We start from the raw sequence: 130,683 nt of genomic DNA, 5'->3' as shown, positions 1-130,683 counted from the left end.
CCAGAAGCCTGTAGCTCTGCCATACTCTAAGCTTCTGGTGGCTTCTCCAGTGAGCGACAGCCACCCTGCTGTGGATGAGGTCGGTGGCTTACCTATTTTGATAGTCCACTTAGATATCACTGTGCCCATGTTGATCCCTAAGTGCAGGGCTCAGAAACGGGAGAATCAGCGGGCTCCCGCATGCAGCACTAGGTATTATGTCATCTTGGTGCTCAGCAGCATGGAAAGGGGAGACAGTAAGATTCAAGACACCTTAGCAGAGACCCAGTATAAGCTAAGGAGGAAGAACACATGTACCTGTGTCACACAGATGGGTCCCTAGTGGCCTCTAGGAAATACCAGGCTTCCTACAGGCAGTGAGGCATCCTTAGCACCAGGGCAGTCTCCTAACATGGGTCCACGGGGGCAGTGTTCCAGACCCAGCTCATCCTGGGAGTTACCTAGAGAGCCGAGGATAAACTGCTAGTCCCTAGACCAAGCCAGCTGCCCTGAGGGTAGAATCCAGAAGTTCTTAGGTCGATCTCTGAAAGTGTCAGATGCACAGTGGAAAGACCACCATCTAGTCCAACAAGATGCTGAGGCCAGGAGGTGCTCTGAGACGGTTTTCCCCAAGGAGCCATCCTTTGGGAATATCTTCTCCTTTGTTTACACTGCGTCTGCATTCCTCTCTGTGACTGGAAACTGTCAGTCTTATGTACTCAGTACATGGTACCTGTGATAGCAACCCCATGGGTATTTACTCTCCTAGGAAGTAAATATTTTTCCTTTGCTGTCTCCTCTTCCATTCGCATCTCCCTTAGTTTGGGACTCTAGTCGTAAGACCTAGGATAAACAAGTGTGAAAGACATAATAAGGTCTTTTTGTTTCACCATTTGAGAAAGGCCTCAGGAGATCACTACCACCACAAGAGCCTCCAGGGGGCTCCACCTGCAAGCGCTATACATGACATTCTCTGCCTTGCCCTTTGTCCCTCTCCTCCAATCCCTTTGTCTCGCCACCTAGGACGCAGCGAGGTCACAGCTGTGTTAAACTGCTGTTGCAGGTCAGCAAGTCAGCAATCCTGAAACTGTTTCCCGCAGCAGCTCCTTGCTCAGAACTATGAGCGGTTTTCCTATCTCCACAATGACCTGGCGGGGGTCATCTCTCTTGAGTGCTGGCTGGAGGAAGGAATGAATGGGGAGGCGAGAAATAGTCAGATGGTTTCAGAGCATCTGTGAGCTGCCTTCATCAGCTGTGTGTTACTTGGCACTAGAGACTAACCCGACTCCAGGAGGTTTATATTGGCCAGCTCCGTACTGTTAGCGTACTGAACTTGGTGATTACATGTGGCAGGGTTGTGATTTGCAGGGGAACCGTGAGTGATCACCTCACAGTGGTCAGCCCTGCTCTGTGACATTAGGTGCGGGATCTAAGGCAGTATTCATAACTGGGAAGGTGAAGGAGTTGCCCACGGTCTGACAGCTCAAGGGACATTATTATGTTTGGAGTTGTTCCTCCTCAGTAGAGCTCGGTCACCATGAAAGCCACTGGCAGGCTCACATCCGAGCCATGACGAGAGTCTTAGAGGATCGTGGGAGGGGGTAGGGAAGCAAGAAAGGCTGGCTGTGACAAACCTGCATGTGGTTCTTGGGCCTCTTAGCTCATGCAGACGCCCAGATTAGAAAAAGAACCCAAGTAGAGACATCCCTGCTGTTGGGCTGGTAACAGAGGTTCGAGTCCAGGCCTGGGCTTCTCCGGCTGGACCTGGACCTTTTTTCCCGCTGGAGCTTCTTCTGTCTAGCACCATTGACCGGTCATGCACACTGATCTTCTCAGTGGATCTCCCAGAGCCAGCACTGCTGACATCGTCTTTCGAGGGAGCAGGCCCAGTTCTTTTCAGTGCTGACCACTTCAGCCGTCAGCCACTTCACAGAGTAATCAGGAACATCTATGACCTGTGTGTCACTTTGCCCCACAACCCATGAAATAGAGCCTAGCTGTATGCCTTGAGGAAGGCTAACCTTTGTAAAATCCACCATTGGGAGGATTGGGTATCCCCGGGTCTGCTGGCTTCTTCCCTCCTACTCCTGCCCCTCCTTTTATGGATAATGCTCTCACATGGACTCTGCCTTCTCATTTGCCATGGGCAACCCAGAAGGACGGTCTCTGCCTGTTCACATAGTGTGACCTGGCCCGTTATCGGCAAGGCTCTGATTTCCCGACTGCTTTGCAAACTTGTGTTTATAATATGGGTGGGGCTGGAGCACCATTCACCGTTCTTTTGTCTGTTTTTCGAGACAAGGTTTCTCTGTATTGTTTTGGAGCCTGTCCTGGAACTCGCTCTGTAGACCAGGCTAGCCTCAAACTCACAGAGATCCACCTGCCTCTGCCTCCCGAGTGCTGGGATTAAAGGCATGCACTGCAGTTCTTAGTTACATTTTTTATCAGGCTTAGAGGCAAGTGCCTTTGCCAGGGAGCAACCTCACTGGCTCCCATTCATTGTCTCTCCCACACTGCCTCCCTCCCTCCCTCCTTCCTCCCTCCCTCACCCTGTATTTTTGTTTTTCTGTTGATATGTTTTGAGACAAAGTCTCATTATGCTGCCCTGGCTGGTCTGGAGCTTGCTATTTAACCGGGGCCTCAGACTCATAAAGATCCAGCTGCCTTTGCCTCCCAAGTAGGATTGAGGCTTGTGCCCATTCTCCATGTTTTTCTTTTTTTCTTTTCTTTTTTTTTTTTTTTTTTTTTTTTTTTGGTTTTATGAGACAGGGTTTCTCTGTATTGTTTTGGAGGCTGTCGGGGACCAGCCTGGCCTCGAACTCACAGAGATTCACCTGCCTCTGCCTCTCGAGTGCTGGGATTAAAGGCGTGCGCTACCACCGCCCGGCTGCATTCTCCATTTTTAATGTAGAGCTTCTGCTTCAGACACAACTAGTAAAATAATAGGAAACACACATTAAATGTTCTGGGCTTGATTAGACAAGAAACTGTCCAGACACCCCACAGAAGGCCCCGAGCCCAGCTCTGTAAGTTCCCAGCCCCCTTGGACCAGTGTTCCAGCCTTCTACATCTGGGGAAGTTATAAACAAGCAGAAAACTCTACTGTAAGGAAGACAAGCTCCAGGGAGGCTCTGCCCACCATTTAATGGCAACCCAAGGTCTTTACTGTTCTTGATCAGAATAACTGTCTTTATTTCAGTTTTGAGAATGTGTCTTCACTAAATAGGGATGCTCTCCTATTTTGAACTTAATAACTTCCTAGGCTAGAACCAATAGAAAATCTCACTCTGGGCCCTTGGTTTGTGGTCTGTGGCTGGAAATCTTGGTTGGAATGAAGTGTTTGACTAGGAAGCCCAGCTATGAGTGACATGCAGAGGTCCGGTCATGTATAATAGCTCTAATATTGTTTAGAAGACACACCCTGAACAGCCCATTTTGTAAAGTGGTGAGCATTCATGGGAGTGTCCAGGCAGAGAGAGGACATTTTCTTGAAATGCACATGTAGAATCTGCAAATTTGGCATAAAATGATCTCTGAGGCTCTTCCCATTCTAAGACACCCTGTTTCTGTGACCCCCACAAAGAAGTAACACACATGAAGAATTTAAGCCGTGGGGGCTTTGGGGAGACCAAATGAGAGGGATGGATGGGCATTAGCTTCTAATCGCAGTCCTCGCTTTCAGATCCTCTGGCTTCTTCCTCACGTGATCATGTCTTTATACCATGCTCCATCACCTTATGCAGAATTTAGGTTATTTTAGTTTAGTATTTCTATTAAAACAATAAAATAGCAAGTACTAGTAACAACTCTCCCCAGCTGTGGCAGTTGCTGCCTTGATATACCCCTTTTGTCTTGATACAAACACAGTTCATCATTGTGCATGTCTGATAGTGAAATCACTGTGTGTTTGCCTGTTGTTTCCAGTCTTTGGGATTATTAAATAATAATAGTTGGCTAGATTATCCTGTCTGGAAATATACATATAAATCTTTGTTCGTGATCATGTGGTATCCGGCTTCCCAACGTTATAAGTATGCTGTACAACATCTTGGGTTCTTTCTTAGGATTAAAGATGCTAAGTCTGAGTGCCAAGCTGGAGCACTGTTGACTGTCAGCAGATAGCAGCAAACTTCTCACCTTCCTCCAGACAGGGCAGATTTTCATTTTCAAGTTGCATGCTCACTTGATTCGATTTACATCTCTTGCATGCAGACAAGATTGTTTCTTTGTATGTGATTCACCATTTGAAAAGCATCTGTAGTATCATTTGTCTTGTAAGATCATGTTATCAAGTTGTATGAAATACATGTGTGATTTTTCTTCCAGATACAATAAAGATAATAACCTTTTTATTGAGAATATATTTTCCCCACATGCCTGCCTTCTAAACTTTAGGTTGCAGTCCCACATAAAATTGTGTGGCTCAGAGGTTAGGAGCATACACTGCTCTTGCAGAGACCTGAGTTCTATTCCCAGCACCCACATCAGATAGCTCTTAACTGTCTCTGGCCACCTCAGGCACTCACATTCAAGTATATAAACTCATGTACATGTAAACACACACACACACACACACACTTAAAGATAACTTTTAATCTTGTAATGAAATATGTTCATAATCTTTTTCATTTTTGATTCTAAATGTTAACACTACTCTAGAAACATTTCAATCTTATGCTATATTATTTTGTGATTTTAGTATTTGGTTAACGTTATTTAGTGTTTGTGTGTATCCATGCCATGGTGTGGATGTGGAGGTCAAAAGAAAATCTTCAGGAGTCGGTTCTCTCCTTCCACCATGTGGGACCCAGACATCACACTGATGTCACCAGCGTGGCAGCCAGTGCTTCCACTCGACTGTAACCCATCGGAAACATATTCCAGTATGGGTCACACCAAACTGACCCCACTTCCCCCTTACATGGTAACTACGAGGCTGCAGGTCTGGCTCAGTGGTATAGCACTTGCCTAGCGTGTTTGAAACCCTTGACTCACCGCCCTGCAGCATGGGGAGGGGGACCCCTAACACCTGCTGTTGAGACATCTGTTCTGCACTTTCTTCTTCTGTCTCCTTTTTCATAGCACGTCTCTGTATCCCGAACACACAGGATTCTGGGATCTACAAATTTGTTTTTTCTAGTACCAGTTGAAAGGCTAACTGTTACAGACTGTATTTTAAATATTTCCTGTCTAGGTTACTGTCTCTCTCTTTTTTTAAAGAAAATCCCCATTTATTCTTCAAGATTAACTTTAGAACTCTTTAATCAAATGCTCGGGTTTTGGCTGCACCCATTTGGCTATAATAATTAATGTAGTCTATATATTACTTTGGCTATAATAATGTAGTCCATATATTATGTTGGCTTTAATAATAAATGTAGTCCATATATTACTTTGGCTATAATAATTAATGTAGTCCTTATACTACTTGGCAGAGAATCTGCTCCTTGTTGCTTCTGGTTTTTTATTTTGTGTTTTGAGACAGTCTCAGTACATAGCTACAGTTGGTCTCACCGGTGTAGTCCTCCTGCTTCAGCCTCCCAAGATGCTGAGGTTACAGCTATGTACAACTTGATTTCTTTACAATTTTTGACCATGTGCTGGATCAGTCTGTCCTGTCTCAAGGAAAACATCGGGAGACACAGACACCCAGGCCAAGAAGCCGGAGATGTTGATGGGAGGGATGCTGGGGTGCGGTAGTCCTCAGAGGGCCATGCTCAAGTAGAGGCTCCAAAAGCAAGCACTAGACTTGAAGAAGCCTCTTTACCTGACATGGCGTCTCTTCCAGGTTCTGCTCAGCTCTGCAATCGTTTTCATAAGTGACATCTCTGTACCACGAGCTCCAGCTTCCCTGACTTAGAGAGAGCCGTGCCTATTGTATTTCCTTCTCTTTGGAACCAGTGCCCTACCCAGAGCTGGGCACCCAACATGCGTTCCCGGGACATGGGACAAGAGTGGAAAACAGAGAAGCAGGCAGCCTCTGTGTGTAGAGGAGGTTTGTGTGGGCCAGTATATTTTGCAGCCCTGACTTCAATATAAAAACAGGTCTCTTGGGGATCGTGTCAGCTTCTGGACCACACTTCAGTGTCAGAATGCTTACCAAGGTAAGACTACCAAAGAGGCTACAGTGCAAGTCACAACTATACTTAAAGCCTATATACATTTGGGTATAGACAAGCTTGGAAACACAAAACTACTTGACACAATGTGGGAGTTGTAAGACTATGGGTGACTTCCTGTGTGTTTGTTGCTGTCTACCGCAAACAACAGAAACTTTGGAGAACGCCTTTGCTAAGGGGATGAAGGCAGTAGATACATCGCGAAGCCTGCATACACAGCACTCACCAGCCTGTTCTGAGCTGCTCTGTGCCCCTGGGGAAAAGAGTCCCTCCATTTATGAAGACTTTCAGAAAGTTTGTGACTAGTATACTTGACTTTTGCTATAGCTTAGAAGCATTAAGACTATGATCACAGCAGGGTGTGCTAGCATGAACCTTTAATCCCAGCACTCAGGAAGCAGAGGCAAGTGAGTCTCTGTAAGTTCAAGGCCAGTGTGATCTACATAGTGAGTCAGCCAGGGCTACATAGACCCTGACTCAACAAAAGCAAAACAAAAACAAGACTGTGATCACAGCCCAGGGTGTGACATGTGACAAGCTGGCCTACTAGTGAAAAAAAAAGCCTGAAGAGAAAATAAACATAGTCAGACCAGCCAACCTGATGCCCTGACACCTTTCAAGAGAATTTTTTTTAAAAAATCTGACTGCTGGACCCATTTATGTAGGTCTATAATCCTAGCTACTCAAGAGCCTGAGGCAGGAGGAGCACAAGTTCAATGCTAATGCTAACCTAGGCAGTTAATGAGAGCTTGTCCCAAAGGACACACACAAAGAACTAAAAGGAGAGCTAGAGACTAGCTCAGGTAGAGCCTACACGTGTGATGCCCTACAATATCCAGGAACACGCACACACACACCTCTAAATTGAGCATGGCAGCACACACTTGTAATCCCAACACTTGGGATGCTGAGGCAGGTGGACTATGAGTTTGAGGCCAGCCTGGGCTACATAGAGACACCTTGTCAAAAAGAGAAAGAGAAAGCCCTCCACGGAGTGGGGTTCAGTGGTTGAGTGCTAAGCTTAAAGCCCTGGAATTGATCCCCAGCACCACGAGAAAAAGTTTTTTTCCTTTCTTACTGGAAGAATCTTTACAAGACTAGAGTGTTGACAACTGTGTCATTCCCAGAACTTGCTAGCCCACCACTCCACCCCATCCCCATTGCCTTAGTTTTTTACTATTTTTCCCTCCTCACTTTGGGGGGGGAGGGAAAACTGTCTCCAGCAAGCAGAAAGTTTTATCCAAGGTGTTTGGCAACGAATCTGGGTTCTAGGAAAGATTTATGTCTTGGTCGTCTGGCACTGCTTCGAGTTAGCTCACTTAAAATAACTGAATAAATGAGTTCACTTTATCCTGTCAAAGTGGAGCCTAGGGCGGGTTGGTACCCAGCTGGGGTCCGTAGGGACCTGAGGCAATGTTCATGTCTCAGTCACTTACTCTGAGCTCAGCTCATTTTATGTCTATCTGAGATCATTAAACCGAGGTGGGCAGGGGGCGGAGAGACCTCGGAATGAATGGTGTGATGGAAACTCCAGCTGGAGTCAAGGGGACACAGCCAAGAGCATGGCTATGGGGGTTCACTTAGAAGGCTGTTTGCCCCTACCCTGTCTCTCCCAGTCATGAGTCTTTGGGACAGGAGCAAGGCTGGTTTCTTTGAGTTTTAGCTACAGGAAAGTTCTTCTAGAAAGTTCTTCCTAGCTGGGCACTGAGGCACATATTTAGAGTTGCAGCATGTGAGATGCAGAGGCAGGGGGACTGCCACAAGTTTCAGGGCAGTTCAGTCTACATAGTAAGCTCCAGGCTGGCTAAGTCTGCACTGAGTGATCCTATCACAGGAAGAAACCAAAGCAAGGGCATTCTCTTCAGTTAGTGATCTCTAGAATATGTGGATTTTCCTTTCCTAGATTATGTAAATTTCCCTTTCTTGGAAGGTGGTGTCTTCTTTCTGCTGACTCGTTACCATTATATCACTGAATGCTGGGACAATGTGAGTCTCTCCACAAAGAGGAATATGAATTCCTCCTGGATGGACTTCTAGGGCCTCACCAAGGCCCATCCCTCTCATGTGGGTTGGCAAGATGGTTCCTGGGGAAAAAGGTACCTGTCACTAATTCAATTCCTGAGTTCAATCCCTGGGCCCTTCAAGGTAGGAGTGAAATGACTCCCGCAAGTTGTCCTCTGACCCTCACTTGCTGAAGTGGTATGGGTGAATTCATGTGTGCCCACAGACACATAATAAATAAATAATAAATAAGCAAACAAATAAATAATCAGAAAAGGGTTTGCTAAGCAGCTTCATTGTCATCTTGAGGTAGCAGAACAAGAAAAACAGAGAGGGGGTTGGAGAGATGACTCGGCAGCTCTTCCAGAACACCCGAAGTGGGTTCCCAGTACCCACATGGTGGTTCACAACCATCTGTAACTCTAGTTCCTGGGCTATCTGACGCCCTCTTCTGGTTTAAGAGGGCACCGGCTATGCATATGGTGAACAGACATACTGCAGGTGAAACGCCTACGCGCATTAGCACAAAGAGCAATGGAGTCCAGGTTCTATATATATCGTCCATCCGAGAACACACACACCTGCATAATCTTCCACTCTTCCCCCATGCTGAGCCCAGTTCCCCCTGGCGAAATCTCTGTGAAGGGGCCAAGGAGCAGGAACTGTTAGAGTTGTTTGCATTTGAGGAACTGAGCATGTACCCATGACCGTGAGAAGTCCAAGAGAAAGGATGGTGTCAGCTTAGAAGAATGAATGTGTTCAGAGAAGCCCTATGGGCACTTGGTGACATTTTACAGATGAAGTTGAGGCAATGAGTGACCCTCATGCGGACTGTGGCCTGCTCAGATTTCTCCTGCATCAGTGCTACCCAAGCCTCCATCACTCCACAGCTGCTTGGCTGTCTTTGCTGGTCTTCCTAGTGCATGCCCAGGTAAATGCATCCTCACTGAGGAAGCCAGGAAAGTCTCACAACAGGACCCTCATAACTCAGTTAAGAACGAGGCCTTAGTTCCTGCAAGTACTGGTCCTAGGCCACCACCACCCACCCCCGAACCGGAGACATACACACACACACACACACACACACACACACACACACACACACACACACGATAACCAAATAAGGGCAAAGCCTAGGGCTTGTCCAGATTTACCCAAGAATGGTCATATTGCTTTTAAAAGTCCTGTAGCTGTGCTTAAAAGGAGCCTACATGTCCCTTTCAAGGTTGTCACCATTTTGTACAGGTGTGTGCTACCCCCACGTGTGTGTGGTATAATGAAAACGCTCTTACTGATTGCATAGTGACTGGTGGTCTTTGGGGGACTTCTCAGGGACCCTAACATTCACATCAGCATGCATTAAATCCTGTAAGAGATAGAACTTCTTTTGAGTGACCAGGTCTATGAACACAGGGCACAGGTCCCACTCCAGCAGCGCTTCTCTGTGTGGACTCCAGGGCAGTAGCCTCAGGGCCACCTGAGAATGTTCTAGAAATAGAAATTCTGGAACTGGAAGATGGCTCAGAGGTTAAGGTGCTCGCTGCACAGACATGAGGATCTGAGTGCAGACCTCCAAGCACCCATATCAAAGCTAAGAGTGGCTCCAAGCATCTGGAATCCCCGCAATAAAGGGCAGAAACAGATCCTAGAGCCTGGAGATTGGGGCGGGGCGGGGTGGTGACAGGAGGTGGGGTGGACCTCATTTTACTTAGCCAGCTTAATTGAAATGATGAAGAGATGATATCACCACTAAATTCAACTTCTAGCCTCCAAATGTGTACGTGTGCACATACACACTCAGGCATACAGACACAGGAAATACAAATCCTTAGACCTACATCGGAAACCCTGCATCGAGGCCTTACCTTTCTCTCAGACCCTCTAACTAGCTGACTGCTGTAGCCACTGAGAACCTCTTAATCAGTGTTGACTGCTTTAGAATGTTCTGATTCTTTTCCCTGTGTGTCCCAGCAGTTCCAGCATCGCTTTGCTTATCCTCCCCTCTGGGTCTTTGCCAAAGTTGCTCTCCTCTTCCTGCACCATGCAGACCCTGGCCCTTTCTCTTAGGGTCATTGTGAAGACACAGCTCGTGAAATCAGATGCAGCCTTTTATGGTTTGCCTGAGAAAGAGACAGTGCAATGTGAACGGGCCTCTGCATCGAGGCAAACACCTTGCAATCTACACTCTGAAGTGCAAAATGCCTGCTTACTTTTCTTACTTACCTGTGACGTCCTGGGTCAGAATTCAGAAGTGAGAGCAGAGCCCAGGAAGTAAGTGAGCTGCCTGCAACTCCAACAGCGCTCTCAAGAATATTCTACAAGGGCGGGAAAGCTCTACATCTGCACTGTGTGGAGGGACAATTCCCTACAGGTCTCTAACATACCTATACTTTTTTAAAGCAGAAGCCTTGACTATGTTCTGAATGGAAAGTTACTCTAACTGGTAGCCTTAGAAGACAAATCTTCTCTCTTGTTAGTTTGCAGAGTGAAACAAACCTTTCCTAATTCTCTTTTTGTTTGTGTGTTTTTATTTTTCAAGATAGGGTCTCACTGTGTAGCCCTGGCCGTCCCGGAGCTTACTATGTAGACCACCAGGCTGGGACTCAAACTCACAAAGATCTGCCTGCCCCAGCCTCCCGAGTTCTGGGATTAAAGGCGTGCGCTACCACTGCCCGGCCTGACTTCTATTTCTTGACTGTCACTACACTACAACAACTGAGCATCTGAAACTTGGTGACCAAGAGCTAAAAACTGGATTTTCCATTTTCATTTTAAGTGGCTGCATCGGGAGAGGGACTACTATATTACAACAGCATGGTAGAGAATGCCCCTCATAAACTAGAGTAGCCACTGGTCAGGGCCACTGGTCAGGGAACAGCCACTTTGAGATGCAGGTGTAACAGGAACCACCGTCTGCAGGAATGCATTGTTAGAATACAGCTCTTGCTCAGGCCCCCATACCTCCACAGCAAAACATCCATCATGAATCTCTGGCTAACACATGACCACGTGCCAAGGTTTCTCACCTCGGGAAGTGAGTTTATGCTAAAGGTGGTATTGGTGGCCACACCCTCCTGTTCCACCTTACCTGCTTCCTGCCTGGGAATCAGAGAGCTTGGCTGCAAGTTTCTGCTGTGAAACTACATGCATCCACAGAAAGATATAAGAAGAAACCCCGTGTCTGATTTCCTTCCCAACAAGCCCCCTCCATGCTGCTGTCTGTCTGTCTGTGCCATTAATAACTCTTCTAATGACCTCTATACTCCCAACATCTGCCCCAGTTTCCCCTTGAACCCACATCCAAGACCTTTGATTGTCTAGGTTATTTTCAGCATTTGAGTGGAATCATGGAGAGGCCAAGCAGAGAAATTTTATGTCCTTTCTTATGTGCTCACAAAGGTGTCCTGGCGGGGCATCATGCTGAAAGCGAAGAGTAGTCAGATGCTGTCTGGAAATGAAAGATGTTGCTGATGTAGGAAGTGCCTTTTGAAAGAGGTTAGGAGGCAGAAGATATGACCAGAAAGGAGAAGCCACCATGCAGCGACCCTTGAATCGCCTCAGCCCCACCATGCCACCCATCCCCCCAGCTGCCTGGGACCCCCTTTGGGGTTCTCTTCAGCTCCCCAGACTTCTGCTCCTCTCACCTCCAGACTCAGAACAATTTTCTCTTTGATTGCTGGCCCCGCCCACTGCTTGTCCAGTCATCTGCACCTAATCAGGGGGAGCTGGGCCTGAGGGATGATAAACGGGGCTTCTCGATTCAATAAAGTTTGTGTAGTATATTGGAAACAGCTGTGGGCCTCCACTGGCCCTGTGGGGCCTAACATGGGGGGGTTGAGATGAGGGAGCATCAGGGCAGGAGACTGTTTCAAAAGGTGCTTAGCCACCACAGCTGACAGAGTAGCAAGCTCTGGAGCCCCAGACAAGTGAGGAGCACTATGCTCTCCTCTGTAGAGGGCAACTTCAAGGCTGGCAGGTCTCCATTATCCAGCAGGCATTTACTTGGATGTATTGTCAGTTATTTTACAAATGCCACAATGTTGGTTTTCTCACCTAACCAAAAAAATCTTCAATGTGCTCTTTTTAAAAAATTTGATAGGCATATAAAGTAAAACTTGCTGTCTTACATATGCTTTTTTTTTTCTTTTTGGAGACAAGATTGTTTTTAAGTATAGTCACACGGTTGTATAACCCATCTCTAGGCTGTTTCCTTTTTGCAAAACTGAAACTCTCTCTCAGTTAAACAATTCCCTGCTGCCTCTTCTTCCCAGCCCTGGCAAGCACCACTCTATTTTCCATTTCTGTGATTGTGACTACTCCAGGGACCTCATATCAGGGAAATCATATAGCGTTTGGCGCTCTGTGACTTATTGTTTTAATAGTTGCATAATAGTATAACATATGGGAGCTAGGGAGATAGCGCAATCAGTAAAATGTTTGCAGCACCAATATAAGAGCCTGAGATGGATGCCCGGAACCCGTGTAAAAAGCTGCAGATACAGCAGACACGGGTCCTTGGACCTCCGAGGCTGGACAGTCCCTCCTCCTTAGTAAGCCCCGGGCCAGGGAGAAACAATATGAGAGCCTGAGATGGATGCCCGGAACCCGTGTAAAAAGCTGCAGATACAGCAGACACGGGTCCTTGGACCTCCGAGGCTGGACAGTCCAGCCTCCTTAGTAAGCCCCGGGCCAGGGAGAAACAATATGAGAGCCTGAGATGGATGCCCGGAACCCGTGTAAAAAGCTGCAGATACAGCAGACACGGGTCCTTGGACCTCCAAGGCTGGACAGTCCAGCCTCCTTAGTAAGCCCCGGGCCAGGGAGAAACAATATGAGAGCCTGAGATGGATGCCCGGAACCCGTGTAAAAAGCTGCAGATACAGCAGACACGGGTCCTTGGAACTCCGAGGCTGGACAGTCCCTCCTCCTTAGTAAGCCCCGGGCCAGGGAGAAACAATGCTTCAATCAACAAGGGGGTCTCACTTGATGCAGCCACTGGCATGTGCTCACACATGCACACCTGCACACACATGTATGCCCATGTGAACATGCATACACATATCATTCTGCCATTACTGCACTGTGAAATATATGCACACACGCACACACACACATTTAGATTGTACCTTGCTTCCCCATCCTCCATGGCTTAACTCTCAGACTTTGTATAATTTGGCCACCACAGAGATTCACACTTTTAGTTTTCACATGCTTTGACAGGTACCTTTCTCAAAAGCCTGAGGCGCCCCCCTCCCTCCAGAACTTCTAGGAATACAGTTTCTCTCTGAACCTCCTCGGCACTAGGTGTGACCATTCTGAAGTTTGAGTCTTCTGGTAATGAGAAGTTGTACCACACTTGTTAAAATGTTGCATGTCATCGGCTGTTCACTAGTCAAAGCATCATTTCATAACTTCACTAGCCATTTGGGTTTTCATGTCTATAAATCACCTATTTGTGTCTTTTTCCCTTTTTTCCTGCTAGGTTATAGTTCTTTCTTACTGATGGGTTCAAGGACTGCTTTGTGTAGGGCAAACGTTAACTTGTTATTTATGATGCATATTGCACTCTTTGATCTGGTCTATTTATATCTGGTATCTACCTGTTGCTCTATAGATTCTAGATTTTCTAGTTTAGAAAACTCTCAAACTCTAGACTGTATAGTCGTCTCATTTCCTCATGAAAGTGCTTTAAATGTTACATTTCAAGCTTCCTTCTCTTTAAAATAAGATGAGGTAAAAAGCTCAACTATGTTTTTAAATGTAGACATAGTTAATTGTGCTTGCATGATTTTTGAATAAGCTGTGGTTGAAATACCACCTTTGTTGTTCCCTATAATCTGTATGCGTTGGTATGTATTTCTGGACTTGGTTCTATTTCTATCCTGAGTTGGTATTTGACTTGTCTTTTTCCTTTTGTCCATTACTTTTAATATATAATTTGTTCAAAATGATTTTATTGTTTTCCTAAGGCCGTTCTTGCCTCAGGAGAGAGTACCTGGCTGCTGTTATTTTTATCATTACTACTAAAAAAGAATTCTTGGGTCCAAAAATGGCTCAGAGGATAAGCTCACCGAACCTGATAACCCGATCCCAAAAGTCCTCTAAACTTCACACACAGACACACATACGCACAAACAAACACATTTGATATACGGGTGGGGCTCAGCCATTAATCTTGAGCACTTCTTGCTTTTGCATGGGACCCAGCGTCAGTTCCCAGGCAGCTCACAATTTTTTTTATAGCTCCAGTTCCAGAGGAAGCTGACTCTCTCTCTCTCTCTCTCTCTCTCTCTCTCTCTCTCTCTCTCTCTCTCTCTCTCTCTCTCTCTCTCTCTCTCTCTCTCACACACACACACACACACACACAATTATTTAAGATAAAGTGACAGTTTAAATACTTTCCAGCTTTCAGAGCCTGTGAATGCCAGTAACCCTTCAAAACAAGCAGGGCCAGGCAGGACTGTTCACAACTCATGTGCTTCTTCGGGAATCAGCACCTACAAAGAAAAGCATTGCTCTTTCTGTAAGCGACAAGGCTGGAAGACCCAACTTTCTGGCCATGGTACTCCCAAGGTTCCTGTTTCTCAGCCCAGGCTTATATTCTCTGCACTAGGCTTTCTAACACAGGTCTATTTCTGCTTTGCCACGACTCCTTATTGGTCTCAGCCACTAGAGGGAGTGCGTAGGCCGCAGCGGACACTTGGACAAGCTCCTGCTAGTGTTCCCAGAAAGTAGCACCCAAATGGCTGGCGCCCCTTCGTTTCAGCAGCTGCAGGTCCACTCTGCCGTGTCAGGTGAATCCAGTTTGCAGATTTCCCACATCTGTGTCTTCATCGTCTACCCCACCACCCACAACCACACTATATCCCTGCCCAAGAGACCCCAGCTCCAGATGGCAGCTACTCCAGGGCCCTACCGAGTGGAGTCCCCTCTGCAGAGGCTCCTTTCTTGAGAACCTCTCCTCTGGTTCCTCCAGTGGGAAAGTAGGAGATGCACTTGCAGATGTGGCTTCCCTATACCCAAGCCTTCTCTTGTTACCTCCCTGCCCCCTTACCTAATTAACCTTAGGCCTCGTTATCAATTCCTTATGTTAAACATTCTTTTTCAGCTAATGCATGGTTTCTGTCTCCCAACAGGACCCAATTGGCACAAGTAATGAGGACCTCAAGTTTTCTGGGACGGAAGGCTGCTTCTCTTGGCTGCCCTGCAGGCAGCTCCATTCCCAGAATTATTTGGCTGCTAGTTGCCAAGGAGACGGCTGACAATTTCCAGTTGCCAAGCCTCCCCCTGAAGCCTACAGAGACATTCTGGGAACTCCCTAGTCCTTCCTGAGCCATAGCCAGAAAACTTGGAACACCGGGCCAGGTTGGGGTGGAGGGCTTTGGATGCAGGCAAGGGAAGCCAGCCAGTCCTGAAAGACGAGAGAGACTGGAGGTTTCTGTGGACTCTGGTTTTCTCCACCGATCCCAGGTGCCTGACCTGCAATTAAAGGCTAAAGGCTGGCCTTGATGGATGTCTCCTCTGCATTGTGTCAACAGATACTCTTTGATTCAGTTCAGGTGTTAACTGTGTCTTCTAGACAGGCCTCTTACGACAAACACAAAAAAACGGTCCCCATACTGTCACCTCAGGACTAAGAGAAGTCCCTGCTACTTCTGTCTAGAGAGAATCTGAGGAAGAACCTGGCCACTGAAGGCTGGGGAAGGAACTTGGACATTTTGTTGGCAACACACAGCACTTAACACCCATTGAGACCTAATGTCACAGCCCATGCTGTTTGACAGTAGTGACAGCAGTGCCAATCACAGCAATTGGGAATCTTACTGTACACAGTTACGTGTGCAAAAATACACATTTCTTTATTTCATTAAAATCAGAGCTGATTGCAGGAACTTCCACACCCTCCCCATGTCCACCAGAATCCAGGAGTTGCTTTGCTATACTTCGAAGAGGGCTCCAAAAGTTACATGTTTCTGGGGCAACGTTATTAGGGGATGGGCTGATGAGAAGCAATTAGACTCCTTCACTAGGAATGGTGTTCTTATACAGGGGCTTGGTAAAAGGAGTTTATTCCTTTTTGCCACATTAGGACAGGGCACCCATCCCCCCAGGGATGTAGCCTCAAGGCACAGTCTGAGAAGCAGAGAGCAGCTCTCACTAGGAACCCAAGCCTTCCAGCACCGGATCTTAAACACCCCAGAGCTGCTCCTCCTAAGTCACCATCTCTGGTCTCCTATGATAACAGAAACCGCGGACGGACACTTGAGAGACACCATACACAGGGACAGGCCTCTACTTGCCTCAGTCCAGGCTGTGACATTTTCCTTGTCCCTGATTAGGGTGGGCCTGTGCATCAGGGTGGCATCCGCTTCTCTGGCCTGGGTCATAGCCTGCCTTCCCCGGGCCCGTTCTCTCCTGGGTGCCTCCTGACCTCTGAGGAAGAAAACCTCATCTCTGCTCTCACCACCCCAGGCCTTGCTCCTTACCCTCCTATTCCTCCTCACACACCTGTGCCATAAATTCAGACTTTTGGAAAATGAGGAAAAGTTTAGCTTCTGTTCACGGTCCCTGCGGCAGTGTAGACTGGACACATGGCTGAAGCACCATCGATTTTATTTTTGCAGATGTATTTAAGGTGTATGAAGTGCATTATTATGTTTTGTCAAGGGATACTTTACTATTGGTTTCAACACAGAAACACGATGCATATTCATGAAAGTGTTACTTCACATGATCAAATTAACAATAATTTTCTGATATTATCTAATAAATGATTAATCCCATGTTATAGAAGAAAAACTAAGACTCAAATGAATAAGTGCGTTGTGTGCGTGTGTGTATGTTTGTGTGTGTGTGTGAGTGTGTGTGTGAGAGAGAGAGAGAGAGAGAGAGAGAGAGAGAGAGAGAGAGACAGAGGACAGAACCTAAAACCTTGCATATGCTAAACATACTCTCTGAGTCACCCACCAACCCTCTAATCACATTTATAACCTACTAGGAAACGGGATAGAGAAAAGGAAGCCTTTACACAAAGTGGCCCAGGAAGGGCCTAATGTGAAGAGGCCCCTGGAATGGCAGAACAGGTGGAAAGTTATTCATTTCCAGACACTTCTCTCCTCAGCCCCAGCAGGTGTGCTAGCTCCTGTCACGCCCTCCACTTCTGTTCCTTCCTTCCTCCCCTGACATGCTCATCTCCCTTTCCCAGCCACTCCAGCCAGGGCTTCCTTCATTTCCTCTCCGGTCTCCAAGGCACAGTTTACAAAGCGACTCATCAGTGACCCTAGCTGGTCCTCTGTCCCTCTAGGCCTTCTCTCAGTTTTGAGCCCTGCCAAGGATGTACTGAGAGTGGAGCCTCTGACCCATGTCCCTCCAGCCCCTCAGCTCATCTCCTGCTCCTGTCCCCAGGGACTCATGTTGGCTTCCACAATACGCACATGGAGAAACCATTAACTTCCAGAAGCATCTGCTGACCCAGCTGTCCCCATCCTTCCACGCTCTGCTTTTAAAGCCCTGATACTGCAGAGACAAATTCCAAAATGATGACAACAGGCCCAAGAGCTGGGTTAGCGCACACAGCACAAAAGGAGGAGTCTGCAGTCGTCTCTAAGAGGAAGAGAGGAGAGGATAAGACAAGAGGTTGAAGGACAAGAGTTCCCTGGCTCCGAGTTTCACTGGCAGCCAGTCTTGTGTAGCCGTTGCCTGTGGCAGGCATGGGAGACAGAAGTATGGTGTCCGTGTCATTTGCATGGATACATGCCTGGTGTCCGTGTCATTTGCATGGATACATGTCCGGTCAGCAGACACAGTGAAGAGCTGGAATGTCCTTCCAGATACTGTAAGAAGGTCTTCCCAGTCTTCCTCACGGACCTGGGCAAGGGCTCAAGATGTAGCCGGGCAATTATTTCCTAATGGTTAATACATGTCACCTAAGAGGAGCAACAACACCCTCACACTGTACATAGCTAAAAGAGCTTTGAGTAGCCCCATCAGAAGGGAAGAAATGCAGCAATCTGCAGACCCCTGGCTGGGCAGAGCAAACCAGTGTGTGAGAGTAGACAGACTGGAAGCTGTCCAGAGCTGGAGAGCGATACGGCACACGGAAAACAAAGGTAGACAGAATTTACATTATAAAATGTATATTATAAAACATGCCTAGCAGAACTTTCCCATGGAGTTGTTGGATACATCTTCACCATCCATCTTCTCCTGCCTTCAGATTCCCAGTGCAAAGCCATTTCTCTTGGGTACCACAACTCAGAAGGCTGCAGAATCACAAGAACTGAGTCCACATAACAAATCTCTTCCTAAGGGGCTTGGGTGTGGTTTGGTGTTCAGGTGCTTGTCTAGTATGTGTAAGACCTGTTACAACAAAAAGTTAAAACAAAATAAAAAAGCCTCTTGCTGTATATACCCATACATCCTTTCGGTTCTATTTCCCTGGAGAAAACTGATGAATAGGCCTCCATCCCTGACTTCCTCTCTCCTCAGGTGTTCCTTTTTAAAAAAGAGATGTGTGAACTGAGAAGCCACCTTAGTTCCCTGTGATCCTGCTGCCCCTATATCAGAAAGAGGCATGGGGCTCATTCTGCAGGCAGCATAGAGTAAATTCTGGTGCAGAACAAACCCTTCTCTTGGACAGGAGCATCCTGCAAAAGTCTCCTAACTCACACTGACTTGGCTCTACATTCTCCCGAGATATAATACCTTAAAGTGGAAGGCAGTATGTTCCCAAATCTAATTGTTTCTTTTTCCATTTTGGTTGCCTGTATGCATGTATGTTTGCATTTGTGGGAACACATGTATAGGGGGCAATGCCTGTGCCAGAGGTCTTCAGCTTGATTCAGTGAGGCGGAACATCTCCACCAAACTACGAACTCACCTCACTAGCCATCTTGCTCTGGGGATTGGTTCCCTGTCTCTGCCTTCTGAAGTTGGAATTACAGATGGGCCACTATGCCCACAAAGCACATGTCAAACTCCAGTCCTGGGGCTTACATGGCAAGTGCTTAACCACTGAGCAATCTCTCCAGCATCTGATGGGGTTCTGGAGAGTCTTGCTTTGAGAAACATGGAGAACCATAGGATCTGGTCTCTAGGATCAGGCACACCTGTCCTCACTACAGTTGGAATCGGAGTTTTGAGGACCACCTACCAATCTGTTCTCCACCTCCTGAGCGGAGGGAACGGAGGACAGGAGACCTTGGCCATGGGTTAGGGGAGAAGGAGACAGGGTCTCTTCACAGGGCTACAGTCCTAGGGCAAAATGACAAAGGTCAGAGGAAGAGCCTGCCCAGCATTTGCCTCTGACAGCGATCCTGTCACCAGAACCTGACACCAGACATCAGATCTCCCTTCTCACTGGGATCCCGGAACCTCACCCTCCCCTCAACCCTGCCACGGGGATGGACAGTCTGACCCATCTCAGACTGTCATTCAAACACCATGAGGGTAGCAGAACATGACAGGAGACACACATAATGAGGAGTCAGAGAACCCTGGAGAACAAAATTCTGAGTTCTCCTCCAGCTCTAGATGCCACACTTCATCAGTTAAATCTAACTAGGAGCACAAATGGTGCACCTACTGCATGCTAGGCAGGGTTCACTTGTATGTGTGTACATGTCACATGTGCACATGTGAATCGTATCAAACATAAAGTGCATACAATTTTAAGGCTTTATGAACTGTGGCCCAATCAGTTACCCAAATCAAGAAACAGGATGTTACTAACATCTAAATATCTACCACACACTAATATAAATTTCAAGTAATGTACACAATATGTTAGAACTTAGAGAATAACCCCATTTATCCATGAAGTTACCAAAGTTCCAAGAAGCTAGGAACTTCCTGGAACCCCATAGTCCTTCACATGTGATTGACACCTCCTCCTCCTGCACCTCTAGCTTTCCACAAAATATGGAGAAAACCCAAGAAGGCATGAAGACCATTCATCAATGTGTGAAACCTTAGGTGTCCTTCCTCCGGAGCACGATATCTAGCAGTGTGCAGGTTTTGAGGCTGGAGGCCTTAGTCACCACGACGTCCAGTGACTCTCTGATACCATTCAGTTGGAAATGCAGTGGCCATGGTCCTCTCAGTCATGACTGCCCCTCCCTAACCTTGCACTATGGATAGAGTGAATTATCTGGTAAATAATTCATGAGTTATCAGGGCAATGTGGGTAATAGGAGAGCAGGGGTATCAGAAGGGCTGAGGTTGGCAACCTGAGCTGATCCCCATCCTCCCAGGACTCCTGTGTCCTGAAGAGAGGGGTTCAAGAGTTGGGCAGGAGCCTCGGATGCCCCGATGGGGCCATGGTGGGTCTGAGTGCCCGTCACAGACCGTTCCGCTGCCAGCTGTTGATACTCTTCTGCCTCCTGTGTCCAGGGACCTCTGGTGAGTGACACCCTGATCCTCCTCCATCCCTTCTCACACTCCTTTTCCCCTTTTGTACATACATGGTCATTTAATGGCATCCATTCACATCTGCTGGACATTTAATTAGCATGCACTAACTGTAATACCTAAGGTTCTGCTCCACTCTTAGTTGACAAATTGATAGAGTTGGTTGGACTGGTAAAGGCTGCTCTCCTTTTCCTGGGCAACAACAGGATCTGAGGAAGCTACAGTCCTACTCTGGAACCCTTACAGCCTTACAGAGAAACTTCCAGACCATGTATAGCTCCCTTGTGTTCCCAGGATTGCCAACGTCACCAGTCTAATCAGATGGACCTTAGGATGCTTGTTGAAAACCATGTCTTGGAGATGAAGTGGGTTGCTGGTTAAGTGATCATGAGGAGCCCAGCGTGGATCCTGGGGCCCATGTAACAAACTAGACATCCTGCAAAGACCTGTCTCTCCGGCTCTGAGGGATCCAATGCCCTCTTTCGGCTCCTCCATGTGAAACTGCAAACACACAAGTGCACATGTATTCATGTGGACACATGCACACACACAAATAAATAAATACATCTTAAAAGAAACAAACAGACTCCTGGTCCCTGACCCCTTCTCAAAATATGTGATTCCTCTGTGTTGGTCTGAGGGAGAGGCCACGACGTTGTTTTTTTAGCAGATGATTTGATGGATGGATGAGAGGGAAGGTGGGCTGGCAGGAAGGTGGGCAGGGAGACTCTGCTCCAGGATGCCCCTCTGTGTCAGTTAAGCTCCCTTCCAAGCATCTAACCAGGGAACCCCCACAGGGTCCCTCAGGGACTGTGTCTTGCCCACTAGCTACATAAATAGCCTGGCGGTCTCCCTGAAGCCCACTAGGCTCCCTGGGCCTACAGAACAAGAAACGGGGCTTCAGGCAACGCGGTAGAACACACCCTGGAATCTAGGGCCACACAGACATCATCGTTGTCTCTTGTGTCCCCAGACCAACCCCACTCAACCTCCAACACCCTTGGGGAGGAGGCTTTGCCTATCCAAGGAGTGCGGGGCAGCTCCGTGGAGCTAGACTGCCGGCCTGGGCCGTCCCCCGTGGCAGTCCTCTGGAGCTTCACTCCGCTGGGTTCCCTGGTTCTTCGGCCTGTGGCAGTCACCAATGGAGCCTCTTCGAGGGTGGAGTCTGGGGCGTTGGCTCTGGGCGTCGTGAGTCTGAGGAACAGCAGCCTGGTGATAGAGGAGCTCCGAGAGGGTGCCCGTGGCCGCTTCCTATGCCAGACCCTGCTTGTGTCCGGTGGCCAGGTCCACACCACCTACTCGTATCTTACGCTGGCTGTACTGGGTGAGGCACCAAGGCTGGTTGCTGCTAGCCTTCAGCTGACCTGCCGGCTGCTTTGTATCTCTATCTCTGTGCATGTGTTTCTTTGTACGTGGTGGGACCCAGATTTAATGACTCTTCCTGGGAGTGAGGAAACCTGGGATTTGGAGGAAAGGATGTGCCAAATTAAGTGACCAGACAAGCCCGTGGACAGCAGGGCAAGGGTCATTGGACAGTGGTCCATGTAACAAAGCCAAGGCTTCTCTTTCTCCGGTCAGTGCCTGTGTCCAAGCCTCGTGTGCACCTGAGTGACCCAACCCCAATAGAAGGAGTCTCCGTGGTGGTCACCTGTGCTGTGAGGGAGGGCACAGAGCCCTTGGCCTTCTCCTGGCACCATCACACGCCCCATGGCCTTGAGGAGGTCCTGGTGGGTCTTTCAGAGCCAAGGCTCCAGCTGGATCCAGTCAACCGGACCCACCTGGGCTGGTACAGGTGCAGCGCCCGCAATGCCGTCAACCAGCTGAGCAGCGATGGCACCTTCCTAGATGTCATATGTGAGTTGAACTTGGGACACCGACTGCTCCCTACCCATCCAAATTTGACCTCTGGTCCCATGTCAGAGCTTCCCGGATTCTGTCACAAGAGCACTCCAGCCTCCTATAGACTCCAAAAGGCAAATGTTAGAGAGTGTTTTTCACATGAGGCCATATGTGTCTCTCACGTCAAGGTTTTTAACCTTTGAAAGTCATGAGTTCCTTTTTCCAGGAAAGGGGTATCCGTTTGCATTCACGATCTGAGTTACAACTTGGGGAGCGGCCTGAAAAGTTGGTCTTTGTGAGGAGTGTGTCGGGCTCTAGCTGATCAGCGGACTCCTGGGTGAGCAGGGAGAAGGTCGTAGAGCAGAGAAGGTCGTAGAGCTGAGGCCGAGAGCTGCCAGTCAGAAACCAGGAAGTGAAGGCAGAAAGAAGGCAAAGCCGCTCCAGCGTCCATTACGGTGGCCTCGCGTGTGTCTCCGACCACTCGAGAATGTGGCCAATCTGAGCTCTGTTAGTAAGAGCAAAATGCACCCGTGGCTTTGGAAAACACAGAATAGCACAGCACTAGCTTTTAAATTGAGTACCTATTGAAATAATGTTCTAGATGTATCTGGATAACGTAAATACTAAAGTAAAAACTGGTGTGTGGTTTGCTTGCTTGAATTTGATTATTTTTGCTAAGATTTGATTATGAGAAATTTCAATGAACACAGTGACCCTACAATAGTGGTCTAGAGAGACATGTTCATTTGTTTGCTGGGGTTTTTTGTTTATTTGTCTTTGTTTTGTTTTTTGGACATGGTCATAGTGTAGGCTGGCCTCAATCTCACTGTAGCCCAGACTGGTCTTGACCTCCTGATTCTCCTACCTCTACCTCTCAAGACTGATATTCTAAAGTATGTCACCTTGCCCACTGGTCCAGAGGTTTTAAGGACTGAAGGTGCCCTTCCAGTTGTAAACTAACTGTGTGGGGTTTACAGACTGAGGACATGGTGTATAAGTGAGCAGAAGCTCTGGAGGCAGAGTGGAGGAGACAGGCAGGCTTCCACCCCTGTGGGGAGCTGGGAAGAATGTCAGGAGTGGAGATCCCAGCTTTGGAAAGCAGCGGAGAGGAGGGCAGGCACTCAATGAGGCAGATAGCGCTGGCTGAAGTGTTTTTGTTCAGAACGCTGTCGGTTCCTGTTCTCTTCCTTCGAGAGTCTGGAGTGGTCAACTTTTCTTCAGACAATCCCTCAGCCCCAGAGTGAATGAAAAGACAAGGTGGAGAGGTGTGATGGAGCCTCTTTGTCCTCCAGATGGTCCGGACAAGCCTGTGATCACCGTGGAGCCACTGGGATTCACTGAGGATGGGTTCTGGGCCAGCGAGACGGAGGAGGTGACCCTGAGCTGCCTGGCCGCATCCAACCCTCCTAGTCACTACGTGTGGTTCCGCGCTGACTCTCAGGTCCACATTGGGCCCACCTACATCATCGCCAGTGCCAGCCGCACCCACACAGGCCCGTACACCTGCCTGGCCCACAACAGCCACCTCGATACCCACACCCAGACCACTGTCCAGCTCATCATCTACTGTGAGTGTTGTGTGGGGAGGGCAATCTGGAGCTTACCCAGGCTTGCGCTTAGGCAGCCTCCAGCCACCCTGGGGAACATGGTGACAAAGTTGTTGGAGTTGGAGGAGGCATATCTGGAGGACTAGGGAAAGGCTAAGGGGAACCATGGGAGGAGGCTGGGAGACGCTCTCGAAGTCATTACTCCCATGGTCCCAAGGCCTGGATTGAGGCACAGAGAAGGGTATGACAACGACAGTGAGGCGAGATTCCCAGGGGCAAACGTGAGAAGCAAGGGCCTTTCATGGGGCCTCTGGGATCCCACAGGCGCTCTGAACTGCCTCCCCCTTAGCCCCTCATTCCTTGGCTTAGCTTTTTCTTTACCAACCCCCTCTTGGCCATTTCCTTTACCTCAGTTCTCCATGCCCCTACCTGAGCCAGGCCTGCTGGGCACTGTCAGGGGAACCGCTTCAGCCCCTTCTCACCCAACTCTCTACCCAGATCCCCCAGAGGGACAGCCCTCCTGTGCTATGCTCTCCACCCTTGGGGTGGTGACTCTGCTATGCACCTGGCCTGGGGGTTTTCCAAATGCCCAGCTTCACTGGGAAGGGCCCCGAGGGATTGGCCCAACTGGCCCAAGCAATGTCACCTGGAGTTATACAGCCACTGGACTTCCGAATGGCAGCATCTTCGCCTGCATGGGACAGCACCCAACCCTGGCTACGCCCGTCCTCTGCAGGGTCACTCTCTGTAAGTAGACACAGGTAACACCTAGGACCCTGGTAGTGTTGGTTCCAGGCAGTGTGGGTACAAATCAGGGGATATTTAGAAGGACCTGGGGTCTGGGATTAGGCTCCAAACCTCTAGCTCCCAGGCCCTTCAAGGAACATGGAGATGGTAACATTTAGTTCTCAGCTTCCTGTCTGTCATGTACCCTGCCGTCCTCAATCTTATATTCTGCTTCTGATATTACATGCTGATCTGGAAATAGACTTCAATGTTCCCTCTGCCAGATGTTCTCTTCTGTGTCCTCCTCTATCTGCCCATACCCAAGACAGCCCCCATCCAGGGCCTCAGACTGTTTTCTACCTATAATCTAACACTCACCAACTTACGCAATCTGTTCCCACCTTTGTCCTCCACATGGTCAGCCCTGGGTAAATGATAAGGAATGAGACTGAGTGGGGGACAGGAGGGGGGAAGGTGTCAGGCTCTTCCTCTTCCCACAAGGTTATAACGATCCTATCACTCCTTTCCAGGGGAACCTTCCGGGAGCCCCGCCTGTGGGACCACAGCCTCAGTAGGTGACCAGTTCATCATGCTGAGCTGTGAGTGGCCTGGAGGCAAACCTCCTGCAACACTGAACTGGCTGGATGGACAGGAGCAGTCCCTGGGTGGCCCAAGCTCTTCTCAGGCTGTCTACCTCCTACAGGCGCAGAGTGATCTGGCAGGCAGAGAGTTCACCTGCCAGGGCTCTCACCCACTCAAGGCCCTTAGCCTCCACTGCCGGCTAAGGCTAGGTGAGCAGGGACTGGACATGGTTTTGGGACTTGGGCAGAGGGAGCCTTCAGAACCAGGACTAGGGGCTCTGGAGGTAGGCAGTGCCGGGCTGGGAAGGGAGTCAAGGGGGACTGATTCACTTTCTCTCCAGAGCTCAAACTATTTACGTGTGTGTGTGTGTGTGTGTGTGCACGTGCGTGTGTACACCCTTGCCACTCTGTGCCTGTGGAAGTCAGAGGACAATGTGTAGAAGTTGATGCTCTCCCTCTCCCATATGGATTCTGGGGAGTCCATATGAACTCAGGTTGTCAGGCTCGGTGGCCTGCTCCTTCACACAGGGCCATTTTGCCATCCCCCCTTTTTAATCCATAAAACGAGAGAGTTTGGTCAAGGTCAGTGTTGTCCAATAAGAATATAATGTGAGCTATATGTAATTTTAATTGCCACATTAAAAAAGTATGAAGACATAAAATATATAACATCTTTACAATTCATTCTCATATAATAATTTTATTTATGACCTATTTAACCTTTTTTCACCCTAACCTGAAAATGCAGTGTATCTGTAATTTACCATATATCTCAATGCATCCTGGCCTTATTTCAAGTGAGCAGTGGACACATGCTGGAGGCTATGGTTTGGGATTGGACATCATTGGCAGCACTGAACTAGATGGTGTGAAGACCATCTAGTTCATGAAGACCATGGAGTGGGCTGCGGTGCTCATTTTATCATTTGCACAAGGGAGGTGCCTCGCTGTAGTCTTGGCTTTCCGAGTTTCGGGTATCAAAGATCTCTCTACCTGTGTCCCTTGCTTTATCCAGTGGACCACATCAGAGGTCTTGACAGGAGGGCTGAGTGACGTAGGGGGAGCCGCCTGCTCTCTATTCACTCGGCCCCTTTTCCAGCATCACCTTCTGTCTCTGCAGAAGCCCCTCAGCTGGCAGTGGCAGAAGCCCGAGTGTCAGTCCTGGAGGGAGAAGAGGCCTGGCTGGGCTGTGCTCTCCAGCAGGGCACACAGCCTGCTCATCTCCTCTGGCTGGGACCCCAGCAGCAGCCATTAGAATCAAGTACTCACGGATTCCTGCTACACCCTGAGGGTACCCACTTGAACCTTCAAGTCCGACATGCTGACCCAGCACACCACAGGGGCACTTACCAATGTGTGGCCCGCAATGCCTTGGGCAGTAGCAGCCAGAGTGTGCTGCTGGAGGTCCTGAGTGAGTGTAAAGGCTGTGTGTGCTCCTGTGGCAAGGGACATAGGCGACCGAGGGCTGCGGAGGGTTTTGCAGAAAGCTTTGAAAATTACCTTCTCCAAAACCTAGGCACCTTCTAGAGCATGACCAGACTGGTTAGGGAAGCATGAGTCTGGTGGAATCTTAAATATGGGTACACAGAACTCCATACTCCCTCATTTTTTTTATTTTTATTTTTTTGGTTTTTACGAGACAGGGTTTCTCTGTATTGTTTCGGAGGCTGTCGGTCCAGCCCGGCCTCGAACTCACAGAGATCCGCCTGCCTCTGCCTCCCGAGTGCTGGGATTAAAGGCGTGTGCCACCACCGCCCGGCTACTCCCTCATTTTTATCAATGAGAAAATGGAGGTTACACATGCTCAGGGATACACACACCATCCTGTACTCTGTACAGGATGTACAGAGTACATCCTGTACATCCTGTACATCCTGTACATCCTCCTCTCTGCAGACTGTCCGTCCACAGGAGAAAGCCACATAGCTGTTGCCAGGCAGACGCCTATATGTATCCCCATCTCCACTCACCTGCAGGGTATCCGGCCCCTCCCAACGTCACCATCAGCCGCCTGACCTACAGGCGACAACGGAGAGAGGTGCAGCTGCAGTGGGCCATCCATGGCCCTGGAAACCTGACGGGCTTCCTGGTGCAGCAGAGGGCCAGTGCCCCCAGTTCAGAAGCTGGTGCCTGGGAGGTAGCAGCTAGTGACATCGAGCCAGAGAGCAGGGACCGGCGTCTGGGAGGGCTGGACCCAGGCGTCCTTTATGCCTTCCGCATCCTGGCTATGAATCACCACACTGCAGGACATCCTTCGGAGGTGAAGACACCAGGTGCTGGGCTGGCAGCAGGGAGGAACTCACCCTTCCCTCCAAAGAACTGGAACCTGCCCTACGCTCCCCTTCACAGGGTGCCCTGCTCCAGTCTTAGTTTCCATCTGTAGCCTACGCGTGCATCTATTCCTTCTCGCCCATTGCTCTTTACTGTCTCTCTCTGGGCAGCTCAGGGGGCCCTGGGCATGGGAGCAGACCCCCTAATCCAGCTTCGATCTGAAGAAATTGGAGAAGGCACGTGATGCTGAGGGTGTAAGAGGAGCCCATTCTGTGCCTCAGTCTCACCTTTCAAGGAATAGGAGGCCTCAGCTTCCTGTTGCTCCCTCTGTCCTGGGAATTCCTCCTTTTATGGCCTCCTAGTTCCTTCAGGCTTGATATGCCAAGATAAGTAGCCTTACGTATCTTCTGCCAGAAATTGGGGATTTGGCTGGGAATCAAAACCATCAGCACCAGGCAGCCAGAACATCTCTTCTGATGGGAAAGAACCCAGCTCCACATTCGCTGGGTCTTCCACACTAGGTAGCAGAGCCTTTGGGATGCACAGGGTACCATGTCGGTTCCTCGTGAGTCGCTGTTGCCCAAGTTCACTGATGGGGCTAATTAATACACTCTGTGCTCTCCCCTCCTAGTGGACCCAGCCTTCAGTGCCTACCCAGCTGTCCTGGGTGCTGCAAGCTCAGGGATGGTGGTGGCGTTGGCAGCCTCTCTGTTGGTGTTCCAGTATGCTGCCCGGCACCCACACAGATTGCCCTGTGAGTGGGACTCTGAAAGGATGGGCTGTTTGACTCCCCAGGGGCAGCCAGGTGTAGACCTACCCAAAGGAGAATCTAGACTCTTCCTCAGCTGTGACATCATCCTGTGATGGTCAAGACCCCGGTCAGCCTCAAGCTCTGGGCCATCCCCCTGAGGTTCCTGAGGCTCTGCATAGAGCCCACCACTAGGAAGGGGAGGGCTGTTCTGCAGTCTACGCTGCACTAGTCAAGTCATGTTCTTTCATTTCTTCCCACAGGCCTCAGTCGGTTGCTTGTTCCCATGTGAGTGTGTGTACAGGTTATCTTTATGGGGTCCAGACTTTCCTGAATTGAAAAGGCAGGCTAGGAAGGCGCAGATGCCTCTAACGTAACATTCTTCTCTGCCTCACCTCTCTCAGGGAGCACAGGCGGCCGCGAAGGGGCTCCAGGGAAAGCACGGAGAGACCAGCAGGTAGGCACCACCTGTGCCAATGACGACACACAGACCAACACTGGGCTCCACGTCTGCCTTGTCCTGACAGCGGCCTCGCCACCCCCATTTACTCTCCTCTGCCCACGTGTGCTCTTTGTAGGCACCGGAACAGCAACGACCACCTCAAGTTCAGACCCTGTACAGGAATCCCCTGATGCTCCAGTGAATGTCACCATCACAGTGACTGCAACAACCTGAGTTCAGTGACACTGCAAACAGGCTGAGGGAAGGCAACGAGGGTGGGACAATCCCATCAGCCTTAAAGATCAACGAGGTGTCAGGCGGTGGTGGCGCACGCCTTTAATCCCAGCACTCGGGAGGCAGAGGCAGGCAGATCTCTGTGAGTTCGAGGCCAGGCTGGACTGACAGCCTCCAAAACAATACAGAGAAACCCTGTCTCGTAAAAACCAAAAAAAAAAAAAAAATCAACGAGGCAACTCCCCATCCAACACACAGATACCAACTACTTTTGATCCAGTATCTGGGCTGGAAAATGGTACGTAGTCCAGTTGCTGTGCCTCACATGACAAAAGAAGTCCTGACCCAGCTGTGGCATAGCGGAAAATACACAACTGAAGACAGCATGAGGGCATCTGAGAGCAGCCGAGACCGGTACAGGATTGCCTCTGATACCAGGAACTAAGAGGCAGCTAAACCCTTTCTGGAAGAGATGTGGGGGAGACACACACCGATTGAGCAATCCCTAACTCAATTATATCTAATGACTAGCAGATTATTACAAACTTCTGAGCTGATTGCTGCGGCCATGTTTTATTGTCAGGAAGAACCAGGTGCCTAGGTATGTGTTTCCTTTGTTGAAAGGCAGCTTAGGGGCATCCCTGACCTTGCACTGGCCAGACTTCTGGAATCTGTGGCAGCAGAGGTATTCAGCAACACCCAGCCACCAGGCCTGGGGGAACTGGCTGACAGAGAATGGAGCCTGTTCCAGAGTCACACTCTGATAGCTGCCAGTGTGAGTCACTGGCTGTGTGTGTGTGTGTGTGTGTGTGTGTGTGTGTGTGTGTGTGTGTAAAATTTGGGTGAAGCACAAGCGAGTGCTTGTTTGGCTGACTGGAAGAATCGGGCTCAGCGCTGCCTCCGCAGAGGATGAGAAGAAAACAGCGGCAGAGCCAAGTGCTGATCTGCCAGCAACAGGGAGAGTGGCGCCTGACAGGAGACAGAACTGGGAGAAACTTAAGCTTCCTTGGTTCTCACACACTTAGGCTTTATTAGAACGGGGTTTCGGCTTTCCTCACAGCTCTCAGGACTGGGTCTAAGAGTTTAAAGTGGTTTATTTAAGTACGGGAAATGAAACACAAAATGACCACCTCTGACAGGGTTCTGCTGCTTTTCTGGTGGGGGGGGCAAACACTCTGACTACTTAAGGTGGTAAAATGAGTTTCTTCAGAGGTGCTACAGCCTGTCCTGGAGGTCACACTTCAAGGATCCTGAGGTTGCAGTAACAGACGCTATGAGGAAGAACTTCCTCCCACCTCGCTTCTCCCCCATCCTCCTGCCTACCCCATGCTAACCTCCCTAGCAAACAGCTGCCCACAGTCCTGCTCCCTCCCAATTCTGACTGAGAGGATGAGAGAGAGATGGCTGGGCTCTTGAGTGCTTATGGGGATTCGCAGAGCAACTGATGGAGGTTATGGAAAGTCTCCAAACAGGACATTACACACCCTAGTCACAAGCCACAGGGACACTGTACACACAGGAGTGCATGACGACCCCTCTTCACGGGCTACTGTGTGTGAAAGCAGCATTCTCTTTTAATATAAAATCATATCAACCAAATAAAACCTGTCAAAGCTACATCACTTAAAGTATGTACAATTCCAAACATAATATCACAACTTTAAGGAAAATAAAACGTTTTTTCAATATAGTACAAGACATGCATCTCAGGATCAGTGCTGTAAGATCGAGCAATACGGGCGAAGGGCAGTTCCAAACAGTTGCTTGGTGGTCCTGGAGCTGGTGGAGAGAAATGGCATCCACGATCGGCATGGTACGATGCCTTGGTCTTCAGAGATTCAGTCAATACAAAGAGAACCACTCGACAATGAGATCACCTCAACAGTTTAGAATAATTTACCCGAACCCTGTACAGCACCTATAACCGCAGTCCACACATAATCGAAGAACACAACCAGGATGTGGCAACGTGATTCACTCGGGCTGAGGGGAGGTTTAATGCTAGAAGCAAACAGCCACCCAAAACATGAAGAGGCCCTACCAACTTCACGGCCATCGAGCCAGCTGAAGTTCAAACCTCCACTGGGGAGGGAGAGGGCAGGAGTGCGGGGAGGGTTAGGGCAGGGCGTCAACGAGAGACTCCTGCAGATGACGTACTCGGCTCTGCTCTGCCAGTTTGGAAGCCCCGCTAGCTGCAGCAGGAGCCTTGCAGAGAAACAGCGCAGCAGGGGCGGACAACACATGTTCTGGACTGGTTCCATGGAGAGTGAACCGTAACACTTCCAGAAAGCAGAGAAAGGGATGCTTGGGTGATGGACCAGGTAAACGGTTCCAGTGCAGGCTCTTGCTCACACGTGGACGGGGAACTTCAAGCCTGCTCTGCTTGTTGAGGGGCTGGATGAGATAACACTAGCACATGGAGTCTAGTACACAGCAGTTCCTCCACGGATGCGCGCCACCCCCATATTTTCCTATGGCCTCTTAATTCCTGGGGAAGTGACACCTGCTGGGATCGCTTTCGGGATCACTGTGCAGGGCATAAAAATTCAGAGAAACTCACACTAAGGAGAACTCAAGCTCCTAAATATAAAGGTAATTATAGATTTATATTTATATTTATATATCTCAATATATAGAGCCATTTTTATAAATAAAATACAATAAAAGAGATAACACTTAAAACAGCGTTACTATCATAAATAAAGCAGTCCACAATGAGATTGCCCTAAAGGTAAAGTCATTTTCTCTTCATCATGGGCAAGCCCCATGTCAAATTCAATCTCTAAAAGCAGTTCTGACTTAAGGCTCATGCCGACACACCTCTGCTTCGTGAGTCACAACGAACAACTGACTGCCCACAGACATCTGCTTCCTGCTTCCCTAAACCCCCTCTGAGACAAGACAGCTTTGTTCTAACTCAACTGGCAAAACACATAGTAGGTTTCTATGTCATGTGAACTAGGACTTTGTCCTTTTCTCGTCACAGATGTAAAGAAGGGCTGCAGCTAACTGCCTCTAACTAACTGCAGGTCTCTTACACTACAGACACGAACCCCAAGGTCATAGAACTTGCTTCTACAGCAGCCCCACTACCAGCTGTAGAATCCTATTCACTGCATTCTACCAGGAGTAACTTGCATAGTGGCCCTGCTGAAACAGCACATATCCACTAACAGTCCTATTTATAAAAGATACACATATATGTAAGGGAATACTGACACATTTACATAGAGTTGATTAGCACAGTATCTTATTCTCTTCCACTGCAATTTGCGGGAAACTAAAACAAAATGTATCCTGGAATTGCTGGATTCTGCATATAGAGAATAATTTTTGATTTTTCCCCCTAAGGGATACACCATTCAAAAACAGAGCAGTGATACATCAGGGCCTACTTGAAGCTATGACATGCATTTGTAGTACCTGGGTTTCTGTTTCACACATGGAGAAAAGCCTTCCAAAGGCAACTGCAATGTTCTTACCACTCAGAAGACAATAGCTGTGATCCATGGACCCCACTGACCATAGACTGAGTTACCGCTCACAATGATGGCGGCCAGAAAAACTGTCAGAAAATGCCCCTAAATCTTTTCTTCAGACTTAGTCTTCCCTGACATCTGCTACAGCTTGGATCCCATTTTCCAAAGGCCTACTTGCTGGAGACCTGGTTCCCCAGGTGGCATGTTGAGGAGGTGGTAGAGTCTAGCATTGGGGATGAGTGTGAGGCCTTCGGGTCTGGAGACATGCTCTTAGAGGTACTTGTACACTCTGCTCCTCTTCTCACTCTCCCTTGCCTCGGGTTTATGGTGTAAGCTATTTTGCTCCGCCATGCATGCTCACCATCATGTGTTCCCCGCGCACAGGCCCAGAGCTGCAGGTCCATTTGATCACAAACTGGAACTTTTACAACCGGGAGCCTTTTCTCTGGACAAGCTAATCATCTCAGGTATTTTACCTCAGTGCAGAAGGCTGACTCACACATGCTCACTCACATGTTCTAGGATACTGTCCATGCTGGGAGTGACAAAATGGACAGTCTTCAAGCATGTGGCACTACATGCACTGTGGAACAGAACAAAGGGCTTCACTTAGCTCGGTCCCTTCAGCCCTCCTCTATCTTTTTAAGATTCTAACATCTTTCTCTTTAACTACCACCTTAAAAGTCTGACTTTTGCACATACCCTTGCAAATAATGCAAAGAGCCCATGGCGACCATTTTGTAAACTGATGCAATTAAAGCAGTGGGCCATGAAGGCATTCATTTTCTTTCTGAACCTGGTTTCCTTTCTATATAATGCAATAATCCAACCAGACCTTCCATGCTTCCATGTTCATAACACTGGCTGATTTTACCCGAAAGATTTATCACTACTTGTACCCAGGTATAGAGAGGAAATAAGTCAATATCAGTACATTTCTGGAAGGCAGTCAAAAAAATTGTCAGTTGGGTTTGCTATTATAAATGTGAGATCACAACTATGGTTGATTTCTAAATGTTCTCAGAAAGTCTGATAACATGTGATAAGTGACAGTTTTCTATCTGGGAGTGACTGGTGGCAAACTTCAAATGGCTTGGGCAATCTTCCTCCCTACAACTGAATAGGCCAGATGGGACCCAACACAAGTTCCTACTGCCATAGAAGGTTCTGGAAAACAAAGCATGTTCCCTCTGCTTTCCAGATTGGAAACTACATAAAACGGGTGGGTGGGGGTCGTATCAAGGGGGAGGAAGAAATGAAAAAGGGAATACTTAAGGCATAAATAATATAAAAGGGCACACATTTTAAGATACATTCACGACATTACTACTACAAAAAATAAATAATGATTTTCTCTGATTTGAATTAATGTCCTTCACACAGTGTGTCCCCAGGCCCGCATTGCGCAGTTACTGGCTTGCAATGGGAACATGAAGAGGCCTGCATGCTTCCTCAGGTCTCCTGGGCTTGCTGAAGGACCACTGACAGCCCATCTAGAGGAAGGCCAGGAGACCATGCTGTCTTCTCAGGGCAGTCCTCCAAGACAGGTGACAAAATATGAGGATTCCAACTTAAAACGTTGTCCTCTGCTTCTGAATGGCCATTTCTGTCTCCTGAAAAACATGGAGATTTGGGCACATTACAAACTAATAAATGGTTTTCACACAGCAGTTTCTGAAAACAGTATGTCGAATAATAGAAACATGCAGAAGTAAGTCCCACTCAGGCTTGGTTTGAATCTGAGAAAGCAGAGTACATTTAAAAACCTGAATTCTCTTAAGTTACTATATAAGTCATTTGAGATTAAAATGATCCTCTTAGGAGCCCCTAAAAAAGGGTACCTTAAAAATTATAGTTCCTACAACTAACTCAAAGGAAAGCTAGGCCAATGCTCACTAAATGCACTGTCCCAGCAAGTCCTCTGCTCTGGAACTAATGAGCCCAAGCCTGTTCAGATAACATCCCAATGGGATTAGCAACCAGAGTGATTTACTGCTATACCATCCTGAATGTTGAAGACCTCATCTGATCCCAGAAGCTAAGCAGGGTCAGCTTCGGTTAGTACTTGGATGGGAGACACAGTGCAGGCTGGAGGATATAATAATTGAATTCCCAAGAGTCTCTTACCCATCCTCACCTTTTCTAGAAGTACCCAACATTCCCAGCCCGTCTTCTAAGCAGTGAGCTGACCATAGAAAACTTTCTGGATATAGTTCTTAGCCCACTGGAGACCAGAAAGTTAATGAGTAAAAACACCTCCCTGTACCTCTGCTGAATTCTGCTGTATCTTCAGTGGAATCAGAATTGATGTCACTTATATTGTCCTGACAGCAGGTATGCTGGGTAGGTGTTGGTGCCACACTGTCCTTGAGACTCTCCTCAGGTAACTGGCCACAATCAGGAAGTGTGGAAGCTGGACACACAGGCACCTTCAAGGCACTGAGGGGCTTCATTTCCAGACCATCCTGAGGATAGGAAGCCAGCACTGGGACCACAGGAAGGGGACTGTTGGTTTTGGTGAAACACCTGTGGAGTTTAAGCCAAAAGAAACAGAACTGAGTGTCAAGGGGCATCGATAATTAAAATAAGCTCATTTAAAAAATGTAATGAATATTTTACATTCGCAAACTTAAGAATTATGCTTTAAAGATAACTAACTGGCTCATTATGATTTGAAACAGCAAAACCCTGAAAATTATAGTGGACAATGACAGGAAAATGCCCCAAAGCAAACCACCTAAGGACAGAACCTTCTATGATGACCACTGTCAGAGAACATCGCCCATTTCATTAACCAGTTCCCAAATACAGCACATGGGAGCAAGAAACACCAGCTACGGGGAGGAAAGAGGGAGAGAAAGAAAGGACAGAAAGCTGACACATGGCCGCACAAGAGGAATGACCTTACGACAGTCAGTATACACACGGCTTTGAATTCAGGCGGTGCATTAGTTCCTTCTCTCATTGCTGTGACAAAAAACCCAACAAGAGGGACTCAAGGGAGGAAAGATTTACTCCGGCTCCGAGTTCAGGGGTATGGTGCATCATGGTGTGGAAGGTTCGGGGACAGGAGCCGCAGGCAGCTGGTCACGCTGCATCTGAAGTCAGGAAGCTCCTGTCTCATTTGCTTTCTCCCTTTCACTCAGTCTGGGATTCCAGACCACAGAGTGGCGCTGCCACACTCAAGCTCCTTCTACTCCCGTTAACCTAATCCAGAGCACAGCCATGTCCAGAGGTGTGTCTCCTAGGTGACGCTAGACCTCGCCAAGCTGAGTTAGTATTAACCATCACAGGTGGCTTTCCTCTCAGCCTGGGAGGGAACTGTATAGAGATGAGTCTTTTAGAAGACAATTAACTGGCTGGAATTTAGCAGCACTGAACTTCGGTTCACTTCCATTTCCATTCTACTTTTATTCCCTGCCTCCAGCTAAGAAGTGTGTTTTCAAACTGGGTGGAGTCTGAGTCGGTCTTCTCGTTCTTCGATTCACCTGTGGTTTCCTGCCGTCGCTGTCACACTCACCCTTGCACATTTCCCATTCAACCTGCTGTGCCTTTTCAGCCCTGGAGTTTCTGTTTGGATATTCCTCAGCTGAAACGGCCACACATTCTTCTCCTGAGTATTTATTCTCCCGTAAATCCTTGGACATACTCATAATAGCTGTTTAATGTCATTGTCTGCTGACGGTGATGCTTGGGTCATCTCAGCATCTGCTCCTAGTGGTTTTCCCCAAGAAGCACCACAGTCCTGTCTCCTTAGATGTACCCTAATTCTTTGCCGTTTCTCCTTGAATTTTCTGGTTGTTTTACTGCCGCTGAACTCAGTCTTCTGACAGGTTCTTTCTCGGGCCTGGACCCAAGACTGGAGAAAGCTCACACTACCTTTGAAGGAGTGGGTTCTAGTTCAGTTTCTGCTGCTCCTGTTACTGTCTAAATCTTATCATTGCCATCTGTAATACTGAACTGTTCCCCTGTTATAGGCACGTTTTTCTTAATTTCTATAATTGGGACTAAGAAAAGTTAGGAAATGATGGGCTTTTACATAAGGCAGACAGGAAAAACACAGAAGCAAGCAGCTGTGTGCTAGAAATAGGTCACTGGAGAGAATACAGGTCAGAATTCTTTATTTCCATCTTCTACACATGGGAGGACAGGTTTCTGGGTCAAAAAAATTAGGAAAGGGGTCCAATTCTGTTGGCTGAAGTCTCTGGAAAAGAGCGGTTCCGAGCAAGACAATGCAGACAAACCTGAAAGAGAACCAGACACATGTCAGTAAAACGAGTCATTAACTTACACAAAAACCAACATCGACTTCAAATTTTTAAAAAATACATTAACTGTACAGCTAAAGGACACTAGGGATCCAATTAACTTTTGAAAATATGGCAAAATATGAATGTGCCACATTGTCCCATGCAGGTCTTCAACTAGTCCAAATGACAAACAGGGACAAACATGAATGTATTGGAGCCAGCACTAGAGCCCTGGCCTGAACACATCGCATCTCAAAAGAGTACGGGATTAATCCTGATTTGCTCTCTTGGCTATTTTATTCAACTCAGAACGTTTAGCAGCGCCTTTTAATCCTTGTCGACCTTCCACAATGCATTATGTTGTTAGCCTCTCTGGCTCTCATACTCAGTGAACTTCAAAGTCCCCCTGTGGATTCAATACATGGTACCCACAGATGTTGATTATGTTAAAACATGGGGTAAGGGGGAATCTTGCTAGTTGCAAACTACTGTTAGAGAGAATGTAATGGGTATGAGGGTATCCATAAATATTCTCCTGCAGAAGATCCCACCAAGTGCCAAGCACTGTGTGGACACTGTGGGTAACAAGGTAAAAGCAGCGGAGGTTGTCAGCCTAGCAGAGGAGATACACAAGCAAACAAAAGTGGCAGCGCATGCTGGGATGTGGAAGGAAGTCTGCTGCTGTGGCTGCATGGACTTCCCAGGCCTCACCAAGCTCCACTGACTTCACAGCTGAGGACCTGGCGTCAGTATCAACCATGGAACTGGGGAATTCCAAAAACTCAGAAATATCCCCGGTTAGGGGAATCGGTGTGGCTGCTGGAAGTCTTTCCTTTTCTTTCCTTCTAAAGACAGGGTTTCTCTGTATTGCCCTGACTGCCTTGGAACTTGCTCTGTAGACCTGGTTGGCCTCAGAGATCCACAGAGATCCACCTGCCTGAATGCTGGGATTAAAGGCGTGTGCTGCTACTGACCAGCGTGAAAGTATTTCTTTTTTGTTGTTTTGTTTTTTATTTTATTTTATTTTTTTGAGACAGGGTTTCTCTGTATTGTCTTGGAGGCTGTCCTGGAACTCGCTTTGTAGACCAGGCTGGCCTCAAACTCACAGAGATCCACCTGCCTCTGCCTCCCGAGTGCTGGGATGAAAGTATTTCTTAAAATTTAAATTCTAGGCTCCCAACTCTGACTGCTTAGTTTATATCAGAATATCGGTCCTACTAAGAATTACTAAGAGGATGAAGGAATTCTCCTTTAAATCTGCTCAGGGCATCGGGAGCTACTAAAGCACTTGTATGGCTAAGCATGTAGAAAGGGTGAGTGTGAGCTCAGGGCATCGGGAGTTACTAAAGCACTTGTATGACTAAGCATGTAGAAAGGGTGAGTGTGAAGTGACCTTCAGCCCTCCTTTGCTCTTGAGGCATCTGCCCAACTGAGTGCAGATGAAACTCTGCAGATCAAGAATTTAGGAGCTAAGAAGCTGAGCTGAGCTTTTAGAAGCATCATTTGGGGCTAGGGAGACAATGCCAGAGTTCAGAGCCTGCCAAGAAGAGGCCTAGGAACACATATAGGCTTTTAGATGGGACTCTCAAAGGGTTACATCCTAAAAGTAAAAGTGAAACAGGAATAGACTGGGCCTTAAAAAAAACTATATATGTGAAAGTGTGGTATATGTATGTATACTGTGTGCTCCCGTGTCTGTGAGGTGCATGCAGAGACCAGAGGAGGATACCCAGTATCAGATCTACCATTCTCCACTTTTTCTTTTGAGATAATGTCTCTCGCTGTATCTGGAGCTGGCAGCCAGCAAACCACAGCAATCCTCCTGTCTCCATCTTCCCTAGCCCTGGGGTCACAGTTGCAGCTGTGTCTAGCTTTTTACATGTGTGCTAGGGATTTGAACTCAGGTCCTCCTTCCTGTATGGAGAACACTCTTCCTTACTGAGTCATCTCCCAGCCTAAAACTCGGCATTGCATCTGTTCAAGTGACTTGGCTCTCATCTAACTGTACGGCCAAATATAAAAGTAAATCCTTTATGGAAGAAAAACGTCTTCTAGAGCTTATACCAGTTATATGGATTACACAGAAGAAAATACTGCCAAGTATTAAAAAAGAACAAGAAAAACAAGTTGGGGATGGAGCAATGACTCAGCACTTAGGAGCACTTGTAGCTCTTGCAGAGGACCTGTGTACAGTTCCCAGCACCCACATGGTGGCCCACAAACACCCATAATATCAGTTCAAAGGGATCGGACCCCTCCTCTGACCTCTGGTAGACAGTGGCAACACTGAGGTCTCCTGGCTGAAGGAGAATGAGTGACAACAGACAGAAGAAAGAAAATACAGACATGAATAAGTAGCACTAGAAGGACAGTGTAGATACTGACTGCCAGAAAGCATGAGCATCAACTCTAAAGTCTTAGAGAATTTTTAACTAGTTTAGCACAAAGCCATAGCAAAGATCACAAAACATGGAAAGAAATGGAGTTAAACCAATATATTGTACTGTCTGGGAAGTAGGGTGAATTCTTATTTACTTGTTTAGTTTGTGTGTGTGTGTGTGTGCATTTTGTGTGTGGGGGGGTGCACATGCGTGTGCTTGGGTGTGCATGCACACATGCCACAGTGTGCACACATGGAGGTCAGACTACAACTTGCTAGAGTTGGTTCTCGTCTTCTGCTTTGTGGACTCTGGGGACTGAACTTAGGGTGTGCCTTTATCTCCCAAGAGCCCATCTTGCCAGCCTCTTGCATGAGTTCTAAAGCACATTAGACTCTCGCTAAAGTCACAGAGCCCAGTGCCAACCACAGAGTAAATCACTGTAAACTATGTACAGTAAGGCTTAAAAATATAAAATAGACAAGCGTTAGAAAATTGGACTTTTGTATATACCTTTTCTCAAGCAGGTACGCTCTTAAGGAATAGCATTAGGCTCATTAGAAGTTGCTGCTCACAGTCCATGCCTCACGTGGGATAGGACATGTATACTGAGGCAGGAGAACCTGGCACATCTACCCTTTGTCTGTTTGCATCATGATGCTAATTATCCATCCTTGTTCAATAGATAGCTACTTTGTTGGCTAGATACTTTCTCTACTATCTGTTGACTTCAGAGTTGTCTACAGGTCAGGCAATGACGGTCCTCAATGTCACAGGACAGTTAAGGATAGCAAGACAAAAAGCACAGCCAGGCCCTTGACCTTGCTGGTGTCATAGGTGATAAGTGAACTTGGACTCCTGCTTCCCTTTCTTTGCAGGAATAGGAAGGTAATGACAGCTGCCAGGAGCCCAAGCTTAGAGGACAAAGAGGGATCAGAAAGAGAAGCTCTTTTCAAAGGAGTCAAATTAGACTGAGGGAAAAAGGAACGCCATGCTTGGCAGAATCTGAAAAAACCAAGGCAGCTGCCTGTAAATAAATATTACAAATGTGAATTAGTTCGCAGAGCTAATGCAAATGCATTTCATCATGCTGAAGTAAAAAGTGCCAGGGACTCACCAGACTGTGAGAGACCTTCTTCCTTCCCTTTGGCTTCCTCTTTTCCTGTGGTCTTCTTTAGTTTAGAGCTGGTTGTAGGTGGGATTTCTGAGTGAAGTCTAAGGTCTTATGTCAGAGTGGCAGGAAGTTACGTCCACAGGGCAGGACTGAAGGTCAGTGAGACGGAAGAGCAAGGGCCACCTTCTTCAGGGACAGTCATCGATGTTAATGCCGAAGCGCATATTAAACAGGCATTTAAAAGTGAGACTCTAAGCGGGAGAAAATGCAACTTCCTTTTCTTAGTCTTTACCATCTGCTTTTCAGGTAAGTAGACCAGGAAGCCATAAACTCCATCCTGAATTCTGCCTCTCCATCAGATGGAGTGGAAATGATTTACATCTGTAAAGTAGCTATGACCCAGATTTCACCATGATAAACCACACTGATTTCAAATTTTCTAGTACATTGAATCTTAACTCAGAATCAGAATTAACCACTTAGCTAACCAAATGGAAGCAATGCCATTGCTTCTCCATTAGTGAACTTCCAGATGTATAGAAGTCTGTGTGTCATCACAAAAATCATGTGGGCCATAGAGGGATGTGACCTCTCTTCTGAATGTGATCAGGTGGGGCCTGAGGAGGCAAGTCTGTCACTGACAATGACCTCAGACTATTTTCTAAAAGTAACCCATAACCACAGAGTAGCTGTGAATATGTTAATTAAGAGACCAAATCTCCACGGGATGAAAAAGGACAGAACATTCACTGAGACTCTCAAAAGGCATTTTACAGTTCACACAACTCAATAACTTTTACAATCTGAGGCTTCACAGCCTTCAAATATAGTGTTACAGATTGTGAAGATGATGTTTCTGCAGAGCTGTCTCCAGCCCCGTGAAACTCCATTTCTTAATTTTATCAACAGTAAGTAAATGGAACTCTGAGTATCTGGTCATACACAAAGTCTGGGTTATTCTGTAAGCGCCCAAGTGATCTAGGACAGTTTGCAAGACAGTCTTTTCACCTGTCTGTGGGCTTAAGAGAAAGAAAAATGACTATTGCAGGAATCACAGGAACAATGAAATACTCTGTAACCAGTAATCTGAACAGCACAAATGGAATTAAAAAGGGAACTGAATAGTAGTATAAGTTTGCATTTGGGACACAAGCAGTGTTAATAATTGTTTAAACATAATTTGGCTAGTTCTGTAAAACTATACAAATAATTAGGCATAACTATGACAGTTACTCTGATCAGATGACAGGACAAGTTTTACATAAAGCCCTTTCCCAACTATTGGTTGTAAGCCTAGCCTTTAATGGCCGAGCCATCCCTCCAGCCCTTTCCCAACATTTTTGCAAGACTGGGGATTGAACCCAGGACTTCACACATGCTAGGCAAGTATTCTACCACTATGCCACCCAAGCGCTCTCTCTCTCTCTCTCTCTCTCTCTCTCTCTCCCCCCCCCCTTGAAGGCAAGGAGTAAGGACCCATGAATCCCTTGAATATTCAACATTTACTTTCACACATGTGTTCTGAAGACTTCTGCAATAATACTTGGTGAAGGCTTGTTTTATATTTCGTTCATCTTTACTGTTTCCTCTTGTCACTGCTCACTCTCTTATTTGCTTTGATTATGGGAGCAGACAAGTTGCTATGCAGCAGAATCTGATGCCCCTCCTCCAGGGCCATGAGGGTCTCATTCTCACTGTTGGGTACTGTATTGACCCTAGCTAGCATCATAGCGGGATTTTCCTTTAGCAGTTAATTCATCACTTACTTTGACAAGAAAGGTGATAATACGTGCTGGGAGGTAGTAAAGGAGAGTACATTAAGGAACAAGGAAAGCAGGCCCACAAACAGCTTATACTTTAAAGCCCAAAAGCAATTCTCCATGACAACAGGCCCTCAGTCTCCACGGTAGAAGAGGTAATTTTGGGGAGATGCACAACCTTTGCAAAAAGAAGGTATTGAGCAGTTAGAGATGTATCAGCAGTTAAGAACATTGCTGCGGTTCCATTCCTAGCATCAAATCAGATGGCTCACATCTGCCTGTAACTCCAGCTCCAGGCCATCCACACCCTCTTCTGGCTTCTGAAGATACATGTGGCACACATTCACAAAGACACATACACATGAATAAAATGTAATGAAAGCAAATCTTGAAAAAAATAAGATCATATTTTCTCCTCAAAGTGGACAGATTACCAAAGGTGAAGGAAAAGCTGGATCTTGGGTTCTTTCTTCAGGGTTATGGGTAGTTCTGAAGTTGCTAAGTGGTCAGAAATAGGGGAAGGATTGGGTTATAAAAAATTACCTCCTAAGAGGAAGAGTTTAAGTATGCTAGACAATTAACAACCACCTGGGTCCATCAAACCGTCCCCGGAGACTCCTGCCATACACAAGTTAATATCCCTGCTTCATCTCTGCATCACATTTCATCCGAGCACGTCTGACATCAGTGTTGGAAGGGTACTCCCAGACCAAGAACTCACAGACATTCAGGATTATCACTACACAAAAACTTGGCAGCCATCTGCAATATCTGATTTTCTAGGCATTATCCCCAGTGGTTTTCTTTCTCTTGATTATCAGCCATTCAGCCTGGACTTCTTTTTCTTTCCCCAGATGAATTATAGACATTTTTCCATGCTGATTTTTACTTCCTGCCCATTTCCAGTCTCTCTAGGACCCTTAAAGTTAATTTCTCATTCTTTCCTAATGGGACCTCTCTCTATTCATTCATCTGTGAATGTCATCAGTGTCTTCTCTACTCTCTTACAAATTATCAAGACTGATGGCAAATGGGCCCAATTTAATGTCAATTCCTTCCCATTAAACTAGGCGAGCAACTAACAAACCACATTTGATTGCATATCCAGAGCTCTGTCTGAATTCAGGAGAAGAGAAAGGCAAGCAAGAATGATTTATTTGATTACAATCTGTTTAACTCTTGAAATGCTGAACAGCACAATGGTTTCACAATTATGTCATCAGTGGAGGTGACATGAATAACACAATAGTTTCTCCATTATGTTTTCAATGGAGGGGACCAGCTCCCTGGAAGGTTGCATTTAACATGCCTCTTTTTACACTAAAATTCTGAAAAGGTTTAGATGAAGAGAACACAGGAGGGCTGTCATTTACATGCCACAGAAGCCCACAGATGTCTATAGTGCCTTCCCCCTTTCTTGTTCCATTTTTGTTGTTTGTTTGTGTAGCCTTGGCTGTCCTAGAACTCACTAAGTAGACCAAGCTGGCTTCAAACTCACAGAGATCTTCCTGCCTCTGACTATGAGTGCTGGGATTTGTTCCCAATTTCTTCATATTAGTTCTCCAGTTATGTCAACAGTGTCAATCTTGCTCCCCTGAGTTACTGCTAAAATAGAGGGATGAGAAAGGGAATTCATTAAGGGTTAGCAACAGCCAGTTTCTTAAAAAGGCCTGCTCTAAGAAATGCATTTGGGTTTTAAACCTCAGAAGGCAGAGGAAACCGAGGAGTAAGTTGCAGGGCAGGTGAGATACTGTAGAGTAGGTCTAAATGCCTGGTTTTAGGCCCCTGTGGAACAGAAAAGAATTGCCCTGGGCTAACCCCAGATGCCCTAAAGCACACTGCTGGGCAAGGAGCTTTGTCAATGCTGCTTCCTAGGGAGACGATTGCACCTGGTGCCCGAGACTTAGCCTTTCCCCAGCCTCTTTAAGAAACTAGTGTCTTATTAATAAGATCTCATGCCCACTCTGCCTCTCGCTTATTTCCCAAACGGTGCCTCAGTGTTCTTGATGACCACAGCTCTAACTGGCAATGAGCTGCTTAAAATCTTACACTCACCTGCTGTGGCTCTGGATGACATGGCCTTGTTAACCTTTTGCCTCTGGCCCTTCCTTTGAACAGTTCCAGGAACACCAGCCTTCCTTAAGTTATGTGGGGGATTTGGACATCCTGACTTAGGCATTCCACATAAATAGGACCTTCTGCCTGGAAAGCTTCAAACCTAGCCTGTTCCTTTTATCTCGTTTTTATAAAAAATGCTATCTGCTTAGGGAGCTCTGATACCTCCTGCTATTTTCCTTTTAGAGGACCTAGTTTCATCTATATATTCATCTTTCTGATGCCATTTTGAAAACCAGGAGACCGTGATCCCCATGTAGGCAGGGATGAGCCTGCTTGTGCAGTCATGTGCCCCACATACCTCTGGCTCACTGCAGACCTGCAGCGAATGTCTGCTGAATGAACACAGCTTTTTTTTCCTTTCTCACTCTCTTTCCTCATTTCTATTACTCCTTGAAGATATTACCAAGGCGGTGAGCAAATAATTATAATAATATGCAACATCTTATAAAAAGAATGAGTAATTGAATTCCAAAACAAATAAAAGCAAATCAACAGCTCAAGTAATGTGTTAAAATTAACCAGTCGAGTCTGCTGCACCTTAGCCATCAGGGCATTTCACCAGACCTAATTTAAAATTTTGGGGGCCTCTATCAGACAACAGCAGAGACGTGATGACGGCAACTCTAGGATTTCATTCCTTATTTCCTCATTCCCGGAATGAAGGCTAAGTTTGCTTACAATGTCTAACAGTCCAGTCTCTCCAACACAACCAGTGCACGCTACTATGTGTCGAGCAGAAACAGGTCCCCGAGCACACCACACCCCTCAGAAAGCATCTCATGAATTAAGATACAACTTGCACTGTGTTTCTCAACAGTTAAGGCATGGCTCCTTCTGCTCTAATGCATATTCTTCTGTGCTTTACACTGTAGAATCAAAGGTCTGCTTCTGTTGTTCAGACATTAGACAATAAGATACAAAATGCTACTGCTGCTACTAGTGTGTGTGTGTGTGTGTGTGTGTGTGTGTGTGTGTGTGTGTGTGTGGCCCCACACACATGGGTTTTCATGCAGGGGGAGCTTTTGAGGCAGGGAGAAGCACAGCTGAAGAGTAGCCACCTGTTTCCAGACAGCAGTCAAGCAAACCTGAGATGCAGAAAGCTGTTAACCTCAAAATGAACAGAAATTATAATTTATAATAAAACCACCCAATTTTACACAGCTGGGCATACAATTGGTCAAATTGAAGTTGGCAGAGGTCACTTAAATTCTTTTAAAGAAATGAGATCTAGGCTGTAAGGAAAGGAGGAAAGGAAGGGGGAGTGGGGGATGAGGGGAGGGAGGGAGGAAGGTGACCTATTTTGGGCGCTGAGATGGAATCTCATCATCAGGACATTTTATTAAATTCTACTCTTCTACTACTTAGAATATTCCTTTACTTTTCAGGTAAGTGTGCTAACTCTGATACCAAGTAAATTCCCCAGGATCACAAGTTTAAGCAGTGGCAAAGCACAGGACTACTTAGACCAAAGATCCTCTCATCACAACACTCTAATAGTCAAGATCTTTGACGACCACAAGAACCACACAAGGACTACACAAGGCATTAAAACCTCTCGTCGCTGCTTGTTAAATTAACCCACCTGATTACTGCCAAGTGTGTGAGCCAGCTTCATCAACTTCCTCCTCCTCCTCCTCAGTAGTTTTTAGAGACACAGGCTTGCTGTGCAGCCTAAACTAACCTTAGACTTATGACACTCTGACTACCCCAGCCTCTTAAGGACTGGGGTTACTGGCAAGAGCTACCACACGTAGGTTTACAAATTCCTTCATATGTTTTCTTAACAAACTTTGGTGATTGTGACAAACTCTGAACAAAAGATATAGCTTTGATAATATGCACATTTTCAAAATGAGTGTCACAGAAGTGAAATATGAAGCTTAGGACACAAACTAGGGCAGACAGCTCTCACTAATATATAAGCCATTACAAGTTAAGTAAGTAACAAAAAGTAGCAATGATTTATTACTCTGTTCTGAGAATTGCTAAAACAATGTACTGTTTGTTTTCTAGCTGCCTTCATTCCACAGCAAACCCAGCCCGGTTCGAAGGCTGTATATCTTTCTGGCATCAGCGATTCCCAGGGATAACTCTTAAACCTTTTACTTCATTTAAAAGCAACAAATTGAACCCTTCTGGACAATGTACAATCCAAACTTCAAGCTACACTCCAGCTATAAAATGTACTAAGTTTTCTAGTCATAGAATTTCAGGATTATGTACTTCAATACCATCATTATGGAAAGGAACAAAGATTTCTGATGCACCTTCAATAATCCTTTGGAATTGATACGCACAGAAGCACATGGAAGAACTAAGAGCCTCCACCACCATGCCAGACTGGCCTTGAACCTACAATTCTCCTGCCTCAGCCTCCCAAGTAGCTGTGATTAAAGGCTTGTACTACCAGGCCTAGCTAAAATTCAAGATTCTTAACAAACGGCCTGCTAGTTTTTTGCAATTAATATTTAATATATAGTAATTAATATACACAGAAATAGTATGAAAGCTTTCTTATATTCAATGTGTCAGATTTGGTATGTTTTCGTTTGCTTGTGTTTGAGACAGGGTCTTACTATGTAGTCCAGATTGACCTTAAATTTATAATAATCCCAAATTTAGGGATGACAGGTCACTAAGATTATAGGGATGTGCGACCATGCCTGTTTCCTATGTGTCAAGACTTAAACATACATATTATCCTACATAATTTTATCTTATTTGAAATAATGTATGTATCACTTTTACAGTTAAAATGTAAATTTAAAAAGCAAGGTTTGGGCTGAAGAGACAGCCATTCAAGCATGAGGAACTGATGTCAACCCCCACCCCAATCCTGGTCTCATGTACATTGTTTGTAATCCCAGTGCTGGGAAGGCAGAGAGGGCAAATCCTCAGGGCTTATGAGCCAGCATAAACTATTTGATGACCTCCAGGCCAGTGAGAGATCTTGTCTCAAAAAACAAAGTAGAACTACGACGGAATGACATCTGAAGTCATCCTTTAAATTCCACACTCACACATGTAACATTTTATTTGTAATCTAACAAATAAAACTTACCTGAAGAACAGAGTGCAGAGCTAGCCACTAGTTAGCCACATACCTAGTTAAGAGCTAAGGCACGCGTTAGCCATAGAGGACAGGCAGTGGTGGCCACACCTCTAATCCCAGTACTTTGGGAGACAGAGGCAGGTGGATCTCTGTGAGTTCAAGGCCACTCTGGGCTACATGAGAGTGAATCAGTCTAAAAGAGAAACAGAGCTCACGCCTTTGGTGCCAGCACTTGGGATGACCTGCCTTTAATCCCAGCACTAGAGAGGAATGAATATAAGGCAGGAGCTCAGTGCAGTCTCAGGGAAGTCTGAGGTTTGGTGGAGAGCATTGCAGTCACTCTGAGGACAGGATCAGCCCTTTGGTCTGAGCCTTGGTAGAAGTGACAACTCTAGTGGCTTGGCTGTTTTGCTTTCCTGATCTCCAGCTTGAACCCCAATATCTATCTCTGGGTTTTTATTATTTGTGCTATATGCACATGTACACATACACAGGCATACATATGCAAAATTTCTTGTGTTTTTTTTTTTTTCTGTTTTGAGACAGAGTCTCTCTATGTAGCCTGGCTGGCCTGAAACTCACTGTGTAGACCAGGCTAGCCTTAAACTCACAGAGATCACCTGTTTCTGCCTGCTGAGTGCTGGGACTAAAGGCATATACTACTACAGCCCAAGTAAAAATTTTCTTCTTAAGTGTCTTAGGAGTTTAAGAATTAAAGTAAAAAGAGAAAAGAAAGGAAACACTGAATAATCTAATAGGAAAGTTCCGGCAATATTATTATGGAAAGACTACCCTATAGAAAGGAGATACTTTTGTTTGTTTACTACTTCAACATGACCAACTGTGTTTACCCTCATTCCAACACAGACATGAAAATAAGAAATGGTTAAAGACAGAAATGTATATAGAGAACAACTCTCCACTTCAACAGCACTCTCTTAAGAAAAAATCCTTTAGCATTGTCACTAAATGTCTACAGAAACTGAGGCACAGAAAGGTAAAAATTACAAAACTGGGGCGGGGGTGGTGATTAACAGCCTTAAATTGTGGAAAGTGAAGTTTTGTGTTAAGGTTAGGGAAACAAGGAGGCAGCCCAGAATGCGTTGGTCCCAGCAGTGTGGCTGGGCACAGGCTAACATACCTATTGTTGTTCCGGCAATTCCGACAATTAATGCATTCCAGAGGGTCAATCTGAGGGACTGCTGTGTACATTCCTCCACCCTGTTCAGGACAACATTCAAGGAGAAAGAAAAGAAGAAGCTGAAGGGGCCAGAGACCATTTGCTCAATAATCACAAACACGTATCAATAACAAATGGATGTGTGGTACATTTTCACACACTGCCTGAGCAACGTGATGCTTGCTACTTATTCACGAGTGAGCCCCGCACAGTGTTACACTGTCCCCCTAACGCTGAGCTGCCACATTCTTCCAGGTACTTCTGTACTGGAAAAGGGCAAATAAACGGAGTGAGGTTAGTCACTTCCTTTTAGTATTTCAAATTTATGCCTTAAAATATATTATACATCATAAGCGCCTACTCATGTTTTCTTTTCTAGCAGTCATGGAAAGAACTTATGTGATGCCAGTTAGAGAGACAGGGTGTAAAGTCTGTTTGAATGATGTCACAAGACCATCTTCATTTTCCTGTAATTATTTCGATTAGGTCTGTTCACTTGACTGCACTGTTTTAAAACGTCATTATTTTTCCAGATGGAGTAGACTCTCAGCCAGCAATGACTTGGAGGGAATATTAATATTTTGATGTTGCTTTTGGCGGAAACTGCTCCGCAATTAAGGAAAATGCCCAGATTAACACATACCTCATTGTAAAATGTCCACTTGACATACAGAATGGCAAACAGGAAGTTAAAGATTGACTGGCTTTAGAGTCAGAGCTCTGCTTTCTGGAGAAAAACAGCAGAGCTGAATCTGAAGGGTGGGAGGGCTGTCACAGAGCACTCAAACCTCAAGCAGGCCTTCAAGGTTAGGAAGGGTTCAGACAATTGCTTTTGCTAGAACACTTCCCATTTCATTTATCCTATAACAACAGCCAAGCAAACCAAGACTAGAAATTTCTCTCAGTAACCCTGATCCACCTAACAACAGGAAGGATGAAGAAAACAGAGGCAGAATGACCAACCCTAGACTACATTCAGCCAATGTGGGCAAACTCCAGGGGTTGAGAAGAATGGTGTTGTTTATGAGAACTGCTGAATTTGTCAAAGTCAAGTCAATGGTTTTCATGATCACTAGTTAGATTTTAATTTGTTATGTCTTTCCTTTCAGAAGAGTAGGAAGATGAAAAGTTTGGGATCACACTGACAGCCTCTAAAACTGCGCACCTAACAGGGCAGATATCATTTCAATGGCAAGTCGGTTCTGAAAACCCAGCATTCCGAGTTGGAAGCATCAACCATAGGGTTCCTTCTCACAGAAACAGCCCGAGCTGTTCCTAGTGGAATGTTTTCTCCGCTCCTTGGCTGAGGCGAGGAGGGAGTAGCCTGGGCAAGGTGACAAGCCATGACTCGCTTCAAAGAATAAAGGAATTATTATCTCTTGGTAGTGAAACACTTTGTAGAATGTACAAAAATTCAGTCACACAAAAACCATAGGTTTTTAGCTTTATGATACAAATGAACCTTACAGTTTATGTTTTGCAAATCTAATATTTCAATATCTTTACTAAATTGAAGGTGAAAAAAAGAAAACTAACTTTTTCAGATTGTAGCAAATGTCTTTGTAATTAGAATAATAGTAAAAACTAAACAAATATTTAATTTGATCAACTAAACAAATTGTTTGATTTAAAGATAATATGAATGCCCAGCCAGAAATATATCTAACTTCCTCATACATGAACCATGTAAGCAACACTATCTAAACTGTGCCAGTCATTTTAGTCCCATCGGAAAAAACAAAACTGTGTTATCTCACAAATAAGGAAGTTTCAAGGGTTTGCAACTGAACTCCTTGTGGTTAAAAATGCTAATATTTGCCGGGCAGTGGTGGGGCACGCCTTTAATCCCAGCACTCAGGAGGCAGAGGCAGGCGGATCTCTGTGAGTTCGAGGCCGGGCTGGACCGATAGCCTCCGAAACAATACAGAGAAACCCTGTCTCGTAAAAACCAAAAATAAAAAATAAAAAAAATGCTAATATTCTAAAATTCAAAAGGCTTACACGCCACAGGGTTAAAAAAAAAAGTTACTGGGAAAAATGAACTCATCATGTGTCAGGAGTCATAACCTGGCAGCCTGTAGAGACCGTTTACATGGTCTTCATACAGCTGGGGGTGATGCTCATCTGTAGAGCACTTGCCTGCTATAGGAGAGGCCCAGGTTCCATCTCTAACATGGAACAACAACAACAACAAAAATCTGAGTGATGTCCTAGCATCGAGTGATTTCTACCTGTATTTGCAAGTGTTCTGAAAGGGCAAAAAGTTCACCAACACCAGGACCTGCACTGTGCAGGAGGTGCAGGTACATGACTGGAACTGCTTCTTCAATGGGGAGCACCTCCTTCTACTGGGGCATTGCAGAATGTTCCTGCATTTGCCAGACTCAACAGTATTTGCGTTCTCAGACTCAGCTCCAAGTAAGTCAAATGCAAACCATCTGGTCTTTGCTCAGCAGCATTTTCCATTTTGTCTCAAGAATAACTCCCAATGTGTTCTTTCCTGCATTCTGCTTTGTGGCAAATAATTTAAAGCTAGACCAGGCTGACAAATACAGCTATTGCAGATGGCAGAAAACCGATGAAGATTCCTCTGGATCTGGAGCTGCTAGCAACATATGCCACGCCCACATCCATGACTTACGAGGAACCTATAGTAAAGATGTCGAGTGATCACCAGTCCCTGCACCCCACCACTGAAGCCCTGAGGAGCTATAATTTATAATGAGGTCTCTTACATTCATTAGATGGCGAGGATGCTCAAACTCCACACATGTCCTGGTTAGCGAGTTTGTGTGTGCAGAATAAAGCCCTCCGTTTATGCTTCCATTCAGGACTCCATTGACTCCATTGGGGACTTTATGGTGTAGATGAGAACAGCCATTGCCAAGGCTGCCTTTGCTGAGGAAGCCTCCGTGAACACTCCCATTGATCCGGGTTGTTCCTGAGAGAGTGGTATACTCTACCATCTGCCCATTCATCTCTGACCCTTGATAGAGATATCCTGGGGGATCATATTCTGTTGAAAACAATAAACAAGCCCAGAAGGAAAAGCAAAGTCAGGTCCTGAAGGAAAAACTCTTCCTGCTGAGAAATTTTATTAATAATATCACTAAGACACAACAAACAAGACTAAAATAAAACATGCTGTTTGCACAAGCTTTGGTAAAGTTGCTGCTGTTTCTTCTTTAGAGTGAAGAGTAGCTTGGAACATTGAATTAACTCAAACTCTTTTAGTAGAAGGAAAAAATTATCAGGGAGAAATTACTCCCAAGGGAATAACGTGCGAAAGGAAATCATCCAAGTGACGGCAACAGTTAAGTGGGAGCGTTTCGGCTCCCACACACTTCAGAGAGCTGAACAACTGTCAGGATACTGAGTAAAACAACAGTTTAAACAGCAGTAAGCAGCACTCTTGGGGAGAAAAAAAAGATGACATGTGTCCATTTGCTGGTTATTTAATAGCTCCTCCTGTCACTGTGCATGCCGAGGGTGTGAGGTACCAAAGGAGATCCTATCCTTATGTATTAAACGCACTTGAGAAAATTCTGATTCCCAGAAGCACATCTGCCAGATACATTTAGAAAAAGCAAAGATATTCCCAAGAGTTCTCTCGGCAGAACTATACAGATCTAGTGCCAGGTTCCAGCTAAGTGCTCTCAAGCATCTCCTGGTCCTGGGCTTCCCCCACAGGTACACACCCTCCTGTGCTAGCTTGTCTGTGCTCCTTCAGAGCAGGCCTGATTATCTTATCTTACTGATCTCCATTGTTTGGCAGTGTCAGACAGGCAGAAGACAATGAGTTTCTTCTGATGGCATAAGTGGCTGGATAAACATTCTCATAATAATATCCATTCTGTAAAAATATTGTCATCACAATGGAAAACAGCTTCTTATCAGATCCATGTTGCTCCAATAACCAGAACAATGCTTGACCACTCAACATACGCACAATTTAAAGCTTTAGAACCATTTAAAATAAGGCCCAATCAAATGGTCACAAGTTTTGCTGCCAGACTGCACCAACCCAGTCATGCCTCTTTTGGAAGGCACTGTCGCATCAAAAGAGATGATTTGTTTTTTCATGAGTTACTAACTTAAAGGGGGAGAATTTGACAATGGTCCCAGAAAGGACTTATCACTATGGTTTTCCTTATTCTTGGGCCAAACAGAAGACTCTTCCTCTCATCAACGTCTAATAACCCTGCTTGATTTGGTTTTAGTGTTTCTAATGGATGAGGACAGTACCATAATCAAACTTACAATCACACCTCTTCCTTGATGTAATTGGGAGACAGTGTGCCACTTCAGAGGAGTTTGGGTACAGCAGTTGTGGAGGCAGGATCACCTTATCCCTGCTTGTGACACCTACCAACGGTAACTTTACAAGCTTCGCTACCTCCTTTCCATCAGGCCATTTCCTGTTGACTAGACTTGTACCAGCATGAAGACGTTTCTACAGTGATTCCAGAAGCACTCATCCTCTTTGGTGGTCCAACAAAGCCAGGCTTTCCCAGGACCAAGACAGCTTATTTACTCAGAGACCTGCCTAGTTTGGGCTTTGGTGTTTATTTCTATTGGGCAATTTAATTTGATGCTCCAGTTACTTTGGCTGGCAGCATGAATGGTTCTAAAGCCACCCCCTCTGAGTGGAGAGTATCTAACAGCTTCATTCCATGGCACAAATACATGAAAGTGTTAGGAATCAATATTTATTCTGACAATATTTTTTCTACCCATCTTTAGAAAAATACAAGGAAATACTTAGAATAAATGACTCACTCTGTATGGCATTCTGTTGGCGACTCTTCCACAAACACAGTGCAATGAAAACCATAAGAATGAGGACCATAACACCAAGCACACAGCCAACGATGAGGTACAACATATCACTGCTCCTGGCAGGGCTGGTGGCAGGCCCCACATTCCCTCCATTTCCTGAAGAACCGGGAGGGGTACTCAAGTCTTTCACGGGATACTCCGAAGCTCCAGGAACACGTTTCACTGGATGAAATATTTAAAAAAAATAAGTCAGAGTGAATACAGAGTTTATGAAATGGACTCTCCAAAGGAGGTCTGGCTAGGAATGCAAGCTGGTGTGTTTACACTCCTTAAAGAGATGATATGAACACCAATGAATCACAAAGAGGGGTCCAAAATTTGAATTTCTGATCTGCCAGTTTTAGTTCACCAATTTTTTAGCAATCTAAGAGCCAAGAAACATACAAATTGATTTGACACAAACAGCTATATGATCACCTTCTGGACTGTGCTCACAGAAAACTCCTGAGCGAAAATAAAATACTTCAACTTATGGACAGAAAATAAATAAAAATAAAAGCCACCCTCCCCCAAAGCACACAAAATAAAACTCATTCTGTGTGATATTTTTTCTTCTCAATAAGACTTGGAATTAGTGTTTTATACTTCTATCATGTAAAAAAGGAACATTAGTTGAGCTACCATAGCAACTACCTAGAATCCAAAACCCTCACACATCCTTTAAGCTTCCCCAAAGAGGTCTGCTAGAGTCCATGTAAACACAGTCCTCTTACCTACTTCATGGGTATTGTGGGCAGCTGTGATCACAAACCCTATTTAACAGGGGTGACACAAGCCCCATTCTCCCCATCTGCGAGTCACATGTTCTTATTGCTCTAAAGGTCATAGAAAAGTCCCACTCTGTCATAAACAGAGTACAGTGGCTGAAACTCAGCCCTGTGACTTGTATCACTGTCACCTCCACAAACCTGTTCTGTGTTCAGAAAATGGAGACAAAAAAGTCGCTCTACCTTAAGTCTGTAACAAAATGGGCTATGATCTGAATTTGCCCTTTCTCCAAACTCATGTAGAAATTTAACCACCATGACAACAACATTAAAAAGTGAAATTGGCAGTTAGGTACCTTATCCCCACTAATGGATCAGCGTCATTATGACAAGAGTGGGTTGGTCATATGAAAATGGGTTTGAGGTGGCCCCTTTTTGTCTGGTCTCATTCACTTGCTTTTCCACCGAGCTATGACATGGTCCTGGAGGCCCTTGCCAGACTGTCAGCACTACGTTCTGACTTCCCAGCCTCCAGTCTGTAGATGTCTACTGACTGCAAGCTGCAGCTGATAATGAGGGGTGCTATTCTGGACACAGCCACATGACTATGAAATTCATTATGATACTGCCTCAGTCCCTTCCTTCTTTGCAGTGCTGGGGATGGAACACACCACTTGGGACATGGCTAAGCAGATGCCTTCTCTCTGGGCTATAACCCTATACCAGTATTGCTTCATCTTGTACCTGGTAAGATATCTAAGATATATATATATTGAGTGTGTATATACACAGGAGTGTTCAGATGCCCTTAGAAGCCAGAACAGCATTGGATCCTCTGCAGCTAGAGTCACAGCATGTGTGAAGCAGCCAGCACAGGTGCTGGGGACCAACTGCTGCACTCTGCAGGAACATCCACCTCTCCCACCCTGCCTGGCAAGATCTTTAATGTAAAGAGATGACATGCTGCATTTGATTATTCTGAGTATCACAGCACTCTAGAAACAAGCAAGAAACAAAGGTTTCCTCTGTGGTTTTGGAGGCTGTCCCGGAAATAGCTCTTGTAGACCAGGCTGGTCTCGAACTCAGAGAGATCCTCCTGCCTCTGCCTCCCAAGTGCTGGGATTAAAGGTGTGTGTCACCACCGCCCAGCTTAAAGATCCTTTTATAGTCTCTCTGTGTGTAGGCAGAGTTGAGAATGAGAATTTCGAATCTGTGACTGCTATCTTAAACTTAATACAACACATACTTAAACATGTAGCTAGTACATGCATCTGTCATTCAAGGAACTGCCTTAAGCAGATTGCTAATTGCTGTGGCTTGAGTGTATCCCTGAGTCTTGGTCCCCAGTGTGGCCATGTTAAGAGGTAGTGAGGCCTTCGAGAGGCGGAGCCTAGAGGGGAGTCCCTGCGTGCCAACTCAGCAGAAACTGCTTAAGTTCTGTGAGGTCCTAGTAGGTGCTCATGAGAGTCCTGTTACAAAAGAACAGGCCTGGCCCCTGTCTGGCCTTCCTGGCTTTCTGTCTTCCCTCTGATCACTCCTTCTTGTATGCACTCTATCATTGTGATGCCACCTGTCACCTCTCACAGAGCTGAACTGACACGAGCTAGCATCATGCCTTTGGCTTGAAGAGCTGTGAACTAAACAACCCCTCCTTTTTTCTTAAGGCTCCCAGGCTCAGCCATTGCATTTTCATAACTGTAACACAGATGTAGTACTTTTCCTCAATCTTCTGTAGTTTTGTTGATCGTTCAATTTTCATAGAAAGTAGCTAGCAAACACTTCTCTCTTTGTGAACAATGAGAAAAAAGAAGTGATTTATGTATGGTCACACGGAAAGCAATGGGCACCACTAATGCTTATGCAGACAATATTTTAGGTAAGTGCCCTAGCCTGCACAATGTACTTCTATGGGTGCAGTCTAAATGCAAGATCTAGAAACTCATCGAGGGCAGAAATTTCCACGCAGAAATATACCAATAATTGTAAGATGGGATTTGGGATTTGGGATCCCAATAGTGGCTGGGGAGGAACACAATCTTCCGCATTTGTCCTACCTTTAGTTTCACAGATCATCACGTTGCTGAACTCGCTCTCTCCACCTTCATTAAAGCACTGCATCTTAATGTCATAGGAGGTTTCCGGCTGCAGGTGACCAATTGTGTGCCACTGCTTTGAACCTAGAGAAGAGATAGGAGAGGCAAGCTGTAGACATCGCACGGCCTTGATGACTCCAATGTGCTTATTCGGTGTTTCCAGAATGCGATTTATCAGCATTGCTCACGTTTCATACAGCTTTTAAGATAAAAGCATCCGCCATGTAAGCATGCTTTACTGCATCATGGATGAGCAGCATTTCTACTAAGTGGCATGTAAAACAGGTAAAAAGATAAACTTAATTAAAGGGTATCTGGTGTGTGTTGGTAGCAATACTGGATTTTATTTTTTAAAACAATGAGTGGCAAGTCTTCAATAAAAATACATGCACAGGGGAAAACATCTCAAATCCATGTTTTAGCCCAGCAAATCTGGCCACTGTGCCTGGGCACTAAAAAGCCACAGTACAAGTGAGATAGCAGACAGTGCAGGTGTGACCCTGAGGTGACCAGCTTCAGGAAAGGCCTTCACAGAACTCTCATCATTGCCATGGACACATCACCGGCTGCTGAGGATCCACAGAAGGCTAACTGCTATGGGAACCCTCAACCACTGTGCCCAGGGCCGCTGCCCTTTTGAGTCAGAGCCTCAGAACTGCACAAGAGTCTCCACTATTAGGATTGTGTTATCTGTGGCACGCAGCCAACCTTTCATTTAGAAACACTCCCAAACTGTGGACTCCGGTGTAAATCACACTCTGTTTTCACTTTCATGGATCTGTGACAAACTTTCATAAACAGGGACACTTTTGCCAGCTTTAATTAACTCTTCAAGTACTCTTAATCCCGTTTAGAAATTGATTCTTCCAACTGTTTCCAGTGTTTCCTAGAAACCCAAGCATACCACCAACCAATTAAAGAATTAATTAAAGGGCTAGAAAAAAACAAAAACCACACCACATGCATAAGTCAAATCTGCTTGGCCGACAGGACTAGTATCACAGACTCCTTTCTAATCCAACACAAAAACACTTCAGCCCCTGTACACCACACAAGACCCCCTCATGCACACAGGTTTGTATTTTACAGGGAAGAAAAATTGGTTTGTCTAAGATCCAGTGTCTCTGCTCTGGGAGTGGGTTCTAGACTTCATTGACACTTGTAAAGAGACTATCCCCCCCCCCAAAAAAAATTGTTTTAAACAAGAAACTAGTTGAAGCTGGAATGGGCCTGTTTCTAAAATGTAAAAGTCCCCATTAGACTATTTCTTTTGGGCTTTCCTGGCTCTACACCCATCGACACCTCACTAGACCAGGGCACTCCCTTTCGAGAACTAGTAGTGGGGTTAAGCCTCTGACCAGATTTTAGGAGAAAACAGCTACAAGATAAACATTAGATTTGTGTTTCACTCTGGCGCCCAATCTTTCCAATAGCAAACACCATAGGCTGGCAAACAGAGGGAATTTTTAACTTTGTTAAATTAGACAGCTATGTGCACTATTGTGTCTAAACCAAACAATGAGTGTGCACCCTCTGCTAAGCCTCAGGGTTGGATCATGAGTGTGCACCCTCTGCTAAGTCTCAGGGTTAGATGACTAGGGAGCACAATCAGCTTTACACACTGACTTATCTGGAACTCCTCTTAACAAGACAGAAATGCTCCACATAAAAGCACTGGCAGGCCAAGAACATTTGTAGTTCATCTAAATGTGGCAAAGAATTTAGAAGATAATATAAGAAACACAAATGACCTTATTGATTCACTGGGGGTGGGGTAGAAATTTTGAATTAATATGCACGTAAGTAACCAAAATCTCCAAAGAAAAATTTAAGTACATACTTTTAACGAGCATTTTGTTCCTGGATTTGGAAGAATAGACCAATAGCACCAAGTGCCACAGAAAGAATTTCAAATGAATAAACTTGAAAATAAGGAGTAAGCAAATTACACAGCACAGTGGATCCCACTTAAACATCTAACTGCTCAGTGTGCTACGTTTATAAACAAGCTTGCTGAGAACCAGGGGGAATTCCATCTGTGAGCAATGCTAGACACGAAGTGCCGCTAAACTCTCTTCACATCAAGATCACATTCAGATCACAGAGGCTTGCAAAAGTTCAAAGATTCCTCTGAAGAGCACAGTTTAGAAACTGTTAACCCACAGGGATTCCTAGAAAGTACAAGTAGGAAGGTGAGGGAGAGGGACAGAGAGCTGCTCATGCCACTTAACATCAGCTCTGTTTAGAACCATCTTATGCCAAATGTTAACCAATGTCAAAAGACTTAAAAATAAAAATCTGATATCCCATTCTTCTAAATCATCTAAACTAAAACAAAGACTTGGGTAGAACAAAACGCAGAAGTCATAATCATCTTTCTACAGCCTTTTGACTGGCGGAAAGTATGCAAACCGAGGAGCCACACACAATAGTACGCCACACTGAATGTTCACAAAGCAAACACACCCAAGCTTGGTGTCTAGACCACCAAAGGAACACCACCGGCTTCCCACTGTCTCCTTATGTTCCCTGTGTTCACTTCTCTCCCGCTTGACTTCTGAGAGCACAGGATTTGAGTGTGCCACAAAAACTACAGCAGAGAAGGAAGAACCATCCCTTCATTCAAAATATAATCATGTGCTGCTACCCTACTAAGCATAAGAACCCAGATTGCAAGAATTGTATTATGTTTCAAAAGTAACTCCACTGGAAAAATACTAAAAGAAATCCTACAGGGGCTGGAAAGATGACTCAGCAGGCAGGAGCACATGCTCATTTCGTAGAGGACCTGGTTTTGTCCCAGCACCTACACGGTAGCTTACAACTTATCCATAACTTCAGTTCCAGGGGATCTGACTCCCTCTTCTCACCTCCGAAGGCACCAGGCACACACATGGTACACACACGTGTATTCAGGGAAGATATTCAGACATATACGATAAAAACAAAATCTCAAAAAAAATATACTGCAATATTTGAAATGCTATAGTATACTTAAACTAATTTTTTCAAACCTATGTATTTAATGGCAGGAAGTCATATAGTAAATCCTAGGCCTAGGGTAATTTTCTGACAAGATTTGCTCTATGTATACATATTTCTGTATAGAGGGATGCATGTATGTGTGCATGAGATATAACTTAGGGCACAGCACATGCTAAGCACATGTTCTGGCACTGAACTACTATGTATCTAACCAAGGCATTCACTAATTCAAAAGATCAGTACCTTGGACTTAAAAACAGAGCTTGGAAGAAATTTTCCTTCGAGACCAAGAAACCCATCTATGCTATTACCAAGAATCAAGCATCTGGTTTGTACCTGATGCTTCCAGACTCCAGGAACCTGTGAGGGAACCTAGACGTTTATGTTAGGAAGTTCTTCCCTGTATCATTCCTTATAACCACCCGTCTCGACTGAATCAGCTCCCCTCCTGCACCAAGGTCTGCTGGCGTGAACGCAGCCCTCATGCTGATCCCTGTTTCCAGCACAAGCATCACCAGACGTCCCCAGTGCTTTCTATGGACTCCCAAGCCCATAGAAATCCATCCATTCAATGCCGAACACACCACCACAGCAGGGACTGGGAACACAGCAGAGGGAACAAAGATCCCATGTCTAAAGGAAGTCAATATTTAGTAAGAGAAACATCATTTCAAGCACTCATACTCACATATCTAGACTTCGACAAAAATGTTAGGAAATAAGCACAAAGGGAAGACCTGGTCTGAGGAAGAGGCATGTAAAGCCAACAAAGAAGAGCGAGAATACCCGAACAATGTGTTAGGAAAAGGGAACGGTGGGTGCCAGGAAGCATTCTGCACCAAGGACCCGAGGCTGGTGTCAACATCTCCAGTGGAAAAAGGTGCAAAAGGCATGGGTAAGGGTGGCGATGGGGCCAAGTAGGTCACAGCAGCCATGAGGCCAAAGGTAACACTCTAGATTGTTCTAAATCTAAGTGCAGCAGAAGATCAGTATTAGTACCCTTCATGCCTGGACTGTTTCTTGTCTTCTCTACAAAACACTCCAAGTTCCCAACCTTGCTAAAGGTTGGTAACACATTTAATGTGTGATCATCCTAGTCTACAGACTGAGGAGACTTCCAACGTAGTAAGAAGTTGTAATTGATTTATACATTCAGGTCACTGGTAATTTTTTTTAAAAAAGTCTTTTTTTATCAGATGAACTACTGATGAATCGTTTTTCTCCCGTACTTTTATACCTGTTTGTGCAACGAATCAGGACACTATACTATAGTGTGTGTGTAATATATACATATGCATAAACATAAAACATCTCATTGCTAACCCAGTCTTAGCCTGTGGTGATGGGTTCATGATGGTTAGCCCCTCCCCATAAAAGCACTTTTGCAGGACCTCCAGCTTACCAAGGGACTCACCTTCAACAACATCCCTCTTGTAGTCACTGTCATTGTCGCTGTCTGTTGGCCGATAGTAGATATAAAATCCTTGAATGGGAGTGTTATTGTTACTTGATGGAATATACTAGAAAACAGAAACAAAAACCTGTCAAAGGCAAAAATAAAAGCAATATCCGAGTTTTTTTATCTGCATGGAAATGTTTCTCCAGCTTTGTTTTGCATTATATGTAATGGCCATTTTTGAATTTGATTCAGAGATATTCAAAGGTATACTAGCACTTAGCTTACTGAAGAACTAAACAAAAATGGAACAGTATACACCTCACAAGCTTCAAAAATAAATGTACACATGGTTCAAAAGAATAGATCATAAAGTGTCAATTAAGTTAACAACATTTGGATGGGAGCAGAAGAAACAATAATTTCATTTTAACTCTGTTTCTTAGAATATGCGCTTTAGACAAACATCAGTGCCCTTCCGTTTTCCCACTATTAAAAGTTCAACAACTGATCTCACACAAGACATAACATCACATCACAAGAACATTACACTGATATGAAGTCTCATATAAGGAGATGTCCATTCACGTACCGTCCACTTTAGCATAATCTGAGTATCGCTGACAGCCTCTGTGTATGCGATGTGAGGTCCGGTTATTGGGCGGTTGGAAAAACGATTTGGGAAGCCAGCCACCTGATAAGGACGGGATGCTGAGCTCCGAAAACTCTCCCCATAATGGTTGATAGCAATGACCCTAAATTTGTATGTTGAACCTTGGGGGAGGGGGTAGGGCAAAAACAAAACATTTTTAACTATAAAAACCTGTGGTGATGTTATGGTGCATCTAAAGAATAAATTAAAATCCTAAAGCGAGTGTCCTCATCACTCAAACACAATCACTGAAAGATTTTTAGTCTAGAAAGTATCACTTGGTTCCACTCATATCTAAAACCGCTGTCCTTTTTCCCAACTAACTGCATCCGCTCCCCACGACAGAAAGTTAGACACAGATATTTAAATATTTTAAGCATACATCTGTGTATACTTAAAATTACAGAAGCAAAAGTGGTTGATTCACACTTTTTCTCTCTTTTTAGTAGTCTTGAGGTTTGCGGGTGACTGGGACTAGAGAAACAACTTAGAAATCTAGAAGTGAAACGGTTAAGGGTGGGGATGTAGCTCAGTGGTAGAGCGCTTGCTTAGCATGCGCAAGGCCTTGGCTTCCATTTCCACCGCTAGAGCCACAGCAACAGAAACGGTTAAGCAGAGGGGGATGCATTTACAGAGTTAGATAAAACCAAGGGTGCAACACTGCATGTACGACAAGATTCCAGGGGATATAAAGACATAGAGGGGAAAAAAAAAAAGACTAGAAAGAAATATACCAAAACATAAACACTGTCTATGGATGAGTATAGTTCAGATAACTTACTCCCGTCTTCATATTTGATTTTCAAAAGTTACCACAATAAGCATTTGTTACCTCATAAAATAGTAAACGGGGGAAAACAGTGTTATTACCTGGTTCTAAACTACGGACTTCCACAGAAAGTTTGGAAGGAGGGATGTCTTCAGCGGCCACCAGCCAATCACTACTCCTCATCCGTTTGTATTCCACCTTGAAGGCAGTGATTGGAGAGCCGCCATTTGCCCGGGGAATCCAAGTGACATAGACGGAGGTCTCTGACGCAGTAGAGATAGTAGGCCGATCTGGCGCTTCTGGAACTGAAAATTGGAACATTCATTTCACCATCACCATGGTGTCAGAGATAGGAATAACCTAAAAACAATATGAGGGATAAATCCCAAGCCCTGTAATGAAGGATAAGTCTCTCATCAAATTTTCTGTCATAGCTAATAATAATACAGTCTGTCTCCCTGTCCTCTTTAAAAAGCTAAGGGGAAGTAAAATGTATAGGAAAGGAAATAAAGGAAACTGGAAGGAAGGAAGGCAAATGATTACAGATATGATAATTGACTCACAAAGAATGAATGGTAATGAATATGATAGTTTCTGCTATTCTATTTTAGGGTTATGACTAAAGCCACGTGCACGTGATTTTGATTTGATTTTGGCTAGGGTATGTAAATAATTTTCCCAAATGTTTTCTTATTTGAAATGTTTCCCGAATCACATAAAACAAACCTAACAACCTACTGATGGTTACAATAACTCTCAAGGCTTCAGGAATTGCTGCGTTGGAAAACACAGGCTGTCAACACATGCACGGATAAAATAGGGCAAAACCAATACTAACAAGGGAAGGAGAGGATGTGAGGGAGGCAGGGACAGTGCCACAGAAAGACGACGACACAAACATATAGACAAGTAGGTCAGAGAGCACTACCACGAGGCACAGGTGCTGCCCTACGTCACAGGTTAGGACTAGACCCTGTGGCAGATGAAACACTGGGAGTGAGGTCACCAGTATTAAGTCAGGGGCCTAACTTGCCTTGCTGAACAAACAAGCTGTGGTTGTAACGGCTTCCTTCGTGAGTCCCGCAGAATGGTTACACTGAACCCCAGGAAGCTGCCATTCTGCTTTCACATCAGTCGCCTGTGAATTCTGGGGACATCTGATTCTCCGGAGGCCAGTGGGCCTTTCGGAGTGCTGACTGAGTTGCTAAAGATAGACATGGATGGGCAACCTGGGCCATGATATTGGTGAAGCGACTAAAGACATCTTGTCTTTCTCCTGAGTCCATGCTTCTCAAGCAGCTTGCTTTATCTCAGCATCGATTCAACCCTAATTTCTAAGGCATACGAAGGAAGTCACACTGAGCATGGTACTTGTATGCAGAAAACCAGGTGTTTTACAAAACAAATGGCTTATGGGATAAACAGAAGGCATTAGCAGACAACTGTGGGAGATACTTACTGTATTCCTTTCCACTAGAAAGCAATGGAAAGAAACAGAATGAGCAGAAATGTTAATGCACATCTTTACTGAAAACCAAGAGACTTTCTCAGGGTGCAAAGTTCAAACTCACCAAATGCCACAGGTCAAAGAGGAAAGAAAGTCACTGAGAACGTCCACAGAGAAGAGCACACTCAGTCTCTTTCACAGCAGTAGCTGCACTAGGAAAACAGATTCCTACAGCAGTTCCTCCACCAGCTGTGAGCACACTCACTGTCGTCTAGCACACTCACTGTCCAGCACGCTCACTGTCATCCAGCACGCTCACTGTCGTCTAGCACACTCACTGTCCAGCACACTCACTGTCGTCTAGCACGCTCACTGTCGTCTAGCACGCTCACTGTCGTCTAGCACACTCACTGTCGTCTAGCACACTCACTGTCGTCTAGCACACTCACTGTCATCTAGCACACTCACTGTCCAGCACACTCACTGTCGTCCAGCACACTCACTGTCGTCCAGCACACTCACTGTCGTCTAGCACACTCACTGTCTAGCACACTCACTGTCCAGCACACTCACTGTCCAGCACACTCACTGTCCAGCACACTCACTGTCCAGTACACTCACTGTCTAGCACACTCACTGTCCAGCACACTCACTGTCCAGCACACTCACTGTCTAGTACACTCACTGTCCAGCACACTCACTGTCCAGCACACTCACTGTCCAGCACACTCACTGTCCAGCACACTCACTGTCTAGTACACTCACTGTCCAGCACACTCACTGTCCAGCACACTCACTGTCCAGCACACTCACTGTCCAGCACACTCACTGTCCAGCACACTCACTGTCTAGTACACTCACTGTCCAGCACACTCACTGTCCAGTACACTCACTGTCCAGCACACTCACTGTCTAGCACACTCACTGTCCAGCACACTCACTGTCCAGTACACTCACTGTCTAGCACACTCACTGTCCAGCACACTCACTGTCCAGCACACTCACTGTCTAGTACACTCACTGTCCAGCACACTCACTGTCCAGCACACTCACTGTCCAGCACACTCACTGTCCAGCACACTCACTGTCCAGCACACTCACTGTCCAGCACACTCACTGTCTAGTACACTCACTGTCCAGCACACTCACTGTCCAGCACACTCACTGTCCAGCACACTCACTGTCCAGCACACTCACTGTCCAGCACACTCACTGTCTAGTACACTCACTGTCCAGCACACTCACTGTCTAGTACACTCACTGTCCAGCACACTCACTGTCCAGCACACTCACTGTCTAGCAGACTCACTGTCGTCTAGCACACTCACTGTCGTCTAGCACACTCACTGTCTAGCACACTCACTGTCCAGCACACTCACTGTCTAGCACACTCACTGTCCAGCACACTCACTGTCCAGCACACTCACTGTCGTCTAGCACACTCACTGTCCAGCACACTCACTGTCTAGCACACTCACTGTCCAGCACACTCACTGTCCAGCACACTCACTGTCCAGCACACTCACTGTCCAGCACACTCACTGTCCAGCACACTCACTGTCCAGCACACTCACTGTCTAGTACACTCACTGTCCAGCACACTCACTGTCTAGTACACTCACTGTCTAGTACACTCACTGTCCAGCACACTCACTGTCCAGCACACTCACTGTCCAGCACACTCACTGTCCAGCACACTCACTGTCCAGCACACTCACTGTCCAGCACACTCACTGTCATCTAGCACTCACTGTCTAGCACACTCACTGTCCAGCACACTCACTGTCCAGCACACTCACTGTCGTCCAGCACACTCACTGTCTAGCACACTCACTGTCCAGCACACTCACTGTCCAGCACACTCACTGTCCAGCACACTCACTGTCTAGTACACTCACTGTCCAGCACACTCACTATCATCCAGCACACTCACTGTCATCTAGCACTCACTGTCTCTCACACAGAAACCTCAGAGCCTCAGTTACCGCCCCTGGAAAGCAGACATGCTTGCGCCCTCAAGAAGCACTTAGAAACAGCAAACAAATAATTTCATCTGTGTACTTCACTTAGAGAATTCCAAACTCATAATCTTCACCTACAATTGTTTATCATCCATCCTCCTTTTAAATGGTTCCTTGTGCCCACACCCAAGCTTCCTCCTCCTCACTCAGCATAGATTCTGTTACTCTAACCTCAGCTATGCCCTGCCTCCTCCTCCTTCATTCACTGGGGTCATCTTCATATTTTTCTAGGTGCGTCTCTTACATTTCTTCCTTTTAACAATCCGTTGGGGTTTTTTTTTTGAGGGGGTAACATGAATGCAGTCCCCCACTACCACAAATTATGCAGTCAAGTTTCCAGAATTTGGGGAAATCATAGAGATCAACAACATACCATACGTAATTAAAAAAACCTCACCCTGGGGAAACCATTCATGATCCCTTGCCAGGTTAAGTACTAGGACTGACTCTTCATAGCTGCCAGGAAAAGATTACATTTCTTTAAATTTATTTATTTATTGTGGGTGGAGAGGCATATGGCACAGCCCATGTGTGGAGGTCAGAAGACAATTTGCCAAATCCATTTCTCTCCTTTCACCGTGTGAGTCCCAGGGGTCAAACTTGGTCTCTCCGGCAGTAAGTATCCTTACCCACTGGTCGAGATTACACTTTTAAGTGTATCAAATAAGACATGGGCACCTACCTGCTTCCTTATACTATCATCGACCCCAACAGCAATAAGTCACACTAACTAACTGAACGCAACATGCCATCTGTCCATCTGCGCATCTGCAGAAGCTATCCTTGCCTTCATCTGGAGGCATCGTTCCTGTCTTCTGAGGCTTAGCTCAAGACGCCGAGCAGTCATGTGAACCACTATGTGCTCTCCCTTGTATCAAGGCAAGACCAAGCTGAATAACTCTCCTGAGGTCCCACATCACCAGGAGTATAAGCATAAGCAGAGCAGACAAGCTGGCTGTTACTGGGGCGCCTGTGTATATTATCCGTTCCACTGCTGTGGGCTTAGGTGTCTCTTCACTTTTTAGCAGTCAATTCACTGGTGTGTGTGTTTAGATGTCTATGTTACCCACTATGCTTTAAATCCTCGATAGCAAGGATTACTTTATCTCTGCTGTGCTGGCAGTTAGTAATTTGCACATGTTGTGTTAAGTAAATAGTAAAGTATTTGCCTTTGAGGTGTCATCTTTACTCTTATAAAGCTGATATTCACATAAGTAGTGTGCTTACAGTAACTCTGAAAAGTAACTCTGACATCAGTCCTCGGTAAGTAAGGTTCTACTTCAGGCCTAAACACACACACACACACACACACACACACACACACACACACACACATGCCCAAATACATGCACACACACACACCACATATACACACACATATATAAAAAGTAGCTATGCAGGGTAGAATATAACCTAAGTAACCAATGTCCCATTCATTCCATCTCCCCAAGTGAAACAGGACACTGACATTTATAAACAAACAAGATGAAGATACTTTACCTCCACTATGCCTAGAGGAATCCGTAAGCACAACTCCAAAGTTACTGTTGGAAGCCTCTGAAATAACAGGACGCTTAGGGATGCCCACAGGTGGAAAGGATGCCTGGGTGTTTTTTGACGATGCCATTTTTTCTGTAAAGCATTTTGTAAAAAGCGATAAGCTTAAATATGTAAAATAAAAAAACAAATCAAAAAATATATGAAACATAACCAGCTATAAAGATACACATGTCTGTGTCTAAACACGATACCTCCCTTATACTTAGCTGATGTCAAGAACTAGGGCAAAATTGCTTTGTCTTTTTCTAGCATCATTAAAAGAAAGCTGAATGTGTCTTCCTTCGTGGTACTACCTGGATTGGTACTACACATGGAAAGAACAACGTAAGCCTGCCACGAGTTAACAATCAGCTGAGAAGGGAGTCTTCGTGAAGAGCTGTCCGGCCTGCCTTAACTGATGTGGAAGACCCACCCCAGGCCTCAGATTTGCTCGCTTGGCTTTCCTCTGCTGCTGAGTGGATTCACCTAGCTGCTGCTGCTGTGTTTCCTGTCTCCATTAATGACTGAGGACAAACAGCTCTCCAGGAAGCTTCCAGGTTTTCAGCACCAGACTGAGACTTCTGAGGCAGCCAGCCTCCTGGACTCAGTAAGTAACATGTTGTTGGCTCTCCAGTGAGAGACAGCCACTGTGCGACTGCACCTATGGCTGAGGTACTGGGCATGAAGGACCAGCCTCCCAGGGTTCTCAGCCTCTCAGCTGTGAGACACTGTCGGTACCACTTAACATGAGCTAGTTTAATAAAGTTGTGTCATGTCTTTGTCTATGTCCCTCTATGTCCACATATGTCTAGGTATGTCTATGTACGTCTCTGCCTGTCTATGTATGTCTAAGCCTATGTCTATGTATCTATGTTTCTCGATGTGTATGTACATGTGTATGTGTATGTGTATGCCTGTGTTTGTCTATGTCTGTCTATGTGTATGCATATGTGTATGCCCGTGTTTGTCTATGTCTATGTCTGTCTATGTGTATGTATATGTGTATTTTATGTCTATGCTTGTCTATGTACATCCATATCTGTCTATATGTATGTGTAAATGTGTGTGTATGTGTATATCTATGTACTTGTATTGGATCTGCTCCCCTAGAGAACCTTGACTAATACAACAAATGAAGACTTGGACAAAGGTTCTGATTAGCCCATCCTTTTTGTTGCATGTATTCATTCCAAAATAATAATCATAATTAAGGAGCTTAAGGTTGTTTTTCCAAAGAAAAATGCTACCCTAACTTTGAATGTTTCAACAAGCAAAAGTGAAAATGGTTTTTAGTTTTTAAACATTAACAGCTATTCAGTGGTTATATGTCAGACTGTAAGTAACTAGGACCAAGTGTTGAAGACTAACGGAAGATTCATTTAAAATGGGAAAACTCATTTCTGCCCAGTAGTGAATAAATGAAAGTCTTTTTCCAAAGCCACTAGATGCATACTTCCCAATCCTCAGAGGCTTCTTCTCTTACAGCACAGTGTTGTGGAATATTTGTTTAACCATGTAAAGATATGTTGCTGTTTTACCGCGTCTGCCTAAAGCACCTAATTAATCTAATAAAAAAACTGAAAGACCAATAGTGAGAGAAGAGGTATGGCAGGTTTTCAGGCAGGGAGAGTAATAGGAGGAATTTAGGCTCAGGAAAAAAGAGAGACCACAGGAAGATACCAGGGGCCAAACAGACACAGAGGAAACAGGAAAGTAGACATACAGAAGGAAAGAAAGGTAAAGAGCCCCGACGTAAAATGCAGATGAATAGAAACAGGTTAAATTAAAGAGCTAGTGGGACAAGTCTAAGCGAAGGCCAGGTACTCATAATTTGTTAGTCTCCATGTCACTATTTGGGAAATGATTGGTGGCCCAAAGAAAATTCTAACCTCAGATGCAGGGCAGAGCATGCTTCTTTGGGGTCCCTCTGAAGTATTTCCCTGTGTTTGGGCCAACTCCAGCATGGCCTCCTCTATCTGAATTCCCCTCAAAAGCTGCTCATCAGGAAGATCCTTCTGGAATTCTGACAGGGTACTGCTCACATTGTCTGTCTTTCCTCACCGTACTCTCCTCCATTACACCTGACTCCATAACTCCAGAACAAATGTTCCAGCTCCTCCTTGCTCACTAGGCATCACCAGCAAAGACTTGTAAAGTTCCACAGAGTGCTGTGTGATCCAACTACAGATCACACACACACACACACACACACACACACACACACGCACACACGCACACACACAACCTTCCCTCTTTGCTCCATCACAGAGGCCCCTTTGGTGTGTACACCAAGCACTTTCTTTCCCCTAATGTGTAAAAGCCTTCTACTTCCCCTTTTTTAAAACACCTCACTGCTGACTAATACTGACCATATCCCTGGCCACCTACTTGCAATGACTCCAACTCAGACACTTCCCAAGTCCATCCCTGAAGTATTTCTTCGTTAACACCCCCCCCCAAGGTGGTTAGTACTTGGGCATATGCTCCTCCCACCTAGAACATGAACTCCACAAGGACTAGTGTTGTCTATTTTCTATACTGCCCAATTGGATTTTATCTGGAGTGGTTATCTGAGTGTGCACTTAACCTTCCTTATCAGAGTGTAAGCTCCACTGGGCTGGATCTCAACCTGACTACCTCTGACACACCTGCCTTGCCCATCTTAATGCTGTGGATCATGAACTTGCAAAAAACATGTGTGGAATATTACAACAGAATAAAGAATACAACCCCTTAAGTGCAGCCCCCAAAAGGAGCATAGTATGCACGTATAATGGATTTATATCTTAGGATTTCTACTATCCAATGGGATTCTTACTAATAAATTGACATTAAGTAGCCAGTTCACTCTAATGGAAGGTGGCACTCACCTTTGCTGGTCCGGAAGGTAAGCATGGCAGGCTGTCCTTCACCAACTGTACTTCTGGCCACCATTAAAACTTCATACAGACTCGATGGCTCTAGCTCAGTTAGATGCAGCTCATTTTCACTCCCTGGGACACGAACTGTGTGCCAACTGCCCACTGTACCAGTGCCATCATCCAGCTAATCAAGAGAAACCCAGAATAGTAAGAGATGAGAGCAAGAAACCATTTCGCCCAATTACAAAAACCTAGTATTCATTTAGTTCTAGAGGAGTCTGCAGAAGTGATGTATTATTGTAGGCAAGAGATACAATGCCATTTGTCTTATGAAATGTATCATTCTCGTTACATAAAGGAACTTTTAAATCTTGCTTTAATACAACCTGCAGAGGAAAAATGTCACCCAAAGAATCAATATATAGAGGCCCAAGCATGACCAAAATAAATAACCAAACCATTTAAGATTCTAGTACTAAGAGGCCAGTCTACGATGTGGTAGTCACAGACAATGCCAGAGGGCCTTGCTCCAACAGGTATCCTTTATTTGATGAGTATTCTACCATCTCAACAAAGTACAGAACTAAGGTTTTCAAAGTAGTTTACAGAGTTTGATGCCCAGTGGGTTAAAACAAGAGGCTTTATAGAAAACGGTGAGTGATGGGGCTAGAGGCAGAGTCCATTGGAAATCTCTAGCCTGGAGTTCCACCCCAGCACAGGCATGAGGGAGGGAAAATGGTATGGTTACTTTGGATTCAAACTTCAATTTGGGGAAAAAATATTTATACTTCATTGGTTCTGTTTTCCTAAGATGTGTCAATCCAGCATGACTGGGGGCGATACCTCTGACAAACGTATTCTAGAACACTCCCCTTTTTACCCTCCCACAAATGTAAAACACAATAAGCAAAGGTTTTGCACATACACAGGGCTAAGGAACGAGAAAAGAAAAATGAACGGGAAGGCTTTACCTTTCGGTACTTCACGAAGTAGGCATTGATGGGCAGGCCGCCATCCCTCCCTGCCCTCCACACCAGGTTGTACGTATCTGGCATGTGGGTTTGTGGGGGACTCAGTATATGAGGAGCATCGGGCACGGAGGCATTTTTCTGTGTTGGCAACTCCACTCCACTGGAATGCACCTTCACTGGAAACAAGCTCAGCAAACTAGACTCCAGACCATCTCTTGGGTCTCGTTCGTCATTCTGAGTAGCTTCAGAAGGTGTTACCGACTCTGCCTTTGTATTTGTTTCAAAAGGAACTGCACAGAGGGGAGAAAAATAAGGGGAGCAGAAGTTCACTTTTCCAGCATCTTCTCCTTAAGTAATATCAGTACTCATGCTGACATTATGAGCAGAACTTGAATATGAGACATTAAAACAAGCAACATTTAGTGACATCTAGCTTCTATTGTCAATCTGTCTACTCAGTGGAAAACAGTGATTGTTTGGAAAACCAGTAGCATGACACAATAGTTGACTAGTGAAAATACTTTTAGTTTTTACTTAGCTCTGTATTAATATTCAGTTTTTACAGTAACAATTTACTAACTCAATTTAAAAAGACTGAAGAGTCTGACACAACGGGTAATGCATTCTACTGTGAACAAAGTGACAGAAAAAGAACATGGGGACAGTTAGATGGCCCAGTCAGCAATGGCACCAGCCTGACAACCTGGGTTCCATCTCTAGAACCCACACAGTAGATAGATGAGACCCAGTTCTTACAAGTTGCCCTCTGACCCTCATCCATCCCCACATACACAACAAATAAACGCAGTGGGATTTTTGTTGGTTTTTTTAATGGTCAGCACTGTTCTCTTGCCCTCTGGGAAGCTAGTTTCCAAAGTTACTTCCCAGAATTCCCTCTTAAGCAGCACACTCTAGCCCTTAATCTCAGTTTAAGCTTCAGGAAGTGCTAGTTCTGCTTTTACTTTTGTTCTCAGGGTTTGGCTGCCACAGACATGTGGCAGCCAGTCTCATGTAGAGATTTCACAGACAGAGATGGACATGAGGGTCCACTTTCACAAAAGTCCATGAGAGAGTAAAGCTACTTTGGCTGTGCGCTCTTATTAGAATCAAGTTACAAATCACTGACCCAAGCAAGTCCAAAGAAAGAACATTCCAGCTGCATCTAGCTAACTAGAAGAATTGAACAGAACGGAATGGAATAGCAGAGAGGCTGTGTTACTAATCTTTTGGGAAGTCAGTACTCATTAACAGGTATCCCACTTGTAAGGGTTAATCTTGAGATCTAGAATCTCCACAGAAGCAAACTTTCTGGGCATGCTTGTGGGGGAGTTTCTAGGCTGAATTAATTGAAGTAGGAAGACTCACCCCAAACATGGGTAGCACCATTCTATGGACTGGACCCTGGGCTTAAAAACAAAGGAGAATGCCAGCTGGGCAGCTCTCTCTCTCTCTCTCTCTCTCTCTCTCTCTCTCTCTCTCTCTCTCTCTCTCTCTCTCTCCCTCCCTCCTTCCCTCCCCCCCTCCCATGCTCAACTAATGACCAGATGGGTAATGTGACCAGATAAAGTCCCAGCATAGAGGAAGTAAGGTGGGCACAAAATCCCACCACTAACCAAGGAGCTACTGCCAGGATAGCTCCTGGGAGTGGAAGATTCAACTTTCTTTAGATGTGGCCTCTGGTAGGTCAACCACACAGCAGGACAGGTCCCACTCCCAAAACTAGTTGGATAACACATACTGGACCCAACGGGGGGAAAAAATCTCAAAGTTGGGTTGGAAGTGATGGGAGGATAGAAAGGGTCGTCTGGAAATTTGTTGGGGAAGGGAGGGTGGATATGTTTTTAAGTGGTATGAGTCTACGGCCATACCACCATGAACGCACCTGACCTCACCTGGTCTTGAAACAGTGATATGAAATTCTCAAATAATTTGTAAAAATATCATGCAAAAATTGCCAGTCTAAAGATAGCTAAATCTTAATTCCTACAACCAACAGTATTTAAAATATATTGAATGTAAAAATAATACATTTTCACACACACAAACAAAGAGGCATATACCCAAAACTACTGAGAACATTGTGTGCCAAGAACTGCAACAAGGTATTTAATCTGAACCATCTCATTTAATTCTCAGGTAGAGAGGAGTACTTCCTCCTGCTTTAGGGGTGCAGAGCTGGAGTGTGGAAATTCTACACAACAGCTGCAGAAGAGAAGGGTGCTGTGAGAACAGGGAAAGTGTGAGCAAGATCTGTCAGACAAGGTGCGATAAAGCCCAGGGATTGACAATGGCTTCTCTCCAGTGCTGTGAGCATTGGCAACAATGGATCCCCTATTACTCACTCCCTTGAGGAGGAAGTGAGCAGAGGAAATGGTTCCCCCTACAATGAAGTCAGGCTCCTGGTAAAAGGTGGGTGTGATTTTAGAACCACACATGAACAAAGAACCAGCAAGAACAGACTAACAGTGGAAGATCAAGTTAGTATAAGAGAGAAAGAATGTCCTAGAGTCATCCTCCATCAAAGAAAATAAGAAGCTAGTGTGAAACACTGCAGAAGAAAACTAATTAAGTTCACTGAGACAACTTGAAAATATTGCTCCTGGAAGGAGCATGTTTACCTAGTGAGTCAGAGCGGAGTAGACATTCAGGGTGGATGTGGTACCTGCCAGTGCAGAGAATCGGGCTCTAGCTGGAGGGGATTAGCTGTGGCTCGGGTGGTGGGAAAGGACTCTTGTTTCATTAGTAGTTTCCTGGATCCTCCAGGCAGCTGACCACTGGGAAGTGGTATCTAGCCACAAAAGAGTTTCCATACCACACACCTCAGTGTATACAGAAGTGTTAGAAAAACGCAGCCTGTCCATGCAAGAGCATCTCAGTTCCATTTCTGTCACTCCAGGTGCAGAGCAGCCTGTCACAACTAACCAACCTCTACTGTTGCAAAGAATCTAGTGTGGGTAATTAAAAAGTTATATTAGATACTGCTTGAAGATTAGCCATGTAGATGTTTTTCATTTTATCCAAATATACTCATCATAAATTAAAAATATTAAGTTGAGAAAGTATATTTATGTTCCCAACCGGTCAGACACCATCACTTAGCAACAGCACACTAGAGTATTTATGTGCCCCTTGCCTGGTTGGGCTGACTGGGAGGAACATCTCATCGTTACTGCCCAGGGTCAGACACAGCTCTTCCTGGCAGCCCAAGAAAAGGCCAAAGTTCAGTGTCCTTTCTACTGAAAGTGAAGTTGAAAATTTTTAAATTAAATCATCAGAAGTTAAGGAAGGTCTAGATACTTGAAAGTCTCATGGTTATTATTATTTCAGTTTATGCTCAAAAACAACTATAAAAATGGGTAGAATTGTATTTCTGTATTCTAAAACTAATGTTTATTCTTTATAAGTTTCACACATTTAAACTTTGTATTTTGATCATATCTGTCTATCACTACGTTCCTCCAATTCTCCCTAGCACCCCTGCCCCCGTCTCCCAACTTCATGTCCCTTTTTTTTTTTTTTTTTTTTTTTTTTTTTTTTGGACAGATTGCTTGGTTTGGTCCTTCAAGACAGAGTCTTCCTCCATACTCTGGGATAGCCTTGAACTTGTAGCAATACTCCTGCCTCAGTCTCCCAGTTTCTGACCACAAGTATGAACCACCTCCCTCGCTTAAAGGTAGACTGCTTTTGAATTAGGAAAAAATATAGATACGTTAATGAATTCAGTGAGTCTGCAGAGAAACTAATGAAACGTGGAACACAACCACTCCTGACCAAGGTGTCCCCATGGTGACCACTCACACCCACACCACACTGCAAGGCCAGGCACCATTAGAGTTACAGACACAACTCACTCTGCCATATTTTACATCCAAGACCTCAAAAATTTAAGGTCTCTGGAAACAAGGGAGAGGGAGGTGTCACCTCTCTTTGAAATCTGGCTTTCCCTCTCCACAATGAACAAAGTAACTGACAGTTAATGCTAGAGCTTAATGAGACTCGGGTTTCTATGCAAAGATGTGCGTTAGTATGTAGTGTTTGAGCTTTAATAAACTCAACGGGTCTTAACACTTCTCTGAAGGAGCAAAAAGCCCAGGTGGGTAGGATGCAGCTGACAGTGTCACTGCTCATTAAAATGGTATTTACCAGGACAGGATCTGGAACTAAGGAGACTGTTGAAGGTCTAATCTAAGCACGCTGGGTTATGAAATGCTAAATGTTTCAGATTTCTCATACTCAAAGTGAGAAAGACAAAACATCTAGCTCCAGCAGCTACAATCATAACATCTCCTTAGGCTGCTGCACATTTGCATAAAATAATCATGCCTGCCACATTCTATCCAGGCAGCCCTTGTAAACCTATTAGAAGCTAATAATTCTAAGCTGTGCCACTCTTATTTTGCCTAGTGAAATATGTATATACAAATACATACACATATGTGCACATACATAGTCATATATCTAAACTTACATACTATTAACTACCTCTACTTAAAGCCAATAGCTAACTTATCCTGCCACAAACATCACCATAATGAATACCAATAATTTACCAGTAATTAGATAGCAATAATCATAATCTGTTATATTTATGGAATGATTTGTTACCAGATGGCATTGTAACAGTTTCCCTGGCCTCTTAGACTTGCATATTAATCCGACGTACAGGACATCAGCGACACATATCAGAGAGCAAGCAGAGTTCAGCAACTGGTGACTTCACAGTCACACACTGTCCCACCTCTCACACCCATGGAACAGCACATGTGGAAGCTCAGGTCCCTAGCTTTTCCACACTTACCTTCTGGCCTCCAAGTTTACCCAGAGCTAGAAACTCCTTGTTTATGTGGGGAAACAGCAATGGTAACACCCAAACTGTAGCACCAGCACGTTTCTGCCAAGACCACCCTAAGGTTCCTCCTCTGCTTTTTTATGAAACCATAAAAAAGGAGTGTGCCAGGACAGGAGTCTCTGTGTCCCCATACTAAAGCAGTACTGGCCATCCTACATCTCAGAAGAACACAGCAACAATTGACTCAGGTGATTTGACCGTTTAACAGACCGACTCAACCATCCTCTAACTGAACATTGGGGAGCACTGTTCTACATGCCCATTGGTGTAAGGTCTGAATTTGAATACTTCAAAAGTCCTATGAAACTGTTAAGTCATCAGCATGACAAATCAATAGCACATAAACACAATTAAATATCCCATCAGGAAAATAACTTACATAGTCGCATATGGGCATTTGATAGGCCCCTAAGTCTATATTGTCAATATAAGCCAACCCTTCAGACTTAGAATCTTGCTTCTCAGGTCTCCTCTGAAAACTATGTGAAATAACCTCTTCAGTACCTCCAAACCCCAAAGCCGTTAATCACAAAGACAGATTGTATTTTGAGCTCACTCCCAAGTAAGATTTAAATAGGAAGTGGAGACCAAGGCCCACCTGGTTCCTATACAGCAAAACACCCTCAAATGCAGCTCTGTATCTCCACAGGGAAAACATACATTCGTTTAAAATAACATTTCAAATAATCTTTTCCCCTACAATAAAAGGGCAGTGTTCTACTGAGGAAAATGCTGAAAGCAACTCACCAACCGTAAGGAAAGCTTCTGACTGTGTGGCACCATGCTTGTTTGTGGCTTCACAGGTATATTTCCCAGCATGCTCCTGAGTAGCTGCCCGAATAGACAGAGAGCTTGAGCCAGCCCGGGACATGATGAAGTAGACAGGCTCCAGGTCCAGGTCCCGATGTCGGAGCAGGTGGGACTTTCGGGATTTGGACCTGAGGACCTGAGATGGATGGCTGGTTATCAATCCACGGTGGCCATACCAATGAATGGTAGGGACAGGCACCCCGGTGGCATTGCAAGACAAGGTCACAAAGTCTCCATCCATCACCTCTACATTTTCCGGTGCTGTGACTATAACAGGCTTCAGTCCACTGTCTATTAGAAACACAATTCAGAGAATCAAAACTTGGAACAAGATAACATCTGCCCTGCAAAGGAATTTCATCCAGTTGCAGAAATGATACTGTGAAGATAGATACCCCTTCCAATTAGATCTCTTCTCAACTTTCACCATGTAAAATTGACAACGAAAAGTACAAGGCTTCAGAGCCAGCAGAGGCACTTGCCACCAAGTCTGACAACCTGATTTCAATCCCTGGACCCCATATGGTTGGAAAAAAACTTACACAAGTTGTCCTCTGACTGTCACTCCATGTACACCCACAGACACAGACACACACACACAGACAATCAACTTAATTATGGGTTCAGAGGATGTTCCAAGTAAATGTATAAGGTAAGAATGGAATCCTGAGTGAATGTGTGTTTTTGGGAAGAACCTCAATGCCTGAAACCCATAGGAACTAACAGAGTCTTCCCAGGTGAGGGTCAAGCTCAGGGAACTAGCTAAGCCTTGCTCTGGTCCCTTTGTGAATGTTGACAGCAAGTCCAAAAAACAATTGTAGCCTTGTCCTCGTGGGTGACTGCAACCAGAGACTGTCCCCTACAAATCCTCCTATTGAAACTAGCTAACCATCACTCCTGTGCTATCTAGAAAGCATTGAACTTCTGGGTTATTGCATTTTAGGGGTCCTCTATCAGAGTGAGTACTGCCCACCCAATGCCGGCTTTTCTGTATGTGTCTGTCTAACCTTTCTTCATTCCCTGATCACTCCAGCAGGTTTCCAGTACCAAGCCATGCAGAATGTTGTGTGTAACTGGGTTTTTTGGGGGTGGGGGCTGTCCTGGAACTCTGTAGATCAGGCTGACCTCAAACTTAGAGATCCACCTGTCTCTACCTTCTGAATGCTGGGATTAAAGGCATGTGCCATCATACTAGGCTGGCAGTGTATAATTTTTAAGAAGCATATTTTTTCCTCAAGTTCCCTACACAGATTTCCTGTTCCTCCTGAAAGGAGGAATGGATTCCATTAGGTATACCATGCCTACTTGACTGCCGTAGATACAAAATAGGTGAAGCCAGAACCTCAAGCCATAACATGAAAAAGGTAAGGAAGCAGAAAACTAGATAATATTCCTCCAAGGAAATGGATGGTTCTTGTGAAATCTGATCAGAGAGAGAGAGAGAGAGAGAGAGAGAGAGAGAGAGAGAGAGAGAGAGAGAGAGAGAGAGAGAGAGAGAGAGAGAGAGAAAGAGCACACCATTTAAGTGAAAGCTGACATACTATTTCTAATCATCAATATGAGCACCATTTTTGTTTCTAAATCAAAACGGCACCAAGTTTTCCCTACCAGTTCTGGTATTTTCTGAAGGGACTTTAAAGTGAGGCCACAGTAGACATTTTTTTCAGCATGTTGCTTTTTCCTCTAGGCCTATTTATCATGTCTGATAAAACTAAAGACACTGGATCTTCACAGATTCTGAATTCTTGCCAACTGAATGAGTACAAACCTTCTAACTAGCTGTAACATGCATGTCCCCGAGGACTGATGAAGCTGATCATCTCCTGGCAGGTTTATGTGCCATTCATAAATGCTTTACATGACTTGCTAAAACATTTGACTCATAGATCATACAAATATCCTCCAACCTATTCCTCAAAAACTTTCCCTTGTGAATTTATCTTTATGTACCGTGTGAGTTAGAGATTCAATTTTTGCTGTCTTTTTCATTTTGATAATTAATTATCTCAAGTCAAAACATGAAACAAATATCCTCCCCGTGGGGTGTGCAATACCAGTTCAGTCAGGCCCTTCCATGTAAAGATATTTTTGTCAGTCTATGTCGTGTCCAAGAGTCTATTTGTTCCTGTAGCAGTCTAAGACTTTTGGAATTATTACTGGCTTTTTATGCTTATAGCAAGTGCCCTATGCTTTTAGAGTGCTCTAGTTATTCTTGGGCTTCTGATTATCTTTGCATGTTTTATAATCATTTTCTCAAGGGCACACACAAACACATGCATACAGATGCACATACATACTTATGTAATACAGACTGGACTCAAATTCCTTATGCAGCCAAGAATGAGCCTGAAACCCTGATCCCCCTGCCTCCACTTTCCAAGTTCTGGTGTTATAGGCAGATGCTATTAAAGCCCAGCTAAAGTCTTCAAAATATTCTGATTAGATTTCCATTACAGTAGCATAAATCTACAGAAAAGTTTAAAAGGGCCAGATAACTGTATAATTCCAAATTTTGCTACCCATGACCTAGAATGTCTATGTGACTTTGTTACTAATATAAAAAGTGACTTTTAAATAATATTTTGTTTGTTGTTGGTATACAGAAAGGCAAATGATTTGTGTTTATTTAAGTATACACCTAGCTTCTTGTTAAATACTAGTATTTTAAAAAGAAAATGTATAATAAATAAGAGCCAGTTAGTATTTTAGATATTATACAATGGCAATAGTAGTTATAAATTAATCACCATTTGGATTATTTCCTTCTAATTTCTTTTGTGTCTTTATGTACTGGGTGGATTCTCTTGTATTTGGATACCTAGAGTGAGTTTTAAAGAGAATACCTTTTATCAAGTTAGATACCATTTATCAAGTTCTATTTCCATTTTTCTGACTGTCTAGCACAGTTTTGTCTAATTTTTCCTACTTGTTATGAAATAATCATGGTTTTCCTCCTTTATACAGTAAACATGATGAATAATACATTTTATGATAGACTTCTGAAATAGCTGCTTCAGCAAGATGCATATATATATATTGTACATTCCTGGCTTGCTGATATTTTATTTATGATTCTTATACCTATGTTCACAAATAAGACCTGCTTTTAGCTTACTTTCTTATCCCGTCCTTCTGTGATTTTAGACTCAAGATTATACTGACTGGAGAGCTTCCATTCCACCCTTTCTCTGGGAGAGTTGTGTAATATCTGGAAAGGTCTATAACTTGCAAATTTAGTAGAATCTACAAAACCATCTGGTCTGGTGTTTTCTTTGTGGGAAAAATTTAACTCCTAATTCAATTTCTGTCATAGCTGGAGAACTACTCAGGTTTTTTATTTACTTTAAGTCAGAGCCTTGCTAAGTTCTATTTCCCTTAGAATTTACCCATGTTATAGTTTGAATCTGGAGTTCCCCACTAAAGCCTGTGAGTTGAAAGCTTAGTCACCAGCCTGCCATGCTACTGACGATGAAATCAGAACAAGATGGGGCCCAGTGGGAAAAAGTCAGGTGGCCGGGGGTGTGTCTTCTGAGGGGAGACTGGGAACCTGCAGGCCTTCCGTCTCTCTGCTTCTGGGCCATGAGGTAAGCAGGTCCATTCTAGCACTTACTCCAGCCCTAATGCTCTCAGTGAGCTGCCATAAGCTCAAAGCAACGGCCAAGCGACCGTGTCTGCAGCTGCAAGCTAAAATAAAGCCTTCCACTCCTTACATTGACCACCTCAAGTACTCTGTTACAGTGACAGGAAGCTAACACCACAGCTCCGTTCATGTTTGTAATTTACTGTCCTATCAATCACTTTTCATCTCTATCGTGAGATTTACAACTTCCTCCCCCTTAATAGTGTCCGTTTATTACTTTTTTACTTAATTTTGCCAATGATTTGTCCACTTTATTAGACTTTACGAAAACCCAATTTCTATCCTTATTAATCTTGTGCTTTACGTTTCTTAGATGCCTTCTGCTCTTGGCTTTGTCCTCTGCTTTCTTTGAGCCTATTTCTTATGTTCCTTTGATTTACTCAATAATTTTCAACTTTACTCATTTTCTTTGGTAAGCACACAAGGCTATAAAGGTCCTAAATTCCACGTTGGCCGTCTTCCCACAGGACATGATTGATTGTGCGGGCTAGTCTTATGTCAACTTGGCACAAGCTAGAGTCATCTGAAAGGAGGGGACCTCAGTTGAGAAAATGTCTCCATAAGATCCAGCTGTAAGGCGTTTTCTTAATTAGTGATTGGTGGGGAGGCACCAGCTCACCGGGGGTGGTGCTATCCCTGGGCTGGTGGTCCTGGGTTCTATAAGAGGGTGGGCTTAGCAAGCCATAGGGAACAAGCCAGTAAGCAGCTCCCCTCCATGGCGTCTGCATTAGCTCCTGTATCCAGGTTGCTGCCCTGTTTGAGTTCCTTACTGCCTTTGATAACTGTTATATGGAACTGTGAGTGAAATAAAGCATTTCCTCCCCAACTAGCTTTTGGTCCATTGTGTTTCAGTGCAACAATGGTAACCCTAACTAAGACAGTGATCTTGGGCATTTTCATGGCCATTTAGCTCAAAATATTTTAAACTTCCACTGTGATTTCAAAACGTGCTTAAGTTTTCCAAAGGTATGACAATTTTCTTTAAAACATTTGTTTTTATCATTAACTTCTAAATTTGTCATGCCAAGGTCAAAGAGGTACTCTACTTCACACTGATGCTCTGACCTCTGAAATGTTTACAACTCACATCATAAACAGTTTCCCTCTTATAAATCAATAGGGAAAATACCCCAAACTTAAATTTTTAAATGGGCGAAAGATGGCCAACATGTAAAGAAATAAATCTAAATGTCTTACACGCATATGAAAAGACATCTAATTCCACCTAGAATAAAAGAAGTACAGACTAAAACATATATATGGTTTGAGAGATGGCCTAGTTGGTAAAGTGCTTGCAGCATAAGTGGGATCCCAAGCACCCACATAAAAGCTGGGTATGGAAGTATGTATTTAGTGTCTGCAAGCCCAGTGTAGGAAATGGGCACAGAGGCAGATCCCAAAGGTCAATGGCCAGCTGACTTGGCGCAATCAATGAGTTTCAGGTTCAAAACATAAAAGAATGCAAGAAGACACCAAACTTCAATCTGTGGGCCCCATTAGCACACACATGCATGAATGTGCGCACACACATGCATGAATGTACGCGCGCACACACACACACACACACACACACACACACACACTGACCTTACTAGTATGTCCTGGTGAGAATATGAGGAAACAGAAAATCTAAATGCTCATGAATATAAACTCGTGATAATTATGAAAAGAAATTTGATAATATCTACTAAAATTTCCAATACATATATAGCTTTATAAGTTCACTTCTAGGAATTTCTTTTAGAAGTACTAGCACACATGCAGAATAATCAAAACTTTCCTCACATCTCAAACAGCTATCAACAAGATGCTAGTCAAATTATTTCAACTATAAAATGAAACAGTAAGCAGCCATTTTTCTTAAAGAATAAAAACACACTTTGGCATACCATATGAGAAGAAATTCAAACTACAGGCTATGTAAAAGTTTTAAAGGAAAGAATTTTGCCACTATTTATGCTTTTAAAAGACAATACATACATATGCATGCACACACCTGTGGTGTATAACTGCTTGCATATGCACATAGAAGGTTATTCAAGAAACTAATAAAACCAGCTAGTTCTAAACAAAAGACTTGACTGACCAACCATTAGATGCTGGTAGGAATGGGAGGGGGAGAGCAAGCCAAACTGTGAAGCAACTATTGAAAAGTAATGCTTTGCAACAGTTTATTATTTAGGGCCTATGGGAATTCAGGAAATCACATATGCTATTCCACTTGAGCTAAATTTCCATCCTAGAAACAACTTTTATTTTTGTGGGGTTTTTTGTTTTGTTTTGTTTTTTCAAGACAGGGTTCCTCTGTGTAGCCCTGGCTGTCCCGGAACTCACTCTGTAGACCAGGCTGGCCTTGAACTTGCCTGTCTCTGCCGCCCTAGTGCTGGGGGTGTTTTGCCTGCATGTATGTCTGCATACCACTTGTGTGCCTGGAACCCAGAAAAGGGCACGGGACCCGCTAAGGCTGGAGTAACAAATGGTTATGAGCTGTCATAACCATTTGTAAATGAGAACTGAGTTCTGAGGGTTTAGTGCTGATAGCTGAACCTAGGTCCTCTACAAGAGCAGCCAGTGCTGTTAACCACTAAGTCATCTCTCTATTCCAAACAATTTTTTAAATGAGCTTCATTTAATAAGGTGGCTTCATCATGGAAATGCCAGTCTGTCACTACGAAGACCATAGAAAACAAACACAGTTCATACATGTGATTATTTTCTTTCAATAAACATGACTTCATTTCTAATTACTATGAAGTAAAGTTTCTTGTGATTACATAACCTAAAAGCATACCTTGTTCAATTTGAAGTCTTCCTGTCGATTGCATAAGTCCAATCCCATTGTCTGCTACACACTGATATAGCCCTGAGTCCTCCATGGTAACCCCAGTGATCTTCAGTCCATTCCCTTCAGTTAGATGCCGTGAGGAGGGGTGAATAGGCTGGGCGTTATGAAACCAGGTGCGGTTGGGGGCTGGGTTCCCATGAACATCACAGGTAAAATGTACGGTGGCCCCCAGAGACACCTTCTGATCTTGCAGCCCTTTAGAAATTGAAGCACGCTCTGAAAATAAAGCAGGCACACTTAACTATCACACAAGTCACGAAGAATCCATATCTCTAGGACTGCGTAGTGAAATCTCTGTGTTCTGTACTTCCATCTGTGTGGTCAGCAACAAACACTGAGAAATCTACTTCTGCTTTCACAAGCAGAAACAAATATACAGCTACTAAGTTAGAAGCTTTTTTTATATTGACCCACCCATTTTATACCCCAACACCTATGAACACATACACACACACACACACTTCTACCCTGTTCTTCTCTTAAGTAGTAGCTTCTCTGGATTGTACACTAAACAGGAGACAAGAAAAAAAAAGGTTTTATTCAAAATGAGAATCTTAACTGCATCAAATATTCCGCTTGTTTTGAATTCTGTTTGTGGACCTGTTGCGGACACCACTGGAGAACAGCAGCTATGGCTCTGGGTCAGCCTCTGGCTATGGGGACCCAGCAAAGGCCAGAAAGAGATGGGGAACATCAACAACATAACTGGTGCCTCAGGGACCTCACCAAACATGACCAGTTTGTGTCACATCATCTAGGACGTGTGGCATCCTATCAGCTGCACGGACATGACGTTGCCCAAGGTCCCCAAGCCAAGGCTTTCAAGTTCATTCAGAAGATGGTAGGGATGCATGTCCACAAAAAGAGGAAGCACCAGGCAAGGACTGAACCCACCCTGCCTAAATACATGAATAAGTCAATTCTGTTTAGGGTCAATTCTACTTAGAGGCTATGTGTATAACAGGCAAAATACTCCAGTTTCCACAAAGCTTTGTTTTGAGGCAGTGTTCCTCCATGTCCTGGCCCTTGCTATGGAGGCTTGGCTGGTTTCACAGAGCTCTGACTGTCGCTGGCTCCAGTGCTGAAATTAAAGGCATGTACCAGGACTCCAGGCTTAAGAAGTCACATCCTACTCTTGAAGTACAGCATTTACCAACACGTTCAGAGTCTGCCTAAAATAAGTGGTTGCATATATTAATCCAGTTCTGATTGTCACTGGGTTTGGGGCTCTGTGTGTGTGTGTGTGGGGGGGGGGGTGTTTGTTTGATGTTTGTTGGTGATCAAACCCAGAGCCATGCATATGTTAGGCTACTCTAACACTGAACTGTATACACATCCAGTCCCATCACGGATTTTTAAAGCTCATTCACCATACTTAATGTTAATCCCAGTATCACTAACCTACATCAGGCTATGAGCATAAATCAAATGTAAAAAAAAAAATTTACAGCCAGGCGTTGGTGGCGCACGCCTTTAATCCCAGCACTCGGGAGGCAGAGGCAGGCGGATCTCTGTGAGTTCGAGACCAGCCTAGACTACCAAGCGAATTCCAGGACAGCCTCCAAAGCCACAGAGAAACCCTGTCTCGAAAAACCAAAAAAAAATTTTACAAAGATCATATTTAATGAAATCATTTCCTATTCATTTTTCTAGTTTTCACAAAAATATGATTTGATGCAGGCAAACATTTTTACAATGCTACAGAATTATCTACAGATGGATTTTATCAGCCAAACATAACAAAAAAGTAAAAAGTAAACAGCTAGATTTCTCTGTGAGGTGATATCTCTAGTCAGTTCCATCTCAGTTACTGCTAAAGGACCACATGCATATGCGCATGCTGCATGCATGCACGCACACACACACACACACACACACACACTCATTCACCAAGCTTTCCCCTCTGTTCTGGCTACCAGTGTGGATATTTCTCATTTTTAGCTCACAAATATCTTCCAAACATCAATTAGGCCAGGAAAATGACCCGATTTGAAATGAAGTCTCTATTATTGAATAAGTAAGACCTTACCCAGAACATTGACCATGTAAGTGACGTGTTTTACATCTCCGGACCTGTTGCCCACCACACAGGAATAGTTCCCAGAGTCCGCTGAGTCAATGCTCGCCGTGGCAAGATGCGAGTGCACCCTTCTCCAGTTGCTTCCCGACACAGCATCCTGCCCATCTTTCAGCCAGTACACTTGTGAGGCGGGGACCCCACTCACCACACACTCCAAGGTAACAGGGCTGTGAGGAAGGACAGCTAATGCCTGAGAAAGAGCAGGGTGGAGAATGTGAAAACCATCTGAAGAAGGGCCTGGAAAAGGAAGAACACAAAACAGTATTAGAAATGACTATTAGAAATCCACCCTCTCCCTTAGCCAACCTATGAACACCCCAAGGAGCTTCTCCCACTTCTCCCCCATGCGGCAAGGCCCTATGCATAGCAAAATAATTTTTCTCTGAGAGTCCAAATAAAAATATTTTGTGGTTTTTTTTTTGGAGATTTTTTCCTGAATTAGCATTTTGGAGATGTTGAATTTTTGAGCCTAAAGCCACACTTTACTATGGTCTATCTCAGCTTAACAGCCATAATCCAAAATCAGTCATGATTCGTATCCTATCTGATAGAAAGCACATTATCTCTCCATCACACACTCCACAGTCAACCAATCACTGCTATCACTGTTATGAGGTTGATATGTTAACAATAGGTACATGGGTGTTAGAGAGATGGCTCAGCAGTTAAGAGCACTTGCTACTTTTGCAGAGGACCAGGTTCAGTTCTCAGCACCCACATGGTGGCTCATAACCAGCCATAAATCCAGTGCCAGGGGATCTGATATACTCCTTGTGCACCGGGCACAAACTCTCATATACATAAAGTAAATAGATCTTTAAAAACAGGTGCAGTACTAAGTCTATAACACACTGATGCACAGAGAGGTGACTCGGTGGTTAAAGGCGCTGGCAGCTTTTCTAGAGGCCTCGGGTTCTATTCCTAGCACTTCCACTAAGGCTTCACCATCTGTAACTCTATTTCCAGAGGATAATGATGCCCTCTTTTGGCCTCCATGGACACTGGGTGTGCACATGGTACACAGATATACATGCAGGCAAATATCCATACACATGTAATAATAATAATAAAAAATGTAAAATAAAGCCAGAATTGAAAAACATACTGAACTCTCTCCTTCACCAAGGCTTCCTGAGCCATACTTGCAAGGACTCTTTCTTCCCTAGCCAACATCATTCTCCCAGATACTTACGACTCACAAGGAGCTTTCGGCCAGTGGGTTCAACTTTCAATTCATTGGTGACAGGATTATAAGCAGCGCATTTGTATGACCCCTTATCCTTCGAGGATACATTCAGAATCTGAAGATTTCCTGAGGGAAGGATTATGTAATTCCCTGGGGAAGGCAGAATGATGCAGTCAGGGGCTGGGGATGCAGTTCAGCTGGTAGAATCCTATTTGCCTACCACAAACCCCTGGGTACAAGCCCAGCATCCACCACATAAAACCAGGCATAGTGACACATGTCTATAATTTGAGGGAGGCAGAGGAGGAGGACCAGAAGGCCAAAGCCATCCTCACCTACAGAGTTCCAGGTTCTTCAGACCCTCCCACACACACAGCTGGAACTAGCACAGACCATTGAAGTTTACACATAAGACCAGCAGCAAACGTGCAACCAAAGAGCTTTATTACACAATCGAGAGGAAAGCCAGGCCCGAGAGTGGTCACACAGCAAAACCTTCAGCAGATGGCCAGAGTCTGAAGCACAGGATACATCTCCTCCTATAACCACCATGGTGTCCAGTCACCGGCTACTCACCATATTCCTCGATAAACACACAGGGACGGAGCAGGTATTCTTTGCCAACCACGGCCTGACACACATGGCATGGCAATGCAGAGAGCAAAGTCCCTGCGTTAATGCACTTAACATTCCAACAGGGAGCGTGAGGTGGCAGGCAGAGGGGTGCCGAACACACAAAATCTACACAGCACACACCAGGCGTGAAGGGGGACGACAGTGACAGACCAGCTTACTTGGACACATTCACGTGGGCCATCTCCTCTAAGAAGTGGTATGTAAATGTGGCCCTAAGTGGCTGAGGAGCAAGTCCTTGGGGTCAGTTGTCTAACGTAACCACCTGCCTCAGCTTCCTCCACGTGCTCTCTGAGAGCACGGCCCGAGCAGAACTCACCTGTGGAATACTTCAGCCACTTTCCCCGGATCTTATAGCGCACCTCAGCCTTGGGGTTGCTCTCTGGTACCCTACAGCCAATGAAACCCGTGTTTTTCTCTTCTGCAGTAATAACATGCATTGTTGACGAATCAAAATCACCAAGAGCTGAAATAAACACGTGAACTAATGAAATGAATGCAAAACAATTTAAAGGAAATGTAATGGCTAGAAACATATAGAATGGTCTTTAGTGGCAGCTGATCCCAGTCTCAAGGCTAGCAGGTGTTTTGTTTTGTTTTGGGTTTTGGCTTTTTTGAGACAGGGTTTCTGTTTAGTTCTGTCCTGGAACTGCTTTGTAGACCAGGCTGGACTCAAATGCAGAGATCCACATGCCTCTGCCTCCCAAGTCCTGGGACTAAAAGAATGTACCACCACACCTAGCCAAGTTTGCTTTTTGCCAGGTCTCATTATATAACATTATGCAGCTCAGGCTAGCTTTGAACTTGTGATCCTCCCGCCTCAGTCTTCCAACTGCTGGGGCTACTGGTGTGAGCCACCACAGCCAGCAGTGAGAGTTTTTCATCTGAGAAAGGCTCTGGGGCAGAGGTGAGGGGTTGAGCTAAGTCAGGGCACACAGGTCTTCACAGTTACTGCCTTCAGGGAAACGTAAAGGAAACTGTTCCAAAACACCAAAGAGAGCTGCAAAGCATAGTCACCCCCATTCTGTCAAGACAAATTCTTCCCCACCCAGAAGGGTCTTCACCAAAACTCACTTTCTCTGCAATAACACGGCTTCTGGGAATGAACCCAGGTCATAACACCGAGCCTGGATGCACCAGCTTAGTACTGATTCCTCTCCCTTTAGGCAGTTCACTGTGGACGGAGCAGGCCCTGTATTATCCCCACCACCCAAGGAAGCCAGCTGCCTGCCTCCAGGAAACCAACCCTCCAGTGTGTGTCTTGGAGCTGTGCATGGGTCACAGCTCTACAAAAACATTTACTCTTCTCAGTTATGACAAACTCTCTACTCCGGGGGAATCCAGATTTGTTCTGTAAATAGGGGTGCCCTCACAAAGCCGTTTTCCATTACTGGGAACCATCGACATTTGAAAGGCAGATGGCTCAAACTTACTAAGGAAAACCACGCATTCCAGATTTTCCATAAGTTCAATTCTTCACATTCCTTTCTTTACAGTCAGTTTTTTTTTCCCTGCTTCTTTAGCCTGGTTTCAATTACATAAATTAAAATCCCCTGGCAATCAAGGGAAATGAAACAATTAGATGTGAAAGAAAGATAAGGGACTGAATGAACTAAATGAGTATCATTTTTTTGTCTGTACTGATATTAAGGAATTTAAAAGATTCACAAGGATGTTGTCCAGAATTCACACTAGAAAACTGTCCTGGGCTAATTTGACAAAAATATTCCACAATACTGATAGAGATTAAGCTACGAGGCTGGGCTACCGAGGTGCCAGTATCTTTCCCCAGCTATCTGAAGTCAAGACAGGGTTAGGATAAGTACTCTCAGACCCCTACATGTATCATATCAGTGCCCAATTTTTTCCCACTATAAAAATTGCAGGAACAAATAGAAAACACATAGATTTCAAGGAAAACAACAGGTAGCAAGATTCAAATTAAACTCACCTGCAGTGGACACTGTTGCAGGGCCACTCACAATGGCACCAATGCTGTTGTTGGCAACACACTGGTAGTAACCAGAAAGGGAAGGGTTAAGAGACAGAATGGTCAAAGTCCCCTGATGAATCTTAATCTGTTCCATGTTGCTGTCCAATCGTTTCCCATTATGCAACCAGGAGATGCGGGCAGTAACAGGTTTAGCAGAACAATGTAGGTCCACAGGTCTACCAAGCTTCTGGACAGCAGAGAGTGGCTCAGAAATAAAATAAGGCACCAAGTCTGCAAGGGAACATTCCAGTGTGCAAAGAAAGGAGGAGGAAGGGGGAGAAAGAGTGTGCATTAGGTACATTTCATCTGAATCTATAACTGAGGCAGTCTCTTATCTCTATATGTAGTAGCTCTTAATACTTATAAAAAATTCATAAGCCCATCTTGGTCTCAAACTCAGAGATCCTCCTGCCTCTGCCTCTGCCTCCCAAGTACTGGGATTAAAGGCGTGCCACCATGCCAGGTCCCCATGGTATTTTTAATAGGTAATAAATGCTATGCAATGAATTACACATTGGTATACATGTATATCAACCTTTACATAAGTTTAAAGCAAAAAGGTTAAGATGAGGAAAGACTTCAGCCCAAACCCCACCATTCTCCTCTTACCTGAACTCACAGAAGAACACAGAATCCCAAGAACATACAGCAGTGTCCATAAGGGTCCGAGGTCTGGATGCATAGCGCCCAATTGCAGGAGTAGGCAGGGAAGACTTCCAGAGAAAGCCCTGGCCTCAGCTCACTAGGAAACATTTAAAAAGAAAGACAATCTAAACCATAAGGACCACTAACATCTTTAAACCAAACACCTCATCTTAGACTCTTCATGAGCCACGTCATCCTCACACAGATCTAGACACTAAGCTAGGGTTAAGTGATCTGTTCCTTCTTGCAAGGGGCTGGGGTGCTTTTTACTAGGAACTGCTCAGAGCTGATAGAGAACACACTGGGGTGGGTCAAGAATGGGAGAGGAAGAGCCAGCAGGAGACACGGAACCCTTGGGAGACAGAGGAGAGAGAGCATGATGGTGACAAACATGAGTTGTGAACTGTGACGATGAAGTGTAAGTGGGTTCAGGACACACCTAAGGCAGAAGGAAAGAAAACAGAGGCACGGAGAAGCGTGGGTGGGATGCAGAGACGTGTCAAGGATAACTCTTTTGGGTCTTGGTGTAAGAGGGCAAAGAATGCCTGTTTACTAAAGGAGAAAAATCCAGAGAGGGGGGATACAAAGTGAAGAAGGGAAGAGCCAGCAGCAGTTCTGGGTGCCTGGGGGACACTTAAGATGTCTACTGGACATCCAGCTGCTATCATGAGGTCCAACGTTGCTTAAATGGGTTTGGAGTCACAGGGAGAGGTCAGAGCTGGGAATGTAGACTTCAGATGTAAGAAAGTCAGGCGCCATCTCAGGCTTTCCTATGGAAAATAGGCTTAGAGAACAAGACATGCCCGGCAAAGAGCTTTAGAGATTGGACAAAGAAGGAATGGGATTGTGAAGAAAGAGGCAACGAAGGGATGAGATCCAGGAGAAAGCTCTCTCTAGTCGCCAGCTCTCTCAAACCAGGTGAGAAGCAGAGCAAGCTCAGCTGCTATGCAAAAGCTGCAATGCGGACGGCTGGCGATGTTGACAGGAGTGTTTCAGCAGAGAGAGGCTAGCTTAACGGGAACCGTGGAGAGCAGGAAGCAGGAAGACTTCCCAAATTTCCCATCCCATGCATCAGAAAAATGGGAAGAAAATGGCAGCAGGCAGATGAACAGCTCTGACAGATGCCACCCAAGAGACAGTACAGTATACTTGGAAAACTTTTAAGAAACCCATAAAACCCAGGACTGGCAAGGACATGGAGACAAACCACCATGTATATGATGGGTGAAGGTAGAACCAATGAGTTCTTTTTTGAGACTATATATATATGTATGTATGTGTATCTCAAAATCATTTATTCGTGCAACAAATATTTTTAAATATTTATTATATAGCAGATACCATCCTAAGGGCTAACACAGGGCAGTATTCATTACAAAAATAAAAATAAATAATAGAGACATATGTTTAAACCTTGCATTCTAATGGGAGAGTTGGACAATGAGCAAAATAAGTAAGTCTAGGAATGTCTGTACATCCTTCAGATGTGGCTAAGTCCCCCCTAATCCCTAGACATCTTTCTACTTTGTTCTCACTTTTCCATGTAACGTGGTGTATCCTTCTTAAAAGCAAGCATACTCAATGTTGTAAAAGTCTACTTTCTAGAAACATTCTATAATGTCCCTTAAAACGAAAGGACTACTTTAATATAATGAAATTCCCATAGGTGCAATCATAGTTAATAAAAAGTGACATCTGAACTTAGTACAGTCTAGCTACACCATTTGTTCCTTCATTTATTCAGTCATGTATCTAACCTTGCTAGGCGTTATGCTGGGCCGTACTCAGTAACCACTACAGATCCTGCCCTGCATTCCTGCTTGGCCAGGGCTGGAAAGACTCTACGACTATGAACACAACAAAACTGGATGGCAGGCTATATTAACAATACATTAGGAATGTAACTGGGCAGTAATATAAAACAAAGCACTGAGTCTTTGTGAGCCTGTGTCTTGGGATGTGCTCACCTCTGTTTCTCCTACTGCAGAGTCTGGAAGCTTACAAACTTAAGCTGATCTAGATCATGACGGCAGGTCACAGACAACCTCTCCATTCTTTTCCCTGGTGACCCCTTTAAGAAGAGGGAGATGTACTCGCACACTCACTGGCAGAAGAGGTCAGCTGTGTGTAAACCTTTGGATTTATTTGACTTCTAGTTTAAGGCTAAGCACAGACAAAGCAGCAGTGTGAAGGCAAAGTAAACATTCATAAGACTTGCTAACAGGAGACACTTTCTGAGAAAATGTGCGCACAGAGGATTGCGTCTTCCTTTGCCAAATCTTTCTCCAACTTCTTATTAAAAGGCAGCAATACGGATTTTACAGTGAACTTTAACCCTCACTCCTGACCTAATTTACAACTCCTCTTTGAAGTTTCATAGCTCATTATTTCAACCTAAATACGACCACACAGAAACCTCCTTGATAAAACCTACTGGGCTGCTCTTTTACACTTTTAGACAGGGATTCACTGTGTACTCATGGCTAGCCTCTAACTATGTAGCCCAGGCTAGCCTCAAACTTGCAACAATCCTCCTGACTCTACCTCCTTGATGCTGGGATTCCAGCCATGGTCTCAGTTAATCTTGGAAGTTACAAAGAACCTAGGTCCGCAAGAGGATCTTACTAAGTATCGGTGGGCTCGACTTCTGTGCATGCATAGAGCAGCGTTGGAGAACTGTGTTGGTAATGTCTATGGGTCAGGTGACTTGTACTCAGAAGCAATGGGCTCTCACAATCTTGTCACCACAGATCACTGTGAGATGAGCACAGCGCAGAGGAGACCCATGAGCAACCCTGGAAATAAACCACTCAAGCCCGCATCACTTTCAAAAGTACCGCCGTTGTCAAAAACGTAATACCCTAATATTAGTGTGACTATTTGAGTTATTACTCTCCTTCCCCCTCCTCCTCCCCACCCCACACACAGACATGCTCAATTTTCCCTGCATTCCTCTGGGTGGTGAACAATTTTGCTTGACCAAGTTTATTCCAACGAATCAAGGCCCCTGCTATGTTACACACAGGTGGCCTTACCTTGTATGTCGCCTCTTTCACAGCAGACATTTACCTTTACTTTGTAGAAAACAGCTCTAACTGCTTCAGCAAAGTGGTCAAACTATCCTCCTCTCACCCTCTCTGCTGAAACAGTGACCAGCAGAATGAAGGTCCAGAGAAACAGCACTCCACCCTACACCACACACCTCTTGGATGCATGCATCCCTTGCCCAAGGTTTTCTGACCTCCAGTGTAGCATACACAGCATTCAGGGATTTCCCTGTACAACTTAAAACCAGAATACAGACTTAAATCGTATCAGATGGAATGGAATTAAAATCATACTGTTATTTTTTTAACTTCATCATTGATCTCATTTAACACTTTTCAAAAATATCCAATGTTAACATAACGCTGTGTTAAGTCTTTTTTCACAATGAATACATTAGTACTATAAAAGAAATTGTTAAGAGAAAGTATATATCACTATTCATTTAAAAAAACAACCATTCATCATAGAATATGTGGGATGTGCAGAAAATATATAGAGAAAATAAAGACGAACATTCTACCACCTAGTGATAACACATCAGAATCCTGATACATGCCCTCCCAACCCTCCTCATGGGTGTGTGTATGCATAACTAAGATCAGAATGTGCAATGATTTTAAATCCTTTTAATAATTTCTCATCTGGTAATCTATTTTCTTATTAAAACCTTTCATGAACATCATATGTAACATTTGCATATACCCTTTCTTAGGGTTTCATGCTGTGGAGAGACACCATGACCACAGCAACTCTTATAAAGGAAAACATTCCATTAGGAGCTGGCTTACTGGTTCAGATTAGTTCATTATCATTATGATGGGAAGCATGGCAGTGTGCAGGCAGACATGGTGATGAGAAAGGAGCCAAGAGTTTGACATCTGGATTGGAAGGCAGCAAGAAAACAGACACCGGGACTGGCTTGTGCTTCAGAAACCTCAAAGTCCACCTCCCGTGACACACTTCCTCCAACAAAGTCACAGATCGCGAGCCATTCAAATAATGTCACTCTATGAGCCTTTAGGGGCCATATTTATTCAAACTACCACATACTCTATTGAGTGGTTATACATAAATATATATGTGGATATAATATATATTTCATTGGGTACATGTGCACATACATCTCATGCCTATGAATGATTATCGTCCATATAATTAATTATGTGTTCTGGGGTTATATTCTTGGAAGTAGAATTCCTACATCAAGAACATGAACATTTTAAATATTTTTACATACATACCATCAAAGCATTTTCTACGGAAGCCACCATTCCCAACAACAACCATCAGCACAGGAAGGTGACTTTCCTCTCAGTTTAAGGTGCAAACCCATGCACTGTGTAAGACAAATATGAATATAAAATATAATTGCTCAGCTCATTAAAGTACATGACACCCCATGCACATTAATCACACTCTGTTCACCTTTGACCTACCAATGACAAAAATATCATGGGTATAAAAATCTGTTTCTTATCCTAAATCCATCAAAAAGGATAAGGAGTCACTGTAGTTACTGTGTGGTTTTAAATAACATGTATTTCTCTAAAAATAAACTTATATATGCAAAAATCTGCTGACATCCAAAATGATAAACTGCTTGCTGTTCAAGAATATATTCTCACTGGGCATGGTGGCTCACACCTTTAATCCCAGCACTAGGGAGGGAGAGGTAGGAGGATCTCAGTGAGTTCAAGGCCAGCCTGGTCTAAAAAGCAGGTTCCACGCCTGCTACACAGAGAAACTCTGTCTCCAAAACTAACAAAAAAAAAAAAAAGAATATATTCTCGGGCTGGAGAGATGGCTCAGAGGTTAAGAGCACTGACTGCTCTTTCAGATGGCCTGGGTTCAATCCCCAGCACCCACATGGCAGCTCACAACTGTCTATAACTTGCAGGGTTTCGGACACCCTCACACAGACATACATGCAGGCAAAACACCAATGAACATAAGATAAAAATAAAATTATATATGTAGATATATGTAGGTATATATTCTTCCTCCCATAGTGCTTTTTAGTCCATCCACCATATGTACATATACAATAGAAGTTCACACACACCTATTTTCCTAACTTAAGATAAAAATGAAATTACATACATAGAGAGGGGTGTGTGTGTGTGTGTGTGTGTGTGTGTGTGTGTGTGTGTGTGTGTGTGCGCGCGCACATGCTGGTAAGGCTTCTCTATCTCACTGGTCTCAGAGGGAACTGATAGACTGTGAGAAAGTTCTTCTTTCACTTTCATATGTTCAGATGAAATTCATTCCAATGTAATCACAGACACTGTGCTCCCAGGGAAGGCTCTGTTAGTATAGATGCTCCCACAGACAGCAGTGTACCAGAAAGAAAGGACAGCAGCTATAAGAAACAGGCCCATTTGTCTACAAATGAGGTCGACTCATTCCTCCACACTGAAGAAAACCCTAATGCCATCTGGCAAAGTTCTGCTCCCTGAATCTTGAGGGTCAAAGAAGAGCTGCTGTTTCCTAAGCAACCAAGAATGAAGCCTTCCCCTTCCCTGCACAGGTGATTTGTGTGAGTCATGCTTTCTTTCTCAGCCATTCTGGGCTCAGCAGAGGTTCTGCTGGCAGCAGGAGGCTGAAAGTAGGCCTCATCCTAGCTCGGAAAGGAAACACTTCCCTAACATTTGCTTAACTCATTGTTCAGGTTGTGAACTTACTGCTTTTATAACCCCTCTTCAACATGCTGCCAGAATAGTCCTCTGGGGAAAGCCCTTCCTGAGTCTTTAAGATTTCATTTCTTCGTTTTTGAAGCATCACTTTTGCTTTCCCAGGTCTGATCAAGGCTCTCTCTGAATTACCCCCTCTCTGGAACCCCCCATCTCCCCCAAGGCTGATGGAGGCTCCCTCTGAATTACCCCCTCGCCAGCCCTCCCTCCCTCCCTCTCTTCCCCTAATTATGAACAATAACTTGACCTTGGGGTCAGTATGGTTCTTCAAAATAGGAAAATTTTAAAGTTAGTTTGCATTTTAAAGGAATCTTACTTTTTTATGAAATGTGATCTTAACAAAAAGAGAGAATTGATTCCCATTTTCAATCAATTTCAAAATGTGTCATTTGGCAACTGTTGAGAAAAAAATACTTTTCTGCAGTAATTAAAATCTAGAATATGCTTAGAGAAAAAAAACTTGGTTAAGTGCTGTAAGATTAATCTAGTACAGTTATAATCGAGGAAGTCAAATGCAAGACATTTAAAAAACAAAAGCAAACAAAGAGCACATTTGGCTACCTGAATATTAATCACATACAACTTTGAGTCTCTTGTCAAGTCTTTCTTCATTCAAAATACCTGAATAATTTAGTGAAGAAGCTAACACTTCCTATGACTCCTTCTCTTGTAGCAGCATTCTTTTAATGGATTATTCAACACACAGATGCCTTTGGTGAGATGCTGTAAGAAGTACAAATATGAGGAAGGAGTAAGTACCGAGAGGAAGTAAATTTCAGCCCAACTGAAAAAAAGCATGAACACAACACCAGGATAAAAAGGTTGTACATGCAACAAGCAAAAGGTATTTAAAGGTTCAAAGCACAGGAGAGTATCTTTTTCATCCAGCAGATTCATGATGCACACTTACTGTATGCGAGGTACTAGGCTACTGAGGACAACATGGTGCCTGCCATGTGGGCTTCTTATGGTCAGACAAGTGTAGAAGCAATTACAATGCAGACTTCTGTAACAGTCACTATTCAGATAGCCACTTTCTGTCATGGATGGCTTCTTTCTATGCAATACAACTTTCTGAGGCTAAAGAAAAGCCCTTCAAACAATCGTGCCTTGGTTTTTAAACACCTTTAAAGATATAATCACCAGTTTATGATACATTTAGTCAGAGTGTCATGCTAAAAAGTTGAATTGCATGTTGATTAGATGGTCCCCTATAGTGAGATATCCACCCCGCCCGAACCTGTAGCGTTGGGTGTGGTCACAGGTGCGGACATGACTTAGGCCTAGGGTCTGGGCACAGGTGGCTCTCTCTTGCTTTCGGTCAAGGTGGGCAGCCTGGGCGGATTCTTGGAGTGGGAATGTGGTGGTCATCTACTTCTCAAGCAATGCCTTCTCACTTAACCTGTACTGAGTCCAGTGAATCTTGATTCCCACGCAATAGTCCCTAAAACAGCGGGGCTCTGGAGGTGGATGCCAAGCAGGAAGGCAGTGAGTTCTCCTAATCTATCTAGAGCCAAGAGTCAAAAGGCATTCATATTCCATCTTATTTTACTGCGGTCTTTTTCCAAAAAAAGAAAAAGAAAAAACCCTCCAAAGAATGTCATCTTAGCTCCGACTGTCTAGCAATTCCAGCCATTTACTTTCATAGCTCAACAGGTATTTCTCCTTGTTTGGTTTTGGTGTTGGTTTTTCGAGACAGGGTTTCTCTGTAGCTTTGGAGCCTGTCCTGAAACTTGCTCTGTAGACCAGGCTGGCCTCGAACTCACAGAGATCTGCCTGCCTCTTGAATGGAGCCCAACCTAACGTTTCCACCACAGTCAATGAAGATCCCTTTCATTAAGTGACTGGGTTTGTAGGAAACAAATGTTTTCAGGGAGCAAAGCGGTTAGTGTGGAAGAGATAGGTGAGCCATGGATCAACATGTACAGGTAACAGGAAAGGTGGAAGGCTTACTGCACCCAGACCTGGGGGCTAGGACTTCTGAGAGGAGGCAGGAGAACTGCTGCAAGTTCAAAGCCAACCTAGGCTACCATATAAATAGAGAGAGAGAGAGAGAGAGAGAGAGAGAGAGAGAGAGAGAGAGAGAGAGAGAGAGAGAGAGACTTCACAGAAAGAAAAGATACACTAAATGAAATCAGATTGATAAATTAGGGAATGCAGGGGAGAGAATGGTTAAGAGGGAGAAGGAATGGAAGAGACAGATTCTAGAAAGCATGGACAGTGTGTATACAAAATCTACACATGGAGCAAGGAGGTATATGGGCTTGAGCACGGAAGGCGGGGGGAGAGGGAAAGTTACACAGGTACATAAAACTATAGCATAAAGAAACAACATAAATCACTTTGAGGTGTTCAGCTTTTTATCCTGAGAGAAGGACTGTTTTCTGCAGGAGAGGGCATGCTCCGACCTGCACCTCTGAGAAGCGGTTCGCACTGCAATGTGGTGGAGAATGGCTGAAGACAAGTTAGGCGAAGCTCGGGCAAAAAGAGAAAGGAGCTCGCACTAGAGAAACTGCCAGAAATTTTAAAGATTTGAAAATCCATAAGACCTAAACATACTTAGATGATGCAAAAGGTAGAGCTGATAGGATGCAGGTCTGGTAAAGAATACAGCACTCAGACATCCCCGGAAGCCATTTGTCTATCCATTTCCTGTTTCCTGGCTGCTCGGATAGTAAAGAAGGAACTGAAGCGACTGTCTGCTTCTGACAAGGACGAGCGACTGTGTACATGGTCTGCGTTTTCTCAGACAGGAAATCTACAAGAAATAGCAGGGCCTTTGTGTTGCAGGGAACAGGGTGTGTGTACCTGTGGAGATGCCGAGTGGGATGGGATGTAAGTAAGAACGTAAAAAAGCTGATGGTCCAGCAAAGGGGGTTTGTGGAGGCCAACAGCAAACGGAGCTGCTGGCCCAATAGCGGAGGGTACCCAGGCTGAGTCCCAAAAAGGCACCCGGTTTGAAGAAGCAGGAACTCCCCATTCAAAACTCAGGATCCCAGCAAAGCTGCAGCTGGAAGAACTTAAAAGAGGGAGGGAAGCAGAACAGATTATCCAGGGATAAGACTGAACAGGCTTGATGAAAACATCAGTCCTGAAGTGTCACTAAATCAGTACCAACACCCCCAACCTCTAACGCACTTTTAAAAGGTGCCGTGAGCTAGGTAATCAAACTTGTCCCACATACCCAAGCTGTCATTCCTTCATAATTACTAAAGGCTTTGATGGGTGAGTCTCCTTGCTGTTCTGAGTGGACACGTGGTCTCCCCAAGTGAGAAAACAGATGGCATTCGTCTTTCAGTAACCTTACAGGAGAGACTGAAGGAGAGTGAGGCAAGAAGAAGCCACAAGAAATACATTATCTAATACTCTGCCATTCCGGCTTACAAACTAAAGCGTCCCTCAAAACAGCCGTGTGCAACTGACAATGATGTACTTTATTCTCTGACCTGCTGCAGAGCCTGGAGGTGAGACGAGGAATCTGTCAACCTCACAGCGGAGTTGCAAGCTACTGAACCCCCAAGTCCTGTCCCTCTCAGGGTGGAACGCAGACAGTGGCATTTGTGCACACTTATTAATGACCTTGCCACCATCCAGGTCCTTCCTCCTTAAAAGCTGGCACCCACAGATTTTTCAGCCCTTCCCCCACCTCCCCCATGCTTCAGTTGAGCCAGCCAAACATACAAACGACCCTGCTGCCTGCAAGTGTTTCCTTTCCCTGAGGACCAGCAGGAGTGCAGGGAGAAAATGGAAGTGACACGGGAGTTGTGGCACCAAAAAGGCCAAGTAAGCAAAGAAATAATCAACTCCACATGAGCCACTCCAGCACTGACACAATGGAAAGGGCCTAGGACTAACCCCGGGAAAGGTCACAGGAGTCAAGGGTCACAATAAAAGAGGGGAAAAAAGGCAACAGCCAGGGGCTGCCAGCTGCAACAGGCATCAGTGTGGCCCCAATTAGGCAGCACCAGGAGCTCTGAGTGCAGGGCTAGGCTCTATTCACAATATTTGGGTGTTTTTTTAAAAAAAGACACTTCAAGAGTTCCTTCCCACTCTTCCCAGCAGATGACTTCTTCCTGCTTTTGAACAAAGGAAAGCAAGACTCCTGGAGACCAGAAAATTCTGGCAGCCACCATGTTATGGATACTTAGGAGCATAGCTGCATACAAATGGTGAAATGCTAAAAAGCAGCTTGGGAAGGAGCACCAAAAAGATAAAAATACATCAAATTTCAAAGAATTACTGTGCAATACTATGGAGTCAGCACTTGCCACAGATGCGATGCTCAGTGGATTTGGGATTATTGTCAGCATTGGCTTTGTGGGGAATAGCAGAATTATGGTAACCGCAAAACAAATGCTCAAAGAGAAGTTTTTTGGTTTTTTTAAGTTTACTAAGAACTAGCTAAAGTAGAACAGACTGGTGTTGTAATGGTGCCATGAGACACTTGGCTAGCCTTCCTTGGTAGGGGAAGAGAAGAAGGAACGTGGAAAGAGTTGAGAAAGAAATGCTTAGGTAATATTATTAATACTGCTGTTTAAAAGCCCAAGCTTCGCTTAGACCAAATGATGCTCTGAGCCAAGAATTTCACTAGGCAGTTACAAAAGACAACCCTCACAGGGTTTAGATTTCATTTTAATAACTTGGGGGAGGGGCTTAGAGAGAAATTAATTTCTATTAAGTACATACTATTATATACAGCCGAGCACTGATGAAACAGCAAATGGGGAGATCAGAATTCTAAGAAAAGTACCTTTGCTGCATGAAAAACTTGGATCAGCGCCCATAGATGATGGATCTTTTATGGTGACTTTTACATGTCTCTACCTGTTATAAGTTTTCTATAATCTAGAACATATTGATCTTAGTTTCGGGTTATCTGTTTACCTTTAGACTCAACTACACAAAAGACTTGAAGAACCCTAGATTTCTTTGCTCCATTTAGTGATGAGAATTAGATCAGACACAGCTTCATCAAACCTGCCATTCTGCCATGGATGAGCAGCTGTGCACTGATAATAGGGCTCTCCAGGCTCATTCAAAAGTTGACATACAAGTCAATCACAGATTGCCACCTAGTCAGCACATAACAGACCAACGTGACTGATAGGTCTAAACATAAAGCACACAGTGGTCCAACCCAAGAAAACCTGCCCTTCAGAAAACTTTTACACAATAACGGGCAGTTAAAACAAAGCAATGATCAGCCTATAATGCAGTTAGGAACAAGAAAATAGGAAAACAGGTCAATTAAGCTCATGGTATCTTTGTAAATATAGTACTTTAGACCAGGAAGCCCTGATCCAACCAGAAAAACTGAGAAGTCATCAATGACATAGGACCAGCCTGTCTACAAGAAATGAGGCATAATTTACTAGAACAACTCATTAGATTCAACCTAAACCAACCAGAGGCTACTGCATTATAACATTATACTGGGTGCTGATAAACAGGGTGACCAAAGAGAATAAGACTGGATACAGAGACAAAATATATGAGTGGGCACACAGACACATACAGATACAGGGGCCAGCACGGAAGGAAAATGTTCCAATGATGCTGCTACTTGTTGCAAAAGTTTTCTAAAAAGTCTCTATTGTTTTCAGCATCAATGCATAAATGAGATACAAAAATCATTCTCATTACTATATCTCTGTTTAACTCATGAAGTCTCAACTTCAATATCATGATCCAGTATTTTCATTAATGGATATTTCAAACACAACCAAGATTATAAAAAACGTTCAACATACTATAACTACTAACAGATAAACTGTAAGTTTCTTAGAATAGAGAGTAAATATAATTCTGAAATTATCGTCCACTACTGGTATTTCATAGTTGTCCTGGATCAGGCATGCCTTCCATCTGTAGGATATACTTTCACATGTCAGTATACATAAAAAGTCCTGTGGGTTCTGACTCTTCTTGCCATTCTTGACTTTCATGTATAACATGAAGAATTTTGTTTTGTAGTGAGGTCTTTTTTTTTAACTTACAAAGGTTTTTTGTTTGTTTATTTTAGAATAGCAAGAAAGCTGTAGATTTGATTGATAATATAACTTTTCCAATATCTTTGATGCAACCCATTATTTTAAGTACAGGTATGTGGAGTGAGTGACATGCCTTTAATCCCAGCACTAGGGAGGTGGAGACAGAAAGGGACATGGCTTGGCGCAGACAGGACTATAGAGTGGGAGGAGACAGTCTGAGTGGCAGTCTAGGCAGTCTGAGGAGCAGTGCAGTTGAGGAGCAGTGCAGTTGAGGAGCAGTGCATCTAACCTAAGCAGTCTGAGAACAGGCCCGCCCCTTTGGTCTGAGCATATATTTAAGCCACATCAAGTAGTCAAAGCACTGCAGAAATAAAGGATGGGTAAGGAGCGGGGCAATAAAGTAGACAGTAATAGAGACCCCGTTTCCTAAAATGCTACATCTCTCACATTAACACTCTACAATCAGTGGAATTTCAAACATTTTTAATGTTAAAAAAAAATCAAAGGGACAGAATTTAATTTGTAAATATTTTTTTTAAAAACTACTGGATAGTAATCTGATATATTTCCCTTTCCTTAACTATGTTCAGGTAGGGCCTGGCAAGATGGCTCAGAGGGGAAAGGCACCCGCCACCAATCCTAACAACTTGAGTTCAATCCCCAGGTCCCAGATCCCACACGGCAGGAGAGAACTGTCCCCCTGGCCTAGAGGTAGACATAAAGCACATGCATATTCTCATTTTCTGGGTGGATGGATGGATGATAGATATGTAGGTAGATAGATAAATAGATATGCAATAAATAAGTTTTAAACAAAGCAACAAAAGAATGTTCAGACATGGAACAGTAACATGCCATACTGGGTAAGGCAATTGCTACATAGCCAGGTCACCTGAGTTCAACTCCTGGAACCTGAGTAAAGGCGGAAGGAGACAGCCAACCATGCACATGCACACCATGCACATCCATATGCATGCAGCACATATAGACATAAATGATTTGCTTTTTTATTTACAGAGGGAATTTTCAGAGGGAACATTCCCTTAGTGCCGCATGAGTTCTCTCTGTGAGAAAAAATTCCACAACTTTCCAGCCTTAGAATTCTATAACAAGCATTTTATAACTGCTGTACTTAAATGAAAAGAGAGCACAGAAGTCTGCATGCACCTCTACATTACGGCTTGTCTCGTCTTTGCCAGATGCCAGACACTGCACCTACAAAACCTTAGCTCTAAAACTGAAGCACAATGCTTCCATGAACAAGGGATCCGTATATGTGTCTACTCATGAAACAAACCATAGTTCTTGTTTTGTTTTGTTTTGTTTTAAGTAGAGACATGAATTTCATGGTTTCATTGCAAGAACTTAAATGTTGGGATCCCCTTGTTCTGTAAAAGTGGTGCCTACCACTTCACAATCAAGCCATCAACGAGGCATTCACAGAATTCGGCAAACACTGTCAGAAATGTGTCGATAGTGAAAACAAAGCTCTTTTGGTGATGTGGGACTTCTCTTTAAAAAGGGAATTTCTGAATAAAGGATCATTACCCATTTTAAAACTACTCAGGTGGGAGAAAGCAAGCTGGATTTAATACATGCACACCATATACATGTATGTAAATATCACCTAGAACCACGTTAATATTTGCAATTAATACAACTAACACATGCTAATAAACGGTATCAAAACAAATGATAATTAGTTTTTAAACTGAGGGTCGGTCAGGAAGAAAAACACTCAGATCAAGCATCTCATCACACCACAAGCAACTCCTTTCTCTCTGCTGCCTTCATTGCCAACACAAGCAGCTCAGGGGCAAAGCCCAGATGGCAGGTGTGGGCGGTCCAGAACATCAGATATTGTTTTGTTTATCTGAATTACAATCTTTGCTCAAATGGCCTGGAGGTGCAAATAAAACATACTGCTAATTAAAATAACTAGCAGCAGTACTAATAAAACATCTGAAAAGCAACTATTTTATAGAGAGGGGCTTTTAGGAGCTTGCCTCCTAACCTCAGGACACAGAACAACCAGCAAGCCATTAAAACTAGACGAGCTGTCCCAGTTTATGCTGGAGGAGGATAAAAAGCAACGTAAACCTGGAGCCAGGCAGAATCAAACTTGACCCTGAGATATCATTCATTCTTGAACGCATCTCATTTGTGGACAAACACCTACGAACCAGCAAAGACGTCACATCCTAACATCAACAACTGTGTTGGTGACCTGCTGAATTTACACAACAGTATACATCCCAGGCTTTGGGATGTTGACAGTCAAATTTAAAAAGGAAATGCCTGGATGTTGAGAGCGTGGCTGTCTTAGGACAGCCACCTAATATGAACATGGTCATGGGTTCAGTCCTCAGCAATTCAGAAAGTGATGATAGTAAGGGGAAAAAGGAGAAATGTTTAAAACGCCTGTGTCCTATGTATGAATGTCAAAATCTGCCAGGCAGGAACATTAGTTTAGTCGTCGTTTCTTGTTTTTGTTTTTAACTAAGAACTGTTATCTATTATGATAACAGTTGTTTCATTCAAAGGAGACAAAAAGGAGGTGGGACGTAATTTGGCAAAGAACGCAGCTTCGGAAGCAATCATTTTATGTCTTGGCTATTTGTTTTGTTTCTGATTTTGCTCCAGGTTAGTATAAAATTATCACTAAAAACCAAGCTGGTATGAAGACTAACGTTAAGAAGCAACTAAAAACTTGGGTTTTCACCATCTTAAATCGGTATACCTTTTTTTGTTGTTGTTTTGGGATTTTTAGGGTTTTTTTAAATCTATTTATTATGTACACAGTGTTTGTCTACATGTATGCCTGCAGGCCAGATAGGGCACCAGATCCCATTACAGATGGTTGTAAGCCACCATGTGGTTGCTGGGAATTGAACTCAGGACCTCTGGAAGAACAGGCAGTGCTCTTAACCCCTGAGCCATCTCTCCAGCTCCAAATCGGTATACTTTTAACAGCTAGCTACCACTCTGTATGAAATGGGTTGCCCTGCTTCCCTCTAAATTCTCAGACCTTCACCACATGTCAGCACCACTTTCCTCGATAGAGCAGGTCTCTGCCATTCACAAAGAACCAGCCACACCAGAAGCCCCTCCTGTACCTTCATTATTACCTTTCCCAGTGAATCGGCCAAACATCACACCCCCAGGGAGGTACCATGCCCAACCCAACATTCAACTCAAGCAAGGCCCTGCTACCCTCTTAATTTCCCGACACACTGCTCTAAGATTTGGGGTTTTGAAACTTACTTTCCTCAACAATGGCCCTGACTTCCATTTTAATCTGATTTCCCATGTGTAAAAACTGTAGCTGACAGCCTGTTGATGGTGCATGCCTTTAATCCCAGCACTGGGGAGCAAAAAGTAGGCAGATTTCTGTGGGTTCAAGACCAGCATGGTCTACAGAGTAAGTTCTAGGACAGCCAGTGCTACGCAGAGAAACCCTGTCTCCAGGAGGAAAAAAATGTAGCTGAACAGAGGTCAGAAGGGGAATGTGCAGGCCTCCATTCACCTGCCCTGCTCTACTTTGAGGAAAATGAAGAATTACGCTGGATTATTTTCAGGTCACAAATGAGGCTGAGGATGAGCATATGTGAGAAATCCTTATCCACTCACCTGTACATGAACCTGTTCTAAACAACAAAGAGCTTTTAAAACCATTTTATATTAGTCCCAGATTAACCACTTGGTCAGCTCCGTGCTAGAGCAGTTCCCGTGTGTTTTGCTCACCACTGTGAGTTCAACACGGGGAAGCATTTGTGCTCTCTGCCCAGACTGACCACTCAGTTCTGTCTTCTCGTGAGGAGCCATATTTTCTTCTTATTCTTACGCCAGCGTTCACTTATCCACTTTATATCAGTCTTTAAAAAGTCATAGCCAACTTTTTCACTACACATGATTTAAGACATGTGTCAAGAGGGTTGGTTAGGGAAGCATGTGACAGGGAACTAAATAAAGTCCAGAGACCAGAGTGAAAACAGATTGAAGAGGACCTGTCATCACAGGGCACGTTAAGGCTGAGGAGGAGACTCAACACCTGAATCTACAAAACAGCCACCAGGAGGCTAAGGGACAGCAGTGGATAAACGGACACCTCAGCATTAGGGAGGCCCCATACAGCCCACATACACAGTGCACGTGTGATTATCTTTATGTAGATATTTAAGACAGGGATTGTCAATACGGGCTAAATAGCAGGATTTGATCACACATGATGGCCAGGTTTCCTATAACATATGAACTGCAGTCAAGGTTACAAAGCAGCAAGACATGGTAAGTCAAAGACCTCTGGAGAAGTGACGCTAGTCCACACGAGGAAGGTGACTCAGCACGTAAAATTCCAACCACAATAGATCCTAAAATCATCAGGTCAATCTGTCTATTTCTTGCCATCACCTGCTTTTCAGTCTTGACTGTAGTAAATATCTAAGGGAAATCAAGCACATTTATTAAACAACCTGCCGGAATGGCAACACTTACATCTACAAGAGAAGAGTTAGTTATTTCTTGACAGTACATGCAGTATCAATTTGATGATCTATCTATATAAACAAACTATCTTCATTAGTAGGTATGAAATTAGAATGTTAAAACACTGTATTTAGATCAGAGCTAAAAAAGAAAGACTCAACTGTTTTGGTCAGCAGTTCTTGGTTGGTTTTTATGGCACATCCCCAGTGGTAACTGTAGGTTATTGATGGAGGGGGTTGGGCTACCACACACATTCTCACAAATTTGGGTTAAGAATGGTGCTAGGAGATGAAGCAAGAATTATATTCTCAAAACTGCAAGATGTGCATTCCCTGAGATTATAAATACTAAAATAATCTTGTAAATGCTATCCAACTCCAAAGCCACAAGGCCACCACCCTATGAAAACTCTATAAATGCAATACAGCCAAACTTTATCCTCTCTTTTATAGGCCCCAAATGGGATATCTTGTGCATTGGTAGAATTGTGGCACAATGTTTTCTCCAGAGTACAAGTCCAATACCACTACAAAAATTGCTATGCTTCCCTGAAAGCCTGGACTTCTGTGTGTGGTGGGAACTGGGGGGTGGGGAGGGCCATCCTTAGCTGGACCCAACTCTCTGGGCTGACAAATGCAGGTAGATCATTTGACACATTCCAGTCACACTGTGTCAATGGGAATGAGACATGGAACCCAGAGGGCAGACAGCAGAGGCCAGCAGCTGCTCCATGGTCTAGATACGCTATTACAAAGGTCAAGTTGGTTTCTTGTAATTCGAAAGCAAAGAGTTGAAAATGCCTTAAAGCCAAACATTTCCAAATTGATTTAATTTTATTAGAAAATGAAGAGGATTTTCTTTTCTTTTTCAAGCTAATCCCATTACACTAAGGAATATATGATATCAAAGCAATTCATGTTAAAGATTTTATGCTAGGAATCAGGACCTCAAGTAAAAGACTGAAGATACGTGGAGGGCAGAATACAAACCTACCATGCACATGGCACCAGAAACAGCATAAAGTCACATTAACCTGCGGATGAAAACTAAGACACTGTTGTTCTAAAGTCACTTAACTGCCACCTAAGAAATAGCATACATATTAATGCATGTTAACTATAGATAAAATTCTATCAGTCAATTTATACTGGGCAAATATAGGTCAGAATTAGTATTCATTCTTGCTCATTTCTTTTCAAATTAAAAATAATGATAATAAAACAAAAACCAAAACAACCTTACAGCCCAGCATCATCCATCACCAGGAGGGTCTGGTTCTGATATTATATGAGCTCTGTCAGCCTTAATCAAATCGCCTGCCAGATCGTAGCTAAGTAATGACTTGCTTAGGTTAAAGCAGGCCAGAGTTTTACTTCTGCAGTATACACATCTCCGGAGTGAAAATAAACAACCTCACACCTCGCTCTGGGAGCAATGTTGGGCTGTGATTACAACCCAGCCTTCCCCAACAGAGGAGGAGGGCAACTTCCAGCCCTAAGGATAGCTACTTTTCCCTTCTCAGCCTGGCCACCGACCATTTTCAACCATGTCACTAAGTAGGTAATGTGTATTTTGATGGCCTATCCCAAAATACCACCAAGCATACATGGTGTGATGCTTCAACATTGACTTTTGTCTTAGCCAGCATTACTGTGATAGAAAACAAAAACAGAAAATATTAACAGTTGACTAAAGTAACACTGACTCATTTAAAACCCACAAAGCTTGAAACCCTACCCTCACATAATCAAGAAATGAAAAGCAAGATTTGGTCTCAATATCACCAGTCACATTTCAGATACAAGAAATACCAGTGAATAACCAGTAAGATCAGAGACAGAGCATATCAGTTTAGAGACTGCATTGGATCCATAACAAAAAACACAAAGAAAAAAAATGAACTTCACTTCTAAAATGTCTCCTTTGTGTTTGCCTTTATGATGAATGGAAAATCCTTTCAAGTTGCACATTCCACCAAGATAACAGTGTAAAAGAATGTCTAAGCATCCAAGTATTTTCTCTGTTCCAAAGGAAAAAATCCAGGACCAGTAACTAGTCGAGGAAATGAAATACAAGACGCCAGGGAGTCGATTTTGGCTTAGCAAAATTAATTTCAGTGTTCTCCATTAGGTCAAGCGCATCTAGAATATAGAAATTGTGGTTTAGAATTATCAAAGACAAAAGAAAAAACACAGAACTTGACAATTTTCATCTATTTCTAAGCACGTACAAGAATGTGCCCTTGAGAACTAAAATAAGTCTTAAAAGAGAGCTGGAAATTTCAAGTAACACTTCTCCAGCACTCAACAGGGGAGATTTTGAAAGATTACCTGACCTAGATTAAAACTCTCTCACCTGATACCAGTGCTCACTGATGGCCTACATGATCTCCTTGCTCACAAAACCTTTATTACCTCATGCACTTCTTATAAGAGAGGGAAGAAAAACAGTCAGCTGTGAAACACTGTGCAAAGCAGAAAGGGCTCTGTAGAGGTTATTTAGGAAATGACCAACATCAGAAACACAGGGCAGGAGGAATGGATTCTATATAAGGAATAAAAAGAACCACAAAACAAGAGTTTGTAATTGCTCAGCAGGGGGACTGAGGGCAGGGTGTCTGTGGCTCCTCCTTGGCCTGTCTGTGCATGCAATGCCCAGACTAGGTCAGGGCTTCTCTTCCCCATCTCCTGGAGGCACCATTCTTACAAGTCTGCAGGGTCCCCCAAGAGACAAGAGCCTGGCTCTGCAAAAGCAATACCTCACTCTTTTGTCACCATATTATTTATTGCTAGGTTCCCCAAGCGCACAGGCAGCATTCACTTTAGGTGAATTAACACACAAAAGACGCTAGTATTTCTCAGTGAATGAGAAAGAACCTTTACAAGCAAGCAAATGGGGACCTTGTTTGCCTACTAAATGTTAAAGTGACCCCCACCCCCCACTCCCTACCCCCCCACCCTGCCTGCACCAAAAACTCACATTTCAGCCTGAAGTGAAAAAAGAACCTCATTTGTGCAAATGAGCAGCTCAAAACAGTCTCTCAGGCTGGGCTGTTGAAGAACTATAGTTTTATATGTGGGACCTCCTGGTTTGGTTCCATGCCTGCTAACGTCCTATAATCCCAACTAGTAAAATATGCTCTCCTACTGTGTGTGTGTGTGTGTGTGTGTGTGTGTGTGTGTGTGTGTGTGTGTGTGTGTGTGTGTGTGTGTGTGTGTACGCGAGTGCTCATATACACAGCTGGAAAACAAGAGCCTAACCAAGTGTCATAGTTTTTGCTCACAGGGATGATCTTCCTTACTTTTTCTCTAGGAAGTAATCTACTATATATTGGGAAGAAAATCTCAAACTAATAAGTTCCATACTGATACCCTTTAAGTAACCTTTAAATAATGTTTATGATCATTTCCAAGGGTGGTGGAGGTTACATTTTCTGGACTTCCCAAAAGTTCACATTTTGGAAACCCACTTTGGGAGTTAACTAAAAGATTCCTATTAACATTGGTCATATGCACATACTCAAATCCCTGAGCTAAAATTTATTTGATGCCACAAAGGCCAGATAGCAAACCTCTGCAAGCTGCACTGTATTATTTAAAACCCCACTGTGGCTGCTGTCATAGCAACAAATGTGAAATTATTCTAAGACCTAACCACTGTGACAACAGTTCTTTTTAAAATACATCCTCAAACACAAAAGAAATAACAAATCATGACAACTGTGTTTGCCAGCTTCATAAGAGACCGTGGGTAATAACCAGTCTTAGAATGACTCAAAATGAACTTCAGCTAGCCAGGAGAGGAAGGAAAAGAATTTAGCTCAAACACATGATGAAATTTCTATCAAAGACCTGTAGATAATGACAATCAAAGCAAGACTAGTACAATTTATTTTAAGGGAGAAATCCAACTAACATACAAAATAACTTAAAATATTGTAACTAGAGCTTGGAATCAGGACTGGGGCGAAAATGGATGTTTATTTTTGTTAAAGCCCCAAAAGGGGCTGATGTTGTCTTTTTAAATCCTATTTTTAACAAATATAAATAAAATCACACCAGTTTTAGTTAGAAATTAGAGCAAATCCAATCAGAATATAGCTTGAAAATATTAAGGAGATATTCGTGTACAGAACTGAGTTAGATGCTTTATCTCTCCACGCCATCTCAATACAGAACAATGTGCATTTCCTTCTGCAGAGGTATCCAAGGCTTAAAGGAAGGCTCAACAACCCTTTTAGCTGGAATCCCAGAGCCCCCAGCAACCCCACCACTCAGGAGAAGATGGGAGAACTATGGCTAGACAAAGGCTAGCCTGGTATACAACAAGATCCTGTCTCAAAAGCCACTGGCCAGTAGTTCAGCCAGTAGAGGTGCTTGTAAACAGTCCTGAAGACCAGAGTTCAATCCTAAATCCAACAAGGTTGGAGAAGATGATAGACTCCTGAGAGTTGCCCTCTGCCTCCATGCATGTCACAAACATGGTTCATGCATACCTGAACACACACACGCCCACACACACACACGCCCACACACACACACACGTGCACACACACACGCACGCGCACACACACACACACAAACAAATGCTGTGATAACTAAATAATAAAATGGCAATCGTGTAGAAGGATGTACCTATGAGGTAAATCATGGGCAGAGCACAGTAGTAAGCCTTCAGTGTGGTTCCACTCGCATTTTTAAAGCTATTAAGTACTTAAAATTTTCTTTTTGCAATTTCCTAGTCCCAAGGTTGGTTGAAGCTAAAGCTCAGATGCCTAATGCCAACAACTGAAAGTCATTTCCATTAACGCACTCAGCCTTCGCCCCCTCCTCACCTCACACAGTCACCAAATGTTTTCAAACCACAAGCTACATAATGGTAAGCCATGAGGAGGAGCCCCTTTTATGAGTGAGGGTTTAGCATGCCTACCCCCCTGCCCTCCAAGTCTCCCTCATGACAGGAACCGGGCACTGCTGACACACAGGTGAGTGATGAGTACTTTTGTTCAAGCTAAAATTGCTCACTCCCTAGTTCTTATGCCTGTGAGTCACCATGTTGTTATTTTGTTATACATACTCCCTGAGGCCAAAATCAGGAAAAGAAGCCAAAAGAAACGGGCAGGGGGAAAAACATCTCTTCCCCAGATCATGGATGCCTTTTTTTTCTTTTTATTGAACTAAAAGGGCTGCCAAGTTCTGATGTCACTAGAGTAATCTCATGGCCCGATAAAAGTAGTATTTTATCCATTAAACATTCTTTTCCCTTGCCAATTTTACCTCCAGCCAAGCGATGTGTACAATTACTCACTGAACAGATACCAAATTATTATAAAACAGAGAATACTAATTACTGTTATTCTGATACCACAAAAACCCAATAACTGTCAGAAATTTCCCTGGCAAAAAGACAGAAGCCAGAACATTTTTTTTGTTTTGTTTTGTTTTGTTTTTTAGTATTTACACACTCAAGGGAACCCCTGTAATAATAACCAGTTAAAACACAAACAAGCAAAACATGACCTCAGCTCCCTAGGCACTAATGATGTTACACAGAATAAAAACATACTTTAAATATATAAAATGGTTAAACTATTCAAAATACCTGGCATGCATCAGAGTATCCGCAGTTGATATTCCACAGTTCTTAACATTCAGCTGTATTTTGTTGTTTTCTGAAACTTTCTTCGATTTTCATGATTAGGAGCTATGTGATCTTTCCCTGAACTTGACATTGAAAAATCTATTATTTCACTTGATTTTTATACGAAAAACTGTGTGTTGAGATCACTCAGGGGTCTAGAGGAAAGAGCCTATCTAGTATCCCACTGCCCCTTGTGCTCCACCCAACTGCTCAGCACTGAGTTCCCCTCCATTAAGACAAAACATCTCAAAAAACAAGGGAGAAAGACTCACTTTGGCACACTGACTTCAGAGGTTTCAGACCATGGTAGCCAGCTCAACCTCCACAGGCCTGAGGTGAGACAGGGCATCATGACAGTGGACACCCATGGCGCAGGAGGCTGCTGACCTCCTAGCAGCCAGGAAGCAGGGAGAGAGAGCAAAGTAGATCCCAAGAACTCCATTCTTCAAAGGCATGTCCCAGCAACCCACTTTCCTCCAACTAGACCCGGCCTCCTCATGGCCCAATCTGTAGGAACCCATTAATGAATTAACTCGTTGATAAAGTTAGCTTCATCACAATCCTAGCAAGCCTTCAACACATTAACTTAGGGTGGAGGACACACTTTAGATCCCAACCATAGCAAACAACACGTGGAAGCTTGTTAGAATGGGGAAATCTTGACTTCTACCCACACTACCGAACTAGAATTTACACTTTAACATTCTCCCAAGAATTCAAATGTACATCGGGATCTTCAAAGCATTTTAGCGTTAGACAATTAGTAGGGTGAGGATGGGAGATGGTGAGGGGAAACTACATTGTCCTCGATAGTACAAGTTCGACAGAGGTAGATACAATTATGACATGTGTTCAGAGTCATGTTCGCATCCTGAAAGAGAGAAACACCAAGCTGGGAACACAGCTCAGTTGGTAGTGCTTGCCTGGTACACATATAGCCCTAAGTTCCATCCTCAGAACTCCATAAAGCATAGCAGCACATCCCTGGAATTCTATCACTTGAGAGGTGGAAGCTGGAAAACCAGGGGTTTTAAAGAGTTTGAAGCCAGCCTAGGCCACTAGAGACCCTAGCTCAAAAACTGGATGAGGAGAGAGGGAAACTGAAGCATGGTGTGCCCACAGAATGCAAACCTGGGGATGGCATAAGCACTGGGGATGCAACTGATCTTGTACACCCCCAAAAAGATGCAAGCACCGACCGGGGCCACAGCTCAGTGGTAGAACATTTGCTTAGTGCATATGGGGCCCTAGGTTCAATCCCCTAGTACAACCAATGAAGTTTTAAGGGGCTGGAGAGATGGATTTGCAGTTAGGAGAGTGCACTACCTGGTTCCCAGAACTCTTGTTAGGCTGCTCACAACCACATGTAACTCCAGCTCCAGGGGATCTGATGTTTCCCTCCGTCCACTTGCACTCGTGTGCATATATCCACTCACAATTAAACTAAGACACATAATTAAGATGAAGGGAAACATAACAATGTCAGAGGCTGAGGTTTGAGGAATATCATTACTCAGGCAAAGGATGGACAGTTCGGAAGGCAGGAACATGGGGATGACTTAGGAGCTGTCTAGGAAAGAGTCACAGAGTTTATTTCTTTGGGGGTTTTATATTATGGGGAGTCCCCTCACATTTTTTGTTCCCCCTCTTGAATTTTGAAATGGAAGCTGAAGAGATGAGGCAACAGCCACAGAGAAAAGAGAATGAGCAAGACCTGCTTCCAGGAGAGGAGGGAGGGCAGCCATGCGCACACATAAATATGGAACAGTAGGTACTTGGGCTGGATGGCTCAGTGGGTCAAAGAGCTGTCACGAAAGCCTTGACCAAAGTTCTGCCCCATAATCCACAGCCACACACATCGTATCACACACACACACACACACACACACACACACACACTCATGATAATAAATCAAATTTTAAAAGGGTAAAAAACTAAGCATACTTTCCTGGTTCAAAGAAAAAAAAGAATATTACTTTGATGATTCAGGATCAAACAGTGCCGGAACTATTCTAAACACCAATTATTATATAAAATGCCATTTTGTAGATACAAATTATGCACACAGCTAAAAGTGGATCCCAGACCAATCCCAGGTAGTTTGTTGATGTTAAGTCACTGGTATTGGCCCTTCTCCCTCTATAAGTTTTTCTCTCTATTGAAACTGAAGTTTAGAAAAGTTTGGATGACCGAAAGACAAAAGGAGTATTTGATGTTCTTTACATCCATTTGTAGAAGCCTATAAATAATAACTAGACTGATGGAAATATTATACTTACCAAGGACCATCATTTCTGATTCTGATAAATCCAACTGTTAGAAAAAAAACATTTTATCTCCATTTTTGTTTTATTTTGGTTTTGTTTTTAAAAACAGTGTTTCACTATGTAGCCTAGACTGACTTGCAGGTGCACACCACAGTCTTGGCTTCATATTCTCCCTTACAATAAAAACTTTAAAAAGACAGAAAGAAAAGTAACATAACGGTTACTAATAAATTAGGAATAATACTTAAAATGCAAAGAGTGGGTCAAGTAGAAGCAGCCTCCAATTTTAAGCAAGGGTTAGTTTAGGAAAATGTATTTATTTGGAAATGAGACACATTTTTCTTCCTTTGGAATTATGCTATGACAGTACATGGCCTAGCAACAGCATGAAAACCTATCTCATAGAACCTTGACACTTCCACAAAAGCCCTTAGAGGTCACTGGTCCAGTCTACCATCCACAGATGAGATTCTGGCACATCACCCTTGGCAAACACCATTAGAATAGTCCAGAAGGACTCACAGCCTTTCAAACAGCATGACCTTGTATGAGGTGGCTCCATTCGTTGGACAGTCCTTTCCTTTGGAACATAATCTGTATCTACAAGCACCCCTACAGAACAAAAGATGGAGGCTGAAGAGACAGCTCAGCAGTAAGAACACTTGCTCTTGCGGAGGACCTGGGTTTGACCCAGCACTCACATGGTAGTTCACAACTGTTGATAACTCCAGTTCAAATATCTAACAAACTCTTCTGAGGGCACAAACATACATGCAAGCAAAACATTCATACCCAAAAACAAGTAAGTCTAAAACATAATTTAAAAAAATGAGTCACAAATGGCCACTGCAACTGTCCCCACATCTAATGACATCCTGACCCTAACAGGCTCCTTGGGAGTCAGGGGGACTCTTTCCTACCCATGGCTGTCTGTGAAAAATGACCTGTGTCAAGGAGCTATGAATAGAAAGATTTAATAAACTCACAAATGCTGAAAAATACAATGTCTCCTGAGGAAAAATATGGCTAACATCCAAGCAAAACATCCAGAAAACCTTCGGTCAACATTTCTAATAACATAGTACAAGCTATTCATCTCAACTATAGTCCCCTGTACATTTTGAAAAAGAAAAGCTTCATATCCATTGCTATTGCTTTGTTTTGTGTTTTACTGCTTGTGGGATAAATGCATTCCCCATATTAAGGAATTTCAAAAAGTACAAACAGTGATTCTCGACGTACGGTGATTGTTCAGGCAGTGGGTAAAACTCTCCACAACAGAAGTGTGTGGCCTTGTTCTTCAAAATCTTCCTAGACCATAACATCTTAGCCCTGCTGTCCTCAATTTTTGATAGACTTTTTTAATAAAAAAAAAACTATCTTCACACATGTATGTATGTATAAACATTCTGCAGTTACATTTTCAACTCAAAGAACAAGACAGTATAGTTGAGCTGGTAGTTATTTCTGCCAAATTCTAAGTATTGACCAGGGTGCTTAATCCCAAGCATGAAGATGATACTCTATCTCACATACTCCTTTCTCTCTATTTGAAGCTCCTTCCTTTACCTCCTAAAGCACAAACAGAAAATAAATGTATTGTCAGAGGATTTATAAGGAATTGGAAACAAAGGTAAATGAATTACCTCCAACTCAGTTTTAGATTTAAAAAAAATGATGTCATGGTTATTTTTTCTAAAATAACCACTGGGATTTGGTTTTCTAGAAAATCATGAAGAAATGTTATTTTTCTTTTTTTTTTAACCAAAGATCATACACTCCATAAGGCAATGAAATAAATTTCAAAACACACAAGAGACTCTGTAACAACTTGAAAAGTACTGCACACAATAACAAGGATAAACTGCACAGGCACAAGGACTTGTATGACTCTATTTTACCAAGTTCAAGAACAGGTGAAATTATCCCATGGCAAGACTGACCGGCATAGTTGTGTTGCCTGTGGGGAGAGAGAAAGGCAGAGGAAGAGCACCAAGGAGCCTTACCAGGCAAAGGAAACGCAACTGGGCGAGCTAATGGTGGCACAGGTGCCCAGACTGGACAAAGCTCCACCATTGTTACCAAATGCTTTCTAAGTTTCAACTGGAAATTTAAGAAAACTTAACAGATCAAGTTGTAGCAATTACGTGGGACACACTGTTACAAACTTCCAAAACTTCCTCCTTATTTAGAACTTGAAAGGAATCACTTTTGGACTAAAGTGACACACTAACAGGCACAGGAGGAATCAATAAAAATAACAGCAGCGAACATTTACACAAGTTTTACTATCTGCCAAATGTTTTACTTTCCTTAACTCATTGAATCCCACAGTGGTGAGATATTCTACCCATTTAATCCCCATTTTACAGATAAAGGAGCCAAGGCTAGGTCAAGATCATTGTTCAAGCTCACACAAACAATAAGAGGAGTAGCTGAAAAGCAAGTTGTATGTCAATGTCTCAATTCAATCTCTATTACCATAACACAAAAATAAAAATCAACGCACAGCTTCAAGCAAGGAAACATGAGCAGAATGTGTAATCCAAGTTCAATAATGTAAACAGCATACACGTTTTTTCTCTATTAAAAAGCACATCCTTGGCATCCAAGAATTGAAGCTCCTACTCATATTCCAAGTCACATGCAGCAGAACAAAATGTTACATAGAGGTTTGTTTGTTTGTTTTTAATTATCTCTGACCATCAAAATATATTACACAGTAGCTAAACTGTTAATCAGACTGGAGCTGACTTCAGAGTTAATCTTCATCTTAGAAGGCATGTCCCCGGTAAAGGAGGAAAATAAACATATTCTCAAAGAGGCTTCTTTATATTACAAACATGTATTGTGGGAACCTGATGCAGTACTACATGGGAATGAGAAGAAAAGAACTGTACTATCTACATGATTTTAGTTAGCAATAAAATACATCACAGCAGCCATCAAACACGCTGCTGCATTCCACATAAGCTGAAACTGTTCACATTGTGAGTCACAGTCTCAAGACGAAAATCAATTAACAATACCACCCACAAACCCCAACCCGTCCTCTGTGAAAAGTACACAAGAAGTGAACTGGGCTAGTACTCTGAAGAAAAAAATGTTTCCAAACTATACTGAGAGTAGAGGAAAAAGGGAGCAGAAGGAGACACACCAATGCTTCTCCACAAATCTGCTCCAGAAATTCTGCAGACTGTTTTTGGAAAATTATATTTTCATTTACTTGGAGCTGCTGGCAAGTCTGCTGCACAGAAATGGCTCAAAAATACTGAAGAGCCAACAGAGGTCCTTAAAAATGCTAGCAGAAAAGAGAGACGAAATGAATTTAAATTATATAAAAAGAAGAAACATAACAAGACCAGATGGAAACAAACGCATAAACTAAAATATGGCTATTCCAAACAAGCATTTCGTTTTTGTACAGGCAATCGGCATGCCAGAAAAGCCTGACTTTACTCTAAAATTTTAAGTCATATCACACAACATCCCAGCCCTTACAGGCAAGAGCACACTGTAATACAATTTCACATATTTATCCAAAGGCCATTTAAAGAAAACTTACCAAGGCTGTATACGCCTGTGCTCAGAGGGAGAGCAGAGCAGCTCTCTGTACTTACACTAGGGTTTCCTTCAGTGCTAAGAGCACATCACCACAGCCCAGCCTGTAATAAAGTGCCCCCCCCCCAGCAGTCCGCCTCTGGGTTGGGCTTTTCTCTTACAAGATAAGCTGTTAAGTCATGCCTTGATTTTAGATCTGCTAACATATGGAGCCTTCTATTGCAGCCTGCCATCCGCCCCCTCTGCTCCCCTCCCCATCACTACTCAGCTCCACTCCCTCTCCACACATACACATACACACATACAAAAAAGGCACTGCAGGGCAGAAATTCCTCAGGTGCTCGCTAATGGAATTCCCAGGGTCTAGGAGCCGCTTCGGGGATCAAGAGATCTCACAGCCCCTGCTGGGGTAAGGAGCAGCGAGTCTGTTCCATTTAATCAAATACAGAATGAATTTTCAGCTCTATTCACTAGCTTGTCTCCAGGGCTCTCAAAAGGCACCAGGCAGCTAGAATCACACACATGTGGCTCTTTTAGGCAAGTATAATTAGTTTGATTTTAAAAAGCCACATTAATAATATCACCTCAGGACCATTATTCAGGGGACAGATGACAATGATACTGTATGTTTTAAGCTTGACAATGGAGGGAAAGTGCACAAACAATGAGAGAAAACTTGAAGGATTTTTTTAAAGAAAAAACAACCCACAGCTTTTCATTTCAATGTAACCCAGTATTTTAAAAGTGACATTAAGTATATTCTTGTGTACTACCCCTTAATTTTAACAACAAACAAATACAGCCCTCCCCTCCTGTGCATAGCGGGTACACTTCACCTACACAATAAAAATTTATCCCACGGAAGTATTTGGATACAATGTAAAAGTAAATAAAAACAATGTAACCTTTTCAAATTCAATCTAGGTGAGCAAATCTCTTGAAAGCAGCATCAGTCAAAAACAAACAAATAAAATAACAGAATGTTAAAGAAATTCCTTCAAAGCAGTACCATTTGCAACCAGACTCCAAATTCCTATTTCAATTAGTTTGTATTAAGATCATTAAGCTAAAGAAAACCTACCTGTAGGCAATTCATTTACACTTCTAATGTACTGTCCTAGCTATAATTCTACACAGCAGAGATGCTGATCACATGTTAAAAACACACATTAAAACAACAAAATTTTCCAATTCGTTATCTTTTATCACTTTGATTCCTCCCTTGATTTCACAAAGATAATGCTTAATCCCGGAAATCACTTCCCTAGTATTTTACATAGGAACATTCATCAAATTTTAGTCTACACATTCACAAAAGAAACATTTTCAGAGAAGAAAACGCCTACTGTCATTAAAAAAAAAAGGAAATGAAATGGCTTGTAGAACCATGAGAGCATGCACACAAAGCAGAAAAGCAAGAGGAAAGTCAGAACCAGCTATTACATTTTACCTGACCTTTGTGGAGGGCCACCCTGTGATACAAGATCCTATCCCTGGGCACTCCTCTATATATGCCCTGATGATGGGGGAGGGTCCTATCTTAAGTGAAATTAACGCCTTCCACAAAACATCAAGCCACCTGCAAAACCTGCCAGAAGCAGGGAGGCTGCAGGAAATAACCTACTCAAGTTAGATCAGCGTACGTCAGGTCCTTGGATTCTTTGCACTGCTTGAAAGTCAGTGCTGTTTAAGTACTTTGCACAGCAGAGGCTGATGAGAACCGCAGTAGTCAATCAAAGCATCCCAAGTGAGTTACTACACAAACAATAGCACAGCACCTCTAGTGACTGGTTTTGCTAGGTGATTAAACTATTCAAAGAAAGACTTCCCAAATACTGTACCCGAGTTTTTGCAAGAAAGTTAAACAATATACATTTGTGTGTTTTATAGAAATATAAACGTTTCTCCTTTACACCCTGCCAAGCACACACCCAAGGCACGTCTTTACAAAATGAAACAGGTTTTCTCCATCCTTCTCATATAACTTGAAGCATGCAGCAATTTATTTCAACATGTGCGTAGCAGACTACAGTATTCAGTGCCTCTCCGAGTTTCTAAGAATTCTTGCAAGTTCAACACTAATTTAAAATTCCCAGAAAAATTTAGAAGATTTTTCTCTCGTCTTATCCTAAAAGTTAAAATATCCATATCCCACATATTCATCTGTAAGTAGACTGGAAAGGAAGAGTTATAAAAATGTAACAGAATATCTAGAATCATATTAAAAATAAGGCACCTCTTCTCCAGCCCCCTTCCCACCTCCTGCTGCCAAGAGTCCATTGGGAATCCGAGGGGTATGGTATCAGTGAGGCATGGACTCTGAATTCACTCAGCCCCTTTCATCATTCCTGGCGTTGGCCTGAGACCAAATCTCACGTTACCTTTTAGTCCAACCTCCTGTTTCCCAAGGTGTCTGATTAAGAATACAAAGCTGGCTTTCTGTTAATGAGGTTCCCTAAATTCGACAGCCCAGCTAGGGAGCAGCCTGCCCTTAAAACACCTGCCACCCTCTGTGGCCCCTGTAAGGAAAGGCAGGCATTCTGCGGAGGTCTTTCTCGAGGGCCTTCCACCTGATTTGGTGGGGTTAGAGAGAACAATGAAGCGAAGGGCAAGGAAGTCTATCTATCCCCCTCGGTGATTTATTACTGAAATTCCTAAAAGTGGAGAGAAAGCAACAAAGGTCTGACGCTGCAGGCTGAAATAAATAGCGATGTATTTAAAGTATTTAGTAAATGATAATGCGAGCCGCAGAAAGCTTTACAGAAGAGAAGGAAAAATACACTCCCTGGGGCTGGGAAGTCACTGAGTCTGTGAGGGCAGAGAAAGATACATTGTGCAGGAAATTTCTCTTGCTTCTCCCTACACATAAATCACTGTCTCTCCCCGGCACTCTGCGGGGATGGAGAGTAGAAACAAGAGTTGGCTCCCTAGGGAAAAGCGCCGGCGCCCTCTGCTACGCTGCATCCCACCTGCCCTGGCAGATCTCCGAAGAAGACCTCAGCAAGCTTGTCACTGACACCTCACCCCGCCTCCTCCTGCGAGGTGGCTCCAAGCGCCCCAGGACGCGGCGGCGGTGAGCCGGCTGCGGGGCATCCTTCAGCAGCCCTTCCACCCCGGACCCCTTGCATCCTGAAGGCAAACTGGCCTGCGCTTCCCCAGGACCTCCCGATCCCGAGCCGCGACCCCGGGCCACCCTCGGGGACCCTGCCGCGGGACCCCCGCACCTCTCCGCAGGGCTGGCTAAGCCCCCAGACCTCCTGCGCGGCAGCCGGCTCCGAGAGCCACCCCCAGGTCATCCCCCCGCGCGCTGGCGGCGGCGGCGGCGGCGGCGGCTGCGATCCGAACGGGCCCCTCCATGCACCGGGCAGGGCGGCCGGAGGGCGCGGCGACTCACACGCGGGGCGGGGGCGCTGGGGCGGCGCGAGGTCCCCGTCTCGTACCGAGCCGCGCGAGCCGGGCACCCGGGCTCCGGGAGGGGAGCTGGGGGGCGGAGTCCCGGGGCGCGCCCCCGCGGCCGCGCTCCTCCCCGCGGAGCGCGCGGACGCCCGGCACCAGAGCCGAGGGAGGAGGGCACCGGCCGAGACGGAGGCGGGCCGCAGAGGCCGGGACTCCCCGGCCCGCGCCCCGCCGCGGGGTGCGCGCGCAGCCTGCCAGATCAGCGGCGGGCAGGGCCGTACCACTGCTCCGAGGGGGGACGCCCCGCGCGCTGGAACTTGCGTGCCACCTGTCCCCGCGCTCCGCACCGACACCCCCGCGGGCAAGTGCGGGTGAAGTCTCGGGTGCTGCAGACCCGGTGAGGGTGAGCTGCTCAGGCGAGTTACAGAGGCGCCCGTCAGGTCCGCACTCACTCTCCCTCACCTTCGCTCGCCCCAGAGAGGCGGCATTCCTGCCCGGTGCACCCCACAGCACTTTCCCGGTTCCTGCCCAGGCCCCGCCCCGCCCCGCTCACCTAGCTCTTCCCTAGTGAGCCTGTGATTGAGATTCAACCACGTCCCTCTGCCTTTTCACAATTCCCTGGGTTCAGTTACTTAGGCAGCTTCCTTTTTGATTCCCCGGCTCACCCACGCTGCCTTCACTGGGGCAGGTGACAAAATTCTGAGAGATTTGGAAAGGCTCAGGATTGCCTTTTGGCCCAGAAGTCTTCTCAACTCATCCCTTGGACTTGCACCCAAACTGTTTGAGCTCAGTGAACATTAGTTGTTTAAAGAGAAAAAGGTGTTGGGGGGGGCAATTCCTAATTATGATATTCTGTGAGAAGTACCTGCCACTCCTTGGGCATCCTAGGATTGTAACTTTTAATAATAATAGCTATTATTATTAGTTTCTTTTAACTCGATGGTTATTACTATGAATTTAAAAAGAGTTTTAATGATGGTGATACTGGTGGTCACAGTTCTGTACTGAGCTTCAAAAGAATGAGCCTTATCTTTTTGCTTTAGTTAGAGTACAGAGTATTTCTGAATACCTTGGAGAAGAAAAAACGTATAAAAAAGGAAACAAAGAAAAAAAGCTTTAAATTCTGCTTGCCCTCCCTTGTTCCATATTTTTAAGATATTCAGGCAAGATACAGAAAGATATTTTTATTCAGCAACGACACCTTCCTATAGAAAAAATAAGATTTAACAGAAATAAATTTTGTGCACATGGAGTAGAAGTCTAGTGGCATTCTAAAGAATTCTCTACATCCCCTAGACACCGGCCTCTACAAACACATCCAGCTTCTTCTTTGGGCACCTCCTCCACCTAAATCTAATAGTGCTATTCAAATATCACTATTCCTAACATTACTCAGAATCAACCCTGAGAAACTTGTAGGTCAGATTCCTCTTCTACTGCCTAATTGTAAATTGGACAAGTCATCTCAGATGCAAAATGGTTTTTCATTAATGAACCACTTGTTCAACATGTATGTTAAAATTAGTAAGTACTTACTCCATGCCACCAGTAGACACAGGAGTACATAGGAAAATATTACGTATCTCAAGTTTCAGAGAACTCACAATTTACCAGGCTTTCTCTTCTTTTGGGCCACCAACCAGCTCCCAAATCATGACACGGGACTTACAAGTTTTGAATGCTTTAGGCTTCTCTCTGGCCAGCTCTTTTAAAGTAACCTGCTTCTTTTTGTCTACCTTTTTCCTTGGGGCTTTTTGCTTTTCTTTCCTTCTGTATATCTTACTTTCACTGTTTCTAGTGTCATACTGGCTGGAGGCTTCCTGGCTTCTTGCCCCGGGTTTGTTCCTCTCTCCCTCATTCTTTCCTCTCCTCTCTCCTCCTCAAGCCTAGATTTCTCCTCCTCCTTATTCTCTCTGCCTGGCAGCCTTTCCTGCCTATCTATTGACTGACCATTCAGCTTTTTACTAGACCAATCAGGTGCCTTAGGCAGGCAAGGTGAAACAAATGCAACACATCTTTACATAATTAAACATGTGCAGTGCAAACAAATGCAACACATCCTTACATCATTAACAAAGGCAGCAGAAACAAATGTAACACACCTTTACACAGTTAAAGTAGTATTCTACAGCGTAAACAAATGTAACGTCTTTACAAAGTTAAAATAATATTCTGCAACACACAATCTCATATACAGATAAATACACTGGGACATCTTCCATGCAATGCTCTGTGGCACATAAAGGCAGTGTAGCCAACTCTGTCCAGAGTTTGGGAGTGTGGCTCTTTATAAAAAGGGTTCCCGAAAGAAGAGAGAGGGAATTGGCCAGCTAAAAGTGTTTAAGACCAAAGATGGTCTGGACAGGGAGCACACTGTTAAAGGCAGTTAGAAGTAAGCACAAGCCAGTTCACAGAAGCCCATGTGGATTATATGAAGGCATTGGAAAACCAGTGCAGGGTTTAGAGTGGGCAAGAGATATAAGAAAACTGTATTTAGAGCATCATCTAGCATCAATACAAGAATAGGTTTGAGGGAGTTTGGATGCTTCCTGCTGTGGTATGAGTGTGCCCCAAGGTCTTATGTGTTGTAATTTAATTCCTGTTGTGAGGTATGAGAATAAAAATGTATTATAGCTGGTATTTACAGGATGGGTCTTTGGGGAGTGATTAGGATTGAATACTATCCTGATGACTATGAAAGGAGAGAGAGAGAAAGAGAGAGAGAGAGAGGCACTAGAAAGAAAGGTACACATATATTCCCATCTTTGGCTATACAATGCCTTGTGCCACCTCAGGACCCTACCTGATGAAGCCCTTACCCCAGTTGTTCTCAATCTTCCTAATGCTGTGACCCTTTAATACAGTTCTTGGTGTTGTGGTGACCCCCAATCACTGCTACTTCATACCTGTAATTTTGTTACTGTTATGAATCACAATGTAAATATCTGTGTTTTTGATGGTATTAGGCAACCCCTGCAAAAGGGTCATTTGACCCCCCCAGAGGGATTGTGACCCATGGGTTGAGAACTGCTGCCTTAGACCTCACACTTCAGAACCATGAGACAAAAGACCCAGTCCGTGTTTCTTTGTTATTAGCAATAATAATAAAGATGGACTACTCTGCTGCTTTAGGACTAGCCAGGCAGTGCAAATCAGGAGCAGAGGCTTGTAGACATAGACTCAATCCACTTCTGCCCACGCCACATGTCCCAGTGTATTCCCTAACTTCCTCAAAACAGTACTACCAGCCAGAGATCAAACCTTCAAGCACGAGACCTTGTGGAACACGTTTAACATTCAAATCATAACACTGTGAAGTCAATCCCCAAGCACAGTTCTACTGGGTGGAGAAATCCAAGCTGGACTTATGTTTGAAAGTGATGAGTATGTATTAGGTTTTAAATTATTATTTAAAAAAACTTAATCAACTTTTAAGGTGGTGTATTTGGTTCACAGGATGGCTTGAATGACAATGGCACCCAGAGGCTCATATGTTTGAATGAGAGTGGCCCCAGAGGCTCATATATTTGAATGACAATGGCACCCACAGGCTCATATATTTGAATGACAATGGCACCCAGAGGCTCATAGGTTTGAATGCTTGGTCCCCAGTAGGTGGAAGTGTTTGAGAAGGATTAGGAGGTGTGGCCTTGTTGGAAGAGGTGTGTCAGTGGGCTTTGAAGTTATAAAAAGTGTGCCTCTCTCCGCCTCCTATTTGTGGATCGAGATGAGACTGTTCAGCTGGTCATGCTGCCATGTCTTTGCTGCACCAACATAGACTCCAAACCAGTGGTTCTCAACCTGTGGGTGGCAACCCCTTTGGGGGTCAAATAAATGACCCTATCATAGGGTTTGCATATCAGATATCCTGTGTATCAGATATTTTCATTGCTATCCATAAAAGTATCAAAATTACAGCTCTAGAGAGGAGGAGGGAAGGGGAGTAGGGAAAAATATATATAGCTCAATTTAAAAAATGACAAAAAATTACAGTTATAAAGTAGCAATGAAACAGTTTTGTCATTGGGGGTAATCCACAGCATGAGGAACTGTATTAAAGGGTCACAGCATTAGGAAGGTTGAGAACCACGGCTCTAAACCTTTGACACCATAAGCCCAATTAAACACTTTATATCTTCAAGTTACCTAGGCCATGATGTTTTGTCACAGCAATAGAGAGGTAACTGCGCCAAGAGGTTATAAACCACAATTGATTGTCATCATTGGACTTGTGCCAGGGCAACAGCAAATTCAGGGGCCAAGATGCAAAAGAGGAAAGAAAGGCACTGGGTTCCAGATTTTCTTTAAAGATTTGCTCCAGTGACCAAAAACCTGTCGCTGGACCCTGTCTCTTCTTACAGGTGCTACTACCACTTCTGGGCGACATTCCTACCCAGCCTACAGCAAATATAGGGTAGCATTTACATCACAAAAGTTGAAGCGACCACTGAGGAGTAATATGGAGTTGTAGAAAGTTCTAGCTGGTGGTAGATCTTTAAACCTCCAGTATCTAAAAAACCCCTAATGAATTTAAAGTGAAGGTGTTTGGTGAACTCAGGCTGTGGGAATAATGTTTGAGGAAGGTGTCAAAGGCTCAGAATATTCATTAGGAAAAATAAGAGTTGAAACATTAAATCTAAAAATCATTCACAGGATTGGCTACTGATGCCGAGGCCATCCATAGGTGCCGTTGAGGACTGTGCATTTACAGTGATAGTCTGCATGACTGTGTGGATTTTCTTCGTCAGAGTAACGACTCAGGCAGAGAAAGCGTAGCAGTCCAAATTTGGAGTTTTGCTGAGGGGTGTGTAGGAAGAGAACACTGCAGAGAAGTGGCAAGAAACTAATTAAATCGTCAGTCATAGAATCGAAACCGTGAGCTGGGAGAGGTAAGGAAGATCAGACAGGAAGAAAATGGCAGATTTTTAAAAAAAGGACATTTCTTTCAGATTAAAAAGCAGTTATTACAGGATGGGGGAGTGGTCTTTGTTATGATCACAGATTACATTTTAGAAGCAGAGAGTCGTCAAGTACTAAAGTTACTTATTAGAAGTAATGATGGTGCTACCAAATAACGTAGTGTTAAGGTAAATTGTGCATCCAAAGAATTCTAGACTAAACTGGGTGCTTTGAAAATACTAAATATTAAAACCGCTTCCCCGAAAGTGACATCAAAGAGTGAATACAATCAAATTCTAGTTCTATCTCATTATATATCATGTACTTCACTCATACCCATCCCTCTATGCTGCTTTGTTGTTTGTTTGTTTGTTTGTTTGTTTGTTTTCTGGGGCTCTGGGGTTTTGTTTTTGTTTTGTTTTGAAGCAGGGTCTCACTGTGTACCCTGGGCGGCCTTGAATTTATGACCCTGCTAAATCAGCCTCTCAAGTGCTGAGATTAGAGGTACACACCACCCAGCTCAATAGTTAGTTACCCTACTGCATTTGACTTTAGTAAAGCCTTGAATTCTCAGAGTCTCGATTTCATTGTTTACTGAGTAGAGAAGACAATTACATCGAGAGTTAATGGAGAATTGAGATGAAACACAAAAAGCCCTTAATATAGTGCTTAGCTAATAAAAGCTAGACATACCAGTAACAACTTTAAAAGCTAGATATAATCATGATGGTACTCATATACTTCTTGGTAGGTGGTAGGTCATGGCTTAAATTTTAGTGCCATATAAGATTGGAAAACAGCCAGGCGGTGGTGGCACACACCTTTAATCCCAGCACTCGGGAGGCAGAGGCAGGCGGATCTCTGTGAGTTCGAGGCCGGGCTGGACCGATAGCCTCCAAAACAATACAGAGAAACCCTGTCTGGTTAAAAAAAAAAAAAAAAAAAAGATTGGAAAACAAGCATTGAAATATGAGGCCCCTTAAGTAGGTCACACAGCTAGTCAGTGGCGGAGCTGGTATCCAGACCTAGGAAACTGGGGTCTAGAGACTGGCCTCCTACCATACATTGATGTCTTACCACAGTAAGAATGTCTTTGCTATCAATTCAAATGAATTGTTTTATTAAAATTTTTAATTGAATATGAAATATGTTCAGCATCCTTAGCCATTAGGGATGCACAAATCCAAACTGCATTGAAGTTCCATCTCATCCCAGTAAGAATAATTATCACCAAGAAAATAGATGAAAGCAATGTCAGCGAGGAGGCGGGAGTGGTGGTGGTGGGGAGAACCCTTACACGCTGCAGGTAGAAATGCAGCCGATGTGGCAGGATGTGTGGGTTCCTCAAAAGAGTAAAACACAGAACAACCACACGGCCTAGCCGTACCACTACTGGGTATATACCTAAAGCAATCTAACCACACAGCAGAGAAGTGTATCAGTGAATACAGCGCTATTCACAACAGCCACATGCCCCATGGATGAATAAACAATGCCCCCCTTTTACGCATACACACACACACACACACACACACACACACACACACACACACACACGCATGCGCACACACACACACACAAATGGGGTTTTATTCAACCATAAAAAGAAACACTATCTTACTTTCAGGAAAATGCATTGAAATGGAGGTCATTGTATTAAGCAAAACAAGCCAAACTCAGAAACGTAAATATTTAAAATTTCCCTCTCATGTGCACCATCAAGTTCATCAGCAAGAGAACTTAGGGCAGGAACTCAAGGCAGGAGCCCAGAAGCAGGAACTGAAACAGAGACGATGGTGGGATGGGGCTTCCTGGCTTGCTCACTGTGGCTTCCTTAGCCTGCCTTCTTATATACCCAGAGACCATCTGCCCAGGGATGGCATCATCCACAGGGGGCTGGGCCCTCCCACATCCATCATTAATCAAGAAAATGCCTCAGGTGGATCTCTGTGGGTTCAAAGTCAGCCTGGTGTACAAGAGCTAGTTCCAGGACAAGCTCCAAAGCTGCACAGAGAAACCCTGTCTAAAAAAGAAAGAAGGAAGAGGAGGAGGAGGAGGAGGAAGAGGAGGAGGGGGGAGGAGGAGGAGGAGGAAAAAAGGAAGAATGAGAAAAGAAAAGGCCTCATAGACCTGCCTACAAGTCAGTCTGATGGATGTAGTTCTTCGGTTAAGGTTCCCCCTTCTCAGAAGATTACAGTTTGTATCAAAAAATAAAATAAATAAAATAAAAATAAAAAACCTTAACCAACACAGAGGGACGAGTGTGATCAAAGTACATGATATATAATATGAAAACATCAGAATGAAGCACATCTTTTATAAAATGAATAGACACGTAATAATAAAATAAAGAAAATGTATGGCACTCCCTTTAGGCATGATGAAGCACTGAGCTAACAAGGTAGAAGGGAACAAGACTCGCAGGCTTTGGGGCAGCCTGACCTGCCTGGAGCTCTCAGCTGCTTTAGGCACCGCCTTACCTTTCCTTTCCCTTTATCTTTAGACAGGCTCCCACTGTGTAGCCCTGGCTGGCTGGCCTGGAACTCACAGCGATCTACCCTCCCTCTGCCTCAGGAGTGCTAAGATTATAGGCATGCACCACCATGTCCGGCTTGCTTCACCATTTCTAGATACTAAAGAACTTAGGATCTGGCTTCCTAGGGTCTACTACAAGGGCCAAAAGACATTATTCAAAAGTATAAGTGTTATCTCCCCCATGAAACATAAGAAGGGCAACAGTTAAATTCTTTCTCCCTTCCTCTGGTCATGGGTTCCCTTGCAATGTGTCTGGAAACACTTCCCCATGGCTGAGAATGGGCACCTGCCAAGGGGTCAGTCGTGGCTCTAATGGCCACATATCACTTTATGTTTGGTTTTCCAGTTTTCTTCTCTTGTTTCTCTTTTCCCTCATTTATACCTGGGGTTGACTTAGTTCTTGCCTCAGTGTCTGTTCATTAGGAAGTTGTTTTGTTTTGTTTTTCTTTTAATGTGCATTGGTGTTTTGCCATAGGTTTCAGATCTCCTGGAACTGGAGTTACACACAGTTCTGAGCTGTCATGTGGGTGCTGGAAGTTGAACTCAGGTCCTCTGGAAGAGCAGTCAGTGCTCTTAACCACTGAGGCATCTCTTCAGCCCCTCATTAGAGAGAGCTTGTAACAAAGCTGTTGAAGGTTTATGCCTACTTATATGTATAAACTAAGTAGATATAAATCATATATACCAAATGAATGACACATATGATTTATGTGCCATTGTGTGTGTCTGCTGAGTGTCATCTGCATTTTCCATGCCTCAGTATCCTCATTCATAAAGTGGAAATAGTAATATCTACACTGGGTCTCATACATTGCCCCTAGGAAGAAAATATGACATAACTCTTGAGGGAAGAAAAAGTAATAATATGCACTAAATGGATCATGCTTCTACACTTTGATCCTATGGTCACTGCCATTCCAGTTTGGAAATTTATCCTGTAAATCCCACTCATATGGTAAGTGCATTATCTCTGTGATTGATGAGAAACAATCCAAGCCTCCACTATTTAAAAGTAACATGATTCTAAAGCCAAGCAAGGTCACAGAAAGGGAAAAGAAACTATAGGTTACTACTCCCAGTAAACACAGATGAAGAAATCCTCAACAAAACAATAGTGTTATAGTTTGGATGGGCAATATGCTCCCACAAGTGTCACGTGTGGAAGAATTAATGCTATTAATATGTCCATAGTATCTAAAGTGATCCACAGATTGAATATAATCCCTGTGAAATTTCCAACAGAAAAAATTAAATTCTTACAGAACTAGAAAAGAACCTAGATAGTCTGAATAATCATTAGCAAAAAAACAAAACTACAGTCATCATAGACCCTGATTTCAAAATACATGTAAAGATGTTGAAATTGAAACAGCATGACACTGGCAATAAAGATAAAAATATCAGCCAGTGAACAGAATAGAAATAACCCAGGTATTCTGTTAAAAATCAGTTTTTAGCAAAGATGCTCTGAACTTGGAGTTAGATTTGAAGAGGATTGCAGGCAGGACGGAGCTGAAGGCCCTGGACCCTGAGTGGCTCTGTGATCAGGGCAGAGGGTCACAAAGGAGCAATTATGCAACTCGTTAGCAAGAAGAGGCGGAGCTGCCCAGCAGTTTTGAATTGTGGGTGAGAAAGGACTCCGGAGTTCTAACCAGAATAATTGATCTTTACATTTGCAGTGCATCTTATGGCTTATGAAATCAGTATGGCAGTTCCTCAGGAAAATGGGAATCAGTCTGCCACAAGACTCAGCAGTTCCACTCGTAGGCATATACCACAAAAAAAAAATGCACATTCATATAACAAGGACATCTGTTCAACTATGTTCATAGTAGCATTATTTGTAATAGCCAGAACCTGGAAGCAACCTCGATGCCCCTCAGCTGAAGAGTGGATAGAGAAAATGTGGTACATTTACGCAATGGAGTATCACTCAGTGGGGGGAAAAATAATGGACTCTTGAGCAAATGGATGAAACTAGAAGAAACCATCCTGAGTAAGGTAGCCCAGTCACAAAAAGACAAACATGGTATGTACTCACTCATATATGGATTTTAGACATAGAGCAAAGGATTACTAGCCTACAATCCACACCGCCAGAGAAGCTAGGAAACAAGGAGGACCCTAAGAGAAACATACATGGTCTCCCAGAGAAGGGAGAAGGGACAAGATCTCCTGAGCTAATTGGGAGCATGGGGGGAGGGGAGAGGGAGTTAGGAGAAAGAGAAGGGGAGAAGAGGAAAGGAAAGGACGACATGAGGGAACAGGAAGATTGAATCAGGAGAAGAACAGTGAAGAGCAAGAAAAGAGATACCATAATAGAGGGAGCCATTATAGGTTTAAAGAGAAATCTGGCACTAGGGAAATGTCCAGAGATCTGCAAGGATGACCCCAACTAACAATCTAAGCAATAGTGGAGAGGCTACCTTAAATGCCCTTCCCCAATAATGAGAATGATGACTACCTTATATGCCATCATAGAGCCTTCATCCAGTAGCTGATGGAAGCAGAAGCAGACACCCACAGCTAAACACTGAGCCAAACTCCTGGAATCCAGTTGCAGAGAGGGAGGAGTGATGAGCAAAGTGGTCAAGACCAGGCTGAAGAAACAGCTGAACTGAAAAATGTGGAGCTCATGGACCCCAGACTGATAGCTGGGAAACCAGCATAGGACCTATCCAGACCCCCTGAGCATGGGTGTCAGATAGGAGACCTGAGCAATCTATGGATCCCTAGTATTTATCCCTAGTATACGAATAGACTTTGGAAGTCCACTCCACATAGAGGGTTAGCCTAGACATGGGGGAGGGCCCAGGCCCTGCTCCAAATGATCTGACAGACTTTAAAGATCCCCCATGGAAGTCCTCACCCTCCCTGGGAAGCAGAAAGGGGATGGGATAGGAGGTCACTTGGGGGCAGGGGAGGAAGGGAGGGAGAGGGAACTGGGATTGACATGTAAAACAAGCTTATTTCTATTTTAAATT

At 44.2% G+C, this 130,683-nt stretch overlaps 2 protein-coding genes and 1 pseudogene across 5 annotated transcripts; 1 reads left to right on the top strand and 2 right to left on the bottom strand.

Annotated features, from left to right (window-relative positions):
* Positions 1 to 20,416: 20,416 nt before the first annotated feature.
* On the top strand, positions 20,417 to 28,895 carry Vsig10l2 (V-set and immunoglobulin domain containing 10 like 2). Its single transcript, XM_040730238.1, has 12 exons — positions 20,417 to 20,498; positions 21,481 to 21,831; positions 22,086 to 22,361; positions 23,639 to 23,914; positions 24,392 to 24,640; positions 25,150 to 25,410; positions 26,321 to 26,611; positions 27,177 to 27,473; positions 28,103 to 28,225; positions 28,483 to 28,507; positions 28,624 to 28,676; positions 28,798 to 28,895. Exons 1-12 carry the CDS (start codon positions 20,417 to 20,419, stop codon positions 28,893 to 28,895), a joined length of 2,382 nt encoding a protein of 793 aa, XP_040586172.1.
* Positions 28,896 to 30,449: 1,554 nt separating this feature from the next.
* Positions 30,450 to 120,341, bottom strand: Cdon (cell adhesion associated, oncogene regulated). 4 transcript variants are annotated; one of them, XM_005085842.4, is made up of 20 exons: positions 120,094 to 120,339; positions 89,152 to 89,284; positions 88,501 to 88,773; positions 86,869 to 87,015; positions 85,923 to 86,066; positions 84,680 to 84,967; positions 82,597 to 82,866; positions 76,103 to 76,456; positions 70,507 to 70,796; positions 69,545 to 69,719; positions 66,636 to 66,767; positions 61,769 to 61,972; positions 60,839 to 61,020; positions 60,265 to 60,370; positions 55,827 to 55,949; positions 53,006 to 53,227; positions 50,962 to 51,242; positions 48,188 to 48,267; positions 34,641 to 34,900; positions 30,450 to 33,987 (listed from the first exon to the last, which is right to left on the bottom strand). In XM_005085842.4, exons 2-20 carry the CDS (start codon positions 89,222 to 89,224, stop codon positions 33,827 to 33,829), a joined length of 3,765 nt encoding a protein of 1,254 aa, XP_005085899.1. In that variant the 5' UTR covers positions 89,225 to 89,284; positions 120,094 to 120,339; the 3' UTR covers positions 30,450 to 33,826. The 4 variants fall into 4 exon arrangements, 3 of the variants coding, with proteins under 3 accessions (XP_005085899.1, XP_040585701.1, XP_040585702.1); XM_040729767.1 differs by lacking the exon at positions 120,094 to 120,339 and adding an exon at positions 116,874 to 116,959; XR_002381372.2 differs by lacking the exons at positions 30,450 to 33,987; positions 34,641 to 34,900 and adding exons at positions 36,479 to 36,618; positions 40,120 to 40,302 and having other exon boundaries at positions 120,094 to 120,341.
* LOC121133572 lies at positions 65,418 to 65,572 on the bottom strand (annotated as a pseudogene).
* Positions 120,342 to 130,683: the final 10,342 nt, after the last annotated feature.

The sequence above is a fragment of the Mesocricetus auratus genome, unplaced genomic scaffold (assembly GCF_017639785.1).
Source record: "Mesocricetus auratus isolate SY011 unplaced genomic scaffold, BCM_Maur_2.0 Super-Scaffold_100022, whole genome shotgun sequence".
NCBI lineage: Eukaryota > Metazoa > Chordata > Mammalia > Rodentia > Cricetidae > Mesocricetus > Mesocricetus auratus.
Note: the sequence above shows the minus strand (reverse complement) of the source record. Positions and strands in the feature narration are given on the sequence as shown.

Coding starts and splice junctions, on each gene's coding strand:
- Vsig10l2 (XM_040730238.1), top strand. CDS start 20,417: ATGGTGGGTCTGAGTGCCCGTCACAGACCGTTCCGCTGCCAGCTGTTG. Junction 24,641..25,149: donor CCTCTGCAGGGTCACTCTCT/GTAAGTAGACAC, acceptor ACTCCTTTCCAG/GGGAACCTTCCGGGAGCCCC. Junction 25,411..26,320: donor CCACTGCCGGCTAAGGCTAG/GTGAGCAGGGAC, acceptor CTGTCTCTGCAG/AAGCCCCTCAGCTGGCAGTG.
- Cdon (XM_005085842.4), bottom strand. CDS start 89,224: ATGCATCCAGACCTCGGACCCTTATGGACACTGCTGTATGTTCTTGGG. Junction 69,720..70,506: donor ACTTCGTGAAGTACCGAAAG/GTAAAGCCTTCC, acceptor TCTCTTGATTAG/CTGGATGATGGCACTGGTAC. Junction 55,950..60,264: donor CAAGAGGGATGTTGTTGAAG/GTGAGTCCCTTG, acceptor TCTCTTCTCTAG/GTTCAAAGCAGTGGCACACA.